The 142,793-nt window shown below is 44.7% G+C and overlaps 1 protein-coding gene and 1 long non-coding RNA gene across 8 annotated transcripts; both read left to right on the forward strand.

The window, feature by feature from the left end:
- The first annotated feature begins 236 nt into the window (after positions 1–236).
- Positions 237–88,462, forward strand: BIN1 (bridging integrator 1). Of its 7 annotated transcripts, none has more exons than XM_064718837.1 (18): positions 238–414; positions 37,232–37,312; positions 41,860–41,914; positions 42,338–42,432; positions 44,221–44,316; positions 48,153–48,260; positions 50,910–51,002; positions 55,954–56,039; positions 57,448–57,523; positions 59,523–59,605; positions 67,014–67,164; positions 71,252–71,380; positions 74,229–74,336; positions 75,898–75,921; positions 79,914–80,006; positions 80,767–80,880; positions 81,682–81,783; positions 84,782–88,462. In XM_064718837.1, the coding sequence occupies exons 1-18, from the start codon at positions 331–333 to the stop codon at positions 84,887–84,889; spliced, it is 1,686 nt and encodes a 561-aa protein (XP_064574907.1). In that variant the 5' UTR covers positions 238–330; the 3' UTR covers positions 84,890–88,462. The 7 variants fall into 7 exon arrangements, with proteins under 7 accessions (XP_064574909.1, XP_064574912.1, XP_064574907.1 ...); XM_064718838.1 differs by having other exon boundaries at positions 239–414; positions 80,770–80,880; XM_064718839.1 differs by lacking the exon at positions 50,910–51,002 and having other exon boundaries at positions 237–414.
- Positions 88,463–93,772: 5,310 nt separating this feature from the next.
- LOC135450522 (uncharacterized) lies at positions 93,773–111,947 on the forward strand. The gene is made up of 5 exons (XR_010441088.1): positions 93,773–93,831; positions 102,244–102,322; positions 110,567–110,720; positions 110,811–110,930; positions 111,480–111,947. It is a non-coding gene; the product is annotated as an uncharacterized LOC135450522 (long non-coding RNA).
- The last annotated feature ends 30,846 nt before the right edge of the window (positions 111,948–142,793 follow it).

The following is a 142,793-nucleotide window of genomic DNA, read 5'->3' on the forward strand; positions in this document are numbered from 1 at the left end:
TTAGTGGCACAAATCTCTTAAAACAAGAGTGGCGTTTTGCTGCGGGATGAAAGATGCCAGCAAACTCATTCCACCACCTAAGATGAATCCCTTGCGATGCTTCCCGGATTTTCCCACCGTGCTGCCTTCCCCTGGGGACCCGGAGCAGTCAGTGTGGGGGCGATCCGTGCCGAACCTGCCCCGTGCGTGCCCCGTAAGGCAGCGCTGTCCCTTTAAAAGGCGGCGGGCGGGCGGCGCGGCGGTGACGGCCGGGGCCATCGCCTGCCCGCCGGGTTTTCCCCCCCTTCCTGCCGGTCCGCCGCTCGCAGCCCGTTAAAAAGAGCAGGCAAGATGGCCGAGCTGGGCAGCAAGGGGGTCACGGCCGGGAAAATCGCCAGCAACGTGCAGAAGAAGCTGACCCGGGCGCAGGAGAAGGTAGCGGGGAAGGGGGGCATCCCCGGGATGCGGGGCTGGGAGCGGGGGCCGCGGGCACCGGGGATGGTGACAGCCCTGCCCGGAGCAGGGATGGGTCTGGCACAGTGGGTGCTTGGGGAGGATGGCAGCTGCGTTCCCTGCCTGCGGAGCCGGGTTCCCGGTGCATCCCCGGGATGCCGGGTGTCCCCGCTGGAGCGCTGCGGGCTCGCCGGAAACATGGCATCGGCTCCGGCCGGCAGCGGGAGCGCCGCTCGCCCGGGCGGGATCCGCGGATGCTTTTTGTTTCACCAGGAGGAGACCTCTCCTTGTGGCATTTAGGGTGGGCTTATGCAGCGTTTTCGGAGCGGTGCTGTGCTTTGCCATAGCGCTAAATGCGTAACACCAAAGATGGTGAGGGAAGGGAGACAGACGGACACTCGCCCCTTATCTTCAGCAGCATCGCTGCTCGCTGTGCTGACCTTGAGCTCCCCGTTTTGGAATGGAGGTTCAGCCACACGGCCTCTAAAGATTGTGCCGATCTGCTGAGGGAGGGGGGGATTTTTGAATCCCGGGAGCCCTTTCGCTGCTCTCCGCCCACCCCTGTGCCGGCAGAAGGTGCCAGGAATATGCAATGGATACTTTTCCTGTTCATCTCTCTGGCATGCCGCATCTGATGCCAGCTGCCTGCTCTGGGCAGGGATTATCGGGCGTTTTACGCAGGGACATTGATCAGCTGCTTTTATTGCGGGCACGCTCGTCTTGGTTTTCAGTGGTTTGCTGGAGATGACATTGACTGAATAAGGACTGGTGCATCTTGGAGAGAGGGCGGGCGAGCAGATCTGCCCACTGCTGCTCGTGTTCCCTGCGAGTTATCTTTAGCAGCTAGATTTAATCTAGGAGGGCTGGGATTAAACGCGGTGCTGGCCTGAGCCTTGTACCAATCTCTGACACTGCTCAAAAACGCTGCTGGGTCAGAATGGCAGCCCAAACCACTTTTATTTAATGTTGCCCATGCTACATCCACTACTTTTAGCTCGCTTGCTGAGACGAGGAGCATCCCTTGAACTTGTCTGACTGCTTGTAAAATTCCCCAATGACTGCCAGATCCAGTATGGAACTGCAGCAACAAGGTCCTGGCCTCACTCTTACACAAGAGTGAGCATGGCCACATCTGTGGTTTTCTTTATCCTACTGTTGTTCCAGGGAATCTGGTCCACCTTGAACTCGTCACAGATGCTAAACTTCATTCAGTGTTAGCCACCAGATGGCAACCATATTTGTAGTTACCATTAGGGTAGGTGGTAGAGCTCCTGGGCCTGCTGATGGAGTTGTTATATTTAGTGGTGCAGCTTGGAACCTGCCAAGCCCTGCCCTGTCTCTTATCAAACGCACACAGGTTCTTTTCCTAGGGAGGATTTTCCACAAATTTCTGTCCGCTGTTGATTTCGCTCACTTCCTTGCTCACTCCCTGGTGGTGTTTGGGGACTGGGAATGACAATAATAATCGAGAGTTAGCTGGGTATTGCAGGTGATTTGCACGATCTGAAAGCAGTTGTTTGTCTCTTTGGGAAGAGAAAAGCACGGCTTGTTTTGCTTTAAGGAGAAAAGGAAAACAAGCCCAAAGCACTTGCTAACACAAATTTTAGACCCTTCAGTTGTTGTTACCCTGATGCAAACAGTACAACTTAAATCTCTGGGCTCTCTAAAAAAGAAAAAAATGGCATTGCTAGCTTCGCCATCTGACTTGCCTCTTCATACTGCTACAGGATTCTCTGTAACAATTCTTCTTTTGTGAAGCATTCAGTTTTTACCCATGAAGGACAGACTTGCAGTGAGGAATATATGTCAGTGTTCACTTTCAGGTTCTGAGGAGAGATACAGCTGAAATTGAAGTGATGTGGAAGCACCAGTGGTTATGACACTCTACACTTGTGGTATTTAGTTATAAACTGAGATACTGTGTTTAGCAGGAAGGGTGAACTGTGGGTCAGGAGATAAGGACCAGGTGTTAAATAATTTAAAAAATGGTAAGCAGAGGTGTGCAGAGGTGGATCTGCTAACAACTTAAATATGTGTTAGATTTTTTTGTGAATATATTTTGGCTAGGATCGAACTTTTCCTTTTTGAGGCTTAAACAAGCTGACTGTTCCTTTTCCATATCGTATTTTCATTTGAATCAAGGATAAAAAAGTTATTCCCTTGAGAATATTTCCTTCTCAACGTGAGCCCTGAGGCTTTGACCTCAGCAGTTTTCTTCCTGGTGAATTTCAGCCTTGTGCTAAGCAAAGAATGATGTCTTTTTGTTCAGTGCAGAATTCACATTGAAACACTGTACACATCCTTTTTTCCCTTCTGAGATGCCTATTATGTAAACTATGTAAGATATTCCCTCAGAAGTGCTGTTTGTTTTGAGCCTTTCAGCAAAACTGTTGGCTATTTTTGGAAGGCACTCGAGCAATCCCACAGGAAATATACGATGGAGTGGTCGATTGTAGTTTTAAAAAGGGGATGGACACCCGTTTAACCTCCATCTCTACTCAGAGGTAGCCTCAAGCACAATACTGGGCAATAATTTGCCAATTGCCCAGTGAAATGTATCAAATTGATGGTGCTATCCAGAGGAACAGACCTTGCAGAAGGAACCCATGCAACTGTTTCCAACTCATATCACCTTTTTCAACTAATTAGGATATTTAGTCTGGAAATCATGATCAGTTCATCCGAAATTTAGCTGAAGGGTTTTCAGACTGAGATGTTGAACTCTGGACTTTTTATAATTCTAAACTTCGTAAATATGGGTAAAAATGTAATGCCCCCACTGTCACGATGTCTTAGAGGGAGCCTGGTGTTTGCAACTCTCTTAAACTCTTCCAATGAGGCTACAAGTTTTTTATTGTTTATGCTTGTAATCCATTATCTTGGTTAAAGTTTGTGTTTTATCTTAACACTTCGGAAAATTTAAAAAATCTCCCCAGTTTACACAATTCCCATTTTCCTCTGATAATGTCCTGTTTCTGAATGTGTCTACCTGCACATGCATGTTTCTCTTTTGAACAAATTCAAACAGCATCTTGATGACTTGATGCCATCCTGGGGTGAGGGGAACTCTGTGGGTTCCAGCAGGGAGCTGAGCTCAAGGAGCAAATAGTTGGGTTTAATATCTTGACTGGCAGTGTCCTTGTCACAGGATCAGGCTCTTTGCTTTCCTTCTGCATGTCGGGTGGAGGTTCAGGGTGGAAAGATGCATTGGCTGTATGGGCACCAACTGTTGATTTAAGTTGCATACAGGTTAATAGCTTTGTCTGAGGAGATGAACTGTAAAGTTGACATCACAAAGAAAAAAAAAATTCTCTTGGGAGCTTTTTTTTGTGTGGAGAGGAGTAGAAAGGAATGAACTTATTTTTACTTAGACTGAGTGTGGGAAGTTCTTATCCTATAGTAGTGGTGTCTCTCACTCTCTTTTTGTTACAAAGCTGGGCAAAATGAGGAGTCTCTGTTCTGGGACATGAACAGACTGTTGTATTTTGTCATGGGTATCTTCTGATGTACCAACAAACCAAGGCATCCCCTTTTCTCCTTCTCCATCCCTAACCAAAGGGGAAGGCTTTGCTTTCCATGTGGGACCCAGCAAAGTTTCGTTTGGAAATCCCAACTCACTCCTGTTAGGGGGTCACATTTAGGTCATAGACTGCCGTCTATAGTCACAGACTCTGGCTTGCCTGTTGCCATGAAATGTCACTTTGTTTTCCTGTTCTTGGCTTTGTTAATTCCATTGATGTTTGCCCACATCTGTTTGAAGTTTTCCCGGTTAAACCATCTGTCAGAGCACAGTTCTGCTCTCCTCTGGCTGCACAGTCCAAGGAGTCTGGGCTGCAGTCTTGGTCTCACAGGTTGTGGTTTGGGTGGAACTGGGTTTGCAGGAGGCATGGTTTGCATTTTGAGTTTGCCCTGATAAGATATTTTTTGTCCTTCTAAGTCAAGCTCCAATAGGTGGAGCATTGCAGAAGGAAACACCTGGGATAAAATTTCAGCCCTGTTGAAGCAGATGAGAGTCCATACTAATTAGCAGTACCCAGGAACCTTAAAGCAAATTTAAATACAGCTATTGCCAGCCTGTCAGAGGCTCCCTGCTCTGTAGAAACTCTGCAGGTGGGCAGGGAGCCTTTCTGTAAAAATGGTAGATGCAGAAAGCTCTGTTATTGGAAAGTAGTAATTCATCTACCTACTTGAGAGAAGTTCCTTATTGGTTTTCCTTCAGGGTGCTCCTGTCTCTGCAAAACTTCTATGGTTTTTTTTCTTGCCTTTGCATAGGGTAGGATGGGTTGGTGGCAGTCTGCCTTGTTGTGCCAGCGAAGAACAAATAGCCTGAAGAGCTACCAGTATTGTTTGCCCACTGATCTGGCAGGAAAATTGAAGTTTTGGTTTTTTTTCTGAGGGACTCCCCAGATGACAAAGACGGGGCTTTTTACTTTGTCTGTTAGCTTGCTTTCCTAAGAATGCTGGGCTTAGGGGATGGGTAGAGTCTCAAAGGTACTTTATGCCTAAAGGTTGCTGGAAAACAGGCACTGGATACAGCAGGAAGATCTGAATTAATGCCCCTAACGTTCACATGATTCCAGTGTGAGCTCAGACTGTATTACTGGTATCAGATAATCTGCATGGCACAGGGAGGAGGTGAAATAGGAAACCAGGCTCCACATGTCTCCTTGCCCATGGAATGGTTTGATTGGCAGAGCACTTACAGTGCCGTGCTGAAGGTGCCCTTCTGTCTGGCTATTGGCAACAGATTTCTTATTTGAAGCAAAATCTCATGGATGGATGAATTTTCTGATTGGAAAAGGCCCAACCCTTTTCCTTGTCATTTTATCTTCCCTGTAAGTTCTAGTCTTGCAAACAGTCCTTTTCAGTGCAGTTCTTGTGAGATGAGGTTTATGAAGCAGGATCTGGAAGATCTCTTTTCTCTGTGGGCTTTTAAAGAGGCTCTAGGCCATGCAGAGTGTTACAGACCTCATCTCTCTGGGGGTGACATCAAAGCTTGTCTGGCTGTCCCTCCATCCTGCATGCTGTTAGGCAAGGTTTGTATTTCCAGGCACGGATGTTTGTTTTCTTTCCAACATCATGATTGCTCTTTGCACATGGCTGTAGCCAAGCCATTGGGGAAAGCTGGGTTCAGCATCTAACTGGACTTAGGGCCTTTAGAAATAACACAAGTTTTCCTTTGTTCCTGACTCTTTAGGCAGAGACACAAGACCCTGTTGCTTGGGATCAAATGTGTAATAAAGCTCTGGTTTAAAGACATGTGGGATGACAAGAGGGTGCCTTAGGTTAACAGGTATTAGAGTGGCTATTTTTTTCTGCTGTTGCAATGGTGCCTAGACACCTGAGCTGCCTGTGGTGTGAGTTCTGCAGCGTTGCAAGGATCATCTTACAGCCCTGGCTGCCTACCTGTGCACAGAGGGGTCAGCCTGTCTTCCCAAAGTTCTGTGCTGGCACTCGATGTGATCAGACTCAGTTTGCCAAGCAGAGCAGGCAGGGCTGTCACCCTGGGCTGGCCCTTTCAGGGTGCGCAGACCAGCAGCTTCTAATGGGGTGAGAGTTAATGCTGACCAGGAGACTCTGCATTCTCTACCCCAGAGTGATGAGATGGGAACAAACATTAAATATGAATAAAGCCTCCTTGGAGCACTGCTGGCAAGTAGAATTGTGCAAAAGGGTCCATTCTGAGTTCAGGCTGTTTTAGCCTTCTCTTGAGGGATTGTTTATTTGGGTTTCTCCAGCAACTACGATATTGAATGCATGAGTGCCACCAAACGTGTGCCATTCTGGCATCCCTTCTACTGAGCTAAATGGGGACTTCTCTCACAGGAGGGGATGGAAGAGAGAAGAAAATAATTTCCATTTTCTTGCTAGTCAAAATCAATTTAAATATGGTATTTGTTGAGTACCTAATACTGTCAGAACAGGAGAGGGAACCCCTGCAAATTTGCCTGAGCTATTGGCAGTGGCACAGGGGATGAATAAATCTTGTCAGGTGTCTTCTCAGCAGGTGCATCCAAGTGGCTGGAGAACCTCAGACTCTTCAGGTTTCCCTGGGCAGTTTCCTAGCCTCTGAAGGCATTTGATCTTCATGAAGCTGGCAAGTGCTGCAGGGTAGGTCCTGTGCCACATTCCTGGAGAAAAACTTGAAGTGTATTTATTAGCAGGAAATAGGATTGATGAGTATTTTTTTTTTTTGTTTGGGTTATATTTTCAACATGCCAACTTTCCTGCATAGTTTTGTTTCTTAGCTGCTGCTCAGAAAGTACCTCTCTGTAGATTTGTAGTTCTCTTTAGATTTGTAGATTTGTGATGTGAAGGAAAACAGAAGGGAATAGAAATTCGTCAACCTGCTGAAGTCGGATAGTTGTTTAATTTATTTTTTCTCCTTTTTTCTCTCCTTTTTTTCCCCCTGGGTTTCTCCTTTGTTATGTTGGGAGCCTGCATTCAGGAAGGGTTTGCCAGAGCAGGGAGTTGTGTTTTGTGATGAACTTGGAACCCAGAGCTTGGGACATTCACACGGACAGAGTCACTATGGAGCAGCTTTACGAAATGAGAAATAGGTTCTGTGTTTGCTCAGATCTCTGCTAGTACACATGTGCAACATAGAATTTTCTACTGTTTGGGCTGGGTTGGAGTGAGCTTTACTCAGACCTGTGGCTGGGAGGTTGAAGTTTCTGAAAGTCAGTGTTTCCACAGAAGTGCTGCTGGGAGAGTCCTGAAAGCCAGACAGTGTTGCCTTTCTTTCTGTCCCATTCTTTACAAGAAAGAAGAAGTCTGGGTGGCAGTGTGTTCTTAATATAGGCTGCCAGGCAGGATGGAGAGTGCAAACTTCACCAATAAGGAGAAAGCAGTGCTTAACAGCAACTAATCCCTCTGTGAAAACCATGGGCTGTATTTAATCTCTTGATATGCAGGAGTGCAGCCCTCTCTGCAAGGATTTGACAGGCAGTTTCAGAAAGCTGGTAACCTGTTCTGAAATTCTTTTTTTTTGTAATTCTGAATTGATTGTACTTGGTTTGTTTATTTTAAATAGGTTTAGAACTTTTTGTTAAACTTGGTTTAAGAGCCGCATTAGTTTCTCAGTTGTTTCAAAGTTAGCCCTTCAGGAGGGAGATTAGAGGTTGATACAGCTGAAGTGCAAACATTTTTCACTGGGCAAAAATACTCTGCTTTGGAACTGTATTAGACAGAGCTGAATGCTTGTTTGCCAGCAGGGATGGAAAGGGAACTTCAATGGTACAGAAACTACAGTATTTGAAAACACAGCTAAAAGTGTTTACACTTTTGGTTTTTTTTTTTCCTTTGTACTACTTGGCTTGATTGCACATTTTATCAGGCCAGGAACAATAATGTGTGACTTAACTGACTCAGAACTGAGTTGGATGGTATTTGCAGAGTGAAACAACAATTCTTCCCATTGGATTTACTTGGAATGGTGCCAGCAACAGATGAAAACTTCTATCCAGGAGGTATAAAGACCTGACATTTGAAGAAAATGTAGATCTCTGAATCTTTTTATTTAACAGATATGCTGATCTTGTAGCTCTCCAGTACCCTTGTAGGTGAAGTTCACCATTCCTGTAAATTGTTATAACTAAAGTCTTGATCCGGCCAGCTCTGTGAGTCTCGAGTGGAAGGACCAACCTTATTTCCTTATTCCTGCTTCTGCAGTCATTGTGGGGAAAAAATGGGCAAAACTTTGAGGGGAAAAAAAAAAAGAGTATGCTTTAAAAAATGCAGGAAATTCCTTTCCTGGCATTTGAATGTTCAGCTCATTAATTTTGAATTTTCAAGCAGTAAAGTGTTGTCCTGGAGAGCTACTGTCTTTCCCCACTGTGGGTGCAATGGGACCCTTTGGTCCAGGTGTTGAGTTTGACACATGAGGCACAAAAAGGGTTTAAGTTGTTGTACTGAGGGACAGCATATTTCAAAGGTTGCTTGATAATGTTTTTGGAAAAATTCTGTTGAGAGAGAGGCAGCTTCCATAAGAGGAACAGTGCTCAAGGAGAGTGTAAAATTATTCAGATGGAGAAATACACTTGGGTTCTGACTGAAACACTCCTTAGGTACAGTTTCCTCAGCAGAGGAGTGACATGGCCATTCTTCAGTGTATTGAAATTACCTCTGCAGTAGAAGGATACTAGGGATTTTTTTTTTGGTCTGTTTAGACTGGGCAGCCATTGTGAAAGGCCAAGCTTAATTGTGTGTTAATAAACATGAGCTATTAAAAGGATGTACTTGCTCTGATAATGTTTCCAACATCATGCAAGCAGTCAGTGTGATTATTTGTTAGTATCTGCAGTGTGATTGCATTCTGTATTGCCAAAAAAGGCCATTCCCTATTCTGAAATAATTCCAATGTAAATATTGGACAGTCTCAGTTAAAACAGATGATTCTGGTTTGTTTCGGTAAAAGTTTATTCCAAAAGACGTAAAAGGGTTTTCAGATATTTTTGCAGAAGTTGGATATGGATGGTTTTGTAAGCAAAGGTTCAGGACTGTTTTTGACCAGTAAAATTTTTATGGAAATAGCTGAAGAAAGTGGGAAAAGAGATTGTCTTTCTTTGGAGAGGAAGAACAGTTGTTGTGCAGGGCTGGGACACCAGTAGGGCTTGTTCACCTGGCTGTGGTGGAGTCAGAAGGGGTGATGTGATCCATCAGTCACAGAGCTCTGGAATGGTGTGCTGCACCCAATTGCTCATGGTCTGGGACTTCTCTTGAATGGATGTCAGAGGCAGTTGCCAGACTAGAGCTTTTTGCCAAGCTCTCGCTTATTCCATGACCCTTGGTGGCCATAAATAATTCAGGAGGAAGTGTGCGTTATCAGGGCTGGATGCCCTTACCATGAGGCTGTGGATGTTGTAGGTTAAAAGAGCTGCTTTGTCATGCTGGGTGAAGGTGACTTGGAGCTGGGATGTTTTAGCTGGAATGTTTCCTGAGCTGGCAGTCCTGAGTCTCCAGCTGAGGCCTTCAGTTTTCAGGAGGCTCTTTGAGGAGCACTTTGTGGTGATTTTCCTCTCCAAAACCAGTGTGGCCCAGATTGTTAACAAGTGCTCTGGCAAAGAAGCTGATGGACTTAACACTCATTCACAGCCAGAAGACTTGCCCTATCAAGCCTGGCTCTCTAATTTACTGTTCCTTGCCCTTCAGCTCTGCTGAAGAAAAAGCAAAGCTGAAAAGGAGAAGAGCTGTTCAAAAGCTGCTAGGGAAGGACCAAGAGCTGATCATCTGTTGATCCATACATTCACACTTTCATGGGACAAACCACATTCTGCAGGTCAGCTTGGCCCTGGAGGGCACTGTTCCTAAGTCCCCCATGGCTGGTCCCTTGCAGCATCACCTTCCAGCTCAGGGAATGGCAATAGCTGACCCAGATGCCCGTGTCTTTCCTGTGCCCCACTGCGTGTGCCACGTGTTCCCAATCTGTCCTGCACTTGGGAAGCTCTCGTTGTTCAGCAAGGTGGTTGTGAACCTGTGAAGGAGCTGTACCGGCCTCTAAGGGCTGTGCATCCAGCCTGTCCCTTCTGGAGTCCCCCCCAGCATTGTTTTGGCTTAGAAGAGCTCTTTGGCCCCTCCCTTCTAGCATGCACCTGCTCCTCTGTCTCTTTCTCCAGCTCAGTCATGGCCTCAAATGCCTTTTATGTTCTCCTGATTTGGTTGCTTCATTCTGCATCAGGGCCTGTGTAAAAATAAAAATACTTCATGCAGAAGTATCAGCATTTAAAATGAGTGTTGCAGAGGAGGAGGCAGAGGAATTGAGACGGGGAATTTGTGCAAACAACACTATTTATACTATCTATTCCTCTTGCTAGTGTTACTGTTGGCTATAGATAGGGTTTAATTAAGCTATGTTAAATGCCTACCCAAGTAATAGACATTGATGTTGCTGAAGTTGTGTTGCCTGGAATGTCACATTGATGCCAGCTGAATTAAATGATGCCATTTGGCTTTATTAACTACAGAGCTAGGATGTAGCTCCACAGTTGTGCCACTTTTTTTGGCCTCTCTTTGGTGTCTGCTAAAGGCTGGGGCAGACAGAAGGGAGGGTGGAAATTTACCTGCTTTCTTGAGACTGAAATTTCCTCCTCCTTTATTTTCAGGGTGTTGATAAATACATATTCTCTCCAGTTTGTGCTTTGCTGAATAGCATGAACTCGGGGGTGCAGTGTTTTTAGCTGCCTGCTTTGAAATAAGAGCAAACCAAGTAGAAAAAAATTGCCCCCAAAGTTATGAATGAGGCATGCAGCTGCATGTGGTGAGGATGGCCAGGTGTCACCAGCACAGCCAGGGGCTGAGGGGGCAGTGATAGTGATGGTAGAGTGGTACCTGTGTGCAGTTTGGGCACCCCAGACATGACAGAGCTGTGTCTCCTGGTGGAGCTTTGTTTTCAGCACCTCAGGAACTGGGCCATCTGCTTAAGGTGTCAAGATTAAAGCATTCAAAGTCTGAAAACTCTGGCTTAAGCTTTTAATATTCTTAATCTCCCACATCTCTTGAGGCAGGTGCCTGCTTCTGGCATTGGATTTGTTCTGGTGGGAGAAGTGACCACTTCTGAATAGTTATTTTGCTGCCCTGTCTTCTGCTGCTGGAGCACTTTCTTTGTGTCTCTATCTGCCTGCCTTAAATACAGTCTTGTCTTTACAGACTGAAGTTCAACCTGACCCAGCTACTCCTGCTGGGGCAGCTGTTTCACATCACTCTCAAACTACTTCTGCCACTGAGATGTGTCATCTCTGGCTGCATCTTTTCCTCCTCTGTTCTGCATTCTGCTGCTCCATTATCAACCCTCTGGTTGTGCTGCTTTACCTGGTTTTATTTCAAATCTCTCATCTCATAGGTAGATTTGATGGGAAGTTCAGGATGGGGGACTAGGGGGCAGCAAAAAGTGTGGGAACAGGGAAAAGACAAGCAATGCACAAGACCACACAGGGCAGTGGGATGGTGCCTGAGCATTGCCTCTGTCCCAGCTCAGCTCAACTAGACCTGTAGTTAGCATCTGGCATCTTAATTTTATATTCTCTTTAGATTATGGTTTGACTCTCTGAAACCCCTGACTGAAGGCTGTAAAATTGATGAGGAAAAAATTGGAAGTGAAGTTTAAATCACATTTGCCGGGATTTCTTTTTATTCTCAAAAGCTTGGGTGGTGAAAAGCAGGACATTTTCATGTCCTTAAAGATAAATGGGGGATGTGTGTGAAGAGTAAAGGATAGGAGCGGAAAATACCTAAGTTTTCTTTTTAACTGTTAAAATCTGTAAAGAACAGGAAAAGATAAATAAAAACCCAATGCTTTTTTTCCTAATAAGCTTTTGTTTAGCAAGGCAAGCTCGTTCATTTATAGAAGGGAGAAAAAGAGTCCACTAAATAATACAGTGAGTTAGACCTGGAGGGATCATGACATATCAGTCAAATATTTGGAGATGGATGGGGGGGGGGAACGTAGATATATTTAAGGAAAAAAAAAAAGGAGGAAATAATTATTTTTTTCAGTTTGTTATGTAATGTTGGTTATAACTGAGAACCAACCCTTGAATTCATGCTAGAGTACAAACACAGTGCTTGGGCTGTACCTGCAGGGCAGGCATAATGCAAAATGACCTAAACAGAGAGAGGAGTAACAAGATACATCAACTAATGTAGGAGGAGCCTTGAAAAGGAACCTGCTTTTGAAGGTGCTTGGCTGGCCTCGGGCTAGGCAGACACTGAACTGCATTGCAAGGGTGTGAGTGCAGACACGAAGCATTCTGCCAGGGAGACAGGGAATTGCTTTTCCATGCTGTCTGTCACAGCCCCGCTCCTGCTGGAGCATCACTTAATTTAGACTTGACTGACAAATGGAGCTAAACTGCAAAAACTGTGGGTGAAGAGGGGGGGAGAAACAACCTAAAATGTTGAACATAGTGAAGAGACTAAAATCTTCATATAAAAAAATCCTGATATGTCAGAGTTTGTGTCAGTACTAGATGCACACCAGGGTCCCCAGCCAGTTCACCCTCTCGAGGCTTGTCTTGTTTCCAAATGCCCTCTGTGGGAGAGGAGATGCTTGGTTTGAGCCTGTGGTTATGTAGGTAAAAGAACCTTTCATCCTAACTGATTGGCCAACGCAGAGAGTGCTTGCAAAACATCCGGAGAGCTGCGGGTTTATTTGTATCTTTCTGTAAGCATGCTGTAGATTGCTTTGAGGAAAATAACACTTGCATCCTGGAGATCTGTTCTTGTGTTTTCCTAAACTGTCAATATGGCTGTTTTCTAGAGAAAAGTGATCCTTATAAAGGCTGATATTAGATATATAGAAGGTACATTAATTTTCTCTTATAACAGTGAATACAGACTTTCAAGATAGATATTTGCTTCTACTCAGGTTTCAGTTTAGGTCAAGCAGCTGCTGTTCACCTATTTCCAAGGCTGGCTTTTTGTTGCAGTGCTGTTGGGCCAGTCTCCCACTTGTACTGACCTTTTTGTTGTTGTTGGAGCAGTTTCAGAGGTTAGTGCTGCATCTCAGTCACTTGAGAGTTTTTTATGTAAGAAGCCACATCCTTAATGTTAATGTCATACCCTAATTTGGTTTGTTTGTAATATCAAAGTGGCAGCAAAAAATCAGGTTTTACTGTTGAATGAAAAACTTTGTCTTTATCCTTGTTTGTTGAATTCACTGAGTCTGAGCTCCTCAGCTGGCAGGGATGGGTGAGAATCCTGCCTTCCTTCCAGCCTCTTCATGCATGGGGTGAGCTGACTGTGACTGCACAGAAGGGGGAATGAGGGATGAGGATACAGCTCACCGACTAATGAATCTAGCTGGCTCCTTTCCTGGGACAAAAGAGAGAATTAAATGATGTTGCAGTTCCCTGCCACCTTAATTCCAAGGTATTTGATAGGTGCTAACAGCAGCTTTCCATTTCTGCTGGTTCATTGTGCACCAGTTTGATTTCTCCTGCAATGGGTGCCAAAGCCTTTTTCAGTTCCTGCTTCAAGGTCAGGGAGTCAGAAAAGCAGATTTTTGTGATGGTGAAGACTCCCAGTGTCTTCTCCTTTGGTGTTCCCATGCACTGGCTTTTTGACAATTCTGTATAGTGTGGATGCTGATGACCTGGACAATTTATCAGAAAAGGAGGGGAAAATCATGCTGCCAGCTCTTCTCAAGATGATTTTCTTTCACACAGACAGAAATGATTCATCCAATGTCACTCTTAAATTAGGTGAGATGTTGTCCAGGGTAGTTGGAGGAGGGGAGGGAACACTTTGTTTTAGGACTGCAGTACACTGCTGTTTAGCCAGGTGTATTTGAGTATGCCAGGAGACTCAGCAAAAGTGCCTTTTCTGCAGTAGTCATGTCCTCTTCTGGGGACCCTTCTCCATAAATGGATTATTTGGAGGCTCTGGAGCATAATATTTCCAGTCATGTTACCTGCAGGGTCGCTGTGCCCTCTAACACAACCTGCAGACAGAGAGTGGCTTTGCCCTGTGTTATGTGTTTAAAGAGCATTACTCTGATTATCCAGGAGGGTGGATTAATGGGAGTTAATGGATACTCGAGGAAGGAAGGAAGGGAGAGGTGCTCAGGAGGTGAATTTGAGCTGACAGACTTGTTAGTTGGCAAAACAGTGCAGTCTGCTTGGGAAACAGTCAACTAAAAAGCAGCTCTGGGGAACTGCTCTGCCCTGAAGAACTTGAGGAGACAGATAGTAAAGTGTTTGTGTGGGAAGCTGTGTCGTTAAAACTGTCACCAGTGAGTTGTGGGGATGTTGGAGGCACCCAGCAAAGTCTTCTGGGATAAAACAGGGGAAAAATAAAAGATCCTTCTGCCCTGCCAAGTCTTGGAAACTAAGCTGGAATTGCTCTAAAATGTTTGTTTCTTAGCTCTAGCCCTCTGCCATGCTGTCTGGAGCAGTCCTGCCTGGTGGGACAGGAGGGTGTCAGATGGGAGTTTTGGATGCTCTGCCATCTGTGGGGTGGGCAGCAGGGGCTGAAGGAGGGACCTGGCCTCAGAAACCTTGTGGTGCTCAGTGTCTGAGAGCAGCACACTGGTGGGACTGGCACAGGCTGCTTGGGGAAGGGAATGGAAATGTTCTCCTTGTCACAGGAGGTCTAATCCTGTAAAAGGAACAATTGTGTTTTAGGGGCTGAATAGAAAAACAGGGTCCAGCTGCAACAGGGGTAATGAACAGGAGGAGTGAGGGCTGGAGTGGGCCTTCCAGGGGAGGAAATGAGGCTTTTTGCTTTATGGGAAATGGCACTAGTGCCAGCTCATATGTAGGAAAGTGCTACTTCAGAAGGACAGGAAAGAAAGGGACTGCCAAAGAAATCCCTAGTGTATGATGGTGTGCCTTGTTTTTCTGCAGCAGGTGTTGGTGGGGGCTGAGTCCTGCTCTGGAACAGGTGCCTAAACCCCCTGCTGCCCTTGCAGAGGCTGCCTGTGCCGTGTGTGTGCCTGCCGGGGCCTGTGCCATGTGCCCCAGGCCTGTGCTCAGAGACAGCTCCTGGGACCCCCAGGCAGCAAGGAGCAGCAGCACAGCCTGGCTGCCTGGGTGAGTTAGGGTTTCCCCATCATGAATGGAGCTGTTAATGAAAGCCAGGCCTTGGGAGTAAAGCCCTCCTTGAGAGCCTGCAGTGATGGCAGTGGGAAGGAAAGGGACAGCTGACTGACCTCTGTGTTGAGGGAGGAGCCCTGCAGCACATTCTTGGAGCCCAGGGCCCAAAGCCAGTCATGCTGTAGGTATGGAAGGGTATCAAGAGCCTTGATGATATTTTTAGCCAGAACTAGTAGGGGCAAGGGTTGAAGGGGCCAGGAAAAAAAAATTATTTCTACGGTTTTTTCTCTCCTGGTGCTGAGGAACCAGGTGTCCTTTTTAAGGGATGACTAACTCCTTGTTTCATGGAATGGAGAACAGACAAAAAAGCTTTTTATTTTTTTCCTCATCAGATGAAACAGGTACTTGTTTTTGGAGATGAAATTGTCATGTTTGGAACCTGCTTCCTTTGGAGCTCTCTCCTCTGTTCTTCCTTGAGCTGTTGGTGGATCTGTGGCACTAAGACATGACTGTAACGTAAAAATCAGCTCCCTCCCATGTGGAAAATCAAAAGACTTGAGTAATGTCCCTTTCTTTTTTAGAAAAAATAGGGTTGGATTTGGAGGCAAGGCTGTTCAAACAGAGAGCACTGTTCATTTGCTCTGGTCTGTTACTGTAGGGGTGGTTATCAGTGATGGCCTATAATCCTGAGTCCTTCCTGTTCCCTCCCTGACTTGTTCCCTCTGTTCCTTCCTCCCATCCCTAACATTTTTTCTCTGGTGAAGCTATTGGGGAAGATGGAAAAAGGGGAAACTGGGGTCTGAAAGATGTGCAGACTCCTTTGCCATGCTTAAAGCTCTCACCTGTAAGGAGTCTCTGGATGATGGGAGATTACAATGTGGAGAAGAGGCTGTGTGTTGAGACAGCAAACTCTTCCTTAATTTCTTCCTCCTGCTGCTGCCTCCCTTAGTTTTCTGACTGTAGTAACCTTCTGGTGATATTTTTATTCACAGGATATTGTCTCCAGTAGTGATGATAGCCCTGCTACCATAACCCCATGTGCCTGTACCAACCCAGACAGATTTTTGGTGTTATCCTGAAACTGTGGCCAGGATAAGCAGGGATGTTAACAAGTGGTTGGAAACATGATGAAAACATAGGAAAACAGAATCTGTTTTTGTGGTGACAGGCTGAGAGATGAAAATTCATGTGTAGTGCTTTCTGCTCCCTTTGCTGTCTGGCTCTGCAGCTTCCTTACTAAAACCCATTGATCTGCTTTCTGTTTGTTGCTGTCATTCTCTCTAGTGTTCCTTCTAGTCATCAGTCATGCTTGGATTGATTTTGCCATTTTTGTAAAGAGAAGAAAGGTACAAGTCAGGATATCCTTTGTTCAATCAACTGTGACTTCTCTAGGAGGCTTTGCAGGGGAGAAGAGGAGGAGGAGGAGATGATGTGAGGTCAGTCAGTTCCCCTGTCCTTGTGCTTTGTCCTTGGGGCATGTTGCACCAGTGCAGCTCATTTCTTTGGGCTTCAGAACTAGTTCTTGCTGGGAACATGTGGGTGCAGGAAAAAAAGAGAAGAGTTTTGGAGTAGCTGTGTTTATTTACCTGTGTTAGTATATCTTGGGACCAATATCTGTGCATCCTACATGCTTCACTCCTGTCTTGCCCAGGGAGGAAATCTCAATTTGAGAATGACCACTTGGGAATGTTCTTTTGAACACTTTAAACTGGTTTTCACTTTTTTCTTTTACTTGATGTCCTTGCTTTTTAGAAGGAAATCCCCTGTGTGGCTGAGATGTAGACCATGCAAAGATGACTCAAGGTTGCAGAAGTAAACAGTTTTTTGTTCCTCCCTCGCCATTACCCAGTGTTTAAAACCCAGAAGGCTGAAGGAGAGCCAGGAGCATAATCAGCATCTTTATCTCCTTCAGCAGTAGCTGAAGAAGCCAGCTGGACTTGCATGCCTGACAGTAATCTCATCTTGCAAGAACTAGTGCTGCCATACACAATGGCCCCAGCAGTGGTAAGGGAAAATGCTTGGAATTCTTAAATTAAGCACCTGATTTTTTTAATATCAATTATTTTGTGCTTCCTCAGAGGCTGTGTGAGAATACTCACCCCACTGTGACAGAAAGGAAAGGTAATGATGCAGAAGGGCATCATGGTTTGTACAAAACTGAACAGTGCATCTGTGACAGAGGCAGTTTTTCAGTGCAGATTTTCCTGGGTTTGGAGGGAGTTGTGACAGTTTCTCCATTCCTTCTATAATAAACATTATTGTTTATTATTGACTTACATGTACTTTAGGGTTATTTTGTAGCAGTGTTGAGTACTCCTTGTACAGCTATGGCTGAGTTACTTGTTCTCTAGAGGTCTCATCCTGAAATCTTCAAATAATGAAGAGGAAGTGGTTCTGTGTTGGGGTGAAAAAGTCTTTGAGCACGTGTTTGTGATGGCCAAGCCTTTGCACGTAGCCTGCTCTCCTCCTGGCAGTGCTCTGGGTGAGACTGCCCTGCTCTCTGCTGCAGAAGTGTTCTGGGTTTGTGTTGTGTGTGCTGGTGAAGATTGGCAGAGACAGACTGCCTGCTTTCAGCCAGCATCTTTGGTTTATTTGTGTCCCTGCTCTGAAGTCAGAGATGAGAAAGAAAGTATTTTGTGCTTGCACTGGGGCAGTACCAGTGCTGCTGTGTGATGTGCTTGTTTCTTTTGATACAGAAGAAGGTTCTGTGTTTGTTTCAGAGGAAGATGTCCAAGCATTTTACACTTGCCTGCAGGTGCATGTGGAAAAAATAGCTGCAGCTGGATGCTCCCCATCACAAGAAACTGGTGATCAGCTCTGATTGTGCATTTATTTCTTCCTTTCATCTGCTTAGCAAAGCACCTAAGGCCTAGATGGCATCAGCTGTGCATCGTTGGAGTTCCTGCTTCCAATCCCACCTTCCTTCCAATCCCCCCTGGTAATCCCCAGCCATCTCCACGGGTGGCAGGCAGCCAAGTGCTTAAGGAGGGGATACCCTCCTCAGCTACTGAGAAGGGCTTTCCCCAGAGAGCTCCAAGGGAGGCCCTGGGAGCCTGTCTGTGCTTCCAGCTCCCTTTTGGTGTCAGAAAGTGCCCCTGCTTTGGCTGTGTTTTCTTGCTCTTGGAAAACCTGAAGCTGTCACCTCAAACAACTCCTCAGAGCTTTCTGTCCTCTAAGCATAGACCAGCCAAAACACAAGTGACCCTTCCTCTTCCAAGTTAAGACTTCTGTCTCAGGATCTGTGGTGTTCCAGTGTAACATCTATTTAGTTGTTGATCTATATCCCCATTGTTCTGTTTTTTCTTTCTCTTCCCATCATCTTTAACCTTTGCCTGTGGCAGCTGTGCAATCAGACCAGAATCCAGATGGGGCTGCCTCTTTGATCCTAGCCTGCATTTAATAATAGGGCTCTGGTTCTTACAGAGGAAATGACATTACAAGGTGCATTGGGTCTTCTTTCATTCAAAATTTTAATTAGTGATTTGGGCAGTATACAGTCATTTTAAGCTCTTAATTGCTTTCCAGAGTTCATCCTGAGACTAGCTGCACACATCCTGAGAGTAGCCACAATTGCAGAGTGGCCTCATCAGCCTGAGAAACTGTCTCAAAAAGCTACATAATTTTAAAACCAGTTTAGATATGAAAATAGTTTTGTAGTAGTTGAAATGGTATCGCTTTAAAAATCTGACAGTAATGAAGTCTCAGAAACCCAGCACTCAGTTTCTTGGGAGATTTGTCTTGAGTGGACAGCAAAACCTACCCCAGAAGTTACATGAACTGTGAAGATATGTGGTAAAGTTGGTTTGGAGCTTTGCCATTGCAGTTTTATCTCCATAATATTGGTTCATACTCTGTGTTGCTTAGAACAGTAGATTCACACTTTTTTTTTTAAACACTTGAATCTCAGTGAGAACTTCAGGTGTTATAGAAGGTATGTAAATATTGAGGTTTGGAATTACTCTTGGTGAGCAAAGCCAAAGTTTTCAGTCAATAAACTGATTCCTAAACCACTGAATTTGAATGGGTTTGTCTCAAATTGTGTTTGACTTATCTGCATCTCCCTTGTATAACTAAGAGTTTAAAACAATTTGAAATGCTGAGACTGGAATTCAACATCTTATCTTGAAAAAGAAAAAGGCTTGGCAGTGATTCTCCTCTTTAGGAATGGGTGGGAATTTTTTAGCGTTGAAATACAAGTTTATACAAGTTTAGCAAGTCTCAAGCTTGGTGTTTTCCAGAGTGCTAGAAACAGGGGACATTCTGCTGAAACAGCCCAACCTTTCTAGTCCTTTAGCCCAAAATCCACCCTCAACTGGTGTGACTTATTGAATACAATGGCCCAGCAATTTACAGGAGGGCATAAGTGCAGCAGTGCTGATTGGAAATTCAATTCTACCCCTTGTGAGCCAGGCTGGGACATTGAAACCAGTGGTTACTTTCAGCCCAGCCTGTGTTGCTATTTGGAGTAGAGGTTTGGTTGTCAATCCTGTTTCAGCATTTAGCCCTTGCATTGTTGGGGAAGCACAAGGAGGGACAGTGATCGAGAGGCAGGAGAGAGAGTGGGAAATGAGGCTTTTTCAGTGGCCTTCTTGGGAAAACTTTTAAGTATTCATGAAACTGTGGCCTCTGCAAAGACTCCCCTGTGCTTTGAGAATTTCTCCAGTCCAAAACAGATTTTCTCTCTATCCCCTGAGCATGATAGTTCTGTTCTGGAAATGAGGGTGGAGGGGATGCTGTATCCATCTGTGCTGAAAAGTGTACTTCAAAGGAAGGTCCGGTTGTTTCTTGCAGGAGATTAATTAAAGCAGAACTTTGACTCTGGAAACTGCTACCTGGAAGTGATTAGGTGGCTGTACTTTTGAATGATTTGTGTATTTAAGCTGTCTACAGAAGATGGATCCTATGTCTCGTATCAAGCACCTGAAGGTTTTTAGGATGGTACAGTTCTTAAAAGCCAGGCTCCTTTGATATGCAGCCCCCCCCAGTGCAAGTCAGAGGTGAGCAGAAGGTAGGAGCAGCCCAGCCTATTTTTTCCTGCCCCATCCTGTTTCCTAGCACTGCTGGAATCGATCCCTGTTGATTCTGGCACAGTCCTGCAAAAGCCACCGGGGGACAAAGGCTCCTTTTGTTGGGAGCTGCAGCCCGGGGCATGGACGTGCTTCCCAGCACTTGCCTCTCACTGGGGCATCCTGCAGGGATTCCAGCGGGATCTCAGAGCCTCCTGGGGAGGGTGTGTGTGTCTCAGCTTGGAGTCACCACACTGACCAGACAGTGCTTCCTATTGTCACTCTGGGAGAGCAGAAAAGGCACGAGTGAGGTCGAGGTTTGCACAGGAGAAAGCTCAATATTGGGTGAATGTGAGCCTTTGTGGCCAGGTGCAGGTAACAAACAGGGAATGGACAGTGACAAACACATTGTTCCCTGTTCTCTGCTACCTTCACTCTTAAAGATACTTTATGCAGCTAATCTCAGTTGTGTGTTTGGTTTTGTTTTTCCTAAACCCTGCCGGTGTTCAGTAGTAGCATTTAGGACCAGTGAAACTCTGCAGGCTGCACATCAGTGAAACTAAAGTGTGGTGCTTGGTGGGGAGAGGTGTTGGAGGAGCAGGTTGGGACTTGGGAATGAGCTGGGGAGCACCCACCTGCTGAGAGAAGTTCTCCTCCCTTCTCAGGTTTCTGTTCCCCTCCATGGGAGCACTGCAGTTCCTGTGCTTGCTTGGCTGTTGTCACGCAGAGCTGTTTAGGGACTGGGAAGTGAAACTGTGGCAGGATAGGATCCAGCAGGGAGGTTTTGTAACAGTGTCCCATGCCCATCAGGTATCTGCAGCATTGTCCATGTGGTGAGGAATGGATGGAGCAGCTGCTGACAGCAGCCTCATGCCCACCCTCATTCTTGCAAGTGACAGCAGAAGTATTCAGGTGATGGCACCTGCCTTGTGGGAAGGCACAGAGATGTGTGCATGTGCCATTTTTGTTTTCCTGAGCTGCCCGTGTGGGTAGCCGCAGCCATGGAACGCTTGCTGGTTGCTGTCATGACTCATTTTTATTAAAACCACGCTGAGCCAAAATTAGTGTGTAGGAGCTGCCCAGGAGGCTGTGTGACTGTGCTGGAAGGACACACATGTGAGCCAGCACGCCTGCAGCACCCGGGGCTGAGGGGCAGTGACCATGGCCATGACACTGGTGTGGCTGCATGTCCTGGGTAGGAGCCTTGCTGGATCCATGACTTGGGCAGCTGGACTGGCAGGCCTGGCATGGCTCTATGTTTAAAGACCAAGAAAGAGATATTAGTTCCCCTTCTGCTTGAGAATTACAGAAAACAGAGAAGCCTTTATAAGGTTTGTATAGAGAAATCTTATCACTATGGTTATTTTGTTTCATACCCCACTCATTCCAGCTTTAAATCTTTATTCATAATGGGTGCAGATTGTGTTGTGTTAGTCTTAATGAGGTGCTTGTTCCTTTTTCAGGCACACCAGGTACTGGCTCTCCATAGCTGAGTTGTATGTGAATGTGTCAGTGGTATTGAAGGAGGTTCCCTTAAAACCAGGAGAGGAATGTACCTCATGAAAAAAAGTATCGTCCATGTTCTAGATGAACTAGAGGAGGGCTTCAAACCTTTTCTTGGGTCATGGGGCCTTAATTTTCTTTTCCAGGGATTTGGCCTTCTCTGTAAATGCCAGATATACAGCTCGCTTTCCATAGTTGTTCTTCATTGCCCTTGGAGTCTGCAGACCACATGCTGAAAATCACGCGACATTCTTTTGTGTTTATTGCCAGATCTGTAATTTCAACCCAGTATCTTCTGGCCTTGCTGTCTGTGTAACTCCTTGTGCTGTTTACAGTTGGGGGGAAAAAAATTGAACCACCATCCCACAATCTAGCATGACTGTGGCAGAGTGAGCTCAGGCATTTATTTTTTTCCTAACATGGTCTCCTGTATCTGGAATCCTGGGCTGATGTAACTGATCTGTTTGTGGCAGTGGTCTGAAAACTCAGTGGGGTTATCTCCCCATTCTGAAGAAGTTGGATGAATGGCAGTGTACCTTTCATGTGTCCTTTGTATTCCTGGGGTACTTATAAAGTAAACCCTGGCAACCCCTACCCATGCTGTGTTGAACCACTATGTAGGTGCACAGTATCTTGGTGAGAGCTGGACACTCCCATCCAAACATGAGCAAAGCAAAGGTGCCTGCTCAGATCTGGCTCCCAGAGTGGTGAGATGGTTTTGCACTGAGTGCCTCCCTCCCTTGTCTCTTCTGAGAAGGATGATTTTTGGTAATATATGGTGGAGGTTGTTTGGGTGGATGCCTGTGTTTGCCTGGCACTTCATCTCATCTCCTGACTGACAATTGCTTTCATGGATAATCAGAGAAGGAGTAACTTCTGTGACAATTCCCATGTGGCTGCTTTCTGATGCTTCCTACAGTGCCAGATCATTGTTGTGGTTTCTGCCTTATTTCGTGTATTGAACCCTTGCCCTTCCTGTTTCCCTTGAGCATAGACTCTCCTCTGCAGGGTTTGCTCTCTGGGAATTTCATTTTCTGGGTAGGTGAACAAAACCTTCAATCACTCTAGTCACTGACATCTTAGTTCCCTGTTTTAGCTGGGACTTGCTCTTCCCTGACTTCAGCAGCAGCAAGAATAGAAGCAGGCTTGGGAACCACCTGGATAAAGGGGGTCTGTGTCAAAAGAAAAGTTTCTTGCCTTACCTATGGAAAAAATCTACTGCAAGGAACTGGGCAAATGGAAAAGGCCTCTGTTGTATTTCATAGGTGGGATTAGGAGGGGCAAAATTGCTTGCATGTAATTATCTGGAATAAAAATGCTTTAGATGTTGACTTTATAGTAAAGATTCAAACATGGCTCTGTTCCAGGGACAAGCTTTTCAAAAAGCTGTTTAAGAGACTGATCATTACACAAAGTTGTACATGACTGTCTGGAGACAGTTAGTGTTTAAATGAGGCAGGTTTTAGAACAGATAACTTGTCCTGCTTGTTGTAACAAAGCATTTAATGTGATTAATACAATTTAAATATATCCTATGAGACAGAAGCACAAAAACTTGTTTGGTCCCTTCTTTTTATTTGGCTTTCATGGTAAATTTTGTGCAGCAGAGTGAGTTGAATGGAATGCTGGCATCTAAGTGTGCCTACAGTGATGAATCTACCTGAAGGTCACAGCTTGGTGCCTTTGTCACTGTGGTGGTCACCTGTAGTGACAGTAACTCAAAACACAATCTGACTGGTTACTGAGCAGGGTTCTAATGCATCAAAGTGTGAGTTAGAAAGTATGCTGTGCTGAGTTTGCTCTTGTTCCAGTGTGTGCAGGCAGCTCTTTGTGTCTTTTTTTGCAGTGCCATTGGGTCTTGCAGCAGCATTTCACAGCCAGCACTGAACAGAAAAGGAGCCTGGCCACTTTGCTCTGAGGGCAGAGTTGCTGCAAGGCTGGATGTACATGTCTGTACTGCTGCAAAGTGAATCCAGAACTGGAGATGTGTTAGAAGGTTCTTTGGTCCCACTTCTTCAGCAGATTGTGCACTTGAATCCTTCCTGGTCATCCAGGGTAGTGCAAGGGTGTCTATTGCATGTCAATTCAACAAGTTGAGTTTTAAATGTAAGAGGATGTGAATGCTCTTAGATACTGGCAGGGGCTTCTCTGTTCTGTGTGTTACTTTAAGTGTGTGAGGTGAGGTTTCAAGGGACTGGCTCTTGGTACTTCAAAGGCAATCCAGGAAAAGTTTGTGAAATACAGAAGTCTTGGCATAGAAGATTTAGACATAAAGATAGCATAAAGTGACTTTAGACATAAAGATGTCCTGATGGTGTTCTTGCAGACCATGTTGGATGTTGGAGGGGACTTTACAAAGCTGTGCAGTTGGTGGTGGCATAACCAAAGGTGGGCAGCAGTGAATATGCATGAGGTCTGAACAGGGGTGATGTTGTTAGATAGGTTTGCTGTGATAGAGACAGCTTGAGTTGTATCTGGGCTTGCTGGCTCCTGGTAACCCTTTACAAATAAACTCTTGGGCAAGAGGAGATAAAAGCAACTGGAGGCATTTCCAGCCTTTCTTTTGTGAGTGCTGCTAGCAGTGGAATAAGTGTGCTTTAACCACAGAAGGTCAGCGAGGCCTTCGGGCTCCAGACAGACATTATGATTTTATTGTTAGCCTGTATAACAAGATTAGCACCAAATGACTCACAGAACAAGCCAGGTGGTCTTTAATCTCTGTATCTGGGTTGGTATGAAGACATTTTCATTACCATGACAAATGTTGTGGCTGAAAACTTTGACAAAATCAGGTCTTCAGTGACAAGTGTTTTCTGTGGGAACTCTCAACTTTATTAAACACAAACATTGAAAGAGTGGTGGGTTTATTTTTTTTTTACCCTGTTTGACTATTTTTCTTTGAAATGGTTCTGGAGTTTTCCTTATGTTGAAATGAAGCTAATCTCATTTTTAAAATGAGAAGCACCAATGTAAATACTGGGTGTCTCTTGCTAATCAGATACTGTGATGAGAGTTGTGTTTTAAAAGCTGAGATCTTAGGCTGATAATGAAAATGCAATTGGAGTTATTTTGTGTCAAGGTAACTTGTCCTCCTTGTAACTTGTATCTTTCCCCTTTTATCTAGGCACAGTAACCCAGCAACTCAAGAGGTTTGCAGAGGACTTTGATTTACACATTTTTGGTGGGAGTGAACAGAGACCCCCAGACTGACCCCTGAATTTCCAAGAGACCCCTTAAACACCTTTTGAAAGTGTGCTGAGGGTGAAGTCATCTGTGCAGGAAGGCTGAGAACTGTGTGCTTGACTCCTCCTGCAGAAGTTGGTGCCATTTAGAGCTGTGGCCCCAGATGTATACAAAAAACATGGGAAGATGGTGAACAGGCGAACACAACAAGAGGGAGGCCAGGACAGAGTAGCACGGGGGTGTCATTGGGCACGTGGGTGTCATAGCAGCCATTATGATTCTGACTGATATTTGTATAACTTTAATAATGACAGAGGATTGAAAGAATGGTGTTGATGTTTGTAGACATACAGGTGCTTTTTTAGTGGATAAACAGAAATATAAGTAGTGTGGTGGGCAGGGAGTGCTCAGGCACTGGTAGCTGTATTTCCAGAGATGTACATGCCTGGGGCCCAAGGTGAGGGATGGATGTAACTCCCCTCCTTTAGGTATTGCCCAGCTTTGCTCCATGCAGAAAACCACAAATCATACTTCCTTCTGGTTACTCTACTTTTTCTATAGGTACTGTCTCTGCTCTGCTTTCAGAGGTCTGTGTGGGAAATTTAAAGTCTGTAGTGTATAACAAGACAGCCCCTTCTTTACACTCTCTCATATCCTAGACTCAGAACAACATGAGTGGGTCTGGTTTTGTCCACAAGCACTGCCACAAAGCTGGAATCAAATAAAAGCAAGGGGGTTTGCTCTCAGGTTATTGAGTATCTACTACTTTCCTAGAGAATCTTAGATTCTCAGTGAGCCCTTTTGGAGGGATGACAGCTTGTGAGTGCCAGGCTGCCTCTGTGTCACTCTGTAGTAGGATGTGACTGGGATGGTGCAGAGCAAGTGCTGGTTCTTTTGTGACACCCCCTGAGTGATGATGCAGGTGAACTGAGCCTGTGCCTGGCTCATTCTACTCATGTGTGCTGCTCTGCAAACCTGCAGCTGCAGTGATTCATATATAAAACAATGGTGTTTTCTGTGAATGCACTTGAAATTTCAGGCCTTTCCAAGTGAGGCTGTAACATCAAGTGGAGGCATGTGGAGCTGGGCTTTGGGAGAGCTGCAGGTTGTTGACAGTTCCCTGGTTATTAATGGCCACAGCAAGGTCTCAGATTCTGAGAATAGACCCTGTGTTTGCTTTGGGGGAGACAGCTGACAATGGTGTTTGGTACAGCAATGTGTCTCTGCCTGGCTTTTGATTGACAGTAACACAAACTTGTCCTCCTCCCAGCCAAGGCTTAAACTCAGTGACATTTACAGCAGAGTTAACTTCTCTGGTCTAAGTTTAGGTGGTGATTTTGTGTTTGTCTGAATGTGTGTGCTTTATAAGATAAGAAAACAGGGGAAGCCTTCTGCAAATGAAAATCTAACAGGAATTCCAAACTATGGCTGAATGTGAAAGAGGGAGGTGTTAAACCTTCATGGACTAGTTGTCGTAAATTCTCATTTGAGATACTGAAGTGTTGAAAGGTTGTTACCTATTTTGGCACTTTGGGTTGGCTCTCCTGAAGTGTGTGGTAAATATTCATAACTCTGGGACTGTCAGGATGACTGTGTGGTTTTGGGTTTTCTGGGCAAGCTGAACTTAGAGTTGGCTGGTAGCCTTGGCCCCACCTGTGCACAGCTAATGGCAGGCTTTGTGGGTGTATGTCCATAAGCCATCTGGAAATAGCATGTGGTCTTAGCTGCCTGCTGAGATTTCATTTCTTGCCTTGCATCCCTGTTACACTTTTAGAAGAGTTTCCTGTTAATGAACATTGTTGCAAGACAAAAATTCTCCTGCTTCCCACAACAGGCTAGACCAAAAGAGCAGGGGTGGCCTTGAAGGAGGAGGACTAGGAGGGGAAGCCTGTTCTGTTTGAATGTTCAAGCAACTGGTAGCACAGGGAGAGAGGAGCAGATCCTTGTCCAGTGATGGCTGAGCCAGAAATGTCCTGAGCTAATGCAGAACTCGACCCTCTGTTTCCACTTCTTTTAGTCCTTGCTCTTCAAGTTTGCAAAACTGCACCTATGTGAGCAGTGCTAGCAATGTTATCCATTGTCACTTGGTATTTGTGGAGTGAGCTGCATCTTTTGTCTGCAGGAGACTTGAGGATTTTCAGTTATGTGTGCTTTGCAACCCTTCTGCCCTTTGCTAACTGGACACATGGTCCAGTTTCATTCTTGTTAGTGTGATTGTGCATTAGCACTGCGGCACTTGTGAGGAGTAAAGCTCCAGGGTTGGGATCCCACTGTAAACAAATCTGCAACAAGAAAGGCCTTCTGCCTTGAGGTTGCATATGATGAATGATGATACTGAGCAGACCAAGCTTTGCAGCTGTGCTGATGCTGTAATCAGCAATCCTGCTTGCCTGGATTTGGGATTTTCTGGGGCATGGAGTTCCAGGGTGAGAGAGAAGAGTTGTTCCATCAACACACCTGTGAATGAAAGGTACTGAGTTCTGGTTGATGAATCTTGTTATTTCAGTAGCTATGTATGGGATAGTACTAAAATCCCTGGACAATTCATGTGACATCTATGAAGATATGAGTGAAAAGATATCTACATGTATAGATACAGATATCTATGATATCTACCTATACAGATACCTATGATTGATTGGTACTACCTTGGACAAAAAAGAGGAAATATTTTTTCTTTCCACCACACTTCATCAAATAAAGAGATGTTTTGAGCCATTTCTAGCTGTATACTGCTCTCCTTGAAGTACTTTGCAGCAGCTTTAAGTTGTTGTTCCTGTGTTGTTTCATGGACCTGTTTTAATGTTGATTAATGTATGGTGCACAGCAGGAATAAAAACAATCTGAGGATCTTTTAACAGACCCCCCTCCAACTGATTTATAGTGACCAAATTTCCTCAGTGTGGCATTTTCTTCTCCTTAGGGAGTGACAGTTCATGTCCACTTGTTCATAATATATTCAGCATCTGTCGACACCCTTCCAGCATGAAGCTGAGCAGAGCCATCTTGTCCAAGGCTGGTAACTGAGCTCTGAGGCTGCTGTCAAAAATAAAAGCTGCTGAGCTTGAACCAGATCTGGATATCTGAGAACTGCAAACTGTGAAGGACAGAAGTGACTGAGTTGATAACGCAGAGCACAGCATGCTTTCCCATGTACCCTGTTTAAGGATTTAGCAAACAATTGCTGCTGTTTTATCATATGAAGGAGCCCTCTCTCTTTAAAAAACAGCGAAACAAAAAAGGCAAAAGCACCCTGATGTGCCTCTCCCACTCCGGCTTACTTTGCCAAACTCACAAGGTACGGACACTGAGCAGTCCCTGCTGTCTGGTGCTGGTGACAGAACCTCAGCACCCTTGTTGCCCTGTGCTAAAGTCAGCTGAGCTGGGCTCTCTCAGCAGCTCTTGATATCTTCTTCCATGAAAGAAAAAGACACTTGAGAAGTCTGCACAGCTCTATGTTGAGGACATAGCTGTGATCCTTTGGGAAGAGGGGGCAGCTGAACTCCTCATGTCATCGCCTGCTGTGGGGACATACGTGACTGGTAGCATGGGGACAGCATCTCCTTTCACACTGCTGGGAAATCCATACCTGATGTAGGCAGTGAAATGTGGAAGGGCCCTCTTCTCCCCAAATGGTGCAATCAAGAAATGTCATTTGTATTGTGCCTGACACAGGTGTGGTGAATGTCCTTCACCTTGATCTGTGCTCTTGGGAGAAAACAGTGAAGCATTCTGGATCTGCCCTTTGCAGAGATGAAAGCATTTGCTGCCAGGCCAGCCAGGAGGTCTTGACTTAGTCCCTTCATGCTATCTTCCTTCTAAAGATCTCAAAGTTCAGGGTCCATCTAACAGAGCAAATCTGCTCAATGCAGATGTGTTCACAGGAGCTGTTGCTGGAAGGAGAGTGTTTGTGCTTTGCAATCTGTTCTTAGATGGCAGAACATCTGGGGACTGGTCATATGACTTTAAAAACCTGCTAATTTGTTCAGAAATGTCTTTTCACATTTGACCACTGAGATGGTGTTACTTCACAGTCTTGAAATAAAATAAGGCTCCTACACTGTCAGTTTTAAAAATCCTTGCAAGCAAATTTCCTTGGACAGCTAATAAAAATGCAGGACATACTACTGTTAAGGAAGCAATTCTATTTGTGGCTTTTTTCTTTAAAAGAAAAAAAATACTTCAATTAACATTTTAGATGGAATAATGAGCTTGGGGTGGAGCTTTTGAATATATCTCAGTGATTTTGGGGAGCTCTTGAGTTTGTGGCTTTGGTTTTTAGTTTGTACTTTTTTGTTTGTGGTGTTGTTTTTTGCTTTAAAACTCAACGGGAGCCATTCAAGAAAAATATGAACAATTTTTTTCCCACTGAAAGTGCTTATCTGAAGTAAAAGCAAGGGAGTGCATATACAGCTTGCCCATTTCTCCAGTGCTGGTTATTTGCAGGCTTTTTGCCAAAGCTGATGCTGCAAAAAATTGACTGAGTCCCTGGGCTTTGTGTACACTGGAATGTCATCTTTATCTTTTTCCTTAATGAGTCTGTATGAGACTGGAGTCAGCACAGATTAGGGGTACAGAACTTACTGTGCCTTTTGGTTTAGAGTTGTGCACAAGTTCCACTGCTGTGTTCTGGGAAGTCAAGGTTCAACCCATCCTACTGAGATACTTAGCCCAGTTCTGTGGGAAGCAGCAGTGAGCCTTGCAATAATGTAAAGGACTAGGAATGTTTTTTTAAACTATTGCATGGTTAGAGACATTGTTAGCAGATAGCCAAGGCTTCCCAGAGTGGGAGTGGCATAGAGGCAGGGAAGTGTCAAAGCCCATTTTAGATAAGTGATTTGATCACAGCACAGAGGTTGGAGGCAAAGTGTTTGGTACCTGCTTCAGGAAAAACTGAGTATTGTCAGTAGAGTGGGAATGGCCTTGGGAGAAACTGTCATAGGTTCTACTCCAAAAACAAAGATGCTTTTAGTGTGGGTCCTCAGTGACATTGGTCTTGCTGAGACAGAGAATGGGGTCATCAGGTTCTGAGAGCGGTAGAAAGAGAAGAAGAGGTTAAGCAGGGAAATGAAAATCATCCTGGCCTTTTTCCTAGGGCAGAAGATTAACTGGAATTCTGGCCCCGTGTCCAACAGGGCTTTTTATCTTGGGCACAGGGTTCTACTTATGGGTGTAGCAATTTTGACCAGCCAGGCAGGTCAGGAGTTCTCCAACAACAGCCTTAAAGACAGCGTCTTGAGCAGGAACAGCCTGAGATCCGCTAAACCCATGGAGGTAGCATTGGGAGCAATGTCTGAAAACTGGGGTTAGACCTGATTCTTCTCATTTTGGTCACCTATGGTCTTAGGACACTTGATGTCCTGTGTATTTTAAGATGCTGACTTCAGCCTGGTGAAAATTGTTGCCATGAACTTTCTCTTAAGCCCGTTATGGGGAAGGAGGTTTTCCAGGAAATAATTCTGAGTGAGAAAACTGGAACTTGTATTTTTTTTTCTACATTGACTACAGAGTGAGAGAGAAGGATGAAGCATGAAAGGCATTGCAATATGAGCACACTGAGTCATGTTAAACTTGAGAGGTGTGTCCTGAAGGTGCAGGTCATGGTGAGGCTGCTGTTTAACAGCTGTCAGAGGCAAATACTTGAGATGAGCCTTCAAGGCAACGCAGCATGACTGGCTCCTACAGAAATTTTTTAATATAGTGCTATTTAGGGAAGATGATGGTTCTTTGACACATACAGGCTGTTTCTTTGGCTATGCATGTTGTTAGTATTTAGTCACACACTTTGTATCGTATGGAGAAAGGAATGAGATCTTTTTGATCTATTTGTTTGGAGACTAAGTGATTGACCTTTGTTGAAGCTGTCATTTTCTGGATTTGGGAAAGAATAGCTGTGGAAGGGCCTTACAAGGTCTGACTCTTTTGTAAAGTGGAATCAATTTGGCTTAAGTTGTACTTGAGATGCTTGTCTTAAATTCTTTCATTAGCAAAGGACTTTCATGCAACCTAACGATGTAAATTCCCCACTGGAAACATATATTTGGGGAATGTGTACAGAAAATTGGCTTTTTAGTAATTTCTGTTTTACAATATGGCTATAAGCATGCAAATTCTCACATAGTTTAACTATAGGGACACCTGTGAAAATCAAACTCAGTGTGCCTTGAGCTGAGCACTGAAAACTGGTCATCTCATCTCTCTGTTCCTCTTTCCCATATACCAGCTGGAAATGCCAGAGATAAATTTGGCGACTCTGTGACATGCTGACCAAACACTTCCTTACAGCTGAATGTGTGACATTAGACATAGCTTTTCCAGGTCACTGAGGAAGCTGCTAACAAAATGCAGTATTGGACCCTCATTTCCCAACACTTAGCTCTGTAGCCGAGGCAGTGTCCTGTCTTTGTGGGATCTATTGAACCTTGTTAACAAGTAAGAAGCAAACAAGAACTGCTCTGTCTGTGCCAAGTTTGACATTGCCCTTTCCCATCTTCCGGTGATCCAAGGGCCTTGGTGATTGCCCAGCTATGGGAATAATTTCCTCAATTTAAAATTAAGCATTAATATATTTGGAGTTTCTTCCTCTCCACCCCCATCTTCTTTTGTCCAGTTGTTTGAAAGAAAGACTTGATTGTGTGAGGCTTGCATGAGGAAAGCCAGGCTGTCCCCAAAACCAGCCTGGAGTCAGGCATGGAGGGCAGGAGGACGTGCCCTTCTCCTGGGGAGGGCTGGAGGGGGAGCAGATTCCCACTGCTGCTCGTGCTTTTCTCCCCAAATCTGAATGCAATAACCAAAGTATTCCATGAGCACAAGTCTACTTCAGTGAACAAGTCACATTGTATCTGGGCACAGAAGAAACGAGGCTTAAAAAAGCTTATGAAGCTTCCTTTGTACCTTATTAAGTTACATGGCTTTGTGCTTTCCATCTGACTTGGACACTATTTTCTTCTCCTCCTGTTCTGAGTAGAATGTCTTCCATGGGATAACAGGCAGCAGCCTGAGATCAAAGGTCTGTTTGTTCTGTTGCTGGTTGACCCATTGACACATGCCAATTTATTGCAATTCAAAATTAGTCACAGTATTTACTGGCTCAGTGCCCATTTGGTGCTTGGAGATTATGCACTGGGGCTGGCAGACACAGCAACAGTCAGAGGTGGTGTTGATAAGGGGGGGAGGTCAGGAGATGGAGTGATTTAGGGGCAGTGGGCCCATGTCAGAAAGTGCAGCCCCTGTCTGATACTGTGGATCTAAGTCCACACTCTAAGATGTGGACTTGTAGGGCTGAAATTGCCTGGGTGTGTGCTTGATGACTTCCCCTTCGTCAGGGCTGGACCACTCTAAATTCAGATGTTTCAGAGCCAGATTTACCTTTGTTTAAGAGCCACAAAATAAATGTGTCTATTTTATTGCCTTCCTGCTCATCACTTGCATTCCCTAAACTGGTATTTGGCCTGGGTGACCCATATGCCATGGAAAGTAGACTTTTACTAGGTTATTGGTTCACATGATGAGTCTACATGGGGTGTGTTGAGAATATTTGGGGTTTCAGGGCTTTTGTTGTGTTGTGGCATTGATATTTCAAAAGGGAGTAAGGGAAAGTGCTGACTGAGGACTGTGGCTGCATTAAGCAGCTGGCATATATTTCTTTATTAGAAAGCATAAATGTGGTTGCAGTTGCTTTTTTAAGCAAAGCAGAGTTGCATTTTAGTTGGTTTGATACTGTTTCTTGGTGCTGACAGCTGCTGCACTGCCAGCAAGTGTTTGTCCTCACTGGGGATTGCTGCTCTATATCAGAATTTGGTGGTCACAGGGCTGATCCAGATCTCCATTCCTTCCCACCCAGTGCTTGAATCAGAGCACTGGAGACCCTGTGCTAATCACTGTGGGGGCTTCCCCTTCAGGAATGCTTATACCTGTACAGACCTGGGACAAAACTGCAGTCACTTGATCTGCTTTCTTTTGAGTTGTACAAAGTTGTGGTATTTAGGTAATGATCAGTCATTGGTGTGTATCCAATGGTCTTTGGGGAGAACCTGCAACTTGGATAGCCCAAAGCAGATGTTCAGATTTGCTAGGAACAGCTGCTGTTTTTAAAGGCTATTTAATGCCTTGACTTCTCTGACCATTGCTAGCAAAGGCCACATCTCTGGTATGAGGACTTTCATATTTCCCTTTCACTTCTTCTGTTCTCAAAGTGTAGCAATTCTTAATTTACTGCAGATGATTCTGTCCGCAACAGCAGATTACAAGCACATGTGTGATATGAGAGGAATGTGATTATTTACTGACTTTTTTTAATAGCATCTTGCCTTCGAGGTTCTTAAACTTCTTTTAAAACTTCAATTGAACTGAGTTTCCTTGTTTTGTTTGTTGCTTTTATTCAAATGCAGGAAAAACTGAGGTTCTGTGGGTGGAATTTGGCTCTCTTTGGGGATTCTACAGTAGCTGGTCTGTGCCTGTTGATCTTAGTTTATGCAGAGCATTTGCAGGTCTAGCTATAATTATTAGAAGAGACCTGGTTTCTGAGAAACACTGGAAAAGTATTTTGCCTCAGTGAAAAACACTGAGGCAAAAAACACTGGCTGGGATGACAGCCCCATCCTGTCATAGTAAATCAATAAATCATAGTAAATCAATTTACTATTGCCATTGTAAATCAAGACTGAAACCCACAGCAACACTAGAGCCTCCTCTGAAATCCATTTCGCAAGGTGTTCTGTGGGATTCAGACAAAGTATTCCCTCCTTCACCGTATCTTGCACCATCTTATAATGGTCCCTGTCCTTATGCAGGGCCAGGGCTCCTGAGGTCAAGGGCAGACCAAGGAGCCAGGCCATGGCTGCTGTTTAATCTCTGAAATGCCAGATCCATGCCTGCTTCTGGTGTGGTTTGCGCCAGACAGCAGCTGACACATCACACCATCTCTGATCCGCCCGAGATCTGGGAGCTGCGGTGGACTCCTGTCTCCTGCCCTGGTAAAGCTGCTCCATTAATAGCTATCAAAGAGCCTGAAGTTTCCATCCCAACTTTATCTGGCTTTGCAGTGAGCTGGAGGATTAAAGCTGTGGCAGGGGAAGGGAGGGAGCGGCCGCGGCTCACCCGGAATAGCCTGACCTATGACGGCAGTGCCAGCCTGGGGAGGGGAGCTGTCCTGTGAGCTCAGGGGTTATTAGCAGTGAGCACAGACATGTCCGCAGTCAGCAGCACGCCCTGGGCCAGCTGCTCTGTCCCTGCCTGCTTCAGGGAGTCCAGGGGGATTTGTTAGTGTGACTTGCCAGCACAGCTCTTGGATGGGGGTGTGGGAGTAGGCTGGAGGGCCAGCATTGAGGCGCCGTCCTCCGTGCTGCTCAGATGGCTTGGGGTTTGATCTCTGGGCTGTTCATGTGGGGCAGATCTGGCTATGAGGGAGAGCATTATGAGGAGATAACCACTGTCCTGCTGCAGCCCAGGGCTGTTGTCTCTCTGCTGCATCATAGCAGGTAAAAAAGCGATCATTGTATGGCTGGGGCTTGCCCACAGGGCCAGCTGGCAGACCTGGGGCACGAGCCTTCATCTACCACATGGAGAGTAGTGTAGGAAGCAAGAAAAGGGGTTTTTTGTGTAGCCATTCACTTCTCACAGGCTCACTCTTGTACCTGATTTTGTTTTCCTTGCTTTATTTCTCTGCAGGCATCCCCAAGTCATCTGTTTCACCCATCCCTTATCACCACTGTGGAATCACACAGGGTTTCTTCTTCCTCTCTCCTCATTCAGAGCTGCTCCTCACCTGAGCTTTCCTGTTACAACAGGAGCTTTTTCCTTAGACATAGGGAGTTAGAGCTCTTTGCAGTGCCCAGTGTTTTACAGGAATGGTGCAGAGCACCTCAGCACAGTGGAACAAGATTTTCCCAGCTGGCCACATGATCCCAGACTAAGTGTGCCTGTTCCCCAAGGGGCTGTAGAACTGGAAATTAACTCCTTGGATATGATGGATGCAGGCATGTAGCTCCATAATGAATAGTCTGTGGGTGCTGCTCAGTGTTTTACAGCAGGAAGCACTGAGGCTGTTCTGAGTCTTTGACCCTGGTGACATACTCCAGATTCCTCCCAGTTAAATGCTCTCCTTCCCTCCCCTCCAGGCCTGAAAGCATCACATCTTTTGAACAGCCAGACAGATGCATTGCCCTGTAAAAATCTCCTTTGTATCTCCAGTAATTCTATAGATCTGCACATTGAGGGAGAATGTAATTCATCTTTGGAATTGACAGCTTGCATACTTCATTGTTATCAGTGATGGGTGCTATTGGTGTGCCTGCTCTTTGGACACCTAGAAAGTCACCCAGCAGGTGGGAAACCCCTGCTCCATAGATCTGACAGCCTGGGGGAGTGCAGCTGAACAACATCTGGAGGAGATACCACTTGATGAGAAAGATGAGGCCATACTGAACTTGTGTCCTGCTGGCATGGCAGAGTAAGGTGTAACCTCAGCAGCAGTGCTGCTATGGGATGTGCTTCCCTTTGCTGGAGTGGATGGGCACAGGAGACACCAATGTCTGGTGCACAGGACTCTGCCAGTACAAACAACATTGCCTCTTCTCTCTCCAGCAAGCTCTTACATGCCAAGGGTTTGTGAGGAAGAAGGGAATATTCATGCTCTCTGTGTCCTACTGTGTAGACGGATTTACCAGGCATTTGTGGTTGCAGTGTTTGTTGAGTTGTACTCAAAATTCTGGTGGTTCTTGATTCAGCTCTTGGTGACAAAGAGGGCACTCTTTGTCTGTGTGTCCTTTTCCCTCCTTTTGCTGACACTGGAATACCTCAGCAATTTCTGGAGGTGAAGAGAAGCTGTTGAACAGAGGGAGGATGAAAAATAGTGATTCCCTCCTAGACATTTAATTCCAGCTGAAATGAGGGGATTTAGGAGCTGAATGCTGAATGACTGCACTATTTATCAGACCTTCCGCTAGAGTCAGTTACTGTGGTCAGGGGTGAGATGGGAATATCCATTCCTGTGTTGGGGAGAGAGAAACTGAGATTAGCCAAATAGGCATAACAGGTGTTCTCCACCTCAACGGTATAAAAAACCACGAGAATGGGCCAGTAGGTGCATGACCAGTTGGACTAAATTATTATTGTAGGTCACTTCAAATTGAAAATATTCTACTCTACATTCTGTTGCCTGATCCTTTTCAATTCCATTTTGGGGACTAATCATGAAAGACTGATCCCTGCCTTGCAGGGGAAAAATTCTCTCTCTGTTCTCTGAGAAGATCCATGGGTAGCAAAGGCAGCTGGAGGAAACTGGTTTGGGTGATTGTCATGGCTCTCTAGCAGTCCCTCAGTCTGGGAACAGTTAGTAATGGTCTCAGTATCAGGGACCTGCTTTTTTTTTGCCTTAATCCCCTTTTCCCCAAAAGGGGCTGAGCTTACAGCTGGGGTCTGTGGGTAAAGGGCTGTTCTGCTGTGTCCAGCAGAGCAAGGGGGACTCCAGCTTTCCAGAGCCTTCTGACTCTTGGGCACTGGTGCCCTTTCCAGACAGGGCTGTCTCACTTGTTGAGGTGCTCCCTCTCGCTCACCTGTGGCTCACCAAAACCTTCTGTGGCTGAGGGCTGGGAGGGCTTTTCTCTGGTTTCACTGTTTCTGTGAGACAAGGCTTTTTTGCCTTTTTTTTTTTTTTTGGCATGGTTAGGTTTTAGTTTTGATTCAAATATATGATAAAATCAGCATTAACCAATTACAGGGTATATCCCAGTCTCCCTGCAGCTGAAGTTGCTTGGGGCATGGCAAATAGCTGCTGCCCTCCTCCACGGGTTTGCCCAGACCTCTTGTGATGGATGTACCTGCCAGCCCAGAACATGAAATGCTGTTTTGTTCTAAGCCTGGGAGCAATCCACTTAGCTGCACGGAGAGGGAACTAAGAGAAGAAGGGTGATAAGAGAAGTGGCCTGATAAGGATTTTTTGACTGCTGTGGGGAGCTGTGCTGTGCAGGGAGGTGGCTGCTGACACTCTCAGAAGTGACACTTGGCCTGAGTGTCACACAGATTAATGGTGTAAGGTCCCCAATGGCTCTCAGTACCAGCTCTTGCCAGGCATGGGCAGAGTGAGAAAAGGTGGAAGGAAGGTGGGACTTTGAGTGCTCCAGCCACTATCCCTCCCTCCCTGAGATCGCTGCACAACTCTCTCTGTTTGAGGCCAATCCTGCTGTTCTGGGAGCAGAACCCCACCCTGTCTGGACTAGTGTTAAATCAGGAAAAATGTAACTGCACAACACAAGGCATTCTAGGGATGTGGTTTGTGTCTTGCTGGTTCAGGAGATAACTGGATTGCTGTTGCCTTGTCTGCAAAAAAAACATTAGATCAGTGAAAGAGAAGCCTCAGTCATGCTCTTCAGTACAGCAGAATGTAAGGGGTCTGAGTTCTTCCTGACTCATTTGTAAATCTGTTTTCAAACTATGATTGTGTGGAAAAATATTCTGAAAATCCTGAGCTCAAGAATAAGGATGACTTTTTAACTTTGGCCTTGGGACCAAAAACGTGCAACTGTTTCTATGCTTTTCTGTATCTGTGTTTAAAGTCTCCTTTCTCCTCTCTCTCTGCAGGTCCTTCAGAAGCTTGGTAAAGCAGATGAAACAAAAGATGAGCAGTTTGAACAGTGTGTGCAAAACTTCAACAAACAGCTGGTAAGATAATTGTCAATATGTAATTGCACCCTGGGTTTCAGTATTAGCCTCCAGTCAACTGCTGCAATGTAATTAAAGGCCATTAAAATAAACAATGACACAGGCCTGTTGAAGTGACCCATAACTCATAACTTCTCACTTACAAGAAATGACATTGTGACTTCCAGGGTCTCTTTCATGGAATCAGTGGGAGAATCATAGAACATGCTGAAGTCCATCAGGATCATAAGCCCAGGTCCCTTTGCAGGACACCCCAGGAGTCACACCATGTGCCTGAGAGCATTGTCCAAATGCTTCCTGAGCTCTGTCAGACTTGGTGCTGTGAAAATGTCCCTGAGGAGCCTGTCCCAGTGCCCAACCACCCTCAGGGTGAAAAACCTTTTCTTGATACCCAACCTAAATCTCCCCTCCTCAGCTTCATCCTGTTTCCTCAGTCCTGTCACTGGTCACGAGAGTGAAGAGATCAGTAAAAATAATGAAGAGATCAGTAAAAATGATGAAGAGATCAGTAAAAATAATGCTTGTTCTAGACCCAGTTTTAGAAAAAGAAATAGCTCAAGCAGAACACTTTCTTCAGTTAGCAGCTGCTTTGTAATGTAATTTTTGCTGCTCTGCTGGAAGCAGAGATATAAGAGCAACATTGTGTCACTGAACGAGGGATAAGTTGGGAAACAGATTAGAAATAAAAAAGTAAAATGAACAAGGCAGTTTCAGTTTCCCAAGCACAGTGTAGGGCAGAAGAGACAGAGAAAGCAAATGGTGAAAAAGGAACATCCTTCCATGGCTAAGACCTAAATCTGACTTCTTCCCCATACTTGCACAATCACTGTGTCAGGCCTGAGTCATTATTCTTCTGCGTGTCTGCCTCATCCCCAGTATTTTAGGGCACAGAAATATTTTAACAGTGTAGCAATTTTTCCCCACCCTCCTACTTCCACAGCAGTAGGTTTCAATCTTCAACTGGGTGTGTTTTGTTTTATTTTTTATCTAGAGCCTTCAGCCTCCCACCAGGGAAAACGCCAGTTACCTTGTGGATTTTGCTGGTGCTTGTTGGTAGGGGAAGCATTGCTTCTGTTTTGTGGCAGGAAATGTGTGCCACAGCATAGCTCAGGTGGTGCTGAATAAATGTTACTCTTTTGTGGCTTGACACATTTAGGACCTTTTTCTAGAGCTGTTAGTGACAGCTGCATCGTGTCTGTTGAGACTCAGCAGATGTGGTTGTGTCGCAAAACCAGCTGAGCAGGGATTTGCCACAGCTGAATGTAATGAAAATCCTTCAGTCTGGCTTTGACTTATGTGTAACCAGAGCTGATTGCAGATTCCTGGACACTAATGCTCCTTCTCTTGGCAGCAATAGCAGCTATTGCTCCAGAAGTTCATGCAGCATGTCCAGCAATGATACTCTTTTGTAGACAGCAGAATACATTTTAACTGCTTTCTCACAACATGACATTACCAGACATGACTTTTGTGGTATAATTTTTAAACAATTAAGAAATAACCGTTATAAATGAGAAATACAAAAAACCTCAAATCTACATTTCTAGCTGTGACTCTCTGGGATGGCTTTTTCAATTTCCAAAGCCCTAAGTTCCAGTGAGGAGCCTGTTAAGAAGCACTGCCTCTTGTATCCCTTACACCTGAATTCTTTCTCCTGTTCTGTGGAGTGGACCATGAACTAAATTCTCCAAATAATTAAAGAAGCTGGAGGCTGCTCTGCATTTGCTGCTTGAGGTGTGATGGTTTTGCTTAGGCCTTCAGTTTCCCTGTTTCTAAAATAAATGCAGACAATGCCTGTTTTACAGGGCAAACCATGAGTGTGAGTTAGCTGGATTCTTAGGATATCCAGAGCTGAAGGCTAGGGGAATAAAAAATTGGCTTTATATACATATATACACACTTTGTATTTTTATATGTATAAGGTGTGTGTAGTATAGTTGTCTTTGAGATTTCTGTGACCTTTCATTACAAACTTTGCTCCAGTGGGGAATGGAGGTCTGGAGGAAAGCTGACCTTTTGCTGCAGGCTGGTGACAGGACAGCGCTGCTCTCTTGTGGAACTGGCCAGGGTGTGAGCAGGCAGTGACCTTGTTCACTGGCTGATTAGAGGCTCCTCTGACTCTAATGACTGTGCTGGATCACTTTGACACATGTTGCTGTGTGTGGTCTGCTGAGGAATGGAGTGCAGGTCTAAAAATCACCTAATCATTTTCAACCAAGGTGTTTGTGGTTCTCTCAAATAGTGGTTGACTGGACATAAGGGAAGGCACTGGACTTCCTAACTCCGTCCATCAGGTTCATATAAGAGCACCACTCTGAGGTCCCTGAATGGTATGAACGTTTTGGCTCAGATGGATCTGCTTTGTGGCAAAAGAGCTGGACACAGCCATGCAGCTGCAGGGCTTGCCTGTGTCTCCTGAAGGCTTGGCAAGCAGCAGAACTGCCCCTCACTAGTCCCTCATGGAGATTCTTTGGCTATTTACCTTCCCAAAGGGCCGTTTGAAGGTTCCCTCCTTTTTCACTTTCCCAGTGTCACTTGTGTTCAGTCACTGGTGCGAGGCTCTGTCCCAGATGCTGACCTGGGAGCAAGAGTCCTGCTATAAATGTGCAGCTCAGCCCGTGCCTGAGGTGTGCCAGGCTTTGCCTTCTCTTGCCCTGATCTGAAGTACTCACTGGAGGGACAGTGTGAGGCTGGTGGCAGCTCTTACACCTGGCACCAGCTGTGTTTCTGCCTGGCAGAGCTGCTGGGTTTTGATACCCTTCGTGAGCTGCCACTTGTGTGGAAGTTCTGGGCTGGTTCACACGTTTCACACTGAGCACATGAGAGGGAAGCTGCTGCTGACACAGGCTGCACCCACCTCTGCCTGCACCACGCTGTGTTGGGCACAGCCCCTGCTGCAGGGCAGGCACTGGGACCTTTGCTGTCCCAGAGTAGGTTCCCATTGCAGTCAGTAGCTCAGAGAGGGTTTCTTCCCTGACAAGAGCCCTTCACACCCAGCAGTTTCCATTTCAGCCCTATGTGGCAAAACAAGCTTAACAGCCTCGCTGTGGTACCCCAGGGTGGAGCTTCCCTCCCAGAGTTCATGCTCTGTGTTAACAGCTCTGAAGTTTTGCTGAGGGGGGGCTTACCTGGAGCTGTTGTTACAGTGCTTCCCCTCCCTGTAATTACACAGTCTGCTCTTCCAGCCCTACATTAATCTAATCTGGAACAGGACATATCTCCTGCCCCCTCAGATGTCAAATGTGCACTGAGTGCACAGCTGAGTTTAAACATCAGCAAGAGGTGACTGAGAGCACTCAGCTGCAGGATGCAGCACCACTTAGTGAGGATGCCTGGAGAGCACAGAAGGCCGGTTCTGCATTGCTGCATTTGCATACTCCACTTTTCAGCCCTACCTTTTCCAGGAGATCTATCTAAAAATATTGACTAGACATTTAATTGTGGTGCTGGTTTTCTGCTCAGAGGATACTTTTGTCTCCATGGCTTTGGAACTGGGTATTGAGACTTGAAGAGTTCTGAGTTTGGCTTGTGTCATTTGCTGCTGTGGCAGGATTAGAGCAAGCATGGACACAATTGTAGAAGTGGCTTCTGATTTTAGATGCTACAGTTTTGAATGTTACTGCTCCAGACATTGCGGTGCCCAAGTGTGTCGTGGGCAAGTCCTGGAGAGGACCTTCCCTGCTGATAGTTTTTGATAACCTCCAAATTGTGAGTTGAAATTTAGTTATTCTTAAAAATGATACAGCTGTAGGATGATAATGTATCCATTGGTGGGACTTTGCATATCTTTTGCAAAACAAGAATGCAGAAAAGAGACCACTGCACCTCACAGCCTGCTGTCATTTTCCTCCTTCCCAGTTTGTGCCCCATTGAGGGCTCACCCCAGTATAATGAATTTTGACAGCTGAAGCCAACTCCAGAGACTGGGAGCTCACAGGACATCTTCAACAGCTGCCTCAGAGCTACTGACTTCAAAAGCAGATGTTTCCCATCAGCTCTCCCCACCACTCAGGCACCTCTTCTCTCAACTGAGCTCGTGCTGAGATCCTTTGTGCTCCCAGTGCAGCTGTGCTCTCTAAGCAGAGGCTAAATCTGCCCAGCTGTTGAAGTGGCAGTGATAGTATAGCTTTGTGAGAAATCCATCTGCTTCCATCAGCATGGCCCAAATTGTTTTCCATGCCTCGAAAGTTCTGGATGAGTTCACATTTGTTCTTTTCCTACTGCCATCAGCAAAGGAAATGAGGGATTGGAAAAAGCTGGCCAGTTTTACAAACAAAGTCTCTTGGTCTGGGGAAGCATTGGGAACTGACCCAAAGAGAGTACAAGAGGAGAGGAGTTAAGATTACATTTGCTGCAAAAGTCCTACAAGTTCCTAGAACACAGAGCAAAAGAATACAAAAAATGTGATGGCTTGAAGTTTCATGTGATCAGAGGACTGGTGTGTAGCCTGTCTGCCAGACCAGTTTTCTTTAGTTAGAAATGCTTGAGTGCTTCTTACAGACTCTCCTTAGCTGAGAGAATAACTGGTGATCTCCTTACGTTGGCAGTCCGAAGGCACGAGGCTGCAGAAGGACCTCCGCACTTACTTGGCTTCTGTCAAAGGTAAGGTCTGCACCAGCTGAGGTTTGTTCCCCTCCAGTGCTACCTCCTAGGGAGGTTTCTGCAGCCTTTCCCTCCCTGCTGTTTCCCCAGGCATGCATTGCAGCTTTGTTAGGGGGGGGAATCTTTCAGAGTCCTTTGGAACCAGCTGGGGATGCTATGATGCCAAACACGTGGTGGTGTCTTAGGAGATGGACCTCCACATGTTCTTCTAGGGGAGGATGGATACAAAGGGCTTGATGCAGCTGCACTCTTGGTTCCTTTCTCCCTCTGGTTACCTTGCATCTCTGTGTCATCAAGGGTCACGCATTTCATAAGGCAGAGCTCAGCATCTGTTGTAATGCTCGTGTGCCTCAGGGCAAGGGTTAAACTGTGAGGAACACATTATTTTCTCCTTTGTCTGAACAGTTCCCTCTTCTTTCCTAGCTATGCATGAGGCCTCCAAGAAGCTGACAGAGTGTTTGCAGGAAGTTTATGAGCCAGATTGGCCTGGGAGAGATGACACAAATAAAATAGCAGAGGTAAGACTTTGTCCAGGATGTGGGGATGTCCAGACTTCCTCTGTCAGCAGAGAAGAGCTTTGGAAGCTGTGTCTGTGCACCACATTTCTTCAGGCATATGACTTTGCAGAAGAATTGGAGACAAACACAGCACTGTGAAGAAAGGAAGGCTGGAAGGATGTGCCCTGTATTTTTGTGGGAGATTGTTGCCAAATGCTTGTACATTACACAGAACTGAACACTTATGCCCAGAGGCTGTTTGTTTCCCCTGAGTGGCTAAATGGGGACAGAGGATTCCAACAGAAACTCAGGAGAGCCAGCTGGGTGTACTGCTTATGTTCTGTGTAAGAGAAAGGAGCAGATAAAACCATGGCTAAAGCTCTCAGAGCAGCCAATTCTGTAGCTGCCACATCCCCTCATGGCAGCACCGCCAGCTGCCTTGTCCCAGTTGCTCCCTTGTTTGGCTGAGCCATGTGTCACCCCACACTGCTGGTGTTGTCATTCCTTGGCGAGGTGATGCCTGTGCAGGTTGCCCAGGTGTTTCCTGTGGAGCTCAGGGCCCAACCTGGCATTTGGCAGCTTGGATCCCCTTGGCCTGTGCCTGGGGTGGGTCCAGCTGGAGGCAGCAGCCTCTGCTCTCTTGCTCAGCTGTTCCAGTTCAGCCCTCTGGATTCATTTGCCATGAGGCTGCAGGACTGGGCTTATCTGCAGCTGTCTGTGCCATTGGAGAAGTGGTGAAGGAGTAAAGAGGAGAAGGATTCTTTCTTTCTCCTTCTTTCCCTGGCAGAAAATCTCACCTGAAATAGCATCTGTATCTTGCCCAGGAAATAATGACTTCAAAGCAGATAATTCAAACAAAATCTGAACGTTTCCAGGTCAGTTTTTTCATTAACATGGAAACTTTGCACTAGGAAGTGCTGTTGCAGTAAATAATGGAGTTGTGTTTCAGCTGGCTTGACTATGCAGTCTCTGTTGGCTTTGTTTTTTCCTGAGCCACTGTGGTGCCTCCTGAGACATTGACCCTTCAGAAAATTTGAGCCAGAGGCGTCAAAGGGGACATGAATCCTGAGAACTAACTAGCTACCCTTTGGGTCTGCAAGAGTATTTCCAGCTGTCCACCTTCCCTTTTAATTCCTTATTTATAGTTTGCTTGTGAAAAGACAGGTGAGAGAGAAGAATTATTCCTGCTAAATAAAAAGCACAAAGTGGGAAGTTTTCCTGAGTGTTTTAGCCAAAACCCTTTGTTCATGTGGAAAAACAGGAGAGAGGGTAATTTTCACCTAATTCAAGGTGTTGATAGGAAATCCCTGTGCCTGAGCTAAGGTCAAGGATGACGTGGGCACAGCTCAAGGTGCAAGCCTTGTCCTCCATTGGGCTGTGGAGGCAGGAGGTGTGAGGGCTGAAGATTGATAGTGTAGCTTTCTGTTGTTCATGATTCTCCAGGAAGCTGTATTGTAATGAATAACAGAACATGGTGCTTTGTGGTGTCAGGTGTCCCTTTTTTGTAGCTGCTGGGAGAAGGAGGAAAACCAGCTTGGCAATCACCTTCCATTGTACAGATTTGAGTTTAACATTGCAGGGGAAAGATGGGGCTTCAAAGGCATTCTGTCCTTGGAGAGGTCACCAGAATTAGCAGCATCAGGCTTTGCCATTTCTGCCAAGATCTCTGTTACCATTAGTTTTCCAAAGAACTTGCTGTTTCTTAAGAGCTCTGAATGACCAAGATCGTTGGCTGTAGCACTCACAGAGAAAAACAGAAATGTGGAGCCCTGTGTTCTTAATAGTTAACTCATTACTTTTGTTTTTCAGAACAATGATCTCCTGTGGACAGATTTCCATCAGAAGTTGGTGGATCAAGCACTTCTGACCATGGATACATACCTTGGCCAATTTCCAGATATTAAAGTAAGATTCTCTTGGAACTACTTGATCTAGAGACTCGCAGCAGATAAAAGCTCTGAAGATCAATTTCTTATATCTGCTTTAGGAGAGTGTGTGCTGGGCTTGTCCAAGGTCTTCTTTAAAAGTAGCCAAGATCTCTGCAGCTCTGGGTTAATTGAAAATGTCTTGTTCTAATTTTGGGCTTAAAACAAGAGTGAAGAATCCAGGGGAAAGATGCTGAAGAGAAAATAGAAGTGTTGAACAGGAGGATCCATGAAATTGCCTATTGCATCAGAGTGCAGGGGGGCAGTGTCAGCAATAGCTCAGAAGGTCTCAATCTCTTTTTGTCCTTTTGTCTTATAACTTCCTTGTAAGTAGAAAACATTGAGGAAGCAGTTAGTGACAAATGTACTTTATGAGTAGAGGCTGGTGTGGAAGGCACATTTCTATGAGTCTTTGGAAGTCTTGCTCTGTGTGTACCCAGCTTTTTTCGGGAGAGTGCTGGATAGGTGTCTTTTTGGGATAGATTGTATCCAGGCATCAGGGTTTGAATGCTGGCCTGTGACCTTCCCTTCCCCCACAGCTATCTCCTCTCTATTCATTTTGAGGTTTTGCAGGAAATGTCTTCACCATATGGAAGCACAAGTAATGATATCACCATATGGGAAGTATCAGCTTGTCCCCTTTCCAGTGAGAGCAGCCCTTTCCCCAGCACATGTCTCTTAAAACCTTTGTCAGTATTTATTGCTTCAGGAGGACTGGGCTGTATCAGATGGGGGCAGGTCACAGGCTTGTAAAATGAGCCCTGAACAGCAGTGGCCTTGTCTCCTGGGACTCCCTGGGTTTGCTTCATTTTTCCAGCCTCTTCTGCCCCTGGAATTCTGGGATGGGGAAGGGCTGTGGCTTTCCAGCCCCTGGAGGCTGTAGGGCTGATCTCTCTGGGATGTGATGCCATGGGCCTCAGTCAAAGTGCACCCTGTGCTGCTTCCTCAGAGGATGCCTTACTTTGGGCTTGCTGCAGACTCAGGCTTTGGCACTCCTTTGGTCAAAATAACATTTTATCAGTTGTTGAACTTTGCTAGCTGCACAGAAGTATAGCTAGGCCTCACATAAAGAATTAGCGTTCTTGAGATTTGCAGGCAAAAAAAAAAAATTCCCTGTCTCATGTCATTTACAGAATATTTGAGTTGTTTTTTGTTGTTGTGGTATTAGTTTTCTGGGTTTTGTTTTCCACAAAATGAAATTTTCTGCTTTTCCTGGAATTCTGGCATGACTCTGGTAAAATGAGTTGATTAATGGAGAGAATATGATTTTAATTTGGTTGTGAAAAGGCCTGTTTTTATTAATAGCCTAGTAATTAAAATGTGTGATGAGTTAGATCATGCATGTGTTATTTTTTTGTTACATGCTAGCATGTTCTCAATCAATCTTTACTTGAGGGGCTGTAAAAATTCCCTTGGACTTTGTGAACTTGAAAAGGGATCCACAGTGGGAATGTGAAAACAGAGCATGCCTTTAGTAAGGAATTTTTGTGTGTTAAAGAAAATAATTTATCCAATGTTGGATGTTAACCCCTGACCAAGGCCTCTATATCTTCTCTAACTTGAAAAAGTGCTTTAAACTTTCTTTGCAGATCAGTGTCTTTTTACTTCTTGGAGTAGGACTCTCTTGCGTAACATTTAATATTTGAGTGAGCTTTTTGTTGGTTCTGCTCAACATGCAGTAATAGTACAGGTCTCTGCAGTGACCCCAGAGAAGATAAACTACAGCCCAAGTTCTGAATAGCTGTGGAATTGGGGATTTTCTGTCTAGCACTAAAACTGGTGCTCTATTAGCTGTAAAACCAAACATCAGTAGAGAAGGGCATGGAGGGCAGAAGTTTTTTGTGATGGCTTGGGTTTGTTAATTTGAGCCTCCTTAAAAAAAAAAAAAGGATTTGTTGCAAAGTAATGAAGTCTGCTGGAGTTCAGCTGTTCCATTTGGGTGATGGGGGTCCCTGCAGCTGTCCTGGAGTCATGTAAGGGAGCCCTGAGCCTTCCTAACAATCCTGTTGGTGCCGTGTCTAACAGGCAGTGGTGTGCTCAGTGGTTACTCCAGGAGGGCTCACACCCTGTGTGTCTGTACCTTGCAGCATTTCCCTGTACTCCAACAGAAATAGGGGGGTGGGTGTTAGAACTTTGGGAGCTGCATAAACATGGAGGGTTGACTTTGTTTGAAAGATGGGTGACATTGAATCAAACTTCCTGGTGGGTAGCCTGAAAACTGAAGTGTCTGTGTGGCCATATCAGAGGTGGGGAGAACTCCAGCTGTCTCTACCAGGCTGACCTGGGGGCAAAGTGGTATCTTAAATCCCAGATGGGATCATGTTTCCTCTGGTCTGTTTGTAAGATGCATTAAGCTGCAGATCAGGTTGCTCTGCAGCTGGAAGCCCCCTCCAATACCTTGTCTTCTGGCTGGCAGTGTGGTGTTTGGGAGGTGTCTTCTAGTGACCTCAGCTCTGGGGTGGCTCTGCTTCTTCGTGACTCCTCTCTTGGAGTGAGCTGAGCATTTAGAGGAGAGTTTGGGAGTGCATGTGGCTGAGATCCTGCAGCTCTGCTGTGACTCACCCAGAGCTGCAGCAGTGTTTGCTGGAGGAGCAGAGCAGTGTGTGTGGGAGGTGTGTGAGCTGCTCTGGCACAGATCAGCCCTGAGCATGGCTCTGCAGCGTATCTGCAGGAGCCTGGGGAGAGGAAACCACAGCTCCCTGCCAAGGCAGGACAGAAGGAGATTCTGCTTTTGCAAGTAAATCCCAGTGCTGATTCCTTGTTCTGCGCTGTGTTCCTGGATTTTGTGGTTAATTAGAAATGCTCCTGGCTCTTTGCCATGCCTTTTCTCTCTGTTATCCAGCCTGTCTCTGGGCTGCTGATTACTGACGCTGGTCCAGGCTCTGTGATCCAGGGGGAAGTGTTATGGTAAGGTTGGGATGGTGTGTGCTCCAACCCAGATAGTCTGGGGTGCTTGCAGACAGTGTGGGAGGCAAGGGGCTGAGGGATGGAGAGTTCCTAAAACAGGGAAACCCAGTGTGCCAGAACCTCAATAAAGTGCAACTCTGCTGGGAGAGAGAGCCTTGGGCTCCTCACTTCCACATAGGATCAGGCCACAGGCCTGGCTGTCTGTCCTGGATTCTCAACCATGGATTTGTCAGGACTCCATTCCTGAATCTAAGTCTGGTACACAGTCAGCGCTCTACTTGTATTTGTTTTGGCTTCAGTGTTGTGTGTTGGTGACCCAGTGCTGCAAGTTTTCCCTTGCACTTCCCTTGCTTGAATGCTGGTGACAGCAACCTCTGCCTTTGGCAGTCACTACTGTCTGCAGCTTCTGTCACAGGATCCAAAAAGCTGTCCATGGCATAGCCTGAGCATGTGGATGAGTGCTTTTGCTGTGCTGGCAGCAGAAATGCCTTCTTTTGTTGGACTTAATCTCTCAGGCTTCCACACTAACTAGTGAGCTGGTTAGTTAGAGACTGGCTGCAGGCCTCGGGAAGCCCTGAAAATAATGAAGGATGTAGGATGCAGGCACATGGTGGGGCTTAGGAAGCAGTGGAGCTAAAGTTCTGGAAACACCCATGTCACCCAGAGGTGGGGCCTGTTGGTGGATCCCTTCACCTTCCATTGATGGCTTCTCTCTCCTCCTGAGGTGCTCCCTCTGAAATGGTGCTTGCCACAGTGGCTCCCAGGGCCTCCTCCTGTGTGGAGAATCCAGAGAGAGTCCATGGGCAGAGTGTGGGGTGTTCTGGAGGTTGGGAGAGTGTTTTCCCTGGGAGGCTTTGCAGTTTAGGCTGCTGGGGAAGACTGGTGTGACTCTTTTCTCCATGTTTCTAGTCTCGTATCGCCAAGCGAGGAAGGAAGCTTGTGGATTACGACAGTGCCAGGCACCACTTTGAAGCCCTGCAAACTGCAAAGAAGAAGGATGAAACCAAAATTGCAAAGGTAAAGGAAATCAGGAGGATATGCAGCCTTCCTTTCTTTTTGGGAGCTCTGCATTTGCCAGGTGTACCTGTTCCTTGTGTTTTCATAGAATTCATTCATTTTGGCAAGGACCTTCAAGATCATTAGGGTGTTGTGAACTGCTGACGTTTTGCTAGGTATTTCCTTCTCATTTGTTTAGTTTTCCTGGAATGCAGGATGGCCTCTGTTTGGTTGGTTCAGACCCACTATCATCAGTCTGCATGTCTTGGTGGCCAAATGCTTGGGCATGGGTTTGTCACGTGCACAGGACCAACAACCTCTGACAGAAAAGCCTGTGTGCCCCTTGGGGAAGCAAAATCTTGCAGTGCTCCAGAAAAATGTTACAGTTTGTCTGCTTCTTGGGACTTTCTCTCCATCCCAGAGCAGTGGTAGGAATGTTTCAGTGTTACTTGAAGTTGGTTCTGTTTGCAAAATCCTCTGATATCCCAGCAGAGAGACCCTTAGGAGTGTGAATTACAAGTACATCAATGGGAAAGCACTCTATGCACACTTGATGAATGCATTCTATTGTCTGTTGGTCTCCATTACTGGATAATAAATAAGGCTGAAAGCAGAAAAATACGAGTTTTTTCTTGTGAGGTTTTTTTCCTGCCTCTCAACAGCTTGATCCAGGGCTTACCCAATAGTCAAGTGAAGGATTTTATTTTTAATGGAATTTATTTTAATTAAAAACAAAGTTTACATTTTTTAATGTAGCAGAAAAAAGGCAATAGTGCTAATTTTGTTCTAGAATAGGTGCATGAATTGAATGCTGTCCCTAAAATGAGCTATGGATTCCTTTTGTACCCTGAGCGTATTTGAATCCATGTGCTTCCCTTCACAGGACAATTCTTGACACAACAGAATAGTCCAGGGCTGGGGAGACATCTTTTATTCTCTTCAGTGTGGGCCATGGTAAATTGTGACTCCTCAGGGTAGAAGCAGTAGAGGAAAGAAAGACCCTGGATCTGTGTCTTTTAAGAAGGCTGACAAGAGTTGTCATCTTTTGCTTAGGTTTATTTCTGGTGGGGGGAATATGAGCTATGTAAGAGATGCTGATGTTTTTCCTGCATAGAAGAAATTAAGATGCATCCCTACCCTGAGTGAAAAATGTGCATTTAATGCCACAGTACTTTTATTGTTAAGATGCAAGTCATCAGTCATCTACAGTGTGCTGCTTGCACTGTGATTAACCTTGACAGACAAAAGGGGAGAGAGATTGATGGCCCAAGTGTCATTGCATCCCTTGTGTGGCAAAGCAAGTCTTGATTCTGTATGCAAGGCATGAGGCCCAACTGGTTATTCCTTCAGTTCAAAGCAGTAATTCATTGTGTCTGGGGCAGGAGCAGAATTTCCCTGGGGCATGTTATTTTATTGGTGCATGCCAGTGGGATCTTTGCTGCAATATAAGATTAAGCCAAATTGTTTTGTAGGAATTGATCTACTCAGGTTGGTACCTGGTGCCCTGCAGCAGAGATTAGCTGCCCTTATCACTGCTGCAGTCACTGTTGTCCCAAATGTTCAGCTAAGGTGATACAACAGGTATGGAGAAAAGTGCAGTTTGAAGAGTGAAACATTGAGAGTTAGGAGTTGGTGCTCTATTCATTATTTAGCCTGTGAAAGGGTCTCTCAGTACCTGATCAAACTCTTCTCATCAGCCAAAGTGTGCACTGGATCAGATGTTTCCACCCTCTGGAATTCAGGCCATAAGCTCATGCACAGGATAATAGGTGACACATTGCACTGCAAAGATAGGAGCAGCAAGTCCCAAAGATGGGAGTTATGTGTGTGTGGCCTTCCCAAGGGGGCAGCTCTCACTGCCCAGCCTGGGATCTGGCATTTGCAGTCACGCAGCTCTGCAGGGCTGTGGGCAGCAGCCAGGGCTCCGTGTGCACTCAGCTGCTGGAGGTAGTTCACCTCTGTTTCTGTGCCTGGAGTTTTGCTCCTGTGACCTTTGAAGCAGGGTTGTTCCAGTGTAAGTTACTTTGGAATGTGATGACAGACCCCTAGGAGAGAGAAATCAAGTTTCTGACACAGGATACAAGTGGGAACTGACTTGATTAAGGTTTCATGGTATAGTAACAGAAACAGCAGTGTTAATACTTTTTGGCATTACGTGGTCTCTTTTATTCTTCTCTAATATATGGATGTTCTTTTCCCACCCAGGACCCCTGCCACTTATTGCTAAACTTACATCCTGCTATTAAAATAAATCACTGTGGATTTTCAGCTGTTGCATGCAAATAATTATGATGATTAATTAATCGTGACCTCTCTTTAAGGAGCTCCAACTTCACAGCCATGCCTTGGAGTAGGGTTGTCTGTGTGCTAGGTCACTAACAACTGTATCTGTTGCTCTTACAGCTGCCTGGCTGGTCTGCAGTATCCAGCCCACATGGGGACATTAATTACTGCTAAACTTGGCATGCTTCAAAGGATTCATAACTGATCAGTCCCGGGATGTTTGTTTTTTTTCTCTCGCCTTGGTGATACTGGTTTGGCCCAGCCTCTAAATACACACTCTGTTGTGATTTTAATTTTTTTATCCTAAAAGATATATGTTTGCGTCTCTCTTGTTCTCTGTTTATTTGTTTTTCTTTTTTTCCCACTCAAACATGCTCCCTCCCCCAGCCTGTTTCGCTGCTTGAGAAAGCTGCGCCTCAGTGGTGTCAAGGGAAGCTACAAGCTCACCTCGTTGCACAAACTAATCTGCTCCGAAATCAGGTGACTGCTGATCTACCTGGCTCTAACCCTGCATGTGCTATTTTGGGCTCTAGATTGTACCCTGCAAGTAATCTCTAGGCAACGTTCACTCTAGTCCTCTCTGATCAGTGTGTCCTTGACACTCCTTAGCCACTGTAGGCATGTAGAAGTTGCTGACCAGTGAATGAGTCGGTGCCTGTCTGACTGATTTCTAGTCAGGGTGTTAATACTGAGCTGTTGTTTTCTCCCCCTGAGATGAAATGTGGATGAAGAAAGGCTGTGGAATAATTCTGAGGCAGAGGGTGATGTATTACACAGTTCCTCCAATTACCGCTTCCATTTTGCGCTAAGAGAAGCAGTCACAGTTTTTATTGTTGCTGTTTCAAAAAAAAGAGAAAAAGGAAACGCTGAAAAATTGGCCTATGGATTCGTGTCATTGAGTAAAGCCACAAAAAAATAACATTGTGATTTCTGTGGCTGCTGAGTTAGCTTGCAACGTTCTCCTGTGATATTCCCACATGAGCACTGTCCTGGCTGTTGTGGTTTAAAAAAGCCATTTTTAGATACAATTTCGATCTGCACAGGAGAGGAGATGGGCCCAGATCGGGCAATTTGTACCCTGTGTGACATATTTGAACAGGCTGAGATCAAGGTGGTGTCATCTAGCAGAACTTAGGTTATAGCACCTTGAGAGACATGAGCAGCTCAGAGGAACTGCAGGGAAGAAAAACTTCAATCTTTCTTGCATACAAGTGTGACTTTCTGATGAAATCTTGATCAGTGTTTCAGTTGGAACACCTTAAGGGACAAGAGGGACTTGTCAGAAGACAGTCAGTGAGAAGAAAATGCTTTCAATGAGCAAGGGATAATAAATCCTTACCAGACTGGGAGAGCACCAGTTACCTGCTCACAAGTTCCTGGTGACCTCATGTTTTCTCATTCAAATGCTCCTGTGTTTTCACATTCCTTGTCCATGGAGTGAATTGCAGTTTAGAAACGCCTCTCACCTTATGAAGCCCCTGGGTTTTCACAGTCACTTTATGATGCTGGATCAGGGAAAAGACTCCATTACCACATCAGTAAAGCTTGGAAAAAGAACAGCTGTTAGCAGCCCTGCTTAAGATGCAGAGCAAAGGCAGGAAATATATATTCATTCTAGATTGAAGGGAGAAGGACACATGGCAGCTTCCTGGGGGCTTGCCTCTGCTGGCCCAGCTGGGAGCTACCTGCACAGTTGGGGTTCTTGACTGGTCTGTTTGACTGGTGGTTTTTCTGGAGGACTAGAAAACAGGTCTGGGAAGTTCCTCAAGTCACAAATAAATAAGTAAATCTATCAGCTCTTGGACATTTTTCCTCTTCTCAGACTTGGCTGTGGTGACTGCTACAATAGCAGCAAGCACAGACTGCCCAGAGAGGAAGTTCCTATGAGTGCCCCCTCATCCATTGCCCATGGATCTTAGGATACTAAGAGTCACTCCATAATTTCACTCTTCTGGGTCACTTTGCCCTACAGCACATGCAAGGGACTGTGTAATCTTTCCAGGCACCGTGCTGCGGGGGCGTTCATCTCCCAGTACATGGCATTAATATATTCAGTGACCACAGATATTTTGAAAGCACTCCCTTTTATTCCTCTGCTAAGCAATGCTATTGCTAAGCCTAATTTTTTGTTTCTATTTGTGTAAGCATTTGGGGTTTTTTTCTTTGCTTTTTTCTTTAATTTTACTTTTGATTGGAGACTAACAAAAAAAAACTCCTTAACAAAGAACATTAATTGTATTCTCAGCCTGTAGGTTTTCCAGCTTGCCTTCACAAAAATGAGTAGGTAGGAAGAAAAGGCTTCAATTTTTACATTTGTGTGATTTCAAGACTGAAGGTGTTAATGACAGCCCTGAATCTCATTAACCTCTTGTTAAAACCAGGAGGGCTGATGACGCTGGATTTATTGAGAAGCTTCATAATGTTAAGCCTAAAAAAAGTCTCCTTTTACCAGCAGCTGTGTTGCTGTCTCTTCTTGCCTGATACTTTTACAGCCTCCATGCAAAAATGGGGTCAGTGAGATATGGTGTTCCTAGTGTAAAGCAGAGTCCTTCCCTCCCATGTGCAAATTTCTGGCTCTGTAGGCCTTTAGCAGATAAAAACAAAAACACCACAGTGAGGATTTTTTGTGAAGTCTGCTGTGGGAGTTGCTGTTGCACACTCCCAGTTAGAAATGTCAGTGACTGTGCTTTTTGAAACAAAGAGGAAAATGGCTTAGAACAGCACATTCTTGCCTTTTGACTAAGCTGTGCTGACATGTTTAATGCAGACTAAAAAGCAACATCCTTGGTGCTGCAGTGATAACAGAACGATATCTCTGTCTGCAGGAAAAGGTGAGCAAGTTGAGTCTTTCTGAGAGGCAGGTCTGGTTGGGACTGGTGGGGCTTGGCCCTGCTCCCTTCCTTATCCCTGCCTCTTGGATATCTAAACTATTTACTGAGCAGTGCCTAATTACCACAGTTCACAACATAGTCTTTGAAGTGAAATGGTCACCAGACTGCCTGGAAGCACCAGGCTGGACATAACCAGACACTCAGGAGGGCTGGGATGTGTGGTAGTAGCAGAAAAAGTGTAGAAAAATTGTCCCCTGCCACAACTGAACTGGTTGTGCTTGGCACTCTGAGCTTTGGCTAGGTGGAAGGTCAGGAAAGTATTTGTTGTCCATCTCCTGCTCAAACCTTCCCCCTTTCAGACAGGGAGAGGAGAGAGAGGTTTTCTGAGATCCTGTTTCCTATTTTTTCTCTAGAAGGGCTTGTGACCAGGCTGATGTCTGGCTTTGGCTCTGGCTGGAAGCAGTCAGGGCTATCAAGTGCCAGGATTCCAGCTTCCAAGCAAAATAAATCCCACTGGTGAGAAGAGCCCTGGACCGACTAAGGACTGAAGAATTATTTCAATGCTCTAGCTGGGGATGAGAGCACTAGCTGAGCCACAGGCCCTGCTGGATGGATCCCTGATTCCTACAACTGCTTTAGAGTGAACGTTGCCTGTTCCTGGCTTTGCCTTTGCCTCGGGATGTCACAATATTCACACCTTGCTTTCTGGGTTCTTTGACCTTATACACAAGTAAATGGGAGAGGGAAAGAATGTTAATGACATTTACCACATCTGAAAAACTAACAGCATTCAATGATGTCATATCATCTCCTGGGTTGATTCTGGTTCCAGTATAGTTTGGAAGTTAGTTAGAAAAAGATAAAGCCAAAGGGTGGACTTGTTTTTTTTATTTTTTTACTCCCTTTAAAATGGTTACATTAGTAGCATTCATTCATAAACGTGTTCTAAGGTAGAATGAGTCTTTGTGACAATTGTCTCTCATTCAGCATAAATTGTGTCTCTGTTTAAAAGACTTTTTGTTTGTTTTGTGCAAACCCTCTTGAAATGTTGAGTTTTTCAGTGAGTGTAGCAGCGAAACAGGGGTTTCTGGGTGGAAGCACCATGACCCCTTCTCCCCTTGCCTGTTCCTCACCAGGTCTTAATTTCTGAATACCTCCCAGATGTGTCTTTTTACAGGGGAATATTTTCCCCCTGGTCTTGAGTACAGAGCCTTAGCCTTGCCTCTGGCAGCAATGAGCAGCCCTGTGACAGGTGAAGCTAGCTGGAAAGTAGGAGCTCCTGTGGTTTGCTCTTGAGTCAGGAGAGAAATGGAGAGTGAAGGGATCCTGCTCTATATAATGGAGAGTGATTCCTGTGAGGAACAGGATTTGGAACTGCCAAATATTTTTAAGCCCTTTCTCCCATCATTCCTGTTGTTGTATATAACTGTCACTAAGGAGCAGTAAGCTGGATTTCTTTAATTAAGCTGACACAAAGAAGATAAAATTTGATTTCATAGAAGGTGTAGGAATCTGACTGCAGGCTGGTAGGGAGATCCAGCTTCCATAGCTTGTGGGCTCTTTGCAGAGGCCTGTGGTGTTGTGAAATTCCTGCTGTTGTCACAAATAAAGGCACTTGTGCTGACCTTCCAAATTTGGTCGTGCAGGGTTTTTTTCCATTCTACATCTCACTGCATGGCAGAATGCTGTGCTGCTATAGATTACAGGATAGAAATACTTTAATTAGAAAACTTTAGGTCAAGGCACTGAAAAGAGAAAGAGGTGACCTAGGGCAGATGCAGGAAAGGGCATGTGCTTGTTGCTGTCAGCAACAGAAACCTGAAGCATCCTTTTTGTTCCTGAAACCTGACAGAATTGTCCATCAGTGTTGGGATCTGTCAGTGTCTGGGTCCAATGAACAGATCAAATTTAAACTCTCATCTGGGAGAAGGAGATCCCTTCTGGAGTTGGGGCTGACAGCCAGCCAGGGATTGCGCTTGTGTGAGACCATGGAAACCAGGATGTGCTGCTGAAGCCCTGCAGCCTGGCCTCCCTCTGGCACAACTCATGCTTTGCATACCCTTCCTTGCTTCTCCAGTCAGCTTTGTGGGAGAGCTCTATCAGCCAAGGGTGCAGACCCCCTCTCTTCCTCAAGGAAATGGGGCTTTGGCATGACCTGACCTCAGCAGAGAGTCTTCAAGAGGGAGGATTCTTCTCTAAAGCCATTTGGGATGGGTTTCAACTCTTTCTCAGATCTGGCAAGGGACAGAGGCCCCTGTTACCTTCATCTGTATCCGAGCTGGAGGCTGAACTTCCTGACCAACTCCTTTCAGTTTTTGAAGTCAGGGAAGTTTAAAGAACTTGAAACACATTAGTGGTAGTTTGAATTGCTGTGTGTATAAACAGGGAAATTTATTGAGAGAACCTGAGAGGAACAAATTCAACCTAAAGGGTCACCTGTGGTGCAGCCCTGGTTCCTGGGAGACTCATTTGGGATGCTGGTTACCTCATGCCAGAATTTTGCCTGGTTTCCCAAAGAAGTGAAAAGAGTCTCAGCTGTTCCAGCCCTGCAGGGTGCTTGGCTGTGCTGGAGCTGACAATTTCCTTTCTCTGTTGCTAAGGCCGAAGAAGAGTTGGTAAAGGCTCAGAAGGTGTTTGAAGAGATGAACGTTGATCTGCAGGAGGAACTGCCTTCACTATGGAATAGGTGAGTGCTGGAACTTTTCCTGAGGCCTGGTTGGAAGGAAATGAATATCCAAGCTCTAGGGTCACAAATCCTCTTAGCCTAGACTGGGTATCTGCTCTTTTTTTTTTCTTCTCTGGATTGTCTCTGTCTGTCCTAGGATTCCCCCCAGCCACAGGTTCACTCTTGTGCTTTATTCATGATTTTCCTGAAAAGCATGATTTTACCACAAAGAGAAACTATATTTCTCTGCTTTTCTTAATCTCTTTGCCCTACTGCTGTATTGCCCTAAATAGTTTATTTAGTTGTTGTTTTGCACAGAGTTATTAGAGATTTGTACAGAATAGTCTTTATATTGCACCTTACCAACTCTGCTCTACTTTCAAGAAAGACCTGAGAGACCATGGGCTTGCCATACCAGAGATTGTGGTGATGAAAAGAGAGGTGAAGCAAAGACCAACATTTAGCCTGGGGGATGAACTGCAGGGCAGCAGAGGCTGATTTATGGGGATGACACAGTGGGAATCTGGCAAAATCTTCCTAGCAGTGTCCCAGCTTCTTATTTTTAAATGCAATGGTCATATCCAGGCTGACAGTGCTGCTCTGTGAGGATTGAGAAAGTGGGCAGCAGCAGGGTGGGAAAGCAGAGTGGTGATGTGTGCCTTCACTCCCCTTTCCACCAGCCTGAGCCAGGACTTGTGCTCACAGCAGCCTGCAGGCCTGGCTGGGGAAGGAGCTGGGAGGGACAGAGGCATCTGGGGGTTCCCTGTGCAGAGCCCCAATGCTGCTGGCCTGGGACAGCCTCTCCTGTCCCTCCTGCTATTGCTCCTTAGGCTGGGTGCTGATGGAGCACTCTCTGTTGGCAGCTGGCAGGCTGGTGACAGGCAGCTGCTGGCATTTTAAGGCCCCACAGGTTTTTCATATGCTCCTGCTTCCCAGCTGATCCTTCTGCTTCCCTGTTGCTCTCTGTGCTCTCCTTTGCTTTCTTACTCTTTCTGCCCCTGAAGCAAACAGTTCATGCTGTTTTTGATTCCCTGGTGCTAAGGGACTTCTGGATGAATTAATATCTGTCCCCTGCTAATTCTCGCAGCACTGTCTGCATCACAGCCTACTGCTGGTGCTTTATTTTTTTTTAACCTTCTTTTGTGTTTTTTATTTTTTTCCTGCCCACCCTATACCTCCCTCTCCCTTCAGTCAGCATAAATTCAGATCCTGTCCTACTCAGTCTCTTCTTCCCTCTGGACATGTTTGTCCTGTGCCTGGCCTTTGCTCCATGGTTCCATTTCCTTGCCACTCTATCTTCTCACGCGTACCATATCTGAGTTGAGTTTGCGTGGGAATGGTGGGTGGGAGGTAGCAGAAATGGCAGGATTGAAAGATTTTGAGAGCACTGTGTCCATTAAGGTCTTCTGTCTTGCTTTTCATTTGGCAGTCGTGTTGGTTTCTATGTCAACACATTCCAGAGTATAGCTGGCCTAGAGGAGAACTTCCATAAAGAAATGAGCAAGGTAAGGCAACCAACAGCTTATCCTACTTACTGTCTCTTCACTGTTAATGAAAGAAAAACAAAACCCAAGATCCAGCAAACAAACTCAAACAAAACCAAAGAAAGAAAAAACAAACCAAGCAAGAAACCCCCAAAACCTCAAACCCCCTAAAACACAGCTGGAGAAAATGGCCCTATGTTGGAGCATAATAAAAACTCTTAGTATTTTTCTGAGCCATGTGGGACAAAGGCAGTCTGACACAGTAATGTAAAGGGATGGAGCACAGGGAAGAGACCACAGGGCTATGGGCAGCAGTGGGGAGTTTGTCACTTGACAGCACTCATTTCCAGATCCACGGAGGAAAGGGAAGCCACTCTTTGACCTGCTCTTGCTGCCATTTTTAGTTCATCTGCTTTGTGGATCTGTAACCTGTGACCTGGCCAGGCTAAGCCTGGTATGTTTTCAACCCCCTCTGCTGCCTGCACCCAGTTGCTGTGTACCCTCACTGTACCCAGGTGTGGGGTTAAAACCAGCAGGGAGTCTGAAGTCGACTGAAGACTGAGACATGCCTCACTCCAGTCCCTCAAAAAGGCTCTCCCCCACAGTACCCCTCTGCTTTGGCTTCTTTCCTGCCCTGTGACCCAAAAAAAGGCATTTAAGTACTTGGTGTGGGCCTTGTGTGGGCTCCCAGTGTGCCTTGAGTTGGGAATCACAACAGAAAGCAGGGCTGGCAAGATCCTAGTGCTTTGTGGCAGCACCAACAGGAGACCCCAGGACCAGTCTGTGGCAAAGTCCCCCATTGCCAGTGTCATTTACAGATATGTTCTTGTTCTTTCAGTGAAGAGCTAGAGAAATCCTGAATTCCTTAGGTCTGCATGCTGCTTGGAAATGTAAATGTTGCACTAATCTTGAGGCAGGAGTGAGAGCCCAGCTGGAAAACCCTTATATTCCCTGTGCTCCCTAATGTCATCTTGACAACAAAACAGCCACTAAGCAACAGGAAACATTATAGTCCTTCAATTCCCAGCAGTCAGGGGCCCTCTGCCTTGGTGTAACACATCAATTTTGAACCCTGCTGACATTTTATGGGGTCTTTTCCAGTTAATAGCCTGCTCTTCTCCACTGAGGGATGAACTAAGTGTTAAGAATAGGGAGGATTGTTAGAATTACTGGTTTGTTGCTGCTAGCTCACATTCAACAAAACATGGGAAAGATGCTTGTTAGATAGGAATTCTCTTGTATGATTTTTCTAGTCAGGATATTTTCTTTCTTGAGGAATTTTGTATGAGGGCAGGGCTTTTGCTTTGGTTCCATAAGAACCATCTGTTTCTTATTACTGCTACAGCTTCCAATTAATTGCTGGTGTTGCCTGCACACTGCCTCCAACCTTGATTTCATGGGATCCCTCCTCCTGCCAGTGATAAATCCAACATCTTGTCTTGTTCATAGATTGGCTGTTCCAGGATAGAAGTGTCTGGAGTGACTGCTGCAGCCTTCAGTGCCAGGGAGAGTTTAACCCCTAATAGTGCATTTCTGCAAAGACATCCAGGTTTTGCCCAGGCTTAGATGGCCCAGGCAGCTGGTGAAGTTGAAGGTTGTTCATGGAAATGGCCATGTCCCAGGCCTGAGAAACAGCTTTTGGCTACTTTTGGCTACAAATCCTGAGTGAAGCTCTAGCTGTAGCACACAGATCTTAGGTAAACACTCCACCTGCTTCTGCAGTGGTGCCTGGCAGCACACTGGTGGGCCCAGGTGATAGGGAAGCAAGGAGGATGATCTCTAAGGAAGACAGAGCATTCCCAGAAATGCCCGCAGCTCTTTGACAGCTCAAGTGCTGTAGCACTGCACAGCCCACAGAGAAGTGGAAACAGATTTAATGTTGTCCTCTCTTGGGATAGCTGAGGAACTGCGCTGCCACAAGCTTGTGTTTGGTCAGTCTGTGCAGCCCAGCCCAGGCTCTTCTCTGGCATCTGAGCTCCTTTCTCATTATTTTTCTGTCTTTTGTTTTTGTATTTTGCAGTTGAACCAAAATCTTCACGATGTCCTGCTGGGTCTAGACAAGCAGTACTCAGGCAATGCCTTACCTGTTAAAGCACAGCCCAGGTCAGTAACTGTGGGTAGTGGCTTTCCCTCAGCAGGGATGGTGGGACAGGGACCTCTCTACCTGCCCAGGGGTGTTGAAACCTCCAAGCTGTCAGTTGCAAGTGATTTGCCCACCTGCCAGTGCCCTCCTGAGACTTCCTAAAGCCATGCCCAAGGTTGCACTTGGCACTGCATGGTGCAATCCAATACCTCTTACCTTTCTAGGATAGCATCTGGAGGCCTGAACGTTCACTAGGTCCTGATATTTAGGCAACTGACTCTCAGGTCTGCTTTTAAAATCTAATTCCAGTTACTGAGCTGCCCTTCCTTCTGGGCCCAGTTGCCCAGCACCTGTCCTGTTCTTTCCCTCAAAAGCTCCCGCCATGTACCTGCAGCTTCAGCACCAAGAGCCCATTTCCCCAACCTCTTCTTTGGCCCTCCAAACCTGGAATCACCATTTTGCCAGAGCCTTATGCCCATCCTGTGTACCCAGCTGCAGTGTGTTTCTCCTTCCTGTGCTGTGGAAGTAGTTGCAGCATCACTCATAGGAGGCCTCCTGAACTCAGAGCACTTCCAATCCATGTGTGTGCAAGGAGTGAGTGTCCTCTAGGCTTCAGTTTTCTTTCCTCAGCTGGGTCCTGTCCTGCATGTTTAAGTGCAACTCTGCACATTCCCTAGCACTGAGGAGGGAGGGAGGGGTTGGGCTCTGGATTGGGCTGACTGGCCCCCATCCAAGTGCACGAGTGATGAAATAGTGTTGGGCTCTGGCTTCCAGCTGCTGCTAATCCCACGTGCTGGGTGAGCAGCAGCACAGCCCAGGTCCTCGACTGCTGTGTTGATGGAGGGAGGTGGTGAAGTCAGCATGAAGTAAGGGCAAGCTGTGGTCTGAGTGCATTGGTTTAGAAGGGATAGATCAGCTGTTGAGACCTCAGTGCTCCCTTGTGTCTCCTCCCAGTTTAACCTGTTTCAGTCATGCATTGATGACTTACATGTCTTTTCCCAGCAATTCTTCCAGTGTGGTGGTTGCCAACTCTAAAGAAAGAGGAGGTTTGAGTTGAATTTTGGCCCCTGAATTCTGGATTGCTGACAGCAGATTTCAGTGATGCCAGTTGGAATGCTATTTGTGAAAATGTCTTGCCCCCAAATTACCATGTGGTGTCTGTTGATCATCACAACCCAACCAGACTGAAACCTTGTGAGGAGGTTGTGGTGCCCATCCTCTTGCTGCCATTGGCTGTGTTGTCTCTGTTAGCAGCATCCTCCAGGGTCCCTGGAGGAGGATGAGGTAACAGGACAGATGAAGGCTGTACTATTGCTTTGCCCAGCTTCTTTTTCCTCCGTTCTCTATTCCTTGAGGAACTGATTGTAGGCAGTAGTGGCAACCTGGCTCAGAGATGTTCCTTGCTGTTGTGGCAAAGTTTCTGGCCTTAAAGAGCTTTCAATGAACAAATCACCTGTTTTTACAATTTCTGCCTCATCTCTGTACAATTTCTGCCCCCCTCTCCCCCCAGCCTGCTAGCTTGCTCTGGGGCTGTAGTGGGTATCTCAGCTGCAGTTCTGTGCCCTTTGGCTGGCTAGGAGACCACGTGGCCCTAAAACCCAAAGCTGAGTGCACACACAAGGGTCCTTGTGTGGGCAGCAGTCTGAGAGCTGCTGCTTCACCACTTGCTCTCTGCATCTCAGCTGAGGAGCCAGACCTGCCCCAGAGTGAATCTCTTCCTCCTGAGCACACTGGAGCAGGGTGTTGTAGGAGGATGTAGCAAAGATTTCCCTTCTCTTCAGTGACCAGGAACTGCTGCGAGGCACTTCTGTGTCTGCTGCACATCTGGCCTCTCCTTGTGGGGCAGGGTTGGGGTGAGAGTGTGCAGGAGGAAATAGCCCTCACTCATCTGACAGCTTATTCTGGTCTGCAGTAGGAGCAGATGCTTCCCTAACCCTTTTCTACTGAGAAGGGGACTGGAGATGGATACAATGGCAGGAAATGAATGAGGAGGTGTGAGAAGAGAGGCAGTTATCTGTGCACATCATTGTGGCATTCATGTAAGGCCCTACACAAATACTGCTGTGGCTGATGAGTCTGGAGCTGGCAGTGTAGCACAGTAGCACAGAACAGCTGGTGTATTTCTGGGAACCTCAGACCTATGTTTGGGATTTGCTTCTGAAAGAGGTAGGAATGTTCAGGGCTCAGAGGCTCAGAGACCCCGGAGATCTGTGGGATTATCCTGGTGTGATTGGGCAAACTGGAAAAAGACATGGCAGGAAAGCTGCTGAGTAGGTTCCATGTATCAGACTGCACAGACTACATAAGAAAAGAACAATGGGGAGCTTATTTCTTTTGCAGCAATATTCACAGGAGACAGTGAGGAGCTCTGAAGGGACATTTACGGTATTCTGGTGGTCTGTACAGTTTCCTTTTTCTTCTTCTCCATTTGCACCCTGGCCCCATATTCCAAAGTGCATGGAAAGTTTTAGTTTGCTTATATGGATAGATATATATGCATATCTTTGACAGGCATAAAGAACCTTCTTCTGCTTTCTCTAGACCAGGCCATAGCTTTCTAGTAATGAAGGGAAGTGTGTCTGTGTGTGTGTGAGAGAGAGAGGGGATCCTGTCATCTTAATTACAGCGAGTTTTGTGGCACCAGCTAAATGGGTACTTGGAAGCTTAACTTTTCCTCCCTGGTTTGACTGTGCCATCCTGTAACTGAAATGATTTGCGTGCCATCCTCAACAGAAAGAAAACTAAACTGTTCGCCAGGCTGAGGAAAAAGATGAGCAGGTACCGGTATGGAGAGCAGCATTTCGATACGTGTTTCATTGAGCTCCTAAAACTGGAGAGGCTGTTGCTGGACTCTAACAGCCTGGCACGCGTTAACCCTGTGGTGGGAGAGGGGTCCTGTGCATGATAAGATGTGTTTGTGGCCTGCTGGGTCCTGCTGAGATCTTTCTGTGTCTGGATAATCCCATTAACTTGCTTGTATGCCTGGTTTGAATCCTTGCTTCTTTTCCTATCTAAGAAGGCAGTGTGAAAACTCAGGCATTGTCTGTCCAGTTGTTTTTGTGTGATGGAAAATGCAGTGCTGGGTTTTCCATGGGAAGTATAATTGATTTTGGTGTTTTAACAGCTTCTAGTTTTACCTAGTGGGCTTGTCCTTTTGAGCAGGTCTGAAATGCTGCATTCTCATCCCCTGCCTAGCCAAGGAGAACCAGTAGGCAGGTCTTTCACACTCAGAAGTCCTATCCTATCTACCTGTTGCAATTGGGAGAAAGATGAGGTGGGAGAAGGATACTTCCAGCTTTGCTCCTTGCTTGCTCTGTTCTTGAGGATCCTCACTGTCTTGCTCCATCCATGTAAGATTTTGTGCAGGACTGGAGAAATAGGAAGACCCTTGGCTTGTATAAAGGCTAATGTCTGCATCTTGCCTTTAAAACAGTGATGGCATTGATTTTCTGGATTGCTACAATGCCTGGAGTTACCATAGGTCAAGGACTCTGACAAGAACATGCTCTGGAGCAAAGTGGGAGCTGCTGCATAATGACATGGAAAATTCCTCTGATTTTTGTTTTTATTACTTTTTGTGTTGGTACTTCCTCCATGGGATCCTTACTGGGAGAAAAAAAATTATAATTGCCAAGATGGTGTCCTGCCAGCAATAAAAGAAAGTGCTGCTGGATTGAGATCCTTGTTTTTCCTGATCTGGTTTCCCACTGACTAGGGCAAGTAATGCAGCCTTTCTCTTTGCGTCTGCTGTGCATATTTTGTAAAGTGGGAAGTTGGAGAGTGAAGAGTGGTAATTTCACAAGGAAGCTGATGGGCAAGCATAGATATTTAGATCTTCAAATGCAAGTAATAAGGCAATAGATTGTGTTGTTACTATTCTGGGGTTTTCTACTGTAGGAAAAGGAGGATTTACTGGAGTACTTCTCTGGATGTCTGTCTCTGGTCTTGGTTGGACTGGTGTTGTATCTGTACCAGGCAGGAGGTCTGATATTTCCAGTCCCTGAGAGTGGATGGATTATGCAACAGAAGGAGAGCAGTAAATCCCCCCTGATGAATTCTGCTCACCATGGGCTCCTGCTCTCCCCCGGTAAAGTCCAACTGACCTGGCCTGGCCATAAAGGTGCCTGACCTGGGCTCTGCTGGGGGTTTGTGCTGTCAGAGCAGCTGCTGGAGTCACAGAGAAATGTGCAATCCCTAGTGCAGAGAAGGAGGATCTGGAACTCAGTATTTGATCTGCAGCAAGAATGTACATTTGTGCCACCATATGTTTAGGTATGTAGGTTCTTTTTTCCTTCTTTCTCCCACCCACTCCTTTAATTTTTTTTTTTTTATTTCCAAATAATTCTCCAGTATTCTCTAGAGGTAAAAATTTAATTACCTTTGGCTAAAAGGCCCAGTGTGAGCCTTAACTGAGATGCCAACCTTTTTTTCTTTTTTAACTTGAGAACTTGGCAGGATGTGACTGATCTGTTTTTACCATATTGGAAAACTGGTTTTATCTTCTGATGTAGGATTGTTACAAGTGCAAGGGAAACTCGTCTGCAGATGTTACTGCCCTTCCAGAACAAATGAGGCAGCACCTTGGAGTGTCTGGGAGCTCAGCAGCATAAAAAGAGGCTGGGGGATTTTGACTTTGTCTTCAGCTGTATTAGACCCAGCTCTGTTTGCAGAAGAAAGTTGACACCCCTTTCCTTTCATTGCCTGATATTCCTGGAATTGGCATCACTTCCCATTTGCTCATGGGAAGGAAAAAGAGCAGTGACCTTGTGGTTTTGGCTTGCTTTTACTGTGGTGCTCATGTTTGGTCAGTAGGTAGAGTCTCTGCACTCTACTCTGGCTTTTTCCTGTGTTTCCTGGAACAAACAGTTAGCTGGAGACAAGATTTTGCTCTGTGTGGGCAGTGTGTGCTCCCTGGGGACGTGTGAAGGACGGAGGATCTTGGTGACCATCTCACTTGATGCTGGTTGCACTGGCTAAATTCAGCAAAGTTACAAAGCAACAAGTGCAGGAATGAAGGTGCCGCTCAGGGGGCTGGAAAAGGCTCAGCCAAAATTAGCACTGGCATTTTCCTAGGGGGGCTGGCCAACACATCAAACAAGCTGTAAATAGTAGTGACTTAATGAAGGCTTTAGTGTTGGGCCCTCACAGCCCAATTCTTCCCCTCATCCTACAGGGGCTGACTCACATGGGAGCCTTTTACCAATATATCTCCAAATTAAGTCACTGCCAGGCACTGGAAATAAGTCACTCCAAAACTGTTCCACAGCCTTTAGAAAATAAGCATGAACTCCTTTCTCACTGGGAGAACTGGCCTTTTCAAGTCCCTAGAAGGAAAAGTCTACCCTTGTCTTGGTAGTTCAGCTGATAGCCAGTAGTCCCAGTATTCCCAGTGCAGTTGGGGCATTTGGGAAGTCCTGGCACTCTAGATGTATATCACTGTGTCCCCCATTTTCTCCAAAGTGCTTTTAACTCCAAGGGAGGTAACATGTACTTTCCCCCCCCCTCAAATCTAGCATTAGAGGATGTTCTTTGATGTTTCCTGGTGACTCCTGTTTACATCAGGACTTTACCTCCACCATCCAACCATTACTACTTTTAATCTGTAGCACAACTTTGTAGACTTTTTCAGAATTCTTTACAGACCCCAGGTACTGAAGTGATTTCTGGGAACTTCTGAGGAACGATGCTGTTCAGTCAGACTTAACTGTTGCAGGGGTTGGCATCCATGTTCTTTAGTCTCTCCTCCTCCCTTTTCCTTCTTCATGTCCCTCTTTCTCCTGTGGTGTGTGTGCCCCTGGTTGAGAGCTGCTGGCAGAGAATGTCCTCGGGTTTGTTGCATCATGTTGGTGTGCTCTTGGCATCAGTGTCATCAGAAGTGTCCAACCTGCATGTGAACCTGAGAAAAAGTGCTTTGTGGGGAAATGTGTGTGTGGGGTGTGGATATGGGGGGAGAAAGTTGGGGGAATGGGTGAGGGCAAAGTGAATGAAGAGGGAATGGGATGGGGAGCTTGAAAGCTGGAATGCTGAGCAGGGTGAGATGCTTGCTTGTGAGAGGAGGTTTGTTGAAATGCCTTGCTATCCCTTCTTCCTCTTGCTATCCCCCACTTGCAAACCAATGTTTAGGAATGAGGCCATCGTGCATGTTGGCCAGTGACCACCACAACTCAGGCATCCAAGTGTGAGTGGATGTACATGTCTGAGGCTCTGGGCTCTCTTGGGACAGAGCAAGGTAATAAATTACTTCATCTCCCTGCAGAATCAGATCTGCCTTGCTTTAGTGCTGGCTCTATGCCAGGATTTAGTGTCTCAAGTTGTAGGAAAGGGTCTGTTTCTTTCAGCTTCTCTCAAGGCCCTGAATTTCACAGGAACTGTGACTTTTACTGGAGTCAAATATCACTCCCTGTAGATGAGGTTGCACAGCCCTTTTGCAATATGCTATGATATTATATTTTCATCTGTGTATGGTTTTGCCAAACTGTAATCACTTCTGCTAAAATATTCTCCAGCAGTGAATTTTCCCTGCTGAAATTCTCTGGTAACCAACTTTTTGCTAAATGTCTCATGACTCTGTGTTTTGACGCAGAGACTTGACACCCAGCCAGGGCACGCCTGTAGGGAAAAGCATGTGCCTCTTGCCATGCCTTTGAAAAATCTGCCCAAATCTGTCCAAGCTGTGAACCAACAAATGCCACTGGCATATGCTTCTTGCATCTTAATTTCCTGAAGAATCCCTCTTGACTGTGTGTCAGAGACAGTTTTAAAATAGAGATCAACTAGGGAGACCTTTCATAATAGAGAAATCTCTATTAGTAGCCAGAACCTCACTGTTCCTGGAGTGATCTGTGAAACCTCTGGCTACTTTGCCTCTCTACTAGCTTAGTCAGTTCATACCACATCAAGGAATAAGACATTCTGTGATTGCAGCCTTAGTTCAGGTGTTGTGAATCTATTAGTCATAACCCATGCAGAGGTCCATAGACAGCCACACAGAAAAATTCCAATCTGTGGCATTTAAAACTAAATGAGCAGCACTGAACTCCTTTCCCCATCTGCTTCCCCAATATTAAAGACTATAATTTAATGTCAGGCACTTGTATGAAAATCTAGCAAAATGAAGGATGCCTGGTTGTTTTGTTTTTGTTTTTCTGTGTTTGAGGCAAGTATGTAAGTTCTGTAGGCTTTTAGTGAGTAGCCTGCTGCAAAGTGGTGCTGCTGCAGTGTGTTGGACTGCGAGTGACTCAGCAGAGATGCTTCTCAGGAGCTCCAAATGTCTTCATTGCGTATCTGGGCAGTGAAGCAAAGAGATAATGGAGGCCACTGATCTGTGCTGGTTAGCACAGCTCCTCCTAGGCCTGGCTCAGACTTCTCTCTCTTTTTCTTCCCCTCTCTCTCCCCCTGTCTCCTCCTTTCTCTCTCCACTTCCTTCAGTGACAGCACCCCAGCGAAAGCAAATAAAAGCCCCTCGCCTCCACCAGATGGATCTCCCATCACCAGCCCTGAGACCAAGACTGCCAACCATGAGCTGGAGCCGTCCACTTTGGAAGCACCTGGGGCAAGCATCCCAAAGTCACCGTCTCAGGTAGTGTCCCCATGGCATTGACCTTGTCTCTGCTGATGGCACAAGCTCTGTGAGTCAAAGACCTCCATCAGTTGTTTTTTTAGGCCTCATCCTGCTACTGAGCACACAGAATATCACATGATGGTTGTTTTCTTCCACTGGTTCCTGAGAAAGTTCCTGAGAATGCAAGTTGCTTATTTGCCATCTTTCTATTATAAGAACTGTCTTTGAATGGTTTCACAGGGGGAAGGCCAGTAACACTTTTGCTGTCTGATAGGATGGCCAAGAAGATCCAGGGATGGATGGAGTTGTAGCTGGATGAGGAGGTTTGTTCTTTACATTTGAATTAACCAGTGAGATTCAGTGGTCCAGTTTATTTTTAAGAACTTCTCAAGCTGAGAAAGGTTAAAATAAAAAAGCTTAATACTATAAGGAGACCATCTGTACATTGGATGATGTTTCACTTTACTATCAAGATACAATATTATGTATATATTGTATATATACATAATATATATATGCTACAAAAATATATTATGCTAAAAAAAAAGGATTATATTTTTATGCTAGGAAGAAATTAGGTGGGTTCCAGGAAGAAGATAGTCCATTGTATGAGTGTGATACCTTCCATATGGCCTTCATTAGGCCTTTCCTTACATAGGAAATATCCAGCAGCATGTTCAAAACATTAGATACAGCTGCTCAGCATATCATCTATGTGTTTTACTTTGGAAAGATAAAACATTTACTCCATCCTCTTGTCCCTCTGTTGCTGAGTGGGGAAAAAGTAGTAACGAGGCCAAATTTACATTGGGTTCCAATCCTTGTGTCTCAGTAAGTAGGACATTGGGAGAAATCTTCCAGGAAGAATTAAAGGTCAGAGGGGTTCTGGCCAAACTGGTAAGAAAACCCACTGCCTCTGAGAAGAGGTGGGTGCAACCCAGAACTTCCTTGGTGTTCCCATGCATAGCAGTGTGATTCCAAATCCAAGCGCCTGTGGGGTAGTTTTTATTCCTGTTTCTAGATAGCCTCTCGCTATATTGTTCTCTCTACTGCATATTTGATTTTTAGGATTATTGAGGGACAGGAAGAGGACATGTGGCAAAATTTCTTTTCCAGCCCTGTGAGATGTGTGGATGCCTGGCAGTGTCTTTTCAGGACTTCTCTAGGGTCTCTGAAAAGCTCAGCAGTGCAGAGCCTGACCACCAACCTGGTTAGGACCTTTGGAGTCAGCTGTGTGTATGGGGGAGAGAAGATAGGATATTCAAAATTGCCCTTCTGTTGCAGGTTTCTTTTTTTTTTTACTATTCCCCCAGAGATTTCCAGAACTTGACTAAAATTTGGAACAAGAAGTCATATAGAGATTTATTAAGCTATTTACAACAGACTTCACTCACCCTGACTGGGGACTCATCTTGCTGAGTTTGTTTTCTTCCCTTTCCTTTAAATAGCACACACAACCCTTGTTTTTGCCAGCCTGCAAGTGCTTTCTCCTTCACTTGCTGCCTGCCTGCCCACAGGAATGGGGCCGGAGGCAGCCCTTGAGGAGCAAGCAGGATATGCCAGCACAGCCCTGGCTGGGATGGGCCACAGGCAGCACTGAAATGACATTTGCAGCCAATGCTGCCACCGCCCGGCAGCTCTTTCCCATTCTGCGTTTAATTCATCCCCCAGGCATCAGGAAGAGAAGAGCTCCACTCCGTATTCTCAGCAGCTGCTGTGAGATGGAGCTCCAGAGGCAGGGAAGGCAAAGGCTGGAGTTTCACACTCAGAGCTGAGCCTGGTGTCTGTGTGGGTAAATTCTAGAAACCAAGTGTGTGGAGCTTGCCAGGCAGCTGGGAGCACAAGTGTCTGCTCTCTCAACAGCAAAGTGCCCAACTTTAACACTGAAATCTTCACAGGTGTCATTACTTTTGACCTCTGGGTAAGTGATTTGTTCTCTGTTGGTCCTCCAAGGGAGGCTGAGAGGCCTCACCTTCTTTGGGAGGATGGAGAACAAAGCAAAGAGCAAGAACAATTCCCTGGCCTCTTTGCGTCTGAAATACCAATGCAGAGTGTGAGCAAAGACTGTGGAGAGAAAGACAAGATCAGGAGTGATCAAATAAATGCTAACTAAATTTTGCACTGTTCCCTGCACAACCCAAAGCAACCTCAAACTCTTTTACTGTCATTTAATTTTTAAAAACAGTTTATTTCTGTCTTTTGGAAGAAGTGAATGCTCTCAGCTCTTGGCAGAATAATTTGATGATGAAACAAGACTTGAGGGGATCTGTGAAACTTAAAAGGTCACACTTCTGCTCTCAGTTACACCACTGAAACTCTGTAATGAGACTTTTGAAATCAGTGCAACTGTGCAGAATTTGGGCAGATAAATCTCTGTGAGGTCGAAGTCAGCAGAAGGATTTTAGAGGATTTGTTCTATTCTAGGCAACAAAGTTCTTAGTGCATGATGAATTTATGGGTATAACCCAACATCAGTATGCAATCATCTTGTCTTTGAAATGTGGTTTTAGACTGCTTTTGGAAGTAATGCTGGAATGGTGTGGGACTGGTGATTTCCAAAATACTATTGCGTTGGAATGAAGGAGACTGACTATCCATATCAGAGGAATAAATAGAAGAAGAGTTGTGATATTTTTGACTTGAGAGTTAGTAATTGGAGCCTTCCATTTCTGCAGAGGGTGGATCTGTTCTGAGAAGAGCATCTCCCTGAAACTTCTGGTCCCATCTTACAACTGGAAGGCAGGGGGTTTTCAGGAAGGAATTGTTCTCAGGGAATATGGACACACCACCTTCTGCAAACAAAAAGCTGGAAGTGAACTCACTTGCTTCCATTATTTCCCCTAGCTAGCTATTCAGGGGGGAAAAGATGTGTTTTCCTATGCAATCACTCTCTCTCAAGTAGGTTAATCCAGTAGAAAACTGGGCATGTCCTTAGAAATCTGAATAAAGGCTGTGTAGAACTCAGTTATGTGCTGGAGAAGTGTGAACACAGGCCTAGGAGTAATGGATTTCTGGATTTCAGATCTAGGCTTGACACAGATGCACTGGGTGCACATTGTCAGGTCTCTGGGTCTTGCTGCTTTGCAGTAAGAAGATCAAGTAGCTGGAAAATATAATTGTAAATAGAAGGTACTGTCATTACTAAGCATTGCTTGGAACTTGTATGGCTGATTTATTCCAACACAGCAGCAGCTCCTCAAAGTCTGATTTGATCTAGAAATGATCATTAAGCCTTGTGCACAGCAAAATATGAAAAGTTATGTGGATGGGCTGATCTAGGCAGGATATACCACTACTTCCATGGGGTTGTGGATGCAGTGTCAGGGTGAATATTTAGCATGATGAGTGGTAATAGAATGGGTTAGAATTACAGAGTGAGGTGGTTTTATGTATTCACTGGGATCTCCATTTAGGAGATGTGACTTCGTTGCTGTCGATGCTCACTGGTGAAACTGAGAGCAGAGTTGGGCTCGCAGCAGTCACGGCTTTTCAGGACTTTGAGTTGTTCTTGCCTAAAGCTGAGATGCCTTCAAGAGCTCCTGCAGACCTTTCTTACAGCACACTTAAAATCAGTGCACCAGGGAGCCAGAACTGTCCTGAACTGGGCAGATCCGTCTGTCCTGTCAATGCCATCTGCCCATTGTAGGACAAATGGAGTCTCTTCTCTCATTCCCTTAGGTATGGTAAGTATGGCAAAGGGAGGCAGTGCTGGCCTGTTCTGTTGGATCATGTTCTCAGTAATTGATCTGCTCCCTTCCCAGTGGTTCTTTTGAAGGTTGCACATGTTTAATTATGTATGCATGTCCTGTCAATGCATATTAATTGTGTTACGCTTCTCCTCTGCAGAGGGAAACTTGCCCGCGGCTGAAGTGTAACTAATGATGCCAAACCTTCTCTGGAGGCGTGTGGTTATTGATTTTTGTTTTGTTTCAGTTCAGCCCTTCAGCCCTTCCCCTCTCTCTTCAGATGGAGTTGATTGGACACTGCTCTGTGCCAGTGGTTGTGATTTCCCTCACCTTGAGTTTTTGTGACTAACCTGGTTCCTGTCTTTGGTTTTTTTGGGTGTCGCCGTCTGTGCTGTGGCCGTGTGCTCTCTTGCATGCAGTTGAGGAAAGGGCCTCCGGTGCCTCCGCCTCCAAAAGTCACCCCCTCCAAGGAGATCAAGCAGGAGAACATCATCAGTCTGTTTGATGACAATTTTGTCCCCGAGATAAGTGTGACAACCCCTTCGCAGGTTAGCTGCTATGCCCTGCCTGATTTTTCTCTGCCTCTGAACTCTTCCTTCAGACCATTTTTCTTTTTGGAGGTGTCAAGCCATGAAACCTGGTCAGGTGAAAGAGGAAAGCAAGCTCAGCATTGGACCTCAGAAGGCAAAGGATTACCTAGGAGCTGACTTAAAGGGGAGAGTACTTGAAAGGCAGTAACAGGTTGTCCTTTGAGACCTTTCATTCATAGACGAAACAGGAGAAATGCACTTGGTCAAGATACCAGAAAGTAATTGCTGCATTTATTCAGCAGCAGTGCACATGGATTATGACTCCCTTCATATCCTGTGGTGTGCTATGCTTTCTCCAAAGCCACTGATCCTGTGTGGATGAAACATTTTTTTTCCCTGCTCATGTAAGTCCCTAACTGCTGACCTTGGCATCTCTGCCAGTTCTTGGAGAAGACAGTTTTGTGCTCTCTGTGTCTTCACTCATGTGCTTTGTGGTTTAAAGCCCAGGAAAGGCCACAAGGAATTGCCAAAGTTCTCTTTGCCAAGAATAGTTGGTGTAGTTAGATGGGCAGGACTGTGCCTGTAGTTAAGTCTGCTGACACAGTCTGTCAGTATTGTCAAGTGGCACCTTCTGAAGCCCTGAAAAAGGAAAAAGTTTACAGATTATATGTTTTTATGTTTTCATATGCCTTTTGATTTATGTCACTACCAGAGAGGCTATCCAGGTAGAAAGTTCTCTGTTGGATCTAGGAGAATGGCAGTCCATATGTACATAGGAGCCTGACCAGATTTCTGGCTGTATCATGAGATACCTACATCTACTTTATTTAAATATATATATATACACATATGTATGTACAAATGTGTATATATATATTCCCTAAATGCTTGTTAAAGCACAAATCCTATCTCTATCAGTGCTCATCTGTGACTCATTCCCTCATTTCTCCTTGCGTCACGCTGCTCCATTGCCTCTGGTTTGCCACCTTCCACCCAGCTGATGAGGGGCAGAGATGAAGTGGGGAGGGAAGGAAGTCCATGTTAGATTTGGCATTACAATAGAGAAAACTTGCAGAGTGGAGAGGTGATTTGACATCACTGCTGGAAGGCGGGGACTGCAGGCAGCTGAGCAACTCTTGATCATCATCTGTACTTCCTTCTCCTTTATTGCAATGGACAGCTCTGTCTGCCCTATGCTCTCTATCATGTGTTTCCATGCGAATGCCAGCCCTTAGTCATGTTCTGCACCTGATCAGTGCTCTGAGCCAGGATGGGATCTGCTGTGACTTTTGACCAGATGGGAGTTCTGAGGGAGGACTCTGGTTTCCAGAACAGTCTTCACTTCCAGGGCCCAGCAGCCCCTGGCACTCTATTGGTGTTGCCCAGGGCTGTTCCTATCAGATGTCTTAGTTCCAATGAGCTGTCTTGTGGGAGATTTGGGTAAAGGCGAGGAGTGTTAGCCCTTGCATTCAAGTCTTGAATGACAGGTAAGACTATTCCATGGCTGCAGCCTTTTGAGGTTTCACTACTAAACAAAGCTAAAGATTCGGGTTGTAAACTCTCTGATGGGTGGCTTGGATGTGCTGGAAGAACAAACTAGAATTACTAGAATGATAGTAGGTTTTTGCATGCTGGTCAGGGCTTATTATTGTGAGATGAGAGAGCTTGGCTTCTTATCCTTGTGGATCTCAAAAAAGGCATATTCATAAGGCAGAGAAAAATCTGTAAGAAAATTGGGGCAAGAGAAAATTAGAGGCAAAAATGATGGTGATGTTGGTGGTATTCAGAGGACTTACCTTAAAGGGTGTCACTTGCTACTTTCCAGAAGCTTTTCCATTGTGGGATTTTCATATAATTGTGGAGACCAACCTGCCAAATTGTGTTATTGAAAAGGTAGCTGAAGCAGTTGCACCAGTGAGCTGGGAGGTTGTAGGAAACAGGGCCAAATCTTCCTAACTTCCCAGAGACAGCAGCTTCCTCTGAAGCTGAGTGGAAAGCAGTATCTTGTGGTTAGATTAAATTGAAACCACCAAAGTGATAGTCCAGTCTTAAATGCTAATAATTTGTGTCCTTTGTAGTTGTCCTTTGTAGATTTCTTATTAATGGTAATCAGCAAATGTGGGATCATTGTCTCTAGGCAGAGCATTATTCACTCAAAGGGAGTTACTCTGATGACTTTGAATAAAGTAGCAAAGCTTCTCAAATGTATGCTTTTTAGAAGACTTACATGTGTAAGTTTATGGGATGCCTAGAAATGAAAACTATTGGAAACAGCATTTTATAGTTGGGGGGGCATTCACATCCCTTAGCTGGGGTGAGCTGCCGTATTTTGTGTTTCTGACTCAGAAGGCATGAGAAAGTTAACAGCTTTGGGACTTAGCTCTAGGTCTCTCAGACTTCCCTTTCAGTAGTTTCAGTGGTATTCTGCCTGGATTTTTGTTCCTGAGATGGGTTGTATGGATGGGAGCTCTTTTATATGTAGCTGGAGAAGTTGGTCTCTCAGTGTAAAGGCAGCTGGGTGAGCTGTGGGGAGTAGATGCAGATAGAGGAGCAGCCCTTCTCACTCGGCAGTGGCCGTGATCCCTTTGACCACAGCAGATCAGGTGCTCACACCATGTCAGCTCATTCGGCCAGGTGGGAAGATGAATGAGTGCTGTGGAAAAGGCTCAGATTTGGTTTGCAGGGCCCCACGTGAGCTGCCTGTGATTGTGGGCACCAGGCAGTCAGGACTCGCATCCAGTGTTTGCGCTGCTGCCATTTCTTCTGCGCTTGCAGCCTCAGCTCTGGGATATCACACGCCCTCCCTCCACCGTGCACACGCGCGTGTCTAACGCTCATACTACTTCTCTCCCTCACTGCTGCCAAGTTTGATGCCCCTGGGCCCTTCCAGGAGGGAGCCAGCCTGTTGGATCTGGATTTTGATCCCATTAAACCAGATGCCACTGTGGGGAAGACCCCCACACCCGCCTCCCAGGTTGGTTCATCTCGCCGTTCCTTCTCCCTTCATGACTGACTTGCACCCACCTTGAACAATAGCATGGACCTGAGCTGTGGGTGGCTGGGCTTGGGTGTGGGGACCTTGGTCTTCTCTGCTCGGTGTGAAAGTCCAGGAAGAATCAGTGGCTGCTGGCCTGGCCACAGTCAGGCACTAGGTGTTTGAGGGGTGCTTGGGCTTTGCTCTGATGATCCACTTAATGTATGTCCCTCCCTAGAGCAGCATCCTCTGTATGCTGTATGTATTAAAGCTGCTACTCTGTGGATAGGAATTCAGCCTGAGCTCTGTGCTCCTGCTATAAATTGCTCTCAAATAGATTTTTAATTAACAGACACTTGGATAATCTGCAGTTACTTAAGGTGAATAAGGCTGTAAATGGATATTCAAGTGATGTGAAGCCCTTCTTTTTATGTGTATGACACAGTCTGCACTCATAGTTGAGAAGCAGCTTCCCACCTGTCACAGTGTGGTATCAAAAAGGAAGATGCCTTATTCTGTTCTGGCCTGTACCTGGTCCTGTCCTCTGTCAGAGGCAAGTGGACTGTGTCTCGTGTTATATCTACATGACTGGAGGCTTTGCAGTGCATCCTGAATATGGTTGTTGTCCTCACTGAGATTTTCCATTTTATATATGTGAAGTGGTTATTTTTTGCCTGTGGATGCCACTAAAATTTGTAATTAACATAATTGGGTTGTTTACAATACATCTCCAGTATCATGTTAAGTAGGTCTGTATGGCACAGATTTTTGTAGGAATAAGACTTCTTTTGTCAGAGCAAGCAAACACTAGGCATTTGATTCCCCTAAATTAAAATACTGTATCCGCAAGATACTATTTATTATCATAATTGGATACACACCAAAATGGCAAAGCTATCCTTTTTTGGAACTTTATGTGGGCACATGGGCATTTTGTATCTACTTGCCTTCAGGACAAGCTGCATATCAGGAAAAGCCTTTCTGAAAAAAAAAATTACTTGTTTTTTCTGAATCATGAGTTAGAACTCAGATTATTGGTCATATTTACATAGGATACAAATATAAATTTGACTTAAAATGAAATTGTTATCCTTCCAGTAAGCAACAAATATTACACTAAGTGGGTTTTTCAAAAGTACTCAACAATAGCATATTTAGTGTTCTAACCTAATTATTATCAGCTTCAGAAGTCATTAAAAGAGTAAAAAAGAAATAATTTCTATTGGTAACCAAAAAATAGTGAAAACCACCTAGGTATCAAAACAGTCAGATTTATTTCCTATAGGATGGGCAGTATGGCAGAGTAGTTAAAATATTTTACTGCTGATCCAAAGACACCACAGAATCATAGAAAGTTAAAGGGTTGGAAGGGACCTTAAAGATCTTCTATTCCCAGGGATGTATAAATTAATGTACTAACAGATATTTTCAAAACATGCAGAGATAAGTTCTGTTGAATGTGTATGTCTGCTTCAGTCTGATCAGTGTCTGTAATGTTTGTACTCGCTGAAATAATCATGTATAAACATGTTTTATTTTTGTTGCTCTTTGACATGCTTAGTCTTTACCTTGGGATTTATGGGAGGTAAGAAATTCATACGGCTTTTGTCTCTCATCATGTCTGTTCACATGCCAGTGCCAGTTCTGTTCACATGCCTGTCTCCTTTCCTTCACTGCTTCTCCTTCCTGCACACCCCAGGCCAAAGTTGCTCTTTGTGCTGCTGGACCCATTTATGCACCTTGTATGAAGCCCCGGGGCCAAGCACATGTTTGCAAGTCAGTCTGGCACTCTGAGACTTACCATTCTACCAGTGCACATGCCCATTGCCTTTCCCTGCTAACCCACTCATCCTTCCCTTGGCATAATGCTGTGACCTTCACCTCATACTTAACACCTGTGGCATCATCCTCACTCTCCACAACACATTTCCTGAACTCTGTGTGCCGTTGGTCTTGTGTGCAATGCATTAATATCTCAGCTATCATAAATATATCATCATTACTGCCTGTACCATTAGATATGTGCTCATCTGGAATTGTCTGTGGTGTTTGCTGTTCATCAACCATCATTGTCAGAAAGGCTGATGTGAGTTTGCTCACCCTGTGTCTCCACTGGAAGTTAACTGCAGGCCCAAGACTTGCCTGGCATCTGCCTCAGCTTTGGAGCTTGCTGACAGGGAGACCCTGCACATGCCCTGCATCTGAATAAAAGCCCTGACCCTGACCCTCATTTATGCCCTTTTACATATGTGGCCTGGGCAGGTCTCAGGTGGCTGCAGATTAGCCCCTTGAGAGATATTTCAAGCACAACTACTTTTGAGTCCCCCTGGACTGGCAGCCAGCAGTGTGGACAGGAAATGCTTGATCTGGGTTCTCAGGCCTGCTGCTGGAACTGGCTGTATTCACTGAGTGAGCTCATGGCTCATGCAGAGGAATTGAGTCCTGCCAGCCTTCCATTCCCAAGGGCCAGATCACCCTCTAGAATAAGTATACTTGGAAGGACATGACTTAGCCCTGGCCTAAGGGCTCACTGTGGCCCCTACTCTCCTTCCCATGAGCTTGGGTGATGTCAAGGAAGAAGGTTTCCCCTGTGTGTTGTACCAGCCATAAGTGTTTAACATCTGTCCTTCCCCTGTATGTGCATTGTCAATCTGTCATAGGGAAGAAGAGACTGGTTTAGCTAGGAAAAATCTCATTCCTTTCAGGTGAATGGGGTAACGTATGATTGCATCTGATTGAGCTGTGCTTACAGTCTTGGCTGTAAAAGGTTGTTTTTTTTTTTATGACCATGTCTCTCATCCTGCAAACTGGTTTTACCCAAAAGAGAATCTGCTCAACCAGGAAATGCTACTATTCAAGGTGTTCTCACTGTACCAATTCTCACCAACACTCACAGAGAGCAGAGCTTCCTAAAGCTGGGGAATCTTCCTCTTCAAGTCTTCTGAAGTGTTTTTGTTATAAATATTCTTAGCTGTTGATGAGAAGAGACTTTTTTGGGGTTCCTTAGTCTCATAGGCCATGAAGTTAACAATTGCATAGAACCTTGACTGCAGCAGAGCTGGCTTAGTTCTACAGACTAGGAAACGTGCATTTGGTGTGCATGATGCTGCTGTTGGAATAAGCAAAGCTTTTAAACCTGGTAACAGCAGTGAGCAGTTCTTCTTCTCCCTGTACTATCTTTCCATGACTGTAAATGCTTTTATAGGCCTCAGGATGCCCCACAGGTATATAAAATAGAAAAATTAATAGTTGACATGGAAATGCCCTTAGTTGAAATTCAGGGGATTAATTTAGATCCAGTTTCTCTGATTATTCCATACTATTTTTGCAAATTAGCTGCTTTAAGAAAAAAACCCGGAACCCTCACCTTGAAGTCCTTTTCACTTGTCCATATAAAACTCATGCATGGTCAGATAGAGTTGGCCTGGCATTTGTCCCAGTTCCAGTTTCACTGAACCCAAATGAAAACCTGGGAGTGAATCCAATTGAACAGGAAGATCCTTTGTAGCATTTCATATGCATATATTTACCTTAGCTCTACCAAAGCTGCTGAGGCAATCCTCTGTAGGATGGGAACAGCTCTGCTCTCTAGAACGTCTTCTGGCAGTATTGGCCTGTGGACATGGTGATTGGGAGACATGAGGAAGGATGTGGTAGGGGAGGAAAGCATGTGTTAGATGACACCACTGGACCAGCTGAAGGTAAAGTAATGGATTTTTATTAAATCAAGGATTTATTTCTTTGTTATGGCTGCTGTTGTTAGAATGCTGCTTGGAATGTTGTGCTAGTGCATGGCTAGTAGCCAGCTGGTACATATCAGGTTTACCATGGTGATTGCTTTACTCTGGGGTTTTGTAAGGTTGGAACTGTGAGAACTACAAAGTTAAAGGAATCTGGACAGTGCCTTGTTTTGAATATGATTGTATGTAGGGCTGCATGTGTCTTGATTTAACTCCAACTGGCAGTGAAGCACCACACAACCACTCACTCATTTCCCTCCCATTGGTGGGATGGAGGAGAAAGTTGGAAGGATAAAAGTAATAAAACTTGTGGATTGAGATAAGACCATCTTAGTTCAAACAAATAATAATAATTGTAGTGAAAAGAAAAATAGCAGAGATAAATGAAACCTAAAAAAACCCAAGTGAGGCAAATGAAAAGCAGTTGCTCAACACCAGCTGACTGATGCCCAGCTCATTCCTGAGCAGTGGTGCCTGATCAGCTTTTCCCCTAGTTTATACACTGAGCATGATGGCATTTCGGATATCCCTGTGGTCAGTTGGGTCAGCTGTCCTGGCTGTGTCCCCTCCCATGTCCTTGTGCCCCCCAGCCTCCTTGCTGGCAGGGCAGCATGAGGACCTGACAAGTCTTTGAATTGGTGTGAGTACTGCTCAACAGCAACTACATCATCAGTGTTGGCAGCATTATTCTCATCCTAAATCCAAAATAGTACCAGTTATTAGGAAAAAGATCAACTATCCCAGCTGAAGCAGGACAACATGTGTTTATCAAATGTATGAGGCCTGTAGGCATGCTAAAACTGGGCATTCCCATGTATTAAAAATGGCAAATCTTGGGAGTCTTCCCTGATGCTGCCTGACCAGTCTCCCAGGGGGCTGATTTGCAGCCTTAGTGCTACCAGATCCAATGTACTTCCTGCATTGTTGCAATTTCTGGGAGGGGCAAATGAATATCTTTAATTTTGTATTAAAAAAGAAGTTGATCTGACTCCAGATAAAGAAGAATAAAAACTTGAACTGCTGGAAGCCTATCATAGGTGTTTGGTTGGTCTTTTGTTGTGCACAGAAACCCCTGTCCCCAGGCTTTTTTTGTCAGGCAGTGATTTGTGGGTGACACTGGATTTCCTTGGTGGTGGCAGCTTTTGTGCAGTAGAAGCTTTCCATCAACACAAATGTGCTATGCACCCCATCTGGAATATTCATAGAAAATTCTTAGTAATAGAATATTCACAAAAGAATCCAAATTCAGAATTGTTTGGGCCTGTCCAAAATTGAAGGGACAATTGCACTGAAGCTCAGTGTCTGTTTGATTCAGTGCTAATGTCATGTTGGTGCTGAGTCTGGACTAAATTTCATATCTGGGCACATTCTTTCCAAGCTCTTTTGTTTCTCTAAGTAGGTGAGTACTTAAATATTCTGTGATTGTTATCCTTGGAAGTAGACTATGGAGAGATCCTTGTTCTTTGGCACGCAAGAGAGCTTGTATTCTCTTACAAGTTGGCAATCTAGATCTAATAATAACTACTGTGTGTGTGTAAAGTAGGTCTGCAGTTTGGATTGTGAAGAGAAAAAGGCACAGAGAATTTTTGCCATTTCATTGATTTCCTCTGAATTATTGCATGGCTGGAGTTGAGGGTTTCTGACTTTATTGTGATTTCCATGAGTTGCAGAGAAAGGAGAAGACAAGTGCAGCCAGACCCTGCAGTGTCTCACCGTTAGTCAGCAGATGGCTCAGGCAGTGGCACAGAGCACTTGGGCAGGCTGGGCTGCACTTTTTGGCACACTCGTGTAGCTGGAATGAGAGTAACTTCCCATTGGGATGACTTTTGTGTTGCAGCCTGCAGAAGCAGCCCGTGCAGGAGCTGAAGCAGCTGGATCAGAAGCAGCAGCTGGAGCTGAAGCATCTAAAACTGAAGCTGACTCAGGATCGGTAAACACCTCAAGGACAGCAATCCCTTTCCTCATCCCTTTGTTACACAGCACACGTGGGAGGCTGGACTGGGACAGGAGCTGCGTGGCTGCTTGGAAAAACACATCCCTGCCACCAGAGGAGTTACAATGCTCTTATTCAGGGACCAGACTTAGTTGTTGCATTTTATCTGTGTAATGCTTAGGGAGAAGTTCTGCTGGAAAATTCAGTAAAAGAATTGTCCCTTCACCCATGTTGTGAAGTCAGCTCAAAGCCCATGCTGTCCTAAGCTGTGTTGTCAGCTGGATTCCCTCTTGCTTGCCATTTACTTTACCTACCCTGTCCTCTGGCTCTGGCTGTCTCTCCTGAATATCCAGGCTTCCTCTCTTTTTGGTGACACTACTGCCCTTTATAGGGGACAGGGGTAGGTCCTGTCTCATGGCAGCTTTGTTCCTACAGGCAGTCACATTTGAGGTGTCTGTTCCAGGAGGTCTCTGTGAGATTGTATTGTGACCACCGCAACTGGGAAATGCTGGGCATTGTGGTCTCAGGAAACCTATAACTCATCCCTGCCTTTCTGCAGCCTTTGGCAGAGAAAGACAGCAGTCACCACTTCTGCCTTCTCACTGCTGCCTCTGCTGTCCCTTGGGGTGTTCTTGGAAAACCCACTGAAGCCATGGGATGGTTGGGGTCTGGATCCTCCAGGGTGGACTTGGAGCTTCAGTTTTGGATTCTCTTTTCTCAATGTCTCTTTTTCCCTTCCTTGGCTGCCACTGCCTAGCAGAGCTCTTTGCCTGCTGTTGTTGTGGAAACTTTCCCTGCGACTGTCAATGGCACTGTGGAAGGAGGTGCTTCATCTGAGAGAGCTGACATGCCCCCAGGATTTCTGTTCAAGGTGAGTGTGTGGCTGTGCAGCATTGAGTTCCTGGTGAGGGTTTTCTTCTCCTCTGTAAGGCATTAACTGCTTTCACTCAGCATGGCCATGTAGGGCTAGGCCACATTGAAAGGCAGAACAGAAGTTGAAGAAGAGATAAACCTTCCTCTCCAGCAGTGCAGCTTCATGCAGTTCCAGATGTTTCAAAGGATTATGTAAGAAGATCAGCATCTAAAGGCCTTGCTGTACTGTGCAGCAAAATCTGTTCTCTCTGCTGGAGTGGCTTCTGTCTTGGTGGTGTGGTGGTGTCAGTCACAGACTCTGGATAGTGGATAAAATGTGCTCCTGACAGGAAAAGTTAAACTTTGGTGCAAGTTGGCAAATTGAGAAGAGCTGGGAACACCAGCAGGAACAGAGGACTCTGTGTTCAGGGAAGTCAAAAAGTCAGAATTAACAGAGAAAAGTACAGGACTAGACAGGGTAGTTGGGTGGGCATTCTGAATATGCCAATGATCACTTGCAGCAAAGGAGTGGAGAAAGGCGTGATTTTGGGTGAAGATAAGCCACAAATTTAATGTGCATAAGGGAGTGCAGTAGCAAGAAAGCACAGCTGTATCACGCCCTGAAAGTGAGAATTTACAACGTCTTACTATAGGAACACTTCCCTGCTTTAGTCATTCCTGTTTTTTTTCCTGTGAGTTCTGTTGAAAGCAGAAGAATGGCAAAGCCCTGAAGAATGGCAGGAGGCTCATAACGTTTAGTGTGGTTTCAGGTGGCATTTTAGGCTGCAGTGCTCAAAGTGCTGCTCTCCTGTCCCTGCAGGTCCAGGCCATGCACGATTACACGGCCACCGACACTGACGAGCTGCAGCTGAAGGCCGGGGACGTGGTGCTTGTGATTCCATTTGAGAACCCTGAGGAGCAGGTGAGTGGGGGAGGCAGGGTGTGAGCATGGGCCAGGTGCAGCCAAGGGGGCTTCCTGAGCTGCTTCTTTCTTCACTAACAGTTGGCTGGCTGAGTCCTGAGCCGTTAGTTTGTGGCTGGGAGCTGGCAAGAGTGCTGGTTGTCCTTGAGCTTGAGACTGGCTTCTTGCAACAGAGGGAAGACTCTGTCTGTTCCTGGAAAGTGGAGACATTATTCTTCAAAAGCATGTGGAGTAGCCATGGGTTCTTGTCCCTATCAAAACATTTGAGCCGATACAATGGCTCTCTCTTGATCTTGAGCACAACTGAGCCCATACTTTGCCTCCTCACTGCCCCTAAACTTGATCCATATTCCCTATGACCACTACAGCACAGACTGTGGCATTGAGAGAAGTGACTCATACCTTATGATGTTTTCTTCTCTTTTGAGAAATGTTGGAGCTCTGAGAAAGCAGCTGGTGGTGGATGATGTTTGCATTTCAGCTCAGCAGTGGCTCTTTCCAAATGACTGTGTTTGGTCAGGAGATGGCAGCAGAATCAAAGGCTAGAGAAGGTCTCAGCTCCAGAGAGCAAGTCTTGCTACTCATCTTCAACCTGAATTTACTTGGTCATGTTTTTCTTTAATTTGAGCTAGAAACCTTGAGTAAGTCCTGCTCACTCTCTCTGTTTGAGGGCACCCAGCTGACAATCTGTAGCAGTTTTACTACTTTGACTGAGAGAGGTGTTGAGTTTATAAAATTAATGCTCACATCTCTACGTTTCTGTTTGGAAAAGAAAGAGAATTCTCCAAATTGATGAGCAGTGATCAGCTCTTTGGGTTTGGCCAAGTTCAGATAAGATCTGGATTCCACAAGGGATAAAGGGAAGGTGGTTAGTTCACTAACTCAGAAAATGTGGATCCTCTTTGTGGCCCAGCTGTTGGCTTTGTGAATGATGGAGGCAGATCATGCTGATGGTTGTGAAATGGAGCCATAATATGCCAACAGTTGCCACACAGCTAGAGGAGGAGAGGTTCTGGGGAACAGGCACTGATTCCTTCTGGTGATGAGACTCCCCACTGGGTGGGACTGCCCTGCACAAGCATTTGTGAACATTTCTTTCTCAGAAAGGTTTCTGGATGGGAAATGAGTGTCAGCTCCCCCAGTTTCTGTGGTAGGAGATGGTGTTTGTGGAGCAGATGGCGTTTTTGGATCAGAGTTTTTCAATGCCCTGTGTTTGCACTTTAGCTGGATGTGGGTGCAACAGCCATGAACTCGAGACTCTCCAAGCTGCAGAGGGTGAGCTCTGAGTGTTGCTAACATGACTCTGTAGCTGCACTGAAGCCCTCTAACCCTTTTACAGTGTATCCTCTGCTACAACTCATTTCCCTAACCTCAACCATAGCCAGCCAGGAATTGCTGGCTGTTAACATGTGCATGAACTGTGCACGTCAGTGGAGGGAGCTTAGGATACTGGACTGATTCCCATTCCTACTTTGCAGCTTAGGTCTCAGTTTGTGAGTGTGCCCAGGCCTGGATTCATCTCTCTTGACAGAAGAAAGGGTTGAGGGCAGCAACACTTCTAAGCTGGCACTTCAAGTGATGTGGTTTAAAATTGATAAGGCCCCATCTGGATCCTTGTGTCTAATCCCTACAGCCAAGGAGACCCCTTATAGCAGGATGTGGTGGGAGTGATGCATGCATGCTCTATGGCACAGCACTGTGTGCAAATGGATGAGCTTTTGTGCCTGACATGCTGGGAGCTGCCTTCTACATACTTGGGCCCAGTGTCTTCTGCCTCGTTGTTTGTCTCCCTGATTTATGGCATGTCAGTCCTTCCACAGCCCCTGCAGCTGGCTGCTGCAGATGGGCTCCCATCTCGTGTTGTTCCCATGACATCTCCTGGATGTTCCAGTCTAAGGCAGCAGTCAGGGCTGAGTGAGCCTGCAGGCCCTGGGGACTGTGCAGCTCCTGTGCCTCATGCTGCACTCTAAACCCATAGGCTGCCCCCTGCAAATGAGTGGGGCATGTACATGGAAGGGGAGCTCCCACTGTGGCAGCTCCAAGGCATGCAGAGGATAGAGAGGTGGTATGCCTGAGCTGGAAGCTCAGGGCAGCCCTCCCACCCTGAATATTTGAATATCTCCTCATGTGCCTAGGATGGCGCAGAAATCTCAATGCCAGGCAGCCTCCAGGCAGAGGGTGGGAAGTCTGCTTCTGCTCATGACCAGGTTCTACCAAGCAGGGTTCCTTTTGCCTGAGTGAAAATTCATCTGTGTTTATAGATGTATAGGTTGGAGGCTAGGGAAGACCTTATTGAGAGACCTAAATCACATGTAGCCAAAATTTGGGAGTTTTGCAAACCTCACCTTGCATCAAACCAAACAGACTGCTGAGTTTTGGGAAGGTGGGTTGGGTTCCTCAGCTCCCAATTCCCATAGATCAGGATTTCAGCACAGCAAGTAAGACTCCTTTTGCCTGTACCACCTCTAAAATGCCAATCATCTGGGTGCCTGACTGGAGCAGGGATGAGCCCCTCCTGGAGCTGATTCATCCTTTCCAAAGCCTTGTGCCTGAGATGAATGGGGTGAATTACATGCTGGAGGTGCCTGTCTCTTTTATGGCTATGGAGAATGCTAGACCCCTCACATTTGCATTGTGAAGGGTGAGATAGGTGATTCCCATCCTGTAGCTCTGGAGTCTCTTTTGGCAGAATTTCTCCTGTTTCAGTGGGTGTAAATTATGACATGTTTCTGTTACACTTGCTTCTTTTTTACTGTGTCTGCACAGTCTGGGTCAGATGGGAGCTTTGGTATGAACTCTGGCGGGATGTAGCCTTTTCTCTGTTTAAAAGGAAACAACAGCATTTTTTCCTTCTTCCCCATACTCCTCCTGGATTGTCTCCAAGCCAAATAAGAGCATGGCTTTGGTAATGTCTTGACACCTCCTTGGCCTGCACTGTGTAAGAAAAATCCCTGCTCACATCTGTCCCTTAGCATCTGATCTCTGTCTTCTCCTGCAGGATGAAGGATGGCTGATGGGTGTGAAGGAGTCTGACTGGATCCAGCATAAGGAACTTGACCAATGCCGAGGGGTTTTCCCTGAGAATTTCACAGAACGGGTGCAGTGAAAGTCCAAGCCCACCAGCCGCGTTTCTGCTGGAAGAAAGCAAGTTTTCTGGTAGATAACTGAAAAAGAACAACAAGAGGAAATGAAGAGAGAATAATGAAGGAATAGAAGCCTGAAAAAAAAAGTCAACTTAAAGGGTGTGTTCTTCTCAAAGGGCAAGGTTTCAGAAGTTAATTGAAATTCAAAGTGTTATTGAAATATATACATATTAATAATAATAAGGCAATTCAGATACCCTCTTCCCCTTTGGTTTAAACAGCATTTGGATTCAAAGGACTGATGCAGAAGCAACTCAGTGAGGTTCTCCAAGTACTGCATTGACTGAATTGTCAGATGTCAGTCTGATTCCTGGAAAGGCAGTATTTGTTGAATGGCTTGAAAGTAGGAGCTGCATTTGCTCTTGGGTGGGCTAATCTGTTTTGTCTTGAAGGTGGCTTGCATGGCAACCATAAAAATTCAGCCTTCCCTACATCTTCAACCTACAGTAGGCCAAACTTTCTGTTATGCTGTTGAAAAAAAAATTTAGTGTATAGTGTTCACCACTACAATGTATGTGTGTGTGTGTGTATTTTATTTTCTTCCTTTAAAACAATGTTACATAAACTGTGATTTTATACATGTAAAGAGAGAAGAAACTACATGGAAAGGGCATGAAGAAGGTGAAATGTGTGAAGCTGTGCTCAGTCCAAAGTTCTTTCAAATGCGGATGCCTAAATTCTCACAGTAGTGTTGGCCTTTGAAAACCTAAGGGGAATGGACAGATTCAAGAGGAGAAACAAGACAAAACAAATAGATGCCATTTGGATGTCTGAAATTTAGGAGAGGGAATCCTCTAGTACACACATCCCCATCCCTTACCCCCCCAAAAAAACCCCAAACCTATTGGTGGTTTCAGAAAAGTTAGATTCATGTAGATGGAAAATAGCTCTAAAATCTACTGGTTAGAAAATTTGCTTTTAAGGACAGATAAGGGAATTTTTTTTCTGTAAGAATATCAAAGCAAAAACACTGATAAAAAACAAATTACTTTCTGTGCTTTTCATTGGCGTTGTTTTTTGTGGAATTGTAGTTCTTATTTTCCTTTGAAGAGTTCTGTAAGTGAAATATCGTTAGATCAGCTTTCTCCAGTGCTGTGCTGATGATCAAGTTAACCTCTATGAAAACTGGACTCTTGAAATGCTTGTTTAAAATGGCTGTGTGACTTCATGCTATTGTAATGCATTAGAAAGGAAGGCAAGAATATCAAAGTGTCAGTGTCAAGAAGACACTCTGCAGTCTAATACTGATGCTGAGTCCTTTACTTTACCTTTCCTTTGCTTCTGTTTGTTTTTGAATTGTTTTTTTTTTTTTTTAGTTTAGACAAGCAGATGACAAGGCATATTCTAAGTGCATATTACACTTGTTAATATAAGCCGGTCTGGCTCTCTCCAAGACTCTAAAGTCCCACAAAGGTACTTTATAAACTTTACTTGAATACTGATGCAGCTGGCAAGCAAGTCAGGCTATTTTAATTTTTTACAGCTTCCCCTCCTCCCCCACGATTGTTTTGCCCTGAAGGGATTTTTAACAGTGAGGTTACGCCACGCTCAGGATCACTCTGAAATAATCTTCCAAACTGGTAGGAGTTGGCTTTTGTCAAAGCTGCACCAAATGCTGACAGAGTACTGAAAATCTCACCTTTTCCAGTCTGTTTGGATTATTTGTAGGACAACAGAAAAACATTGTAGGGCAAAAATTGTGTTTAAAAAAAACACCAAACAACTTAGTTTGGAGGAACAGATTTGATTTTGATTAGAAAATATATTCTTATAGATGCAAGCATTGTTGGAGTTCCTCCTGCTTTCAGCTTGGGAGATGATCCATGGTAGTTATTTACAGCAATGTAACAGGCATTAAATCTGTCCTATACGCCCAAATCCCTTCTCCTTTTTAAAAGAAAAAATGTGCAGGAATTTATTTTGCATCACTGTTAAAAAACCCCAACAGTATTTAGGAGTAACTGCTCACAATACAGAAGGACTGGACTCCACAAATTATGGTATGGTGAGCTGTTGCTTTAGAATACTGCCCTGTTTGACTTTTTTTTCCTTTTTCATCAGGGTTGTCTTTATTATTACTCTTTTTTGTTTTTCAGAATATCTATTTTTATGCATTTGTGACTCCCATTACTCCTTTAAAGATTATTCATATAAAAATATACATTTAAATATATATAGAAATATATATATAAAAAAGCGGGTTGATCCAATTAACATAATGCTGTCAGCTTAAAATGTTTATTTTTATGCAAAACCTGTGGATAATAGCTTTGTTTTTTTTAAAAAAAGGACAAGATTCTAAGTTACCAGAGCTGTGATTTTTGTCTTGTAGTAACTGTTCTAGACCATTTAGAAAGCTGTGCTGATACCTAATTTATTGTGGGGTGTTTTTTTTGCTGTTGTTGTCCTCTGCTGTGCTTGAACCAGATGACTGTCCCAAAAAAGATCCTTGTAAGGCCTTTTCATTTTATTGAGCTTGCAGAGCAACTATCCAGTACTGTATTGTCCCTGCAGAAGTGGTAGCACTTTGCAAAAAAGGGATGTTGTTTTCAGGTCACGTGAGTGATGCTCCAGTGTTGCTGGTGGGGAGAGTCTTGTGCCTCTCTCCATTTGCTTCCCCCAGCCCCAAAACCCCCAAGCCCCCTGGCTTAGAGCAGGTTAGGGTGGGTTACCTGGATCTTGCATTGCTCACAGATAAGTGGTGTCAGCACATCTCAGTCAGGTTCTGAAAATGCAGGTTCAGACCCACAGTTTATAAATTGCCTTATGTGAAAGTAGGATGGCAGAGCAGGAAACTTGTAGATGGCAGTGTTCTTTAGAGCCAGGAGAGCTGTCTCCTGGGTCGTTCAGCCCCTTGTAAACAGCCATGGCTCCTCCCATTTTCAGTGTTTTTACATCTCCTAAATACCTTGATTCTGGTTGGTGTTACCTGGTGAAATGAACTTCCCCTTTTCTTTGGTTTAGATCTGATTCAAATAGAAAGAGGGACAGTAAACTCTCGAGTAGGCTGTACCCTTCTGGTTTTTCAGTTTGCAGGCTGAACTGAAAAATCTGAGAAAAAATGTAAGGGTGACGTGAGACAATTTTTTTTTTTCCATTTTCACAGTGGAATGAAAAAGGGAAAAATTGAAACAAACAAATCCTTTCATACCAAAATGAAACATTAATTTCTAGGCTTGCATTTTAACAAATGTTGTCTTGGGCTGTAACAAGTTGCTTTGAAGCAAAAATGTGAAACCTTCTGTTTTGAAAATGCTGAAAGAAACTGTTTTAACGTTAATAGTCTTTTTGCCTTTGCCTTTTTTCTTAATCTGATGACTGCTTTCAGTTAACTCTAAACTGTGTTTTTTTGCAAATATCCACTGAAGAGAACCCAAAGAAGCCCAGTTCTGCTCCACTGACAGATACACTGGACACATTTCAGGGATTACTTGGTATCTGGCCCATCAAAGCTGCTGTTTTCCCCATTTAATAATCTTCCACTTGATTGTTCTACTGGGTGAAAAATAAAAGCATCTCTCATCCCGTGCCATTGACTGGTTTTGTAGCTGGACTTAAATAGACATTCTTGCTCTGTTGGCTTCAGTTTGGTTACAGATTTATGATAATCCAGTTTGAGCTTAATCCTAGTATGAAGTGGCATTTACCCAACTGATGAGAAAGAAGTTAAGACATTGTTTCTTACCTCTTTTTCTATCTTAGCAGTGTCAGTAATATATCTATTTAATAGAATTAAGGAAGAGTCCCATCACCCATTAAGGAAGGGTGAAGAAGAGTGTGTTGTTCCAGGTGAGACTCCCACATACTCTGTGGTGTTTTCCATGGGGATTCCTCAGCTGTCTGCTTTTATCACCTTTGTTATGCTTGGCTGTTGAGGTGAGGCAGTAAATGGGGTTGTGCAGGTTCATTTCCAGCTGCTCAAAGCTGATAGTGCTTTGTGTGAATTGTGCCACAATCCCTGAAGCTTTGTTCACTGCTGCAGAACCCTTTCCTGTCCCACTACTCTAAGACTGTGGCCAAGGCAGACAGCCCCAAGGGGACTTGGAGCAGGATTGAGGACTCCAAATTCTACCTGGAACTGGGATGCCAGTTCAATTAGGTTTTGCATCCTAATTGTAGGGAAAAGGCCCAAGGCTGAGGAGATGGAGGAGGATGGAGGGATGACTCATTATCTTTTTCATTTTGGGTTGATGTACTGACTCCCTCACCTCTTAATTCCAGGGAGAAACTCTGTAGGGCTGAGAACAAAATATGAATGGCCCAGATGTGTATGTTCAATCTGATAGCAGGTGCCTCGTGCCTGCCAGTGGCACTGAGTTCTGAGCTTCCTGCTCTGTGCCAGACAAATGCAATGCTCTGCCACAGGTTTTTGGATGCTGTGCAGTCAGTGCCCCAAAACAGTGAATGTCCTTGTCTGAAGGAGGCAGAGGTGCCTCTCAGCCCTTTCTAGGAAGACCTGTGGATCTCCCACAGACAAGGGAGGTCTGTGTGCATCTAACACAGGCACCTCTGATTTCAGCACTGGCCCCATTCTCCAGCTCCTCTCACCTCCCAGTCTCTCCCATGCTCTTTGAGGATGATGGCAGCATTGGGTACATCCCACCAGCCAAAGTGTGCAAAGTCAGAAGATGCACAAACAAGTCCATCAGCAAATCCTATACAATGCAACTTGATAGTGCTGATACCAGAAAAACAAGCAACAGCTTTTTGTCTCTGGGCCACCAAAGGGAAGCTACTCCTTGCCACACAGGTACTGTCACACCTGGCACTGGTGCAGACACCTCTCTGCTTGATGCTCTGGTTCACAACTTTTTGCACAACTCCTGGTGTAAAGGAGTCCTAGGTGGTGCCCAGAGCTGGATTGTGGCACCAGCCCTTACAATCCATCGGGTCTAGTTGACACATGGGGGCTAAGAGTCAAAGGCTCTTTTGGAAATTTTGCTTATGAAACTAAATGGAGAAACTACAGCTGTGAAGACTGGTCTGTATAAGCTTGTACTTTGATGTGTCCTATGGCTATAATTCCTTCACCTCCTTCTGCAGCTTATTCTGCTCTCGTGACCCTAGTCTGCATTTCATGTAGAAGGTCCCTACTTGAAACTTGCCAGATGCAGCCCTGGGCTTATTGCTTCTCTTTAGCTGAATCAAGTGGGAATGACTTTGGCAGTGTATTAGCAATCTCTTTTCCTTCTGTTAATTCAGTCTCTGAGTTTAATCACAATGACCTGAAACATGTTTGGGGGTTGAGTGGTTTTTTAATTATTTTTTGTTTTGTTTAATCAAAGCTGAACAATTCCCATTGTATTTAGAGCTGTGATACCCAGTTCCACAAGTACTAGATGACTTTGTCCCATCTTGTTTCTTGGTGATGTTCAGAAATATAATTTGTGTCATCCTAAATCCTGTGTCAGTTTCTCTCTCTATTTTTTCCTACCTTTATATTAAGAAGCTGAAACAATTCAGGACATTTTTCTCCTCACAGAGGTGAGTAGCTTCATAGGTGTTTGGTGTCCAGGCGCCTTTAACATTGGGAGTTCTTGCAATCACATGGGATGGAGAGGGTGATGCTGGTCCTTACAAGAGCAGGGTAAGCTCTTGTAGCAGCCGTCTCTGTTCCAGTTGATTGTGACACTAAATGAATGTAGTGTAAGGAAGGATTTGAGTGATGTGACCTTCATTGTCTAAGGCAGGTCTGTTGGTGGGACTATGGCACTGCAAGGGCACTCTGTGGCCAAGCTGGCCAAACTCCTCTCAGCTCCCTCTGGCCTGCTGTCACACCTGTGTGAGCTCAGTTTCCAGGCTGGATTTGGGTTCTGCTCTTTAAATTGGACATTTCCTTTGCAGGTAGAAAGGGGTGTTTGTGCCCATGAGCCACTGGGATTGAGGGACAGGATGAGAAGGATTCACAGTTCATAGCTGACGGGTTTTGGGGCCACTCCCTCAGATACCTGATTCCTGACAGGCTTGGCACAGCTGTAAACTGGTGCCAGTGAACGCTTTGATGCATGGACTTCCAGAGTCCACTGCTTTAGGATGTACAAGCTCCACAAGCCTGGAGCCAGCTCAGGGAGCTGTCTAAGCTTTGCTTGCACCATTCCTTTGCTTCTAGACAGCCTGGAGGGTTTAATGCCCTTTAGCCTCTCACCTCTATGGCCTTGGGATGGACCTGAGTCACATCTCGTGGCAGAGGGAGAGCAAGAGGCACAAGCAAGGCTGTGCCCCTGGAACTATCACTGCAGTTGGTGACTCGGGGTCTGCCTTGGTGTAGTGGCTCTTGGGTGTAGGCGGATGCAGTATAGGTAAATGAAGGTGGCATAGAATGTAATCTTATCCCCCAATGAGTTGCAGCTGGCCCAATTACTAAAGATTAGGAGCAGGCCTGATCTTAACAGGCCACACCTGTAGCCAATAAGAACAAGTGGTATAAAAGAGTTGATTGGTGGGAACTGGAGTTAGATGGCTGCTGCAAGGACCAGGAAGAGTCAGTGCCTAGGGGAGCTGCCTACAAGAAACATCAAGGAGGGATGGAACTCTGGCGGTACGGAATCCTTGCACTATAATGATAATAGAACTCTTGACATATAAGACAACACCTGGGAGGCTGAGCTGGGCCAGTTCTGCTGCAGGTGGAAGCTCACAGGGCAGGAGCAAGACCCAGAGGCTCTGTTCATGCCTTCTGCTTGTCCTGCCTCGCACAGTTTCATTCCCATCGCCTAGAAATATGAAGGAAATGAGAGGAGAGAAGACAGATGAGTGGGAACAGTGAAGAATTCATTGTCAGAGTCTCTGCTCAGCTGCATAATTCATTCCCAGTGATGCTTTGTTGCTCCAGACAAGCAGCAGTTCGTGTTATTGGCCATGTGTAGGCTGTGGCCACATAAGCTCTGGCAGCACATCTGGAGCAGGGTCAGGCTCAAGGGGCCCTGGTCCAACCTCAGTGAGGGAAGACTCATCACACTGAGGGAAGACTGGGCTTCCCTCTGGCAACACAGCTGGAGAAGGAAGCCTCTAGAATGGAGGAGACTCCAGGTGAGGCTGGAGTGTCTGGGAGTGACAAGGCGGAAGCCAGGGTGTTCTGTGGTGGAATGACTGGCAGTGACTGGTGTCAGTCACCTCATGACACACACACATGAAGGGACAAGCTGGTACCAGGGCTGTCCTTCAGCAGGAGCCCATGCCACCTGGGAAGACCTCGTGACAGGAGCTTGAGCCCCAGTGGGCAGCTGGGAGTCAGTCCACAATGGTGAGGAGGAGATGAGAGTTTGGGGCAGCACTCAGCAATTTCTCCTGTTTGCTGGCTGGCTGAAGCTGGTGCCCTTTGCAGAGCAGAATTGCTGCTTCAGCATGTGGAGGAGCCTCTCCTGTGCAGCCCAATCCACAGAGCCATTAATAATGGTGTGGGAACAGGAATTCAGCAAGTGCCCATGATTAATTAGCTCGTCACAGGCAGTTAATGGCCAGGCTGCTCTCCTTGGCCCTGTGGTGCAGGTAATGGAATAGGCATTGCTTCCCACTGGACAAGGCGTAGCCCCCTGCCAGGGGCAATGGGCAGACTCTGTGAGCTGTTCTGATGTGCTGCTGAGAGGTTTTGGGTGAGATTGTTTTTTTGGATGCTGGGGAATAGATCTGTAAGGGAACTTGTTAGTTATCAAAGTCAGGTAGGCAACTCTGGCACAGCCCCAAGCTAATATCAGCGTTCCTTTCCCTGGCACTGCTGTTACCTCATGTCCTGCTTCTGCTCCCTCTCACTGAGGCTGACTCCTTCATGTGTACTCTGCTTGTCTCAGCACTTCCTCAGGAATTAATATTTAGAAATTCAGGTGCCACCTTTGCTGCATCAGGCACTGGGGATGACAGAGCCGTGCTGTAACGAGGAGATGAAAGCAAGGCTGCTTTTTGAAATCCAAGTGATGAGGAAGCAATCCTCTCCAGTAGTGACCCTGCCAGGGAGAGGGCTGAGCTCCACCAAGTGCAAATGATTGCCTCTCTCCCAGCTGCTTAGCAATGAGATAGGAGAAAGAAAAGCTCTAGCAGGAGTGCAAGGTATAGAAATTAAATTGCACACGTTTTCATCATTTGAGCAACATGATACAGCCCAGGGTGTGAAATGAATGTGATGGGACTGAGACTGCTGCTGTGCTGCCAGTAAGGAGTGCAAGCCTTGTCCTGTGTCCCAAAGGGACATGACCATGTGCCCCTTTAGGGCACACTCTGTGACAGTCACAATGATGCCTATTACAGCCGAAGTGAAGCAGATACAGAAACCCCTGTGCCACAGACTGTAATTTCTCCTATCTCCAATTCAGAGACCTGTGAGAGCCTCCTGGAGTGACTTCCCCTCTCTAATGTTCAGGATTGCCTGTGTACTTCTCTATTAGAGGCCTCCAGGAGAGACCTGACTATTGATTTTGCAGAAAGTGCTGTATTTGCTGCTGAGGGCGATGCTGCTTTAGCAGGGAGCTGGCCACACGGAGGCACTCGTGACATCCACGAGCTCCCTGTCTCAGTATGAAACATCCCAAAGGTCTGGAAAACACCTTCTGTATGCCAGACTTCTGGCTGGCTCCCCTGGGGAAATCTGGGAAAAGCTCAAACTGAAGAAAGCTCATTTGTGCTGGGAGCAGGCACAGGGTTTTAGTGGCTGGGCCATGGCATTGTGTAGGGGGATAGAATATAAGTAAATAAAGGTAGTATAGAAAATAATCTTATCACTAAAGAGTTGCAGCTGGGTTAATTATTAAAGATTAGGAGCAGGCCTCATGTTAACAGGCCACAGCTGTAGCCAATAAGAAAAGAGTTATAAAAGAGTGGATTGGTTGGTTGGGGAAACTGGAGTCAGTTGGCTGCTGTGAGGAAAAGGAAGAGTCAGTGCTTGGAGGAGCTGCCTGCAAGAGACATCAAGGAGGTACAAAACTCTAGTGATATGGAAACCTTGTAATGTAATGGCAATAGAACTCATGCAATATAACTACAACAGCATTGCACTTGATGGTCACATGAACCAGAGATGCTTCCAGCCCTCTAAGAACTTTCCCCATAGCACACAGCAGAAGCTGGCTTTGCTCCTCTGTGACAAGTGGGCACTTTCCTAAATCCTCAGTGAATTTCACCTGGAGCCATCTCGTGAAGTGTCACATCCATCTTTGCTTCCTAATCCCTCCTTCCTGTGGGAGGCACACGGGGGCAGGCTGTGCCTCCTGCCCCACAGAAGCAGTGCTGTACCATACCAGGAGGGCAGGCATTTAACTTGCTTTGTTCTGCCCTATCTGGCAGCTCCACCACTGCTCACTGTGTCTCAGGCTTTCTGCTGTGGCTCTGACAAATTGTTGCTCTTTCCCTTACAATACAGATGTTTTTGCAGGACTGTAAATTACTCCCATCCAATAACTCTTTTATGAAGCACTTTTTCTCCACACAGTAAAGAAAAATGCAACTGGAGAGGTAATTAAATGTTTACTGTTAAGTACTTTATATATTATATACTATAGATCATTCCATCCATTAAGCAATCCATTTAACTCCCTTTAACAGCATTATTGTCTATTATTAGGTTAATCAGCATTCACATCCTCTAACTCTACATTTCTATCTAATTAGCCCTTCTTTCTTACTTCATATTTCTATTTAATTAAGCTCAGCATCAGAGCTGAATTCCCTGTGCTCAGCACTAGCAGAGGATTTGATCCTTTCAAAGCATGAGGGGCCAAGGGCCACTGAGTTTTAAGCATCCTCCTTGGATCTCTGCTGAAGTTTTCAGCTCAAGTTTTCCAGAGTCAGTCCCTGCTTAACTCCGGGGAAATTTGTGTCAGTGTAAGAAGCTGTAGGTTTGTGACATTCTCATTTATCTCAGATTATCAAAGAGGTCCCATAGGAGTGGAGGCTGCAGCTGGTGTGTCTGCAATGATCACATGCAGCATCCAGGCACTGCACGTGCCATGGTCATGGATCGGGATTTCCTTCTCTTCCTAAATGGAAAGGCAGGGAGGATGTGTTGTAAGGAGCTCACACTTCACTCTGGATATCGGGGTAGGTAAGGATCACAGCTGGGAATAGCTCATTTCTTACCTGACCAGGGCAAAAACGTTCCTGCTGGTGCAGTTCCACACGCACCAGGCTCTGGGGTGGTGGGGCAGGACACAGCCCTGCCTGTGACGGGGCTTGCAGGGTGTGCCAGCTTCAGGAGCGACTCCACAGGCTCCATTTGACAAAGCCCCGCGGGGCTGCTGGGACTGTGACCTGCAGAGGGGTGCATTGGCAGTGGTGAGTTCAGGGCTGGTGGCCATGGAAGGCGGGGTGTGAGGAGCCTGCTGTGCCTTGAGCACTGCTGGGACCCGGGCTCACGTCATGCCTGCTGATATCCCACTCTTTGGCACAAACACCTGCTCTGTTCCCTCAATCCCAGCTCTGGGGTCTGCTGCAGGAGGCTGTCAGTTACAATCTCTCCCTCTCAAAGGTTTTTGGGGACACCCAAGGCACGCACCGTGACAGCATCACCGCAAAGCAGATTAAATAGCAGACAGGGAACACCTTGCTTGTCACCACTTAGCATCCAAGCTGCAATGGCTTTGAGGAATTGTCTGGGCCCTTCCAGAGTCCCTGAGCAGCTCTTTTTGCTAGTACCAGTCCAGAACAATCAGCAAATTGAGTTCTTTTTATTAACTTTAAAAGAAGACATTAGCCTCAGCCAGGAGAATAAAACCAATTTATGAGGCAATTAGCTCTGCAAAAACATTTCAGTCTCCCCAGAGCAGCCATCTGAGGAGCATCTTATTCCAGCTGCACAGCTTCTTCCGGCCTTGGGTTTACAGCACACTTCATTTATCATAAATAATAATAATAATGAATAAACAAATGGCTTCCTGATGAGTGTGTGAGACAGCCAGGAAAGCCTTCTCTGCCTGGAATTAGACTGTGTTTTTGACTTCCTCCTTCCAGGTGTCATTCTTGTGGCCTCTTGCTTGATTGTGGTTAATTTTCATACTCAAGCCCTTTATAAGCAGAATTATCTTATGTGGGCTTTTTGTGGGATCTGCAACAGGGTTAGGTGCAACTCAAAGATCCTGGGCTACACAAAGGTGCCACAGCAGCAAACTCAGAAAGCTCTGTATTTTCCAAGTCTCTTTGTAGAAATTGCAGCTTTCTTAAGAACTGCCTGTTAATGCTGGAAATTTGGGCAAAAGCCAGGAATTGGGTCTCCCTCTGCCATTATTGTTCTGATACAATAAGCTCTGGGTGATGAAGGTGATGTAGAAGTGAATGTGGATTGGAATTAAAACAAAAGTTTGATTTTCTCTTTCTGAGAAAGAAATTTTTTTATTTCTGAGCATGAGACTTTCACATTTGCCTTAAAAGCAAATTGAGATTAAAAGTTAAAACTCAGTTTCAGTGTGCTGATGGACAATACCAGTCTGCCAAACACAGAACTCCTGTTTTCTGTATTTTCCTGTTCCACCTTTTTCATTTTTATTATAAACATCTATTTCCTGATTTAAATAACACAGTGCTATTGTGGAAGTGAAAAGTAGAAAATCAAAACATTAGAAAATAATATTTCTACTACAAGCATTCTACAAATTCTAAAATTTTGTTAATTAAGCTTTTTCTCTTTTTTTGATGTAAGGTGTTGCACCTGTTGACCAGCTTTGCTTAGCTTAGATATGGAGCACTCCCAAGCAGAGCCCTGGGCTTGCACCATTTTTATCTCCAGCAGCAGAGGGGAATCCTGTGGCTTTTAGTGTGTGTTGAGAAACTCAAGGGGAAAGAAAGTGAAACTGCTGTGATCTTCTTAACATATCCAGAAATAGAAAGAGCTAAATCCCAAGCTTTTCAATAGGAATCGAGATGCCCAAAAGAAAATTTTCTATGGAGGTTTCTCAGGTGTTTAAGTTGGGTTGTCTGTACCTCTGTTTCTGAATCTCAAGAAATATCTATCCAGGCCAGAAATGCAACACTGCTCACAGTTATTAGGGGAAAGAGCATGGAAGGACAGGGGCAATTGCTGAGAGCCAATGTTGAGAGTCACAACCAGCAGCACTCCTGGTGCTGTGACTGCTGGATGCAGCTGTGGATACAGCACAGGATACAGCATGAATTCCTTTGGATTAAGGACCTTCTGGGACCTCTACCTCAGGCATTGTGGCTGTGAGCCCAGGAGAGGTGAGCTGCTTGGAAGAGGGCAGAGTGAGGGATCCAGTGTGCTCAAGCCTTTTGCAGCACCTTCCCTTCCCAGCAGTTCCCAGCTGTGCATTTGCCTGATGCTCCTCACTGAAGATGGGATTTGCAGCCCCTCAGCAGTGCTGCTATCAGCAGCTTGACCAGCTCAAGTCTATCGGGGCTTTAAAGGAATTTTTTTTCTTTATTTTAAAAAATCCTTTCCTGCTCCACTTCTTTCTCCATCATTGAGTTAAAAGTCTGTTAGCATATCCTTTGGAATAATTCTGCCTTTAAATTTTGATGAGTCAGTGAGTCCATGCAAAGCTTTTTAAAAGCTTTTAATTCTAAGCTTTGGGGGCTTTACACAGCCGGTTTAATCTGTAATGACTTTTTTTCATTTCCACTTGAACTTTCTGCTGTTCTGGTGCTCTTTAACTCCTGCAAGGCCTCATTTATGCTCTCTTGAAACACTTGCACTGGGAGATGAAAGGTTCTTCCAATACCCCCTTTTTATTAATGTGTAGGTTTATAAGCAAAGGAATTAAATGTAGCTTGAAGAAGACCTAGCCTCCCCAGGTGTTTGCTGTTGTGGCTGCACCATTCTTTGGGGAGTCTGTAGCAACTGAGCTGCAGCCTCTGTGTGTATGGGTAACAGAGGATGTGTGCCCAGCACTGAAGCCACCCCTGCATCTCCCTTCCCTGTGCACAGTAATGTTCATCCAAGCAGTTTTCACATCTTAGGGACATGGATGCCTCAACAAACCATGACAGCCTTCCAGGAAGGACCAGACCCAGCTTGGTTTTATAACTGTGGGGTTGGTTTTGTGCTAAGGGATGGTGCCAACCATCACACTTGCTGAGCTTGAGCTGCAGAAAACAAAACTGGGATTTCCATAGCTCAAGGAGAAGGGACACATTGGCACAACAGCATCAGAGAGCAATGTTCCAGTGGCCCTGCCCTGCAGGACAGGCAGCCAGGCCAAGCCTTTGTGGCACATGGAATGTCCCACAGCAGCAGCACTCCTAAAGCACATCTGCTTCAACTGCCTTCAGGTGTGAGGTAGTCACTAGGCAGTTGCTTGAGTGGGGGAAAAAAAAGGAAGAATAAGAAAAGAAAATGAGGGGGAACAGGGTGATTTTTGTTGTACTTTGAAACCACCTTCTGTTATCTGTGTTGTTACATGTCTCAGCTTTGATAGCTGCTTAGTTATCTTCTGGCCAAATGTGATGATGTACAAGGGCTGTCCCCCTTTGATGCTCACACAAACGTAGGCACTGCTGTAGTGGAAGCAGCTGTCAGCTGGGAAATTGCACATTTTCATGTCAATGATGCAACTATTCAGACATCATAGTGGGAGGCTGCAGTGTGATGTTTGGGCTGGATTTTCTATGGTATTTAGGTGGATAAATACTTGTGGGGACTGACTGAGAGGCCTTCGTGCCCACATCCTACTGAAATCATGGGTGTTTTCCTTTTAGAGGTGCCAAGACACTTCTGAGAAGTCCCATTTTCAAGAATGTTGGTCATGTGTCACAGAGAGCTGGCAGCTACAGAAATACCCAATGCCAGGGTAGAGTAAACAAGATAAATGTAAATTTGGTGTCCTTGCCATTGACGAAGGATTGCCTCTGGAACACTGAAGATCATCTCTAAATAAGGGTAGGTGGGTCAGGAAAGGAAGCTCAGCTGCAATGGGCTTCAGGAGGGCTGGCTTTGGTCCTTGCCCTGCCCCAGACTTCTGCATAACCAGAGCAGGTCATGGAGTTCCAGGCTCTTAGAGCACAGCAGCTGAGGCTGGTTTATAGGTCTCTCACCCCATGTCCTGTTTAGTGCCTGACCAGGTTTTGATGGCCACTGTGTCCAGTTTCTGTCAGAAATCACTAACATATTGGGCTTCCCATGGAATGAGATGGACTTCTTCTCATCTCCAGAAGTAATATTATTCATGTTTTCTCAGCAGGAAACCTGTCACAGATGCAGTATCACGGTAGGCTAGCATGATATGTCTCTTAGAGGTTGATTTTCCTTTTGGGACCACCTGGAAGGAAGATGTGTCTCATAACAGCCATTGTAGAAGGGACAAAGTGTCTTTCAGTGTTACTAGGGACAGCACTGTATGACTTTGCTTCTTCAAATTCAAGACTACATGGCAAAGGGCTACCAGCTGTTGGGTATGAGAACAAGTAATGCCCTTCTCTAATGGCTTCTTCCAGACTCAATTCTTCCTTATGACAATCAGATCTTGCTTTCCTACTACAGCCAGGGTCCTGGCTGCCTCAGGAGCTGGCTTTGACAGAGGTGAGTCCTTGCTTGCAAACCATTTCTTTACAGCTCTTGTAGGACTTGCTGCTGTGGCATTTGGGGCTTTTGTGTGATCCTGCCACCATGGAGCTGTTTCTGCAGAGGAAAAGCATTGCTGTCTCAGCAGAAATGGCTCACAAGGACCTCAGCCCTGCAGTGTTGCAGCCTGGCTCTGAGTTTAGGGGGAAAAAACCTGGAGTGGGATTGGAGGCTGTGGAGCCCCAGCAAGAAGCATGCTTCTTGCATCCTGTCTCCTGCTGTGGCTGGAAATTGCCTTGCAGGTGTCACTGGTCCATGGGATGGGATGGGAGAAAGATAACAGGCTCCATCTCAGCTGGGGAAAAGAGTTTTGTAATTAGGATAAAGCCCTACAGCTGCCAGAGTTGTTATTTCTTTTCTGCTTTCTTACCATGGGGAGCAAGTTGTATCACCCACTCTTCAGAGTATAAAAGTCTGAGGATGGATCACACCCAGGAGTGTGGTACAAATAGAAGACAAGGCCAACTTCTCTGATGAGGAGCTGGGAGGTGTGTGTGTGTTATAGTTATTAACATGGACTTTAAAAGAACCAGCAACTCCCTGTGTTTTTTGAAATTCCAGTCAATAGCACTTAATAGCCCTGGCTCTCTGCAGAACTCCCTCAGCCTGTTTGCAGTCACTCCCAGCAGTGAGACTGGTAGATTGATATGATTTTACAGGGGTACAGAAGACTTGCTTTGCAGCACAGCACCATTTCCCCTTAATGGACTCTGTGACAAAGCAAATTTTTGTGATGTAAAAGTGCCTGGGCTGCTGGACCAAAGTACTTCATTTGCAACACCCTGTGGTGAGTGAAAGCCACAGGACTGGTTATAGCCACACTGAAAGGTTGGGAAAGCACTGATCACACCAGGCACTTATAAAAGCCAGATTTATAGCACTGACCTGCACATTATAAAGAACAGCACACCTTTTTCTCCTAAATTCAGCCTGATGTTAAAGAGTCAGCCTGCTGAGCGCTGCACAGGGCTTTGCAGGCAGGGTATCTCCACCAACACTTCAGGGGGCTGCTGTGTTACTGACGTGCTTGTGTAAAGGGCGCAATTCTTCCTTCAAGGTGGCTCAGCTCCTGTGAGAAAGCAGCAGAGTCCCTGTGGAGAGGTGGCCAGGTGCCCTGGGAGCAGCACAGCCCCTCAGCCATTGGAAGGCTGCAGGAGGCAGGTTGCGAGCAAGGAAGGATGCTTGAAGTGTGGCCCTGGAAGAAGAGAGATTTCACTGTGGGGAGAGACAGGAGATCCTACAGTCAGGATTGAAACACTGCCCCAGCTTGCAGATAAATGAGATAAATGTCCAGGTGTGGGACTTTATATCATGATGCCAAGAAATGTCTCTGTCCTTCAAACACTCCATGCTGTGTTTTTTTTTTTTTTAAACTGCAGCATTTCTCCCAGTGAGGAAGGCTGGGAGGCCCAGCAATGGCTCTGTCACAGGGAATCTGGACTGATGGACTGGTTTCACAGTGACACCTGACAGGCTTTTATCAGGACAGCACAGCCATGGGTGCCATGCCTGGTTAACACATTACTTGGGTTTAGGAATAAGATACATCCATTCCGCTTTGGTGGCTTGTCTGGCTGAAGCCAAAAGCAGTTTGAGAGCTTTCTTCATGGCTTTCACAAAGATCCTGTTGCCTTGGGCAGCTGAACTCCTTGCAGCCTTGCTGTCGTGCAGCTCTGCAGGAGCAGCTCAGGGTGGCAGTGTTGCCCTGTGGTTTGCACAGTTCCCTGCGCTTATTCCATTTTCTTGCTGACACAAGGGGAGTTGTATCCCCAGAAGCAGCATCAGGGGTTTCATACAAAATAGTCCACAGATGCAAACTGCACAAGTCTGTGTCCTGCCATGCTGGGTTTAATTAAGGGCACTCTGGAAAAGTCCCTGTTTGGTAACATCTCTCTTTCTCCAGTCACACTGTGCTGGAATTCAAGTGGCTTTATGGCAAGCCTGAGTTTGGGCTCACATCTGGCAAGATTAAATCACTGCCATGTAGAAAAAGAAGGTTATTTCTATTTTCCCTATTTTTTGCATTTCAAGTGACAACATGTGCCAAACACACATTTCTGCTGCATGTGGTAGAAAGGAAAAGCGTGTAACCTCTGTAGGAAGTATTGGAAAGGAACACTATAAAATGCCACCCCATTGATTGTTAGCACTGTCTAGTCCCAAAGGAAAGTGTCACCTTTGAGTGACAGCTCTTCATCCCAACATCATCTGGCTGAGAGGGAGCAGTGGCACACGGATCTGGAACAGACACAGCCTCGTGTGTGCTGGTTGCTGTTTCATTTGTGCTCTCAGCACTGACCTGTCTCCTGGGGGTGATTGACACAATTTCATGGGTTTGAGGAGCTTCAAGCTGCTGATCTATGATACAAAATCTGCCTACTCAATATGTTTCATTTATATTCCTGTGCAATTTGTTATCTGTCAAATCTATTTATCCCGTATAACCTATGCACCTACCTAATTAGACACAGCAGTATAAATAAATATAAAGGCAATGGGACATTACATTTTCTTCTAGGTATTTTATTCAGTTTGATGTTAAGAATTTTCCCCATTTTTCCTGGATTTCCAGTGTAGTCTGACATAAGGTACCTAAGCTGTACTGTTACCTCTTCCCCGACAACATATCTGCTGTGTGGATGTTCTGTGCTTTTTATGTGAAACCTGTGGCCCATGTGCTCAAGAACATGTAAATGTTTCCAGGGGCCCCCAGACAGAAACAAGGCAGCCCTCATGATGTATAAAGAGATTTAGAAATCCATTTATGTGTCTATATATGAATGATAAATCCACTCACTGCTATTCACAGTGCCTCTCTGTCAGCTTTGCAGGGGACAGTTTCAGGAGCCCTGGCAGGGAGGTGTCCTGTCACAGGCATCCTGCTGGGTGCCACAGCACACAGGTGAGTACATGTGTGTATCTCCACGCTTCTTCTCTATTATTCATTAATACCTCCCAGCCTCAGAGGTAACATCCCAACCTGGTGAAGTGGCAGGTTTAAGGCCTGAAATACCCTTGAAGCTTTGGTGATTTGGGAAGCAAAGCATCTCCACTTGTTCTTGACAGCATCAGGGCTTCCCCTGAGCTTTAGTACTGCCCAGGGCAGCTAGCTGGAGTTTGAATCATTATTTCTTCTCCTCATCCAGCTGGAGGCTTCCCTCACCAGCTCCTTTCCCCTGTTGTGCTTTGGATCTGCTCCTTGTACAGGGAAGAAGTAACTCTGAGCCATTTGTGAGCTGGTTGTGCTGATACAGCAGTGTCAGCAGTGCTTGGGCAGGGCAGGTCACAGGGTCCTGCCACATCTCCACACAGGGATGGGCACATCTCCACTCATCCCCAGATCTGGTTTCTGTATTTCCATGGCTGTGTGGAATCAAATCCTGAGTTGCCTAAAGGGAAACAGCTCCATCAGAAAGAAGACTTGTTGTCTGTTCCTGCGTTCCCTTCCCCTAGGCATAAACAGCAGGGGTGTTTTACTGAGGCTATAGGGACTGCTTGGCTGGAACTAGGGAAAGGCAAAGCACAAAAAATAAAGAGAAGTAGCAATATATGAAATGGAGCCAAATGCAGTTTTCCAGGATTTGCAAACCCCACAAAATCCAGGCAGGGCATTTTATCCCTCAGAACAAGGACAGCAGTTGCTTTTTTGGAGGATGAGATATTCTGTTGACTGTCTGCAGCACAGGTCTTTGCTGCTGTGTCTCTCCTGCTGCTGCCAGAAAGGGAGCACAAAGGCTCCTGCTTAGGAGATATGGCCAAGAATTTCTCCAAAGCATCAGATGTCAAATCAACCAACATTTTCAATCTCAGCTCTCAGCCTGAGTTACTTTTCCTTCATGTTCTTTTCACTGTTTTCCTCCTTCTAAATCCACCCCCTCCTTCTCCCTGATCAAACCCTCTCTCTCATGGCAAACATCATTACTTTAGCAGGTGAGATGAAAGACACCTCAGTCTACCTCAATCCCAGTGCAGACAGAAACCCACGAGAGAAGGGCAAAGAACAGCAAATAAGGAGGTTTGCAGAATGCCAGCACAGCAATGACAGTGAGAAACACAAGACAAAGCAGTTAACCACACAAGGAAATAAATGCTCCTGTGGGAAAAATCATACACTAATGCCTATTAGCTTAATAGCCCTGTGGTTTAGGCAGAGGGCTCAGAGACAGGGGCTCTGGGCTCTGTGTGCTGCTGTGCTGCAGCCTGGCTGCCACCTGGGAGGCTGCATCCCCCCTCTGCCCTTGGTCATCTTTGCTCTCAGCTTTGCCACTTCCCAGTGTGAAATGGAATCCAGTTTCTGTTGGGGCTGTCAGACCCTGCCAGGAGCACCTGGGGGACACTGAGCTGCTGGAGGAAGGATTTCACTGTGACCGTGTTCACAGGGGTCTGAGGACTGGGGAAGAGATGAGGCTCTGACTCCATGTTTCAGAAAGCTGATTTATTATTTTATGATTTATATTATGTTAAAACTATACTAAAAGAATAGAAGAAGGGATTTCATCAGAAGGTTAGCTAAGAATAGAAAAAGAAAGAACAATAACAAAGGCTTGTGTCTTGGCTCTCTGTTCCAGCCAGCTGGGCTGTGATTGGCCATTAATTAGAAACAACCAACATGGGCCAATCAAAGATCCACCTGTTGCATTCCACAGCAGCAGATAACCATTGTTTACATTTTGTCCCTGAGGCCTCTCAGCTTCTCAGGAGGAAAAATCCCAAGGAAAGGATTTTTCATAAAAAATGTCTGTGACAATTTCACCAGGTGTATGCACACACTGTGCAAGGGACAGGTCTGTCCCCATGAGTGGTTCCTCATCTCATTCTCTGTCCAGAAGCTGGAGGTGAGTGAAGGTCTCCAGCTCTTCAGAGACTTCGCACAGTGTGCTCAGTCCAAACCCCAGGTGCTCTGGTGTTTTTTTAATGGCTATTGGGACTTTGGGGGCTGAACCTCAGAGCAAAAAGGTCAAAGCAAAAAACTCCATATTAAATAGAAACAAATAGCAGAGCCAGTCCAACAGAGAGCAGGAGATGATCAGCAGTACCAGTTTACTAGGAAGGTTTATGAGGGAAGGAGAGCAAAGATTCCCTTGGAGAAAAGATAAAGAAGCAGATTATGATATACTTTACTTCATAGTGCTTCCTGAAATGGAGCTGAGGGCATTGTTTTCTGCTTTAATATATTGTGTTAAACATTAAAGGAATGAAGGCAGGGAGCCTGAGTAGCAATGAGTTAATCTGAAAAGCAGACATATTTTAGGCTGGGGAGTAGAGGAAAGAAGAGGAACTTTATTGGTTATTATTAGACTTTTCAGCTCACAATGGACAAGTCAATATTTTTTTCTTTTGACTGCTGCTGTTTCCTCCTTTGATTGTTAAATCCCCTCTCTGCCTAGAAATGCCCTGCTTTGAACAGAGTCTGCTTGTACTTAGCAAATGGCCTGAGAATGCTGAGCGTTGAGGCTGTGGGACGCATGACTCAGCCTGAGCACTGCAGAAGTTAGATTTGGGGAAGTATTGGGGTAATAAGAGATGACCCCATCTCTAGCTCTTAGCATGAGGATTTGGGGCAGGAATGTATCAGCTTCCAGCATCTTTTTGTTGTGGGAAGAATAAGACCTTAGAGAGAATAAATAATGGGATAAAATTCTGTGTTATGGGTTATGAATGTTTTGGACAAGAAATTTTAAAGAAAAGTGGTTGAATGGAGGTCCTACTACTAGTAACTCAGGATATGAGACCTTTCTCACTCTTTAGCCTTCTAAGACTGCCAGGAGTTGACACAAAAATAATTGCTGGACAGTGAGTAGATGGTGATGCTTAAACACCCCAGGGGAAAGAGAGGTCTCTAATGATGATGATGTTTCCAAATACTGCAAAAGGTTTCAAGACAAATATTACAATTAACTGTTGTTAACTGCTGCTCCTTATATTGCCTAAGAAGGAAGGACAAGGTTCCCTGTACCTGGAAAGTTCTACAGGCATGGGGATGAATGTTGAGTAGATATTTAAAAGGAGGGTGAAGGATTATATGTTCCCTCTTATGACCATGCCATGTCAGATTTATTGCTTTGCAGTGGCTGGCAAGAAACTTATTAGGAAATAATACTGCTATCTCAGAGCTGGGATATTAATTTTTAATCGATTACTTCTTTGTGATGATGATAGAAGTGGAATATCAAAGATGGGTGAATAGTGTAGCACATGCTCTTGCTGTTCTGGAAGCACATGTTGAGCCCCAAGCTGTTTTTAAGGCATTCCTTTTCCAGCTGGCCAAAAGGGGATGTGCCAGCCTTCTCCTGCATCCTGCTAGCTTGTGAGAATCTCCCAGGCTCTAATGCATTCTTCATCACTGTGCCACCCGAGGTGACAGATGGGGAAGCAAGGGCAGGAGGAAGGGTTAAACCTTTTGGTTCCAGCAGGAATTAATCACTGAAAGATGGTTTATTATATTGATGAAAATGATTAGAAATCCCCTGGCAGAGGAAGGAAGCAGAATTTGCATCACTCCATGACCTGAAGGGGACAACCAAAGCATGGCACAGGACACCCAGGCTTGTCTTGGACTGGAACTGCTGTGTGCAAGCACCACCAAAAAGCAGTGGCTCCTGCCCAGAGCCACTCACTCGTGGGTGTCACCAAGATCCAGCTCTCCAGTTTGGTGTCTTTGGGCTTTCCTGTGATGGAGGTACCCAAGGGTTTAACCAGCTCCAAACAAATGCTCCCCGAAGACTCTGGTTGGAAAAGCAGCTGCTCTTTCCCCCAGGCTGTCTTCTCTACCTGCAAAACATGTTATTCACTGTAAAGCAAAGCATCAGTTGCCTATACAGGGTAAGACTGAAAAAGCAGTCTGAGGATAAAATAGGAAGGGAAAAAATTGCGGCAGTTGCAGCTGCCAGTGGGGAGCAGCACGTAGTCAGGGAGGCTGAGAAGCAGCCAGAGGAGCAGCAGTGTGATGGTGTTCACAGGGGTCTCAGGTTGAGGGAAGAGGTGAGGATCTGACTCCATGTTTCAGAAGGCTTGATTTCTTATTTTATGATATATATTAAATTAAAAGTATACTAAAAGAATAGAAGAAAGGATTTCATCAGAAGGCTAGCTAAGAATAGAATAGGAAGGAATGATAACAAAGGTTTGTGGCTCGGACTCTCTGTCTGAGCCAGCTGACTGTGATTGGCCATTAATTAGAAACATCCAACATGGGCCAATCACAGATGCACCTGTTGCATTCCACAGCAGCAGATAATCAATGTTTACATTTTGTTCCTGAGGCTTCTCAGGAGGAAAAATCCTAAGGAAAGGATTTTCCATAAAAGATGTCTGTGACACACCAGCCCTCAGGCCCTCTCTGGGTGAGGCTCCTGGTAAAACATGATTGCCATAAATGATCAACTGCCTTGCTTTCAATATTCCACCCAAGGAAAGGGCCCCTCTATGCCCCCAGCCCCCAAAGCTGCAATAATTTGGCCACCAATGTGAATCATGAATGCCATATTCCCAAAGCAAGCTGTGTTTCTCCTTAGCAACTTCATGGAGCAGTTATGAAGCAACAAATCTTGGCTTTCAAAGAGCAGGTACAATGAGAGTTTCTGGTAATGGGAGGATGTCCATGTGCATGCATACATGCACAGATGTTTTTTACAAACAAAGTAGGACTTGTTTTCTAAAAGGTAGTAGCTCCTGATTTTGGTGTGTTTGGCTTTGTAAATTTCACAAATCTTTCTAAGGTAGCAAATTCTCCCCAAAAGCTTTCAATCTCCCTTAATCTGACTCTGTTGTCTCAGCTGCATAACAATTCACTGCAGCATGGGCTGAAGGACATGGTTTTCAGCCTTCTCTGAAAAACACAGGCAGAAAGAGCTCATTGGAGCTGACAGAGACTGATATTTTGTGAGAGTGTGTGTGCACCCATGTATATTTCAGCCTCAGAAAACACAGATCTGCCACCTGCTTGAAAGCCTGCTTTGAAGCCTCAATAGTAAAGCAAGCAACAATGGGAAATGTGAAACAATTTTTCCCCTTTTTTCTCTTTTGGCCTTTCTGATTCATAAAGAAATTCTCCAGTGAACGCTCTTGAACTTGTAGAAGCTTGGTTGGCAAGGAAAGGACAAGTTAAAAGTAATGCAGTGAGTTGCTGTTGGAAGCTTGTTTCTCTTCCTGATGGTTCTTTGCAATATTCTGGATTGTATGAACACAGTGTGCTTCACTGTAGCACATGCTGCAATCTTTCTCCCTCAAAGGCAAGTCTTGGAGCTCAAAGAAATCACAAATCCAGCTCTGCTCCTGTATTTCAGATGTCCCTTTAAGGGTCACAGATGGAGGAGAAAGTCAGAGGTAACTATGATTTCAGCCCCTGCTTCTACTGGCTCAGAGCCAGCACTAACCCAGGCTGTGCCTCCTTGCCTGTTATGCAAAGCAAATATTTGAGCATCTTAAATTCTGTATGGTTACAGACTCCAGCTTTAAAATGCTCCCAGTGGGGATTGTGGCATAGGCAAAAGGTCCCAACTGGGGGAACCAGGGGACAGTCCTCTGGGAAGGGTGCACCAGATTTGGTTCCACCTGAAAGGGACTCTCTGGGAAGAGGAAGCACTTTCTGCTTTCAAGAAACAGAGATGGAAAAGGTTTCCCACTTCTCACCAGTCTTACCTCTTCACCTGGCTGCTAGGTGCTTGCTGAGGGACTTAAACCACAGTGTGGACCCCCTGACTCCAGTGGGAGCTGGATTTGACTGCTCTTAGCTGAGTTAGAATTTGTCTCCTAGAAGTTGTCAGAGGGCATCATCCATTACTGTCACATTTGGGCTTGGATCAATGAGCATCATCTCTGCCACAGAGCTGTCACTGGTCAGCCTGGACCAGAGGAGAAAAGAATTCTTCTGTGATTTCAGAGAAAGGAATATCTACTATCTGGGAACTAAGCGTGCTAGGCTCTTCAAAAAGTAGCTTTTTTTACTGATCCATCTTTTTCTAAAGGATAAAAACCAATTCAAGAACAAGAAAGAGGGAAAATAGAACTGGGACTTATAAGCAAAAGGAGTCTATTGTGTAGCAGGACTGAACCCATCCTCAGGTTTACATTTCCCTGCTCATCTTGGGGCAAAATTCAATCCTGAGGTTTGCCTTCTCCTCTGCACTGAACACAGCGATTATGCTCATCCTATTCAGATTTCAGACTCACTTTTCCTTTTTCAAAGACCTGTGCTGTTATTTTCCATCCATCCATTCTACAAGTTAGAAAACATACATTTTAGAGGCTGACTTGATTTGCTCTTTCCCTTGGGGAATAATAGATGTCATGCTGTTCAGAAAAATGAAAAGGCAAAAATCCCCTTTCCGTGCACCAAAGGGTGTGGGGAGAAAACCCTATTAAAAACCTGCATTCTAAATACTGTTATCTAAAGCTGATAAAGAGGGTCACAGACTTATTTTCCTCTTCAGGCTCAACCTTCCTTTAACCAATACAAAAATTTCTTGTAGCTCCTGTCTCTCCAGGGATTTTGACCAGCATTGTCTCAAGCAGTTCTTTCTTTCTCACTATTAATAGGTAACAATTGGGTAGCTCTGACTCTTTTTGTTAATATTCTAACAAAACAGATTTTCCAAACAACCACATCTCTTTTGTTCCTTTCAGTTCTTTCTGATACCTCATTGTAGGTGTCAGTGAAAGGCAAATAGACATCTGTGGAATCTAAAGAGGATATTTGGCAATTTTTCACAGTCCCCTACTGCCTGCCTCCATAATCTGAGAATAAAATTGGATTTTTGGTATCTCTTTAACACTCCAAAAAGTAAACCCCTTTCATAACATGTATCATTTTCCAAGGTAATTTGAAGAAAATACCTTTCACTTTCAAATTGCCCTTTGGCAGCTCTGAAACCACTGTTGTTTTGTGAAAGCTCTTGGCATTTAAAACTGCTTTGTAAGGAGGAGGAGGAATAATAACAAAAAAAACCCTCCCAGCCCTGGCTGCTTCATGTTGGTTCTGATCTGTCCAGAGCTTTTCAAGCGAATGGGAACACGCCGACAAACGCATTCTGAAGAAAATCTCATTTCGACCCTAAATGGTTCTTCACAATTTCCAATTCATGCTATTGCCATTTTTGCAGGAATTGATGGCTGCCATTGTTATCAGAGCTGACAGGCCCCGGGTAGGTTGCACAATCACAGCAACCTGTCCGAGCCTTTCATTATTCCCAAGAGTTCTCATGGTATCTCTCTTTTTCATAGGCATTGCTCCTTGCTGGTTTGCATTTGACAGGGCTGCCCCACTGGCTGGCGGTGCCCCGATGAAATGGCTCCTCTGAAGTGAAAGGAACAAAGCTCCCCCCTGTGCCCACAGCGGCTGGCAGCTCCTGTCCTTCCAGCACATTCCAGATCAGAGGCTGCTCTGGCTGTGGGAATTAGCAGCTGGGTAATTGCCCAGCATGTGGGTCCGTTCTGCTCTGCTCTGGTGTTCCAGCAGCGCCTTGCAGACATGCAAGCATCCTCTAAAAGCAAATCCAAATCAAAGGTTTGGGGAGCTTTTGTGTTTACAGAAATAAAGAGGACAGGGTTTTTGTTGAGCTGTTTTTTTTCCCTTAAAGTCTCTCTCTATTTTTCCCAGCTGGAAGAACCTTAAAGGGTGCTGAAACATTGCCAAAATAACCAAACTGGCCATCAGACTGTGAAATAGGACTAGTGGGAAAAGGGTGACCAGCTCCCCAGGAGCATGAAGGAGCTGCATGGAAGATAAAGCTCCCAGCAGCCAGGAGCTGCTTCCCTGCATGAGCACAATTCAGGCACCCTTAAAGGCTGATATCCCCTCCCTCACACATTTTCTAATCTGTAAAACTCCAGCTAGAGGCTCTGCTCAAGCCTGTATAGGGCCTATGATCTCATGAGTTTCTTGTGTGACAGAGACAGCACTAAAAGCAAAAAAAATAAAAAGAATGGCCTTTTGACTACACCTTGATAAGCCCAATATTTCAGGATTTGACTCTATAAGATTTGCATAATGTCAAATAGGTGATTTCCTGGTAGATCTGATAGGAGATCCTCCATTATTATCCCAAGGGCTTTGTGTTTGTCCCTACCAGAATTCTTGTCTTGCCTTTCCCTTGAACCCTAGCTATGTTTTCAGCTTGATTTTTTTTTTCTTTTTAAAATTATTTAGCCTGGAATTTAACTCTGAAGTGTCCTTAATGAAGATAACTCTCTGTGAGGAGACCACCGTGGCTGCCAGCTCTGTCTGTCCTGCTCAGAATTGCAGGATCTGGTCTGGGGTGGGATTTTTCCCCACTGCTGGACTTCAGGTCAGCTCTCTGAAGGTAGGAGCCACCAAGTGGGGTGTGGGATGTGGGACCAGCTGTTTTAATGTAGTTCTATAGCTGTTCCGTGTTTGCACTTACACAATTTAGAGGGAAAGTGAGGAGGAGGAATCTCTGCTTCTGCACCAAACCTGCCTTGGAAACATTGTCATAAAAGAAGATCTATTGCTAAATGGATCTTAAAAGAAATAGGAAAAATCAGCCTTGCAGGTAAATGAAAAAAAAAAAAAGAACATATAAATTAGTGAGCATATATTGACAGATAAGTAACTCTACAGCCCCATGTAACATAATCACCATAAATATTTGAGATAAAAATTGGCAGACAGAGATAATAGATTTTCTTATTAGATCAAGAGCCATATCTAGAAAAATATTAAATACTGAAGGAACTGGTGGGCGCAACAGCCTTTCTTTGGGCCTGAAGCACAAGCAGCCAGCTTCCAGGTAAATAAATGTTGGGGACAATTGTCATACTTTGATTTAATTACAGTCATCAGTGAAACAATTAGAGCTAAAAGGGTTGCTAAAATCTCAGAAACAGGTGGGAACATTCAGGTTTGATTTCCCAAGTCAAGCATTCATGATGATACTGAGTCAGGCATTCAAACCTTTCCTTCCTCTTGCTGTTCCTGGTCCTTACCTTTGCTGCACAGATAGCACTGTCCGTGCAAAGGCACTGGAACAGGATCAGAGAATCCACTGAATTAAAAAAACAATTAATGAAAAAAGAATTAAGCTTTTTTTTTTGTCCTTTAGGTCACAGGACAGCTGTAGAGGTAGAAGGAAAGGACAGTCTTTGCTAAAAATCTCAACCCCCACTGCATCCAGAAGTACTGCTCTGAACAGCTGATGTCCATTGGCTCAGCTGGGCCCGGCATCACTCGAAATTAGCAGGTAGTGGGAAAGGGTTGTCTGGCCACTGTCAATGCACAGAGGACACACAGGTTCGTGGCAGGCTGTCCAAAGGCTGTTTGTCACGTGAGCTGGAAATTAAGCTGTGCCCTAGAAATAGCCTGAGGACAGGAGGATTTTAATGATGCATGGTAGAGAAATAGATACATTTGGTGTGTATGGGTAGGGTTTAGGATAGACTGTTACTATTTGCTTTCTCAAAGTTGAATAATGGCCCACCATGTAATTGTGGGAGACTCAATTTTAATAAATGGTTTTGTTATCACTGGAGGCCAGATGTCCTATGAGGATAAAGGGCTCTTACCATCTTGCAGCAGCTTTGATAAACCAGATCTTGCTCTTCTGCTGCAACTCAGAAGAGAACACATTCCTGATGAAGCAAGACATTGGATAAGTTTCCTTTTTAGACACTGATGAAAGACCCAGCATGGGAGGGGTTCAGACTGTTTCTCACCCAGCAGGAAAGCATGTGGGTAGCAGCAGCAAACACAGAGCCTATAAACAATCCAGGTGAGCAGACAGCTCCACACCTGTATCCTCTGCCTGGTTCTCATCTATGGAAATTCTTGTTCGGAAATTTCCAAGGGACATGCTGGAGTCTCATGGCCTGACAGGAAACTGGATGCAGATGCAAGTTGCACACTCCAGCTACCCAGGACACTCTACTCACATCCATGTTCCCTACAGTTTCTGCTGGGAGGCAGCATCAGTGATGAATTTCACACTGTTCACCATCACAGAACAAAGTGACAGCTCCTTATTTGATGCATAAATTATCCCCTTTCCTGATGCTGGATGCTTAAAAACACTACTCAAAGCTGAATTCCTCTTTGTTTTAAGAGGTCTCACTATTTTTAATGTGACAGAGAAGCTTATTCAGAGGATAAATTTCTTGTTTAGAGGATAAATCCCTGCAGTGCACAGTTATCTGGAAATGAGAGAAAATATTTTTTCATGGTCATTCATTCAAAAGTCCCCAAAGGCCATGGACACACATCCAGTGTGGTTCCAGTCCATGCACCATGAGTAAAACACAGTGGCCAGAAATCCACTGCTTTCATGGACATCTCACAGCAGCCACCCTATAAGTTTTGGGGAAAGGAAAACCTTTGTGCTTTTGACCTGCCCCAAAGTAAAGCCCTGGCTCAATTTTTATCTTTAGTTCATTTGTTGTGCTGCTGAGATGAAGAAAGTCTTCCATGTCAGAAATTAGTTCTTGTTTCACTGAAGCCTTCTGCTCTGTGGGAAGCATTATTGAGATGAGTGACTCAAAGGTGATTCAAAGGCAGGCATTTATCAGCTATGAGGGGTAAGGACTTGAACAAGCTGGTGCCATGTATCCCTCCTCCTGGTCTGGAGGAGCTCTGCTGGTCCTTGCCTCATTCCTGGGAATTTGCTGTCATGCCACTTGTCTCTGCTGCTTCCCCTCACTGCTAATGGGACTGATGGGCCATGTACGGAGCCTGTTATCTCCTCCTGTGGTTCAAGCAGCATCAGATCTAGGCTGAAATCGCCATTGAGTGAGTTTTGAAGGAGTGTAATTTATATTGTGTTAGAGGAAAAGTGTACCATGCCCTGCTGTCTGCTCTCTCCCTGATCCTTATCCAAAATCATTCCTGGTTTGCCATCAAATGTTTGCCACCAGAGTTTTAATGGCACTTGTTGAAAAGAGAAATTTTATTGGATGAAGTAGTTAGAGCTACAAAGTAATTAGAGCTACAAAGTGGCATTCTCAACACTCAGGTTGTCCCTATGAGTCTGTTTGGGTTTTTTCCCAAAGCAGACCTGAATACATTTAGATAATTTCCAACATTATTATTCTGTGATATCCCTTATAGCTCTCTGGGATACCTTTTTTAATCTACCAATACTGAAAGCTGCTAATACTGGTAATGGCTACACAAGAAATCCTGCCTTTCATGTGCAGATCCAAGTTTGGACAAGGTACTTTTGAAATATTTTGGCCTTGAACAGAGCTCTTAAAACCATATACCCTTGAGCTTGCAGCCAGTCATGCTGGCAAAGGGGCTGTACTTGACTTTGTGTGAAATCCAAGAACTGAAATGTTAACTCACATGAATCTATCCCATATCCTGCTTGATTTGATATTTTGGGGAACGCCTGAATGAGAAGTGACCTGTGAGCTTCCTTCAGATACTTTTAGACCAACCCAGGAGGTGTTTTTGGAAGATGCTAAATAGCACACTTCAGCAGTACTACTGTGTCACTAGATTACAAATATTAGCCCTTTGTAGTTACTATCTTCAAAGTGACAACAAATGAGCCAGATTGGCACATCTATAAGTCATTTGCATTTTCTGTTATTTTTGTACAATTATGTGTTTGAAGAGAGAATTATTTTTTTCTTCTTTTATTTTGTTACCCTCCCCTTCCAAAACTCCCTTAATTACTTTCAGTTCAGGTTGACTTACCATCTTATTCTAGGTAATGAAAGTCAGGTGAGAAATAGAGAAACTTAGTCTAAAGCCAATCAGTCTGTTAAGTTGAATACAAAATGCACTTGTGGTTCATTCACTCTTGGTAGGGAAAAAGAGATGCTGACAATTCCCAGTGAACACCTAGAGAAGAAATGAAAAAAAAAAATCATTAAAGCAAATATCAACACTGCAGATAGGAGAGGGAACAAACACAAGGCACGCTCTGCTCTGAAGTGCTGCTGCACTACAGAAACATGGGAAATAGTTCACATGGATTTCAGAAGTTTCTATCTTTTATTTTTGTTTTCTGGTCTCCTGTCTCAGAAGCTCCATCAGCCCAGATTTTGTGTGGCACAAAGAAACAGTGCTGTCATTGCAACTTGCATGTTCCTGTGCATGAGGCTGAAGTGAGGTCCCCATGACTAAACCCTTCTGGAGCACCCTCAGAAGGGAGATGGCTTTGTGGAGGGGACTCAGCTCTATCTCTTCTAGCACAGAGGCAGAGCTGGGAGAGGATGTGATGTTTGGGGCTGTTGAGAATAACCTGTGTGCTCTGGTGCTTTCAAGCTCTCTTCCCCATCCCAAGGGCTGTAGTTGATGGATAGAGCTCTGGGGCAGAGGCTGCAGCTGCACCTCAGCAGCTTGTCAGGCTGCTCTCACCACCAGCACGTTCCCGCTTTTGGCAGATAATTTTCTAGGATGCTCCTGTCTCCCAGCTCCCTGATGAAGCAGTGTGGGCTAGTGGAACTGCAGACTCTGCCTCTTCAACCCTGATCAAGTCAACACCTGTGTGCATGTTCCTCCTCGAGGCGGGACTCACAGGAGAACAATTCTAGTGCCATTGTGCCTTTCCCTCTGTGCTTCACTTTCCTTGGCTGTAAGATGAGAGAAAGATTTCCAAACTTGTGCAAGTAGTGCTGGACCAGCTGCATGCAGAGTGCCACATGAGGTTAATTGTGCACTGGCTTCCCTAACCTTCTCAACTCCTTAGCTGTAAAGATCTGTCTAAGCAGAGAAATTTTCATTTTCAATTCACAGCCTGCACATTAAAGCTCCAGCAGAACTTCCAAGGTAGGGTGACATATGTAAAGTATTGTAACTGCTGATTTCTCTCTGGCTTGCAGGTGTTGGGTTTGTTTTCGGCTCATTGGCATTAATTGGAATGAATTTTAATGAGTTCATGTGGCTTAGAATTGAAGCAGTTATAACTAATTCCATGTGTACATGCCAGATATATGTGTATGAGAAATCTCATGATCAAATAATTATTTCCTTGCAGGAACAAGAGCTGACAGTGCCAGCAGCTACCTAGTACCAGCCTGGATTATGCAGCCTGAATTAATCTGAGGCTTCAAAACCCAAAACCATCTCCAATTACCCCTAATCCCTGGGACCACAGGCAAGGTCCCTCACCACAATACACTTCAGTTGCCCTCTGTGCAAGGATGTCAGTGCCAGGAGCCACCTTTCAAAAAGGTTTTTGAGATCTCTTAATGAACAGTGCAATGTGACCAAATACAGCTGTAGAACAGCTTAGGTTGGAAGTCCAGTCATTATCCTAACACTGCCAACCACGTCCCTAAGTGCCACATGTAGGCAAAAGAAATGGAAATCACTCCAGGAAAGGGATGACAGCTTAACTTTCCATGACTATCATTTAGTGGCAGCTGTGAGAGGCAGAGCATGAAGGAAAATTGCACATCTCAGCATCTCTCACAACTGGGGGCTCCATTTACAGTCCTGATAGAACATCCTTTCCTCATATGAAAAGACAGGGGTGGGAAGGTGTCCCTGTGTTAATTTTTCAGGCTTCTTCTGCCCTTTCCTTGTGCTTTATTTTTTTTTTTCCAGATGCAGGGCTCTGTGCTGATGAAGATTAAAATGTCTGTGCAACCTTCCTTGGTGCAGGCACAGAACAAGTCAGTCGGTGTCAGTATGGCTCTGGCTTTCCTCAGCCCATTGTGCCAACAGCTCATGGTCTCACAGGGAAGGAGATGGGTGGCTGCTTGAAATGCCCCATTTGTCTCAGCTGGCAGAAGGTGTGAGAGGCTCCTGGATGGCCACAGCACACACATATTCTTACAGGAGCTCAAAGTTAAACGTCCCCTTTAATAAGGATGAGACACTTACATTTGCATAAGAGTCAGCCTTAATGGGTTTCAAAATGTATAAAACAGCACAGGGATCACTCCTGTACAATTGGAGAGGCTGGGGAGATGGGCTGAGAGGAGAGGTGCATGTGTCCCTGTCATGATGGGTAATGCTTGTGATCTTCCCCAGCACCTGCACAGGAACCTTAACAAACTATGCTCTATAACAGACCCCAAAACAGCCCTGAGCTACACAGCCTAACATGGTAAACACACTCCAACACATTAAAAGAAATACCATGAAATATTTGGCTTAGACAATTTTCCAAATTCAAGTGGCTCAGTATGTCACTGGGAGGCAGGTGGGCACAGCTGACTGCCCCTCTGCTCACATGGTTTTAATTTGACACTGGAGAAGCTTGATGAAACCTTTCTTTTTCCTGGGGATAAGCCATGCTGAATTTTCTGGGCTGTTCCAAGGCTAAGGAGGAGTGCAATTATTGTAGCCCAGCTGCTGTGTAATAATGCACTGATCACCAACATGATGTTCTGCTCCAGCCTGATTTTGAGCCTGAGCTTTGAGTGTGATCAGTCTGAGTGTCCCCTGGGTGGGTTCACAGCTCACTGTGTTTTACTTAAGCTTCAGGAAGACTTTCTAAGACATATCTGTTTTCTTGCTGCCCTGACTCTGTGCTGTCTTTTTCCAGACTGGAGGATGTGAGAGCCTGCAGGAAGGCCACGCTGGCTGTGACATGATGAACCAAGACAGGTCTCAGCAGGAATGGCGTAGCTGGACTTGATGTTGGTCCTATGGCAATCCAGTATGGGAGTTTCTCTGAGAAGATGAGAAAGTGAGTATCCACTGATGGCCAACAGGAAAGGCTCTTAATGAGATGTTTACCTAGTTTATCTTTGGAAAATGTTCCCACAGAGCTGCCACAATACCTGGCTGGACACTGACAGAAACCTGCCTTTTCTCCCCATGGCTACAGCTGCTCTGACCTACCACAACCCTTCTTTGGGGATCTCAGCAGGACTTGCTAATTCTGGCTCACCACTGAGCTAAAGCAGAAATGCAGTGACTAAAAGGCTCCAGTAAATCAGAGGGTGGCCAGGGGGCTTGGATCCAATCCAGCTGTCAGTGTAGACACAGCAAATAATATATTGACTGAACTTGTCTACATCCCTTTGCAGAGATCAGACCCTGGTTCCTGCTTCACAACTACTAACACTGCTCTGACAGAAGTGAGTGATGCCTTTAGATCCCAGAGTCACAGTTCAGCTCATGAGCATGACCTAGCCAATGGACTGCAGCATGGTTTTGCAGAAAACTATTTCATTGCAGTATAGATTTGGTTTCAGACTCCTACATGGGAATGCTAGTGCCTCAGAAAGGCTATTTTGTAGCTGCCTTTATTTTTGTCAAAGGACTTGTTTGTTTTTTTTCATTGGATCTGCTCTGTAACAGCTATGATTATAAATCATATTTGATATAATTTTCCAATGCCTTATAATTCTGCTAATCTGGCCCTTGGTTTAGCAAGCTTTGATCCCACAACATCCCTTATCCCTTTCCTTGATGTCAGCAGTAGCCCCATTAGAGCTGGAGTCCAAAAGGTTAATTGCCTAAACCATAATTATTGAGTTTCTTCTCCCTGGTGTGAGCTGGGGACATCCCGTGCTAGTGACAAGTAAGTCCCAGAAAAGAGAGTTGGATAGCAGGGAGACAGCTTGCTCATCAACCTGGTAGCCCTGTGTGAGGTGACAGATTCCTGGTTCTGGAAATGTTTTCAGGTTCAGCAGCCTGAGTACTGCCACAGTCTAACCCAGTTGGCCTGCACTCAACTCCGTCTTGCAGACAACCTGATCCCTTCTGCAAAGGAAGGAATTCCTGAGAGAAACTGTGAGAAACTTTTTGTTACCTGGTAGGACTGTCCAACTTGGGAATGCAGGTGGTCACTGTGCTCCCCTAACCCTGGCTGTTCCTCTGGAGCAGCTCTGGAGGAGCACATGAAGTCATGGTGTGGCTCGGGATGCATGGATCAGGATACAGGCACCATGATTTCCCAGAGAGGTTTCCAAAGAGTCAACAACAACTGGTCCTGGTGCATGGGGCACTGGGCTTTGTGATCCTGAAATGGAAGTGTCTTTGTGACCTCTCTTCTGTGATGCTGCCCTGCTGGTTTGTCCCAGGCTGCTGCTCAGGGGTAACAGAGGTAACGCCTCAAGCTCTGCAACTTTTCCATGTGCAAGGCAAAGCTGCAGAGTGAGGCTTGGAGGCTGCTGGTGGTGGCAGAGATGCTGTCTTCCTGCTGTGAAACCTTGGTCAGAAGTGGAAACACACGTGCCTTTTAAAAGAAAGTCTGTAGAGTGGAAAAAAAAAAGGAGCAAAAGAACTCTCTCTGTCTTTCCCCCTCTCTCTTTTTTTCCTTTTTTTTTTTTTTTTTTTCACTAAGAAGATAAAACCAGCTGTCTCAGCCCAGTAAGGTACATTTGAAATGATTTTGAAAGGCACTGTGGGGAGCTGGACTTCTTCTCTTTAACAATTTTCTGCAGCTAAATAAGAAAAAGTAACAAAACCTGAAACAATGGTGAGGAAGTCCAGAGGCTTCTCACAAAGTTTGCTGGTGAAAGACAAGCTTTCCCTGTGACTGAGAGGGTAACTGCTGGCCAGAACAATCATTCAAGCATCTGAGCAAAGACAGAAGCATGTGTGCATGTGTGAATTCCTTGGACAGCTTTGAGTGAGGAAAAAAGCCCCACTGAAAGAGGCAGGAGGCAGTGTAGGAGTCAGCATCATTAACAGCTCCCTTTTCTTCCTTTGAAAGATCACACCAGGCCATCTACTTCCCTCCCAGATTAGAATGAAAACAATGGGTTTTCTAGTGGAGCCCACATGTGATGAGGGAGGCATTTTCCATACATACATGCATATTTTTATACATAAGTACACAGCAACTACATATATAAATATAGTCATATATGTATACATGTAGGTATAAGAAATTTTAGACCATCTATTTTGCATTTTCTTTTTGATCACATATAAAATTTTTGATAGTATATCACATTTTCCTGTACTTCTTTATGCTGTTTTTTATGTTTTTGTTGCCCAGTAACACATTTTCTATCTTTTCCCCAAATCAGAGCCTGTGTGGCCAGGTTCTTTCTGCAACCAGCCCACTAAGAGGCAGAGGTAAAGAAACCCAGGGCTTTGCGTATTGTGAAAGATTTTCTCATTTTCCTGGGTAACTGAAAACAAATAGTGATTAGATTAAAACAAACAACTATGCACTCCTATAGCAAACTACTGAAACTGGACCTGAGAAATGGAGGAGATTGCTGGTGTGGGGCTGTAGTAATCATAGCTTGGCATGATGGAGCACCCTTCAGGCAGAGGAAATAGACCCCCAGCTTGCTCCGTGTTTTATTGCTCCGATCCTGCGGCGCTGTGTTGATTTACCACAGCAGCAGAAGCTGTGTTTTCAGACGTGTGTTAGCAAAATCAATTCCCCTGCTCTGGAGCACAGGCTGGTGGAGCTGAGCTCAGCAGGGGCTCCATGCCCCTGGCAGCAGGAGGATGCTCAGGACAGCGAGAGAGAGATGGAGGAGGCAAACACACGAGGGTGGTGGAAGTCAGGATGTAACCAGGCAAGCAGGAAACCTCTGCAGTGATTCTGGTGGTTCCCCTGGCTGCTTGCTCACGTGGTGAAGATCAAATCTGACTTCTACATGGCCATTTCTGTCCCTCAAAACAGCCTGCCCTGACAGTTTTTGTGAGGAGCACGTTGTGACTTTGTGGACATGACCTTTGGAGCTCAATGTTGTAACAGGGATTTCTTGCTGATGAACAAATTTAAAGAGATTCAAGATGAAGGGTCCCCAGCTCCTGTCTTGTGAGGTAATGGCAGGAAAGGCATCAGAAACCAAGGAGATTGGAGGAAGCTGGGAGTGGGTAATCTGAATAAATAAGAAATTCTGTGAGCAATGAAGTGACTGAAATGTTCTCGATCATCTCTTTCCTCCTTTCTTGTAACACTGCAATCTGAGCAGACTTTCAAATATCTCCTTCCCCACAATAGTGCTATGGGGCAAGGAAAAATTCAGCATATTGCTTGAAACATTAACAAGTTTGGAGAGAGCTTTCCTGAGATGGGACCAGTGGAGTTTGCAAGTTAGCTGAAAGCACAATGAAAAATGCACCACTTAGGGAATGTATAAATAATTCCATACATTATTCTATAGCACATCAAAACACAGAGCCAGCCTTGCACGCTTCAGCAGTTTTTGCTTCTGAGTGTTTTAAATGAGTTTGAAACCCTCTCAGATGCTCTTCTTCATAGGTGAATGGCTATCCAATGTACCAAAAGCAAAAACGTAATTAAACTTTAAACTACTAAAATGCCAAGTACCACTGGGATAACACAGGGGTAAAACACAGTAATTGTTTATATTTACGTCTAGTTACCATTTCTTTTCAGGTGTCTGCCAGAACTGCTACTTGGGAAAGGCAAAAAAATGTAAGAATCAGTTTGTCTTTGTAAAGTCAGAACTTCAAAGTCTTCATTGACTTTCAATGTGGTGTGATCTCATTATCTGCCTGCTGAGAACAGTGCTCTGCTCTATGCTGGTAAGGCAGGGGGGGCTTCTTTCCCAGATATTTCAAATCCCTCCCCTTCCTCTAAAGCCCTGGTAGCACTGCATCCATCTCCGAACACCTGAGCATGCTGTGTGCCACGCCTTGAGACTGCACTTTTGAAAAAGGATGACTCTCTGCCCTCTTTCTCTCAAGTCCTTTCCCAATTTCCCATGGCCATGGCCACTTCAGAGGCATAGGAAACTCCCGTGTCTTGGTGTAAGGACATCTCCAGGCTGTGTTGTCTGTTTAGTAGGAAATAAGGAATAAAGTTGTTACAGGAATAAGAACAAAGGACTGGTTGTTTAAATTACCACAGCAGGAATTTTTTGCTGCCAGGTCACATGACAAATCATTAAAAGTGTTACAATCAAGTGTGAGGCCCTGTGTCTCAAGTGTGATGATACAGATGCACACACAAGACCCAAATAATCCAAGTGAAATTTAAGGGACTTGTTTGAATTTATGAACTGACTTTGATAATATTCTCAAATCTCTGCTCTGTTTGAGAAGAGATGTTGTTACATTTCAAGTTCTGATTTTAATATGTTAACTGCAGGAGAGAAAAGCAAATATGAACTAAAGCCTACACTTCTTGAGCATTGTCTTAGGAGAAGGTAGGAACGTTTTTCTCTTTTAAGGTGTTACTGTGTGTGTAACTGGCAGAGGCCATGTAGGGACTTTGAGGAGGGAATTTTTCTCTTTTTATTTCTTTCCTATTGCAAAATGAACTTTGCCAATAGGCCTTGGTTTCTAAGCAGAGGTGTAATGCAGAGGATGCCTTTTCAACTTGGCCCCAGCCTGCTTTTGAGCAGATGTGAGTGAGTCCAATTTTCATACTAATGGCTGTGTTGAGCTTATAAGACTTTCAATAGAAAACTGTGATAAACCATCTCAGTAGCAATTCTGAATCTGTGTTTTGCCAGGCTTCTCCAGGTTACTGACAGTGCAGGTGGTCCCACGAGCTCCCAAAAGATCTGCCTTTGCAGAGCAAGTTCTGCTAATGCTCAGATATTTCACATTGAGTACACTGCAGACTGCCACAGGACTGTATCTTGCTTTGTTTAGGGGCAGTGAAAAGCTTGTGTAACAATCCAATTTAAAGATCAGACTTGCAGTGTATTTCTGCAAACAAGATTTCTGGAGTGATCAAAAAACTGGAAAAGGCTTTTTGAAAGTTTCAAACTTCTACAGAGGTTTGATTAGTCCTCGAGGTGAAAGATTACCTTCTGCATAGACATGTTCTCTCCCCTCAACATTTACTCTAGATCACCTCAAAGATCCCTTTCTTGGGCAAGGAAATGAAAGCAAAAATAATCTTCTTACTCCCACCCCCCCTTTATAAATGGCTTGTGATAAAATCTTGCTGTAAAAACCAGTGGAATCAGCGCTATAATGACCATAAGAGTTAATTCCAAAGAGTTTTGTGTGGGTTTTTGCTTGTTTGTTTGTGGTATTTGTTTGGTTTTGTTGCTGGTGTTTTGTTTTGTTTGTTTTGCTTGTTCATTTTGCAGTTACTGGAGCTAATTTAGCCCAGACTGCAGACATCTACATCAGCCTGTCTATTTTTCCTCCCTTAGCAGTGAGATGGTGAGAGGTTCTTCCAAGGGGGTCACTTGTGCTTTAGGGAGTGCTGCTGGGGGGGGGGGGATTAAACCAGCTCTGTTCCCTCAGGAATTCTGTATGAAATATAAATTATAAAACCACAAGGCTTTTAGCTGTGTGGTCTGGGGACCTTGGTTTAAATTTGGTAGCAGTTTCCCTTTAGACACAGTCTGCACATACTGCAGGGGCTGGAGAATATGTATCAGCAGTCCCTTGGCTTGATCATAGCAAACTTGTGGCAATTACTGTTTCTAGGTGTAATCTCAGTCTCTCCATGGGGAATGGGAAGCCAATTGCTTTGGAAACCTTAGCTGAATGCTGTGGCCCAGTCTTTCATTTCCAGCTTGCCTAGACAGAGATGAAAGACCTGTGCGCAGAACAGGCTTATTCATTCTGTGAGCACTGCACAGCAGGGCAGCCAGAAAGCCACCTGAAAGCCAGCCTGCAGAAAGGTGGCCAGATAGGCCAGAGAGAATTCCTTCCTTTGAACACCAGGGAGTCTGCAGGCTTCCCATCCAGGGCTGTTTGCTATTAACAGGCAGACAGAAGCATCTCTGCCTCTCCAGGCTGGGGAATATTGATGGATGGGTGCCAGGAGCTTGGTCTGGGGTGAGGTGAAAAGTGAGTAATGTGAACATACCCAGAAGGCTTGTTCCTGCCAGCTGCTCTGAGCCAGGCAAGGTGATATAATCACAGAGAAGGCAAACCAGGCAGATCTGAGGAGTTGTGGGTTTACCCAGCTCTGTACATCTCATCATGGGGAGCTGCCAGGGCTGGGGAGTTTGGATTTCTTGAAGAGAGGAGGTACCTCTGGGTCAAAGGATTTGGACAGTCAGAAGCTCCTCCCTATGAGGAGCAATGCTCCTGTTCCAGAGAAGTGTTCCTGTCCCAGAGAAATGTTCCTGCCCTAGTTCTGTCCCAGGGAAAATGAATTACAAAAATGTCTAACATCTTAATGCCTTTTTCTACTTTTTTCTCTAGGGTTATGGATGAAGCAAAGGCAGAACCTCTTGTCGAAAGCCAGAGCCAAAAAGGAGCTAAGGTGTGAATGCCCCAGCGTGTTCCCTTGGCTTTTCCAAAGGATCACATCTCCTGGGATGTAATTAAGTTCTTTTCTTTGCACCCATTTCTTTGTTTCTTTCAGCTCTTCTCTGTCTTTCTACTGGAATTCACTTTGCCTGTCTCTTTTCAAATTTTTCAATCCTTCTCTTGCTCTTCTATTGCTTTCTCAGGCTTTCTCTACTCACTCTACACTTCAACCATTCTTGTCCCTTTCTTTGAATACCTGCCTTCTCCTCTTATCCCCACAACTCCTTTTTTCTAGCTTCAGTTCAGTCTGTTGGAAATAGTTTTTCACTTTGCCCATGTCCTGGTCAACCTTAAGCCCAACTATATAGTTTTCTTCACCTCACAGATGATGACTCCTCCTTATTTCTCTTTAATTTTAGGATTTCTCTCCTGCACTTTTGGATTCTGTCAAATCCTGAGCTCATCTTTCTTATATTGCATCATTGCAGGGAGGTTTTGTAGACTCTTTATTGATCAGCTTAGTCTTCTCAACTTCTCTGTAACAGGGGCTAAATATATTCTGTGTGTAATGTGGGTTGGGTTTTGTATTACAATGCTGCTAAAATGCTGCAGCCACCTCAGGCTCCATAAAGGTGTACAGCATTACACAGTATTATGGCTTTACAATATAATCATGTTACCCAGCAGAAAGGCTGCAGAAACCTAAGATTACACTTCTTCCTACTGGGTGGTGAATTGTGATTAGAGAACCCCATGGAAAAACTGGGTTGCTCCATTTAGTCCTGCTCTCAATTCATCAGCCTGAGAGTTAATCGCTTGCCTGCAGCCCCGGCAGACTGAAATAGCACCATTTGTTCTGGCAAGTGGGCAGAGAGGACAAGGCTAACCTGCTGAGCTTCCCCCTGCCAACTGGCTGCTGTTTGGAGATGTGGCCTGAAGTGAAGATTTGCTTGTCTGTGCTTTGAATCTAATTGTGTTTGTTGACCTTCTGACTTTTTCTCTTGTGAATCAGTTCTAAACCTGGAAGCAAAGTGCTATTTTAGTAGTCAGGCAGAAAGGGCTGCTTAGGTCCTACCTCTGTCTTTGTGTGTCTGGGAGTAATGATGAATGCTTTATTTTCATGAGCTCACAGAATTAGCTCAAGAGAAGCATGAAATGCTTTTAGAAACATATCTTGAAGTAGATGGCATGGTATTTGGCTCTTAATTAGTTTTTGATGGGGTTTCTGTAATGCAAGGCAGCACAGATCGATGTTTCAGGATTGTTAACATTATAGTTTATTTCATGAGGTGAAAAGGGGAGTATCCCACTTTCTCTGTTTCGGCAGTACCTTACATTCATTGTATGTAGTTTTTTATTGAAAAGGGCTAGAAGGGTGACTCACTTGGATTCTCAGTATCATCCTGGGTACATCAGAATCCCGCCAAGCTACAAACGCTAAAACATGATATCTGGATACCCAACTTCCCAGCAGCTTTTGTGCTTTCTGTCACACTCAAAAATCTTTTAATCAGGGATGAAACCCTGAGTTGTGCCTCTCTGTTTCTCTGTGGTTTGCTTACTATTAGGTTTGAGTGAAGTAACAATAGAACAGGGCTATACCATGCTGTTAAAATTCAGTATAACCCTTTCAATTTAATACTGAACTTTTATGGGGGTAAATGGAAAAAGGTTCTGACACTTGATCTGCATCACATTTATACTTTCTCTTTCTATACCCTGGAAATACTGTCTTTGTTCTGCTTTTCATCACAGATGAATTGGGTACACTTCAAGCTGTCTGTTGTTCTATATTTTCAAACTACTGCTAGTAAGAAATTATCTTATAGTACATTCTGTTTCAGTGAACTATGTTTCAGAGATAGATAAAGAACTCCTGACTGTCAGTTGAAGAGATCCTAATGGACAAATGGGAATAAATACGTGAATACATATAGGTAAGTACATAAAGGCACATATATACAAAATAAGAACTCTCATTTTCAGTTCCTAATGGTACTGCTCTAATGAACACTGCTTCTGCCACACAGTTAAATGCACAGTGGTTAATTCTGTAGTTTTTCCCCTTCTCCCCAATTTTTTTTAATTTTTTTTCTGATTGGTCTTAGTAGTTCCAGTTTGTTTCTTGTCAACAGTCAGTTTAATTTTTTCTTATCACAGCCCCTCTAATGTTTCCAATACTGCAGCAGGGGATAATAAAAGACTTGGGATTCTCAGTTGGGATTTGATTTCTTGCAATGTTGTGGACAGAACAGTAATTTAACAACACTTGCTGGTTCAGATAACTAAACACAAAGTGCCAGGACAATGGGTCCATGAGGGCCTGAGCACAGCATTAAGATGCTTGTCTTCAAGACAATGATTTCCAGGAGATGAGAGTGCAATACTTGTTTTTGCTGATGACGAATGTATGCCCCAAATGATTAACTGACTTCCTAAAGACACAGGAGGAAGAGTCACAAACTAAACCTAGGTCCCTTAGCTGTTGAACTTTATCAATAAGATCAAATCACTTTCAATACCTCATTATTCTATATTCAGATTTAACAGGTCCTTTCATTTCTGTTTGTGTGTCCATCTGATACTACTGGCAATGATTTTGGAGTAACATCTTTTGATCTTAAGAAGGTGTAACCCTTCTATCAAACCCTAAAAACTCTCTACAAATCCATTTCCCACAAATGGGCTGTAACACATAATCCACTCATGAGGCAAGGCTCCTTTTGCAGAGCCAGTGTGAGTTTCTACCATTCCAAAATCAAACAGGACAAGCTGGTGTGACCACATGGGTATGGTCTTGCCCTATATTGCCATCAAATCTCTGCTTTATTCCTAAAATATTAACTATTGCTTATCAGCAGCAATTTCTAAAAATGTCATAGCTCTGCAGCAATCTGGTGTCATGCTACAATGAGACCTGTGTCTAAATAGACCTTAATTTCATACTGAAGGGGCTCTGTGACTACCTGCTCTTCTGTCCTGTTGTGAATCTGGTAAGGACACTGTGCTTTTTTGGTAGCCCAGGTGCAGTCATTAATTCACACAGCAGTTATTGAGAGCTGGTGACAGTAAAAAGAGGCAGCTTCAGTGACTAGAGCATCAGGAGAACAACAGATGGGTGAGCTGTGGTGCTGGTTGTGTGTATAGTGCTTTTGTATTCATGACAACCTACTCATTTGCAAAGAGCACAGAAAATCAATCAAAATCTATACCAAACAAAGAAATGATAAATTAATCAATAAAGCCATAGGCTAATCAAATGGTACCCTCCTCAATGACTTTAATAGAAAATGAACAATTGCTGGTTCTGGCTCCTGATTTAGAATGACAGTATTTGCAAACAAGCACTGATTCAGTCTTTAGTTAATTAAGTCAAGTGAGCTGTATGGAACAGGATTCCACTTCAGGTTTTTTTTTTTTTCAGTTAATGAGATAAATGGATTCAATTTCCCAGTTTCATACACCTTTTCCAAAGACTGAATAACAGTACATGAGTTTATACACAGCAGTACATTGTGAAGGCAGGACTACAGGTCACTGAAGAGCTCTGGTCCACTGCTGAAACTTAAGTTTTTACACTATATAATCTCTGTCATACATCAGCATTCAGCTTCAAAACCAGTAATCTCTATTTGTCTTGTTCATCTATCCAGAAATTATCTCCTTCATCTGCTAGAAATAATTCCTAGTTTCCAGATTAAGTGTGTCTAAACTATCTCGTACTTAGTTAATTCCAAATGACTCATTTCTTTCCAAGAGCTCAGTGTCTGTGATTGGGTTATTGCCACTTGTGTCTGATGCATACTTGGGGATGCAATGGTGGGCATTTGTACCACAGGGAGAATCCACCTTGTCTGTCAAAGAGCAGGCTTTGGTCACTTTCTGGTCTTTCCCAATTGACACGTGATACTCAGAAGCAATACTACTCTGTTCATCTGCCATAGTATATTGCCTTGTTCACTGTTCAACTTTTAGTACAAAAGCAATGAGAAAATTCTTATTCCAGCTGATTGGTGTTGGGAAAGAAGGGGTTGTAAAAGGAAAATATATAGGTTTAGTCTTGGGCCATTACAATAATTTAAGGAAGGATTTTTGGGTTTAGGTACGTAGGTGATCATACAAATTTCTTTGGCCTTGAATCAGGGAGGCAGAGCAATGGATTTGATTCCTCCAGACAAAGATCCTGAGGGCTGGAATACTGCCTGCCAGGCCTGGGCTTGTGTATTCCATGGGGACAGGTCACTGCAGAGGTGCTATTTGGGTTCTGCAACAGACTGTGCTTTTGTATCCTTTGAGCTCTGGGGATCCTTTCAAACAGGCAAAGAGTGCATTTACAAACAGAGCCATCACCAGTGGTGCTGCCCCAGACTCATTCAAAGTGTTTCCTATTGTCTCCTCTTGTTCTGGAGGAATCTTAGACTGGGAACCAGAAGCAATATTTGCCTTTAATCTTGTCCAGAAACTTTGCTTCCACAAAGTTTTCCATGAGTTTTGTAGTTTTTGTTTTTTTTTTCATTTTCTATGAGAGTGAACCTCAAGTGAAGATAATGAGCTTCATGCATTCAAATCAGTGCTTGAGTGTTAATTAGGTCACTCTTACTAGGATGATTTATTGACCTATATTCAGTATTAGCAGCCTTAAGTTTTCCTACACAGAGGATCAGTGAAAATTGCATTCATCATTCTTTGAGACATTGATAATCTTATATTTTTCCTCTATTTTAGGTTTGCAGAGGAGATTAATAAATAATGTAATCTAAGGTCCTGATTGAGTAGTTTTTCAAGATGTTGAGAGGCCTCAAAAGAGAAAATAAGCCTTGATTTTTAGGTTTTCAAAGCAGATTAACAAAGATCAGCTTTTGGAGCCTGATTGACTATTTTGAGCTGAACTGGAGGGCTTCCATTGATTGCAGTAGTCACTGGATGATATTAATATATTGTACATAGAGAAAATGGCCCAGCTACTTATATAGGATAAGAGCTTATAAAAGTCTCCAAAGCCAGAATCAAATATCTTTGCTGTTTCTCAGTGTGATGGATAGCTTGTAGAAAGAGAGTTTGGAATGAGAACTTTTATTCCTATACTTTTTCTTTTCTGGGTTTCAGGTTTTTTTTTTTTCAGAAGTCTTGACACAAGGGATGGGTAAACCAAGTATTAGTAGCCTTCAGATTTGTGTGTTTTTGAACATCTAATGTGACTAGTGAGATTCTGATGCTGGTCTCTGGAGTAGCCTGCAGGCCAAGTACTTTCTTGTACAGATCAGGGTTGTTTGTTTGATGTTTTGTTTCTAAATTTAATGAAATACAACACCATGCCTTTTTCAATATGGGGGCATGAAACTGTGATGGTGCAGTCTCAGAGAAAACAAAAGGAAGTCATCTTCACAAAATGTATCCTTAGGCTGTGGAGTTCCTTTCTGCAGTTGCTGTAAATGCTAGAAGTTTCCATGCATGTAAAACATAAGTGAACAAATTTATTGGGAGAAAAATCCTTTAATGGGTATCCCCTTTGGTTTGGGAAAACCTTTAACAGGATTTCCGGGAGGCTGAAAAAATACTTGAAGTATCATTGAACGCTTGTCATGTTCTAATATGTTTCCTCAAATAGCTGGCATTGATCAGCATTGAAGGAAAATCTTGGATCAGCCAATGCTCTGTTGCCCTGTCCTTGAATTATGTGACCATACTTCCTGTGTCTGTGTAGGCATGTGTGCTCATCTTCTACCTGCATCAATGTATTTAGAGGGTTGAATTGTCCCCAGATTTGGCAGAGGTTAGAGATCTCAAATATAGCCAGCTTCTATGTATTTTGTGAAAAGAAGAGACCTGAAAGAGATTAAGGAGAATTTTTCTGTGTTAGTGCATGACCACAGCTTTTGCTAGGCAGTGGAGTCCACATAAAATTACACTGCTATCATTGTCCAGACATGGGAAAAGGCTTCAGAACTCACAATCTATCAGACATCAGAAAATTCAGCCGAAGACAAAGCCAACCAAGCAACTGATTTAACTACCTTTCATCACAGTGTTTTCTCTGCAGAATTTCAAACCTGCAGAAATTTCCCTGAAAGAAAATTGCCATATTTTGCTTTGGACTTGATCCAAATGGCAAAAATGGGCTCTTTGGAGAGGTGAGGTCGTCTCTCTTCCTCACGAATTTAAGGATCATTAGGCACTCTTAGCAATGATCCAGGATTGGTCTCTGCAGAGTCTCCACACCTTAATTGTTGTATTCTTCAATTCTTTATTTAGGTCTGTAGGAAAGGCTTGCAGAGAACAATCAAGCCTGAAGTCATTGCATTAGAATGTCTGAATTGATACTAAAATTTGAAAGCTAGTTCCAGCCTATGGATAGGAATAACAAACACATGCAAAGCCAGGCTCTACATCCTTTGCAGCTTCTTATTTAGCAGGTTCTCTGTCTGGAGTCCAGCTGAGTGCAGTGGGATTGGTCACTGTGCAGGCAGGAGGGGCAGAAGCAGCTCTGTAATGCACTGGCTAAAAGGAGGCAAGCTGGCTGCAGTCCTGGGACCCAAAGCCAGGCTTGGTGGTACTCCAGGCCCTCCACAAACCAAGCTGGGAGGACGTTCCTGTGCTAACAGCCCCTCCTGGAACTGGTGCTGCCACACTCTGGGAGCAGGGCTTGAAGGCCACACAGGATTTCCAGGTGAAAACAGGAACTTGACAATGTGTATATATAATTATTTTTTTCCAATAAAATCCACTATTGTCAGCACTTCTTTATCTCCACATTCTAGCCCCACAGTTTCCATTCTAATAAGACCAAAAGGGCATCTAAAAGTAATAAAAGCTTTTTCCCTCCCCTAGTGAGCTTTCTTCTCCAGCATGTTGATGCTCCTGATAACTGATCATGCCTTCTTATTTATTCATGAGAGTGATTCTGGCCTACAGATGCACAGAGCTGATAGTGAGCAGCTCACTCTGGAGACACGACTGGACAAGAACAACTCAGTGTTATACGAGGCTGGGAACATTTGCAGTGAAAACACTTCTCTGGGGAGGCTGGAAATGGTGAGTAATGTTATCTGCTCAGGATCTCTGTGTAAGTGCACATGGATTGGTGTTTCAGTAAATGGGAACAGGGAAGAGGGCACTTGGCTCTTTCAACACCAGTATAGATTAGCACCAGCTACTCGTCATAAAGTAACACTGAATTTGAGCTTCATGAACTATATGTAATTAGTTATTACATGCAAGCGTTAATCAACACAAAGAAAATACTAATGACTGCTAATGACTCATGGAGGAAAGGAGTTCCTGGGGGAAAGTTTTGTATAAGCTCACTTGACCTCCTGTGCTGTGGAAGCATACTGGGCTGGACATTTTTTTTAAACCCAGACTGACTGTTCTTAAGTTCTCATATAACATAACAGATAATAATTTTGGCTAGGAAAAAAAAAATCTATTTTCCTTTTATACATTTATGTAATAAAGAAGGGAGAGAGCGAGATGGATTGGAAAATGTGCATCAAAAAAGTGGCTGAAATGTGGAAGGGTTTTGGCTCTCTTCTTGAGTTGGAGATGGAGTCATTTGATTTTGTTGATGCATTTCTTGCTTTTTGGCCTTTAAAAAAGTTTCTAATAAAAATCAAATCCCCAAAAGAAAGCAGCAATTTCTCAGAGGTGGAAAATAACATCAAAGTAGAAATGATTTTTAGAGCTGGCATTTCTGGGATGTTTAATGATAAGTCAAACTTGCCAGAACAGAGAAAAGCTGAGCTAATGCACAGCAGTCAAAGATTTTTCCCTTGACTACCACAGCTAATATTATCAACAAGCCTGCATATTCCCTGCAAAGAGCAGATGGGAAAGCATCAGTTAATGACCATATATACAAGATTGGGAATCTCTCTTTTGCAAAAATGCAGGCAATTCAGGTGAAAATTTTTGTTCATATATATACACTTATGAATAGCTATTAAGTGAAGGTCAAATTCATTGGAGAAAATCCTTCCCTTCTTCCCAATTTGGAGCTACTCAAATGGCTGAGTCACGATGGATGCAAAAATCTAGTAGTGCAATGAGTCATCAGGAGGAAGAAATCCGAATCAAGAGATGTAGGGTTATCTGGGACAGGTCTGGCTGGCTGATGGATAGCAAGGGATGACTTGCACTTGGACCTGGTACTGCTTGTATTCTGTGGACCAGCTGGGAGTCCTGTTGGGCACTTAGGTCCATTGCCAGATTTTGGAGAATGATGGCTAAAATCCTGCTGATCCCTCTGTGCTGACCAGCAGAGTTTAGTCCCCCAAAGACTTTAAATGAGAAGCAGAATGAGAATAATCACAGAAAGAAAGAAAATTACAAGCATGAAATGGAGGAGTTGCAGAAAGACTTCTCTGACCACATTATTTTAATGTAGGGTCTGAACTGGTCTTCATATCTAGCAGAGGGGTCTCTGCAGGCTCACAGCAACTCTATGCTGGAAAAGACTGGAGCAAAAAGAATATTATGTAGGTATTTGGTTTTAGTCCAATGATTAGTAGAGACCTACTTCCTGGGCCCCTCTCAGGAAGCCTGTTCCCAATCCTCACATGGACATTCTGCTTGCTTAAAAAAGTAACATCTTTTAAAAGATAAGCCTACACAGTAAAATGAGAATATGGAAAGGCCAGTTGTAAATGCTGACATGAAAGAGAGATTTGAGGGAAGCAGAGATTATTTTTGGTCTTGCCATTAAGAGTGGTTTTCCTGTCAGTATTGGGATATGGCATTTATTAAATTAGCAACTGCTTCTGGTTTGTGTGGAGGACATACTGCTGGGTTGAGAAGCTCATTAGCAATATTTGTTGAATTCATATTTATTCCCACAATCAATACTTGTAACATACTAATTAAATCATCTGTTTAGGACAGCCCCATGCTGTACCAGAAGGAGTCTGTTCCCATCACGACACATGCAATACAGCATTTAGTTCCCATTATTATTAATGAGCACTGCAGGCTTAATTCCTGACGTGAGTCTCTGAGCAGGCTTGCACAGCCTCATCCTTCTGCTGAATGTTTTAAGCAGTGCTTTTTCCAGCACTCAGGATGCATTAACCCTCCTGGTTAATTTTGCTTTGCTCTGGGGTTGGAATGGACTTCAACAGCCACTCCAAAACCACTGAAGCACTGTTCAGTATCTTGGTGAACTTTGAAGGGGGGCACAGGAGCCTCTGCAAGGAATCCAAAGGGACCAGCTGGATATGGTGAACCTATGGAATTACATGGAAGAGCAGAGCATTCAGATTTTCTCTCACTCTTGGAGGCCGAGTCATTGTAAGAGGAAGACAGTGCTTCTGACTATTGGTTATCTTGGCCTCATGTTAAAATAATAATGTTTTTAATGATTCCCTGTTGTCAGTATTCTTTATTGTATCATGAAATATTTTATGACTTTAATTTCTTCAGTTGTGCTAGGATACAATTTTCTGCCCTGGAATTTGGCTGCTGAGCTCAGTCTTCCCTCAAGGGAAGAAGATGTGCACTGGTGTCTCTGAGTCCCAGCATGCAGCTGCAGTTCCCTTTCAAGCCAGAGATTTCTGCAGCACTTCTGCCAAACCCTGACCAGCAATCACAAGGAATGGGTTTGACTTTCAGAGGTTATGAATTCATCAGCTCCAATGGCCCCCTTGCTGAAAACCAGGAAGCAGAGCCAAGTCTCTTCTGCAATTGGCAGAGGTTGGGTGTGTGTGGGAATCGCTGTTGACCTGGAGCCTTCTTCTCCCACTGCAATTCCTTGCTCCCTTTTTGCCTTTGCTAGAGTGGTAGGGGGGAGTATCTCCTCTTTATGAAGTTTTGGATTTCATAGCTGAAATTTAGTGCAGCAGGGATGAGTGGCCTCTTGCTCCAGGATTTGTGGCAGCTTCAAGCTTTTACTCATTATTGCAGGAATATAAATTCCTCTGCCATGACTAGACCATAATTCACAGTGGGACAATTTATGTTATTAAAGAAAATGCACGTGGTTGTCATTTTGCTCATTAATCCCTCTTCTTCATCACTCTTTGTTTCTCTCAAATGTTCAAACAGGCTCTTTGGGGCTTCCCTCACTCTGGGACTGTCTGGAAATGGCTGAAGCTCTGTGTGTCTGGCAGATACTTCCTTTGAGCTCAGGAGAAACCATATACTGCTGGAGATGCTTGACCCAGGCAGCAAGTCTGAACTGCACAGATATGGAAGTGCGTGCCCAGAGAGCCAAGGGATGGCACTTTGATGTTCACAACAGGTCTGAGAACACCGACTGGGATGATGGTGGTGCTGCACTGCACGTGTGGGAGATGGGGACATGGTAGGACTGGCTGGAGGAGGAGAGGAGATGTGTGACTCACAGGGCCTGTGAAAGGGTGAATTTCCACTTAGACTAAGCTTAGTGCAGGCAAGACTTCTCCAGTGTTATCACAGACATGCAGTTTCTGTCTCCAGTTGGCTCACTTTAAATCAAGACTTTAGGAACATAGGATGGGTTGTGCTGATGTACCAACTGCAAAATCCATGACTTCTAAGTGATGGGTTAACAAGGAAAATTCAGAGTTAAGATTTTTCACCCTGTTTTTGTGAAGATTGCTAGAAAATTGGGAAAAACAGAAACTCAGCCAGAAGTGGTACAAATACTGTGGGTTTTGTTTGTTTTGGCTGGTGTAGCGCCTTTGTTCAGGGGTGTTTGTGCCCCCAAATCCAAGATTCTGGGTGTGTTAAACCCAAACTGCTCTCTAGGGAATTAGACCACTGCCTGTTATTAACCAGTGTGACTGTCTGTCATGGCCAACAAAGGAGCTATGGGCACCTGGCCAAAATCTCTCCTGGGATTGCTGGGATTTCTATGAAGTTCATCCTGAAGATCTTATTTCACTGTGATGAGGGAATTAGTGTATTTTCAGCCTCTTTTACCTTGCTTTCACTGGTTGCTTTTTCAAATTCCATCCTATTCTTCCTCTTTCTTTCTGTTCACATAATTCTTAATATTAAAAAAACACCAAGCCAGCCCTGCCTGATGCAATTTGAGGCAAGACCAGCACATTTTATTAAGCACTGCAAAACACTTAGCGGCACGAGGGTTTTCATGTGTAATCAGATGCAGCAATTGCCTTGATTGCAATTGCTTCTGGGTCTGTTGCACAGAAGCACCTGATTAGATTTTAGCAGTGCTGCCAATTCCAGAGGAGCTTTCAGCCTGGCCACGTGAAGGGGCCTGGGGGAAATCATGTACCTCGTCCTTGGTGCAGCCACTTGGAGAAGGGAGAGAAGCTGTTGGGTGGGGAAGCCAGGTGAATTTCCAGCTTCTCTGCCTGCCCAGTTTAGCACTGGGAATTGCTTCCTTGCTCTTCCTTCAGTTTCCCCATGGTTTTGGAGAACTTTGTGCCAGGCCTTTATGCCTCCTTGACTGCTGTGGACTGTTGTGTAGTGTCTGCTCTGCTGTCACACACCTTGGAGAGGTGTCCCCTCCCAGGCACTCTGGGGACTTCTGAGACACAGGGTCAGCCAGTGGTGGATGCAGTCATTTCATCTGGAGGTTGGGAGGAGTTTTTGAAAATGTGTTTTTGGGATGTGATAAAAATCAAATTTTTGTTGAATGCTTTTGCTCTGTAAAATCCCAGTTCTGAACCATCAGATTGATGAATAGTGACACCTATGATCTGAACAAATGTTGATGTTCTTGGCATTTTTGAAATGTCAGTGCAAAGCTAAAATCCTCTTATTTGACTCTTCTTGACTAAAAAAAAATAGATCATCGAGTGGAAACAAAGTTTTCCTGTGAAAAATATCACCTGTAATTAAAAGAAAAAAAGCAGACTCTTTTCTTTCATGAAGGAAGTGCTTTATGAAAATAATTCAACCCACTGTAGGGTGCTAAATTCAGAATTCTTCACATCACACACCACTCTACATGTTATTTGAGGGAGCACAACTTTAACATCAAACTTTTTATTGCCCTGGTGGAGATATTCTAAAAACCCCAAATTTATATAGGTGAAATGCTCTGAAAATCACCCACCTTCTGGCTGTTTCCAGTTTGATGTTCAAAAATGCCCTGTGGCTCTGTGAGCTTTTGATGATTTCCAGTCACTGAGTCCCACTCTGGGAACTCATACCTGCCCCTGCCAGTGAAACTGATGAAAATTTTGCCTGAAGAAAGTTTGCAGCATTGGACTTGCTCCAATTTGTTTTCCATCATGTATAACAAAGTGCTTATTTACTTTTTTTCACTTTGCCCAGCCTGGACAATTAAACCCCTGAGTCATTTTGCTTTTATTTCAAATCAGTTTCAGTCCCTGGTTCACTGACTTGCCCAGAGTTTTATAACACTTAGATACCAGAAGGGAAAAATGCCATTAAAACCCCTGAAGATGTTGAAATTCATATGCTTGAATTTACAGTGCTTCAGGGGCTGTCCATTAATATGATGAATTCCTTGAGTTCTCTGTATGTGTGTGTTCTTTCTTTTATTAATGTTTTTAACAGCAATGGGATATATTAATAGTGGTTCACCTCTGGAGAGCAGAGCTGTGTGAAGCTCTGTTCTCTCAGATGCAGCTGAGCAATGTGGACAGCAGATGAGCCCTGGCTGAGATGTGATGGCAGAAATGTTTGTGGGGAAATAGCTGCCCACATTCAGCACTGAGGGTCTGCCTAAGGCAGGTGAGACATACATCTCATTCACACCAACAGAAAGAAATGAGAGTTAAAAGCTTTTTTGGGCTGTGAGCACTTTTCTTATACTGCATTTAGCACCTGGTGCTCACAAGGCAAAGATTCATCTTTTCTCCACCAGCCTGGGTGCATCCAAGGATTCTGCCTCTTTCTCTCCATGGCTGGGACCACTTTCAGCACAAAGTTCTGTTACATTCATCCAGTTAGATTTTAAAACTTTCAACCTGAGAAGGATTTGCCAGAAACTTTCACGTAGATGGATGTAAGAACACAAGGATAGATTAGGTGCTCACAGCTTTAGAAAGAAAAAGCATTTCCAAACAGTTGCAATTTGTTGATTTCTAAGCATTTCCTATGGAGACTGAAGAGGTGCTTTGAAATTCTGCATGTGTGGTTACTGTGCAGCACACATGACCTTTTACTTTGCCTCCTTTCACAGGTGCTTAGGAAGTAGCTAAACTGTGAACCTTGGGATGACTGAATAACTTTCAGCTTTCATAGCTGGAGATACGACTTAGAAATGAGCAGAAAGCAAAAGGCAAGTATTAAGTATTCCTCTATTTTTATTAATTTTTTTTTTTCAAAATCTCATATGTTTGTTGGTTTTGCTTTGTTTGCAAGCCTGGATCTAGACATCCTATTTGAGGTTTGGCCCTTTCAATCCTCCCTGCAGAAAGCAGAGGCAGCTGTGACAGGGATGAGAGCCAGTTTTCCATCTCAGGAGAAATCAGGTGCTAACATAAATATAGCCATGTATTAATCTCCAGAGCACCTGGGGCCTCAGAATTTGGTTTATTTTAGTTTCATCAGTTATATATTTAAATGAATACTCTGATTGAGGGGATGCAGTGCCCTGGGCCCAAATATTGTACCAACTCTGGACTTGTGTAGGAGGTGCAGGGGCAGACAGGATCAGCAGAGACAGACAAGGATCCTGGGAGCTAGTACCAAGCATAAAGATAGGGAGCTGTCATGGCATATCCAAAATGTATTCATCCCTGGGAATTATCCCTCCTCTTCCTCTCCTAGGTGACTCCCTGTGTGAGACTGAGTGGGCAAAAGAGTCTGGAAGCAATTCTTGTTCCTTGTAGCTAAAACTAATGCTGCTGTGAGACATCCATCCTCCATCACCACTGGATTTCCAAGACAGGCTAAGAGCAGTTGTTCCCCCTACATGTTGATGACCTCTTTTGGGGGCAATTTTAGAGAGTGCCCCAAGTCAGTTTAATTCAAGTCACTGTTTTAAGATTAATTCGGTGCAACTTCTTATTGGAAAAATAGACTTCCAAACCAACCCAACAGCCTGGAGAAAAAATAACATTTGCACCCCCAAACCACAGGAACTTGAAGTCTGGAGAAGCAAAGAGTGTCATCAGGCTGTTGTGCCATGTCAGGGAGCTCACTCAGTTTGCTGGGTATCACAAGTGTAGCTTCTCCAGCTTCCAGCAACAGAGCTGAAAGGCAGGTCAGCTCCCTGTACAGCAACACTCCCATGCCAAGGGATTTTGCCCTTCCCAGGAAGCACATTTATTCTGCCTCTCAAGAAAAAGCCATGCTGTATCCAGAGTGTTCTTGACCTTTTGACAAAAAGCAAAGAGATGAATCTCGGAGCGTGGACTGGCTGTGCTGCATCAGGGGCTAAGCAAACAAACAGTCTCAGGGGAGACAGCGACATCCTGAGCACTCCATGCAACAGAGCCATCCCCAGACACTTTGTACTTGCAGCCCACTGCCTGCCCAGGTTATAAAACAGTGGGGAGATCTTTCTTCCTTTGATTTTTAGAGAGCTTTGGCTCTAATTCCTTGCTGTGAGCATAGCATTGTAACTCTCTTGGTGAAAGCTGGGTCTACAAAGTACTCCCTCCGCAGCGTGAGACACTTCATTAACACAAGGGAAAGACAGGAATGGTACAGGGGAGATGAGGGGCAGGTCTGCATTTTACTGATGGGATTGCAATTAGCAGCTTCAGCTGTCTGTAGGAAGAGAACTTGGCAGGTTGGGATGTTTTCAGGGCTTGGCATTAGGAGGAAAAAACAAGAGAGAGAGAGAGAAAAAAAAAGGGAAGAACAGGGAGAAGTCCAGGTCACAAGTATAATAGCAGAGAACATAAAGCCAGCATTTTCCATCTTGTTGTTATACAAGTTTAGCCTGTGCCTGACAGACAGTCTGTGCTGCTCCACAACAGAAGTGACCCACATGACTTCTTTATTGTTTAAACAAAGGAAGTTGCCAATTAAAATATTTTGAGTTTATTTCAGCACTTTGCTCTCTGGGAGCCTCATTGATTGGAAGGGAAGTCTGCTCTGCTGTGAAGCAACACACTCCTTTAATGTACATCCTACTTGTCCAGCTTTTGTTAGGAAACATGTCAAATCACAGATACCAGATGCATAGCAGAGACTCAATAGATCACCTAATCCCATCCCTCCACCCCAGAGGCTGTTCCAGGATGATGTTTTTCTACATGGTTCATAAAACCCTTCTGCAAGAGTCATCACACTTGCCTCAGCTTCCTAGCTCTTAATTCTCCTGATATCTAATTTAAATCTCCATTGCTAAAGTTTACACCCACTGTTTCTGCTCTAATGAGTTCAAGGGGATGTTAGAGCACAGAGTTGGGCAGCTGTTGAGTGAACAGCCTTCTTTTCAAAGCAGACCTAGTTCTAAAGTCATGAGACTTTCTCTCCCTGGGTGATTTATTTGAATGCGACTACCAAATCTTCTCCCCTGTCTTCTAAGCAGTTTGGCATCCACTGTTTGAATGTTCTTTGTAGGTCACATTGTTAGTTTGTGTTTCGTGGTCTTTTCTGTGTTATTAGTTACAGCTGTGTATCTGAGGGATGTTGTCATACATGTGGGTGCACCCATAGACAGATAATTTTGATGAGTAGATGAAGGAAACCAGAAGTCTTTCCTTGGCAAAATGATTCAGTAAAGTGAACTTAATTCTGCAAGCTGGGAGTAGCAGACTGAGTTGTGCAATGTGAAATGCAATGAAACATTAAGGGCAAAATGCTATCCAGCCATGACAAGCAGTTGCATCTTGTAGTATGACAGATGTAGCACGGTTATTGATATGGCTACAGAGCCTGTGCTTGGCTTTAACCATTTCAGCAGGCCCTGGTGAATGTAAGAGTCTCTCAAGTCTCCTCTCAGAGCACATTGACCTACTTGTCTGCTTGGCATTGCTGTGACTTTGACCACCAGTGTGATTTTAACCTGCTATCCCACCCAGGTCTTCAGCACCCCTGTGCTTGCTGATGTGACTCTGAGGAAATAAACTGTGAGCAGAAAGGAGCTGGAACTTTTTGAGGATCACCGACAGGTTGCACATTGGACCCTGGCTGTGCGCAACAGGGATCACTTTACACATTAATGGACATGGTTGTTCAGATATCTTGATGGACAGGAGTATTGGCCCATAGTAATCTGGCTGAACTTAGCTCTGAAAACTCAAGAAAAAGAAGCAAGGAAGTCAAACTGCAGTGCTAGTTTATTCATCCAGGAATCGCCTTATCTGTAAGAGCTTCAGATGCCCCAGAGTGGCCCACAATGCAACTACTTCTAAAAGATAACATCATTTTAACATTTTCATGTTCGTAGTGTGGAGGAAATCCAGATACAGATCAGGCTCCATTGTGTCAAGTGCTGGAGAAACACAGAGAAGGGAATTCAGTGTTTACAGACTAAGCATACAAAAAGGATAATAGAATGGTACATATAAACTTAATACAATGATGATATAAATCTTGCAAAGCAGTGAAAGCTGCTTAATGTTTACATAGTTTTGGGGAGCTTCTGTGGCACAGGATTGTTGTAAGAAGGAGTCAACGAAGGAAGATAAAGCAGCAGCCATAAATTTAGCAAATTCTAGTAGCTGCTCTATAAGGATTGTATTTGTCACAGATAAAACTTAGATTTTAAACAAGCTCAGACACATGTACAGTTACAGTGCCAATCCAATAGTGTGTGTGGGCTGGTATTGTCATGTCTTATTGGACAGGCATTTTTACTTTCATTTTACTTGTTATGTTATTAGAAAGTGATCAGGATAATGATATTCCACCTGTAGCTGGGTCTGGGTCTCCTAGAGCATATAGAACATTCCTGAAATGGGAACTAAGAAAATTAAGTTGATTAGCAGTTGATTGGCTTGAATCCCTGCAGGGGGGCTAGCATGCTGCCATTAGACCCCTGCAAACCGAAAGAAGCTGAAAAATCGCTGGTGCAGAGTGAATAAGCAGGGAAGAGCTGAACTTCTTGTGTTCATTTTCCCCAGCAGATGTTTGGTTGTTGAGGCACAGAGCACGGGGGGCTGGAAGAGGCGTTTATGGATGACCTGCTGTCCTGTGCTGGTGCCTCTGGGGTGCCACCAAGCTGTGCTGGGGGCGCAGCAGCTGCTGTGTCACCAGGGCTGCTCGGGGTAATGGCTGTCCCTTGCTGGACTGGTGGGAGCACGATGGTCTTCTGCTCAGTCACCACCTGGTCCCTGCCACACGCCATGGAGATTGACATAAATCAAACCCTGCCTGCATTTGGGAAAACAAATGGATGCTTTCAAGTACAAGGGAGGCAGTGTCAGAGATGCAGCCCTGAGAGGCTGACAGCCAGCTGGGGAGTTGTTGTGCTGCTTGAGCTGAATGCTGAAGGAAGTCATGAGCACATGAGAACATCTCTGGGAGCACTGGAAGAGTAATCAAAAGCTAGAGTAAGACAAAAGAGATATCTTCCCTTATTGTTTATGTGAGCTTGGGGCTGAAATACCAGCTCATAGGGATGAGATGTACCCTGCCTCTGAAGACATGCAGGCCACACATCACCCAAGAAAGCAGCTTGTAGTGAACAACCATTCATGGGCTTCCAGGAGACAGGAGGCCTTTAAGCTCCTATCACAAGTCTCATTTTGAATGAGTGAACCTTGACAAGCAGGGGGATCAAATGGTATCCTTCATAATTTTTGCTGATGGTCTAGATTTGCTTCTTGTTTATTAAACATAGCCTCAAAGTGTGTCTGCACGGTTAAGGTTAGTCTTTTTTAGTTGGTCTCAGGGGTGAGAGAACAGAAAAACACCCCCTGGCAAATTCAGGGCATATATAGTTTCTTGTGCCCAGTACTAAGCAGGACATCCAGGACCTTTGTCTTTGAATGAAAAATTAAAGTGAAAAGGAAGAATTCTCTATGGGGTGCATTTCCCAGGACTCTCATTTTTCTGTGTGGTGTCTGCTGCCTGAAAACAAAATGCTAAGATTGTCTCACCCCATCTCTGGCAAGAGCTTAATGAGAACAGTCAGTGGCTCTGTTATGGATATTTCTACAAACACTAACAAGAGGGACAGGTACAGATGGTTCAACAACAATCAGATCTACATTCATTTTTGTACACTCTGTAAAAAAAGGCAAACAACAAAACAAGACAGCAAATAAAGAAGAAAAATCTAATTTCTATTTTGATAAATCTGGATTATTAAAGTTCCCCAGTGTGAATCACTCATGAAGCATTAATTTTTATGCCAGTCAAGGAAAATTAAGTGGCTTAATCACGGTACATGTTCACCACTTCAGGAACTGCAAAGCTTTTCCTGTGTTTGGTTGGAGGCTATTCCATTTGGCTGGATTCTTTTGACACTGCTTTGCCTGTGTGTGCAATTAAAATACTTTTTTTTTTTATTAACCAGTTTTTGCATTGCACTCAGCGGCCCCGTCACACAACTAAATGACCCGTTTAACAAGCATGATAAAATCCTCATTAGGGCCTATTATAGGATTTAGTGGAATCTTCCTGCTACACTACAGCACAAGTCTAATCTAATTAACTCTGCCACTTAATTCTCTCCCTCCCTCTTCTTGCTGTTTATTGGGCTTTTTGTGGAAAACAGATCCAAGGAACACAATTAACGTAATTTATCCTGGAAAATCCCCAAACATTAGCAAGCTACAAATGTAATTGGAAAAGGCCTCACAGAGTTCATGCATACTAGGCAATTACTCCAAAACTACAGCACTGCATATTATCATGTTACTTCTTATTATACTTTCCCAAGATGAGCAAGGAGGTAATTCTAACAAGTGCATTCAAAGCCATAATTAAGGGTCATCTTTGGGCTTGAACAGCTTTCATGTTTAATTGAGGAAATGTGTACCTTCAGGAATGAAGCATTTTGCTAGGATGTGCAAAATGTAAAGGAACTGAATGTTGTGTTCTTGAGCTCATTGGTATGAATGACTGCTCTTCAGAACTGAAGATGTGGACAGTTCTTAGGACTCACAGTTGGTTAGCTGTAAGGTGAGGCTGCTGTCTGGATGAAAAACTTCTGACACTTCTGTGTTAAAATAGGTAAAGGTGACTCGCATGGGTCCAAGATGCAAGTGGTCAAGAGGTGGGTGATGGTGTAGAAACCTACAGGTCTTGTCTAGCTCTTCATTTTAGTCTAATTTCTGGTGCTTGCATGTTAGTAAAAATGAGAAAGAAGCCAAATTAGCTACTCTTACAGGGACAAAAGGAGATAGGGACATTTTGAGGCAGTCGATTTTATGGATATTTGCAAATAAATCGTCTGTGGACCTCAACTTCCTCATCCTGGAAAAAATTAGCCAAATCCCTTGGCTAAACTGAGCAGCAGTGAAGTGTGACAAGCAAATAATTGAAGCATAGGATGAAGCAGAATTCAGTCTACATCTCGCATCTTTCTCTGAAATGACAGAGG

The sequence above is a fragment of the Zonotrichia leucophrys genome, chromosome 7, assembly GCF_028769735.1.
Source record: "Zonotrichia leucophrys gambelii isolate GWCS_2022_RI chromosome 7, RI_Zleu_2.0, whole genome shotgun sequence".
NCBI classification, from domain to species: Eukaryota; Metazoa; Chordata; class Aves; order Passeriformes; family Passerellidae; genus Zonotrichia; species Zonotrichia leucophrys.

Excerpts from the sequence above, each read along its gene's own strand:
- BIN1 (XM_064718837.1), top strand. The coding sequence starts at position 331 with ATGGCCGAGCTGGGCAGCAAGGGGGTCACGGCCGGGAAAATCGCCAGC. Across the intron at positions 37,313-41,859 it reads AAAACTTCAACAAACAGCTG|TCCGAAGGCACGAGGCTGCA; the intron begins GTAAGATAATTG and ends TTACGTTGGCAG. Across the intron at positions 80,881-81,681 it reads CCCCAGGATTTCTGTTCAAG|GTCCAGGCCATGCACGATTA; the intron begins GTGAGTGTGTGG and ends CTGTCCCTGCAG.